The 113,374-nt window shown below is 39.1% G+C and overlaps 3 protein-coding genes across 3 annotated transcripts; 1 reads left to right on the top strand and 2 right to left on the bottom strand.

Annotated features, from left to right (window-relative positions):
- Positions 1-15,409: 15,409 nt before the first annotated feature.
- On the bottom strand, positions 15,410-84,054 carry LOC140237782 (SWI/SNF complex subunit SMARCC2-like). Its single transcript, XM_072317719.1, has 26 exons — positions 83,932-84,054; positions 81,817-81,936; positions 80,705-80,790; positions 79,924-80,098; positions 79,226-79,295; positions 78,369-78,517; positions 74,916-74,993; positions 74,302-74,382; positions 72,229-72,335; positions 71,638-71,762; positions 70,093-70,196; positions 69,361-69,500; positions 68,910-68,981; positions 67,667-67,780; positions 66,599-66,764; positions 65,514-65,648; positions 64,500-64,701; positions 63,369-63,491; positions 62,464-62,726; positions 45,813-46,224; positions 45,239-45,366; positions 34,236-34,370; positions 29,245-29,728; positions 26,777-26,950; positions 23,622-23,750; positions 15,410-17,945 (listed from the first exon to the last, which is right to left on the bottom strand). The coding sequence occupies exons 1-26, from the start codon at positions 84,040-84,042 to the stop codon at positions 17,851-17,853; spliced, it is 3,978 nt and encodes a 1,325-aa protein (XP_072173820.1). The 5' UTR covers positions 84,043-84,054; the 3' UTR covers positions 15,410-17,850.
- A 191-nt stretch (positions 84,055-84,245) lies between these two features.
- Positions 84,246-90,102, top strand: LOC140237503 (ER membrane protein complex subunit 6-like). The gene is made up of 6 exons (XM_072317436.1): positions 84,246-84,325; positions 85,400-85,457; positions 86,017-86,119; positions 86,894-86,986; positions 87,688-87,707; positions 88,439-90,102. Exons 1-6 carry the CDS (start codon positions 84,250-84,252, stop codon positions 88,467-88,469), a joined length of 381 nt encoding a protein of 126 aa, XP_072173537.1. The 5' UTR covers positions 84,246-84,249; the 3' UTR covers positions 88,470-90,102.
- A 5,405-nt stretch (positions 90,103-95,507) lies between these two features.
- LOC140238205 (uncharacterized) lies at positions 95,508-110,377 on the bottom strand. The gene is made up of 10 exons (XM_072318142.1): positions 110,063-110,377; positions 109,285-109,370; positions 108,421-108,531; positions 107,763-107,826; positions 107,079-107,170; positions 99,335-99,453; positions 98,748-98,840; positions 97,454-97,566; positions 96,647-96,724; positions 95,508-95,764 (listed from the first exon to the last, which is right to left on the bottom strand). The coding sequence occupies exons 1-10, from the start codon at positions 110,375-110,377 to the stop codon at positions 95,639-95,641; spliced, it is 1,197 nt and encodes a 398-aa protein (XP_072174243.1). The 3' UTR covers positions 95,508-95,638.
- Positions 110,378-113,374: the final 2,997 nt, after the last annotated feature.

Below are 113,374 nucleotides of genomic sequence, written 5' to 3' on the forward strand. Positions count from 1 at the left end.
GCCAAGTGTCTTGACGTTACGAAGAGGAGTCCAAACACATTCGTATTATTAACGTTACTGATTGCATCATTTCGATCTTAAAGTTAATGTCTGACGCAGTTTTATAGATAAAACCGAGGACAAAACCAAGTCTTGTCAGTTATTAGCCGTGATCATGCTGCGTTTCCTACTGTCCTTGATTTAATCTATTTTATTCTTTTCTTGCTTGTTTATGTTTATTTTGATCATTTATATTTTTCCATTCTATTCTAATGAGTATTGTATACCACCCAATTGATCCATCAATGATGATTCAATGCATGACGTCGCAGTGCAGTAGTGCTGCAAATATACTTCTATCTGGTTGATTTATATACTTGAGTTCAACACATTGAAATGGACACGGCTGTTTGGCTGGCTGCAGATGTAATTAGTTATTCACATAACAGGTAACGACGCAGATGTTGGAATTGTCACTTGTTATTACGTGTCGTCGTGTAAGGAGGAATTATTACGTGTCGTTGTGTAAGGATGAAAGTTACAAGACAAAGTCTACAAAAAGAATGTGGGGGTGCAGACATAGACATGTAGACAGACAGACCAAACGCAAATAGGCCTGCATACGTATTTTACACAGCTCGATCCTACAGGCATCAAAAACAAAATCAGCAAACAAAAAGATGAACCAAAATAGCGCTGTTTATCTTAAAATAAATTATGACTGTGGTCATGCTCGGGAACCACTTTCAAGAACCATTACAAGTAATAACATCAAAAACGACAAAATCGATGCTCAGTGATCTCGTGATGGACGAATGCATTTATTTATTTATTCATTCATTTTTTACTGATTGAAAGGAGGCACAAATCTCGTGAAAGCATTTTAGACCATTAAACTTATCAATCATGATTACACTGGATGCCGCCGAGTCAACATTTCACGGAATGCACAACCTCGCACCATCCCAAGAAACTAGCTGGGAAAATCAAACACTCGCTGTAAGCCCGCTGCTTTCACATTATAATCTCCGCAGCGTTCGCGGAAGGTTTTGTTTTCCCAGGGAGATGGTCCGCATCTACCTGGTTTTCCCGCTCACTAGGTTTGTTTTCCCGCTCTGAAACAGCTTCCAACTTGAGTTGTTCCGCGAGAAAAAGAAAACAAGAAGACGAGAAAGGGGGTTGGGGGTTGGGGAGCAAGAAGTCGTACCTATACAACTAACTTCCGTTGGTTTGGCTTTACTTTTCTAGACAAGATTGAGCGATCTTGCCAATCATAACAGATATTGCATTCGCGTCGGTAAAGAAAACACGTTCCCGTTGTGTGGTTGACAGCGACTTTTATTATTCGGCATAACCGATTTCGAAATCAGAATTTCCGGGGGTTCCCATTTACTGGTTGTATTTTGTGCATGTGTTGGCAAAGGACTCCCTCGTGTTTGTGGACACGGTGAAGGCCCAGGATTCAAGCTGATGAGAAGCGAGGGAAAGTTTTGTATGAAAATGTTGGTTCAGATATTCGTGTAATGAAAGCAAGTGTGGGAAAGTGTGCGAGAAGCGGAAAGGGTGAGGGTAGTGGTGGTGATGATGGGTAGGGGAGGTGAGGGGGAGTATATATAGTTGTGATCTAAATCTTTCATAATAGGTGGAGAGGGCCTGGGAGAAATCGATTTCAATTAAATTGTCAGTGAAGACGAGCCAGCAATGACAATGAAGGTCAACATTACCACACATGAAACGGAACAAATCATGGCATGTAATATTGCATTAGGAAAAAAAAAAATATAGACATGCAGATGAAACAGACCGGAGTACTTTTTTTTGGGGGGGGGGGAGGGGGTGGGGGAGGTTAGAGCTTACAATGAGGATGTGTAACAATGGAAGTTTAATGGACCTGCAAAATCTCTCATACTTTTGACATTCAGACGCACGCACTTCTTAATGCGCAATGATCAGTCAGTATTTACGGCTTCGCTGGCCTAAATCCTTTTCTAAATTCTGAGCCAAGTTGATTATTATCTACTTGATGGGAATTTTAATAATTCGAAGCATTTTCGTTGACTATTCTTATTAAATGTAGCAATACAGAAAAAAAATACACACACATTTTTTATTTCTTTTTTTACTTCATAGGGAACGAACAAGCACTATGTGCGTCAAACTCCATCGATTTGATGCATATTGTATCCATGAGTCAAAAGAATGGAATTATCGAACGAAGAAGGCATGGAATCTGCAATGGAATTGATTATCTCTTTAGATAATGATATGACACGGTTACGCTCTGAGCGCGGCTGCTTGCAATAAAAATTTTCTAACGTAAGGGAGGTTCTACCGTGTCTTGTGAGAACTGCGATAAGATATAGAATTGCCCTTGCCGACGCTGTATACAGCGGAACGTTCAAATCTATTTTGCGATCATATTTCGCGCGAACACTGATTTTAAAAATAGATTCAGGTACGGAGACTCACAGCAAAATATTAGCACCTCACATTCTTTCCTTCATTCTATACTTCTTTGTTAAAAATTTCTGCGGATAGACTGGAAATTGAGGAGTCACCGCTCAGAGAGGTAAACGACTAAGTCGAGCGTGGTATAGGAGTTTCCCGCGCTTTCACGCCCCGAGTGGTTCCTACGATACAGACTAATTCGAAACGCCTGTTGATTCATCTGACGATCGATTACCGTACGTAACTTGGGAATAGAGGCATCGCATTTTTCCCCCTGATTTTTCCCTTCTCTTCCCCAGTGTTAGTTATTACTTTATCTAGGTGTGGTCCCTCAAAATTTTCCTTTCTCTCTCTCTCTGTCTCTCCCCCTCTCTGTCTCTCCCCTTTTTAATCTGTCATTATCTTTGTGTCTCTGCTCTGTTTCCTTTTTGTCTATCTCCCTCTCTCAATTTTGCTCTCTCTCTCTCTCTCTCTCTCTCTCTCCCTACTTCTTTTTTTTTTCGCAGTATCGCAGTGTCATTCGCGCCTTTCCCCCACACATTTACACTCAGTGTGTTCCTTGTTAGGTTTGCCCATCGGCCTACAAAAGTGTTTCAAAGGAAGAGCGTGTAATATTGTACAAAATATCATTCACAACAGGTGCTTTTCATGAAATCAGTCTAAGCAGAAATAATGCTCGATATACATGTACATGCACCAAACACACTACTGATGGTTTCGATATTTACATGTCAGCGAAAATGGCGTACATGTGAAATTTTCGCTGAGTTTGTTCTGTGGCACAATCAAACATTAAAGAATGCTTTTCAGTCTTCACAAATACGATGCGCCTCCTTGTGCTGGAAAATAGAATTAAAGATAAAGAGGAGCCCATGGTTAATTTCATTTTTGCAGCAGCAATGAGCCATGTCTCGCATTTTAGCTCGTTTTACGATGATTTCTAGCTAGTGTAGGCTCCAACAGACTGCAAACAAACAAACAAACAAGTAAGTGGATGCTCCACGCTTCTTTCACTCCAGAAGGCCCGTACATTTTTCCCGTATGGGTGCGTTGGCAACGATAAATACTCATCACTCATGCATGCACACCGCGATAGTTCAGATTTCAGAGTACAACTACAGCGTATTCTATACAGGGGGGGGGGGGGGGGGACATAATGTCCACCCCTTCCGTAGATGGCGCTCTTCTCGCAATATTTCGTTCACCCAGATTTTTACACAATTCAGCAGATAGAGAACCACCGTGCCACAACTGAAGGGTTAGTTCAGGCATCACGTGTACAAAAAAAAAAACGTGATTGTGTTTATTTTCATGTTTGAAGATTAGGACGAAGTTTACTCCATTGCACAAATTCCAACTACGACAACAAAATTTAAATGGCGTTAGTACCGCGCTGTAAGAATTATGCATAGCAGGTTAACCACGACTTCTAAATCTCACAATTTTATTGTTGGTGCATTCCTAAGTTGGCGAATTGAATAATCTTGAATGATCGCGAGAGTATGACGGTCTGCCGAATGCACCAAGGGCGTAACTTCTCCAGTAACTGCCACCTGTTCTCGGCACGCGCCATGCTTCAAGACACATTACGATTAATACTTTACGAGCTCCATGCTTTTGTTTATATTCTTTTTTTCTTTACACTTATAACTGTTTTGCACTCAAAATCTTTGGACAGACCGTGCAATATAATAATGTTGTTCAACTTACAGATGCGGTGAAATATAACATGTTGAAATTCCCTCACAAGGAGCTCGAAACTACTCCTGAAACGTACATTTCAATATCTAAAAGTCCAGTTTGCATGCGTTATTTCTGGTCATGTGGTTGTCTTCATGCATGGTTTCTATAAGAGCAGCCGTAAAGTGTGCATGATCTGTAATCACTCGTTTGAAGACCCCCCCCCCCCCAAGTAAAAAAAAATAATATTTATAATATATATATATATATATATATATATATATATATATATACTCGGATAATCTTTATATATATATATATATATATATATATATATAAAGATTATCCGAGTATTTATGAATTACTCATCACTGATTTTTTCAGTTTTCATCTACAATTTGCACATAACTAACATGTCTGTTTAGATTCTGGTGCTTTCTTTTTGTTTTCGTTTTTTTTTTCAAATATTTCACTCTCACACGCACGCATATCAAAATTTGCATCAGTGACGTTGACGACTTCACTTACAAGTGCTTCATGACAGCACACTCTGCCGAGACGAAAGTTATAAGAAGAAACATCGGGATTTGGGGATTTTTTTTTAAAGACATCAACAGGTTATTATTAGTCGATGTCGATTTTGCTTTATTCTTTTTAAAGTATTATTCATTACCATTGTGTGTGTGTGTGTGTGTGTGTGTGTGTGTGTGTGTGTATGTGTGTGGCTGCTGAGTTATAGAAGACGTATATACATAATTATAATATATATATATATATATATATATATATATGACAATGTCTGTAATCCCTTATTTTTTAAGGAAGAACATATAATATTAATGCGATATCATTTTCGTTTCTATACCGATAGAAGTGCTTGACACATTCAACGAATGTATCATTTCACAAATTTGCATCGAGATGTCGTTGTGATCGCATTTAGCTGGCGGAAAACGGCTTCGTGTTTTCCTTCTTATACGACAGTCGTGGCACTTGGCAACTCCCATGGCAGTTCTGGCGTTTCAAAACAAGAACTATATGGGGAAGGACCGCGGGGAGAAAATAATTCTCCCGAGCTAGACCGGCCTATCTCTGCCTTCCTACGCAGACGATATTTTTCCTCCCGGCACATATATTTGTGACAGTTAGAAGACAAATGTAATCCACTTGTAAGAAATGGGGACGCAACAAAATGAATTTGTATCCGTGGCTGTCACAATTTGTGCAAGTGTACAATGTATTTCTCGAATGGACATCAGTCTATAAATTATAATACACGTTTGTAATTGTATTGTGACTGTATACAGCGTTAAATAATATGCAATGTATGTAGCCTATATTACGCTGTGCATTTAAGTGCACAGACGGATAATTATGCACATATACATGCATGTAAACATTATAATAGTGCATGTTTGTCAGCAAATAAAGGGGAGGTACATTCTTGACTACTATAATTCCTAGTTCTTTTTGGCCTCATCATGAGGCTAACACAAAAAGAACGACACAATCCATGTTGAGCTGCCGGGATCAAAATATCAATAGCTGACATTTTGAATGTGGCGTGTTTGCTCTCCAATATTTAATACATGGTGAATGACATGGTGGTCGTCTGTGCATGCTGTAAACAACTTCACTCGTTAGAATGCCTGTGGATAACTTTTTTTTTCCCTTAACTGTGATAAATCCTCAATATTATCACGTAGGAGGATTGAATTTTTCCATCCGCGATGATTTTAGTTTCTCATCCAGATTTAAGTGATACTACTCACAATCAGCGATGCAGAAGATGATAGGGAATTGCTTTGAGTTTAATTGTGATACATAATCATGAACCCCCCCCCCACCTTCTCAATTTTTTTTTTTTTTTTTTTTTTTTTTTTTTTTTTTTTTTTTTTTTTTTTAAAGAAGGAAAAATATGAGATTTCTGTCTGTTTGTCATGTCGCGCCATTCTTGCTGGAAATTATCACGAATCCTCAGGGCGGATGTAAAATTATTGTCCGGGGAGCGATGCGCTCTGTTTAACTTGTTTACAAAATCTCCCCGATGAAAACTGATTTCGTTGTTTTGCCAACTATTTCGCGATCAGGAGGATAAAATGAGGTTAACTCTCGGTGAAACGTGTTACGGAGACATTCATTACGTTATACTGGCGAAATTACATCCCATCAAATCAAATTTGATAAGTCATAATATGAAATTAAGAAAACATAATGATGAATTTTATGAACGTTCCAACACAATAACATCGCGTTATCCACAAAGTGACAAGTTAGTGATGTGTCTCATATAGACATATAGTTTTATTGTACAACGTTTCGTTTTATAATGTTTTCCCTAATTCTGATATAAGTCAGTATTCGTAACTTAAAGTGAACTCAAACTCTAAGATGCACCAAAATGAAAGTACGAAAATATGTCTAAAAGTTGAATGCACATTATTAACTTGTCAATTTGCGGATTACTTGATCAAAAGGGTGTAAAGTTCATCGTTATATCGGACAACGAAAGTCCGACCTGTACCAAGTGTGTACCTACGTCCTGTTCGAGGGTGATTTCAACGTTTTATCACTATTTCCTGAGTGATAACACTTTTCTCTTGACAGCTAATCATCTCCTTGATCTGCCACACAAACTATCTGATCCAACGAGCTCTCTGACCAATGGTCATCTGAAAGTGAAGACCGCATGTGTACTGACAGCGAAAATGCGATCAAACGATTTAGATAATCTCTGCATCGACTGGGCTGATGACAACTATCGGTCATTAATCGCAATTTATTATTTCTGGCAGTGATTTATGAGCAGAAAACGCTGCGAAAACTTTGATAATAATTATGACTTGTTAGACGGGGTGTGACTATTTCCGCGCCCCAACACCATACGAACAATTACGGGGGTGGTGCATTCGGCTGCGCGCTCATTATTCCCCCCTGCCGCGGCCTACAGAATGTCCCGCGTGACTGCGTATAGTGCAGACAGTAGCTTTTTGTGATCGGATCTCGGGAAAAAGATAAGAATGAATTAACAAACAAGGAAATCGTGTGATTTATCGGTTTTATCGCCAAAAATTCTTCGAGAAAATTATCAAGAGATCTGTCTACTAACTCCACAATGGCCGGATTTAGAAAAGTCTCGCTGAGATTTTTATCTCATTCAACACGAGAATTGGTGTAGAAATCGTGACCCACTTTTCAAAAAAGATATACTAATTATGTTTGAAGGCTCACCCCACCCCACTTTCGGCTTCCCGTGAAGTGGTCAAGGTCAATCATAATTAGGCGACTATCTGGGCAGGTATGCATGGCGTTTTCACACAGCGTAATGAAAAAATGTACAGTTCGTTTGCTCGTTCTACCGAGATAACGTGGAAGGTTGTAATTTTATGGCCGTGACGTTGTGACACATGAGTAAACGTACGACACGTTGTTTTGTTTGTGTTGTCCTTTCTTATTTGCTGCTTAGTGCGTGTTTATTAATACCGTGTAGTTTTACTCTGCAAAGTGTATTTCTCTTTTGATTTTGATTCACATCCTATATTCATTGGTAAGGGAATCGGCCTCGATAGGTCTTATGACATTTTTTTTTTCTGATTCTCTCACGTGTGTATGCATGTATATATATTTCAGTTTCAGTTCGTTTTGTTTCTCGACTTGTATGAAAGAAATCAGTATGAAAAAATAAAGCAAAATCACATGAATTTGGTTTTGGTTTGTTATAGCACCTCCCTGGTTGTAGATCCGAGTCCCACACTTATTAGGACCACTTTGTTTTACTGAAAATTTGGATATCTCAGTCGTTGATATATCAATTCGCTTGCATTGTGAAAATGATTATGTCAGAAAAGGATTACAGGTGCCACATTACACAGACGAAAGGGATATACAGCTTAAATATGAATCTGTGTTTCATGTGCTTGCAATCATGTAGGCAAAAGTGATTAAAAAATACTGTTCAAAGCCGTACGCAGAAAGTCGTTTGGGGTCGGGGTTGGGGGAAGGGGAAAGACTTTTATCATGTTATGTGCAATATTTTTTTTTTTTTTTTCAGGGGACACGCAGGCGAGGGGGAGCTTTCGATTTTTTTAGGACTGAAATTCAACGATCTGATGCACACATTATCAGAGGAATATTTTGAAAGATTTTCAATAAAGAGTAAGCCAAATGAATATTCAGGAACAATGTGAATGGCTAAATTGTGGTTATAATATAACGTCACCTCTCTTTTCGCATGTGCGTCTCTATACGGTGTGCTATACGTCTTAATGGAGGTGGATCGAACGGAAGAGGGTTTAGGATGGGGTAAGGCCTACCCCCCCCCCCCATGGCATGAGAGGAAACTAGCAATGATGATGACGACGAAAACGATGATGATATTGATGATGATAGTAGAAGTATTAGTAGTAGTGATAGAATAACAATAATGTTAATACTAATGATGATGATGATGAAGATGACGATGATAATAATAATGATAATAACAGTAATGACGATGATGATGATGATAGCAACCATATTTTAAATCCCGCAACTGATGAGATCACACCACATAGTGATAACACCTCTTACTTATAATTCACCAAAAATAATCACTTCTCCATATCAGTCTTTTTGGAACCATCGATTAGGACTCTTGTCATAACTAGCCAACTGTCGACAACTGTGTGCGGTATTTGATGTCGACGATATTTCGTTTCGAAGTCGTGGTTATGATGATGGTTAAGGTCAATGTCCGTCATCCGTTGCCCCTGTTACATGGATAACTGCATGCTACCCCTGCTTTCTTAGGCCCCCATCTAGGAAGGCGACCGTGACGACCATGGCGATCTGTGACGATTTAACAAATCGTGTCGCGATCGCCGTCCGTCTCCATTTTTGGCCTCCGAGGCGATTACACTACGGTTTCTCCACGCTCAACCTGCGCTGTAGGCGATAGCGCCACGATGATAATACGACTCTGCCACGTTGTTGCCGCATTTCCAGGCCGACGAGACGCGCTGCTTCTGTGATCGAACCGACTGCGTTGCGATATTCACACGCTTACCAAGACCTCGCTACAACAGTGATACGATCGGAGCGACAGTGATACGTTTACGCCGGGCTCATGCTACGATCTCAAGCGATCGGGGTATAAAATGGGTTTCGTGATTGAATTTCTTCAGGCAGATGTCAGTGTCAAACCAACATGGATATGCAGAATATAGTTTTACCCTCACATCTTAGCATTCTGGAACACACCAGTTATAACCTGATGTGAAATTGCACGATATCCATTCAATTAAAAGGGTAAAATGTGTATATAATATCAAACAACCGGCTTACAAGCAAACTACAAATCGTATCCTACAATGAGACAATTTTATGAAGATATATTTCATTGTATTTGAAAAGATTAAACTTAATTTACTTTCATTGATTTGCAATGGTATATGACAAACGAACAATTTAATAAACAGAGTTGATTCGTACTGAGTGTACATGGAAAAGGGAATTTCATACGCTTTTCTCCATGTCAATCTCCCTGGTCTGGTGTATCACTTTCTTTCGTTCATGGTTGGTTCCTGTTAGGTAATACTGTAAAAGTGGTAATTTTTCATGGGCGATGGGGGCCGCTTTCGATGCGCTTGAGTTACGCTTTACGCGTTGCTACCCCGTCAGAGCTACGAATGTGGCGCTTTTAATGCGCTCGCGGGGCGATTGTGATACGCTCTAAAACCACGGCGACCTCGCTACGGAAGTTTTGGACATGATCAAAACTTCCGTAGCGAGGTCGCCGACCATGGTGATGATGGCGACCCTCCGCGCTTCTGAACCGCTCAAGATACGATGGAGAAGATTTAAAGCGATCGAGCCACAATCCGCCGCGCTTTGTCGATTTTTGATGATCGTATAAGCGGAATCGCCGTCTGAGATGGGGGTATAACCGAAGAAAAAATTGCCGTGATTTCGTCGATGTTGCTTAATCAGCGCTTGTACTGTATTATGTCTGGTGTATCTTTCTGTTTGTCTTTCTGTCTTGTTAACTGTGCATGTGTGTGTGTGTGTGTATAGGTAGGCAGGCCTATACGCGTGTACATTGTCTGTCTATGTGTCACTCTGTCTCTTTGTTATGTCTACTGAATGTGGGTATAGTCGGCTAAATCTTGGGTGTATAAAGTCTAAGGGTGAGGGGAAGAAATAAAACTGCCCATGCAGCATATCACGTTTTTTGTTTTTTGTTTTTCGTTTCGTTTCGTTTTGTTTTGTTTTCAAGAGGTAGACTTTTGTGTATAGATGCTTACATTGGGTCTATTATTGGGTACGGAAAACTATTCATGATATTGTCACTGGTTGTCAAAAGTTTGAATGATACAGTAACGCTTGGAGCGGCAGAATTATTGAGACTGCTTTCAAGGGAGTCTCACCAAAATACAGTGGCCTCAAACCTAAGACTGCAATATATTTAGATACTTTTTGACGGGGTCTGGTTTACCTATACAACTGTAATACAAATCCGTTTGTCGCTGTCCTTTCTTTTCTTTTCTTTTGTTCATTCCTTTTCCCCCTTTACCTTTGAGACGTAGAGATGGCGACGATCATCAGCCAAAATGTAATCATGCTTATGAAAGAGGAGGAAAGATTAAAGAAAAGTGGAGCAGTTGTACCAAGAATGCACTATTAAACCGTTCTTTGAAGGACGCAAAATAAAAACTAACCAAAAGAAGTCCTACCACCCGTGTAGATGGGAAAGCGAATATAAACAGCGTAATTATTTGGCATGAAGACGATGTGCGTGTGTGTGTGGGGGGGGGGGGGTTCGTTACCAGACATTTTAGTGGCAATGAAATAACTACGCTATTAAATGGTATAAAATGTCTCACTTGTGACGGGTGCAAAATTGAACAGCAAGCGCGCTGGTTTCGCCCAGATAAACATCCTTTTCTTCGTGTGACAGGTTACGCTGCAAAGCGCAAGGCGAGGTTTTGTTGATGTGCTGGTATGCTTGCATACTAGTATATACTGGAGTACTTAGTACCTGCGATTATGTTAACATGTGTTAAAAAGGTGATCCCAGTGTAATCCTTAAATGACCATCCAGCACGCGCCTATTGACCAATAAGAAAGAGAGATCATTCCTCCTTCACGGGTAAAATGATGTAAATTGTGTTAAATAAGGGAATAATGAGCGTAACATCTCCTCCTCATCATCATTACTATTGTTCGTATATCGAAAGAGCTGCGATTTCTGCCACATTTCAGATGTTCTTGACGATAAACAGAACGGCGTGGCGTTTATACCTCTCAATGGTGGGTGATACAAAAGATACCCTTTTCCTCCTTTCTAGGCGATTTGTGTCATTAGGAGCTATTGGGCTTCCTTAAACCGATGTCTCTAACTACCGGGCAACTGAGTCGTGGAGCCAGAGACATTACGTCTTTAATGTAACAAGAGTCTGAAATGTTTCCCTCAATTTTGTTGAACTACTGCAGACACCTTTCCGGGGGTATCCAATCATAATAGAAGAATGTTTGTATCGACAGAAGTTAATGATTTTAATGATGATAGGCCTAATGATAATTATGATGATGATGATGATAATGACGACAATGATGATGAAGTTTAATTGCTTGTCTCTTTTTGTATCTTTAAGCGTTGCTTGTGTGTGTGTGTGTGTGTGTGTGTGTGTGTGTGTGTGTGTGAGAGTGTGTGTGTGTGTGTGTGTGTGTGTGTGTTGTGTGCGTGTTGGGGTGGGTTGTTGTTGTTGTTTTTTTCTTGAACCTCTTCCATTGGTTGTTCTTAATTTAAAGACAAGTGCTACCAGATCATCTGGTACAGAAGTAGGCGATAACTTGTCCTCGGTTGTCTTCTGTCATAGTCTTTAACTTAGAAACAAAACGTATATAATTATGATTAACTTTCTTTGGATGTATGCAAGCTGTACGAAAAAAAAAGGCAGGACAGTGTTTAATATCTCGACTGGATTTCACTTTAAGATGGAGTTATCAATAATAAGCATCTTTCGTTCGGGTTCCATCATACTTCACAGAAAGATTAAGAGATAAAGATAAAGTGGATATTAGACACATTGGAATTAGACGAATTGAATATCAAACGAACAGGTACTAGTAGTTAGACAATGAGGTACATTGTATATAGACCAAATGGCAATAGACCAAATGGATATTAGACGAAATGGTCATAGCCCATCTGGTTAAGTAGACGAAGTGGCAATGAGGCTATTAAGTGGCGATTTAACTAAAACGAACTGGTTGTAGACGAAACAAGATTAAACTGTGTGGGTTGAGACTATAAACGGGCATTAGACGAAGTGGGAATAGACAAAGTAATAGATCACCCTGCGATCTATTCATGCGAGTCTTGGCAAGTCAGACTACTATCAGGAGTCATGATCACCTCCCTGTTACATTTACTATAAAGGAGAGCCGTGTATCTAGTCAATTCTGTTCATAATGACACAATTAACTATCTCTAAGGGCAATTAAAATTGAAAATACGCATCGGACGAAATTTATAACCTAAATGCATTCTGAAACATATACTTTGAGCAAATTCAACCTTCACGGCTACTTTTGCCGACAAATCCGTACATGACTGAGATGAAAAGGAAGATTATCATTTCAGCAAAAAGACACACGCGATCGTCGGGGGGAGAGGGTGGTGTGGGGAGGTGACGTACAACAAAATGTTTGGAGTTTAGAGTTGCTGCACAATACCAAATCTCCCTGTTAAATTGCTTGACTTTTGAATAGTTATGTTTTAAATAGCCAAGTGCTTGCGCAATCGGGGCAGGAGAGAGAGAGAGAGGGGTGGGGGGTGGCGGGGGGGGGGGGGGGGGGGAGAAACACTTGTTTCTCTGTCACGGGGATCTTCACGGCTCGTCCTCGCAAACGTGAATAACAAACCTGAAATTATTTCCCTATTGTTCCGAGTATTTTCGTCCAGAATTGAAAAAATCGAGAATGTAAAGGGATCAACGACCAAGGTGACGATTTTACGAGGACAAAGTACTACGGTGTTAAAAAATTGTAGAAAACAAAATCAACTGTCTCGTCATGTTTTTTTCCACATTCGATCTCACCTTCACTAAATACGAGTAGTTGCGTTGGATTATCCTCCGAATGGCGCGCGACTTCTTGTAAATTGCCCAGAGCGGAGGGATCAAAGCACTATGACTACACATGATTTTCCAACCGTGAACATTATCAAAAGCCTAAGAATTTCACGCCATCAACCTGCTCTGGAACTTAATCTTTGGGAATGAAGAGGGTGTTTTTAGTTTTTTTTTATCAAAAAACAAAAAACAAAACAAAACAAAAAACACGCACACACGCACAACCATGACAATTCAAAACACCAAATTATTCCACACCAAATCTGGGACTAGTAGCACTACAGTCGACTGGTTTACCTTGATTGTTCTTTCTTTAAAGGGTGTGTACAGTTCTGGTTGAGGTGAGGATTTAGCTTCTAACGTTTTGCGAGATATTCAGAAATCACTCTGTGAGATGTCAAAGAGCATGCAATTCTAGGAGGTATCAAAAGTTTATTTGATGAAAAACAGTTTTGAAATGGCTGAGATATCCAAAAACAAGGTGAAACAAAGAGATCCTGATAAAAGACATGGCCTGTCGCCTTTAATTATTATCACTTTTTTTTTGGATATCTCAGCCATTTGAAACCAATTTTCATCAAATAAACGTTGAATCCTTCTTAAAATTACATGCTCTTTCATATTTCATAAGAGGATTCTCATTATCTCACTTAGGAATGTTATAAACCTGAATCCCCACCTCAACCAGTTCTGTACGGTCCCTTTAAAATGTCATGGAAACCTTCTGACAGCCATGTGTTTTATTATTATTATTATTATTTTTTAATGCTTTTGCTTAGAAGCTGAAAGCGTGGGTGACTTTGGGAACAATGTAGAATTCTTGACAGAAGTAAACACTTTCTGGTGACTCAAAGTGGACACATCTGGCATCCATCGTTGTACACTTCGCCACTTCGCCACCCCCCCCCTCAAAAAAAAATAAATAAAACAAGCAAACAAATAAGATGTTTCACTGCTATATTGTGATCAGTTGTATTGATTGAAGAAACAAGATTGTTGTCTTTGTTAAAAGTTCTGACATCATGCACGCATCTGGGGGATTTTTGTTGTAACCGATCATTAACTTCAGAATACTGGCTCTCCTAAATCAATAGACCACTTTACCACCAAACTACATTTGTACTTGAACTTTTGAATCTTATGTAGCATTTCTCATAAAAATAGACAGCTAGTTAACTTTCATACGGCTTAACAGTAAATTGACATACCAACACTTTAATTAGTGAAAATTGAATTCCAACAGAAACGTTGAAATCAGAAGCTGGTTTCTACGTCCTTTCAGAAGTAGGATATCCATGAACCATACGAAGTGGCCAGCAAGCCTGTTTCAGTTTGTGTGTTCTAAATCTTTCAATTTTCAGGACCATATGTGTATTGGTGAGCTTATTTGTGTCATCAGTTATCTTGAGATATTAATTTTGGAATGCAGAAATTGTCACTTGCATATCTTGGTTACTTCAGTACTCTTTGCAGGGGGCTGAGACCAAGACCAAGTAAGAGGGTGTCAGAGGACCTATCTTCCTGGCAGGATCCAGGGGCAATACTGTGTGTGCAAGGGTTTATGGAGTTTGTTTTCAATTGCTTTTATTTCTATATAATGAAATTTGATCGTCATGATTGTATATAGTGTGCGTGTGTCGTGGGGGGGGGGGGGGCATGTACACAACATGATGTATTATAAAATCACCTGTAATTTAGCCTCATCTATTCTGTCAAGTAATGGTCTTCACATAAACCATCAAACCAATACTGTGGCATGTTGGTCATGATTTTGCAGCTAATCATGAAAATATCTGATTAGAATTATTTTCACCTTTTTCTTCTACTCTTCCCCTCTTTTTCTTTCCTCTTCTCTTTCTCTTTACTTGTACATGTACCACAACTCTTACTACTCAAATCATACTGTCAATATACTAGAGTGGTTTCATATCTGCCCCATCTCATTATATGCTACACTGTATGTTCTATAAATCCATGCAAATGTGATACAGTGGATTCCCGTTATAACAAAGTCTTTGGACCGGCAATTTTCTTTTGTTATATTGAAATTTCATTATAACCGAACAAATCAACAATAAAAAACATAGAGCCGATAATGCTACAGCCTGAATGTTTATTTTGTTGTAACCGGAATTGTGTTATACCCGTGCTCGTTATAAAGGGAGTACACTGTATAAATCAATGTAAATGTGATAATGATATGTGTACAATCATCTAGTTTTTTGCACAATTCTTTCTAGACAAAGGCAAGAAAAAGACAAACATGCAGACAACTAAGACTATGAACACTGTTTTTTTCTTTTGTACAAAAAGATGCATTTATTTTCAAGATTTGGTTACTTTATTCTCTTTCAGACTAGTAATCAAAAGTGAGAATAACAGTCAACATTCTCCTGACCTCTTCTTGCATCTGGCTGCTGGGTACGGAATCAAGAATTTGATTCAGGCAATTCTGCATTTCAGGGATCAAAACAACCACAGTCCATTCTTCCGGATAACTTGAAACCCATCTTGTGGCTTATAAATACATGCACAAACAACATGGAAAGAGTAACTAAGCACAATGGCATACAATGACATTATCAAAATTTCAACCCCTTCCCCCTGCAACACTGTTCTTTTTTTTTTTTCTTTCATACATTTATGTGAGGGGCAAAAGTTTAAGCCAACCAGTAACAATGCCTGCTTTCTTGAAAAACCCTTTGGCCAATAGAAAGAAAGAAGAGTCACCCCCTACAGAACAGCCCACAAACAAACAAACAATGCAGAAAATCCTTCTATCACAGTTTCACAAGAGGCACATCACAGGCAACATTCTTCTCTGAGTACATGTGCACTCATGTTTACCTACCATTCTTTCATTCCGGTATGCTCGGTGAGTTTCAAACCTTACTGAAATAGACATAAGATGAGATCTACACCACGTCGACAAAACACAAATGCACTGGCCCTAATGAACATGCTGTCTGAACAGTGCAAACCGAGGTTTCTGTTCTCATTTCACGGGATTTCCCCTTTTTCTGCCAAGACCTCAAGTCCAACAGTTCTAACTCTTCTATGTAATGAACAGTATCTTTGATACTGTGCTATTTACTTCTGTCTCTGTCAGGTAAACTGTATGGAAACAACTGGAGATAAAAAAGATAAGAAAAAACAAAAACTTCTATTTTGTGCCCTGTGAAGCTTCTTGCACTGCATGAATCTGACTACTAATTTCAAAACTTATCAGTCAACGATACATAGTTTGGACTCAGTAGGACGTGCCCCTTTAACATTACTTTCTTATTTGTGAAGGGTACTGTAAAACCAGGAATGTTCGTGTGCATTTTAATTTCGTGAATTTCGCAAGAGCCAAGATTCGTGAAATTAAAATGCACATGAAAGTTCTCGTCTACACTACACGCATTGAATGTTAGAGGCAACGCGTGAAAATTCCATGCCACCAAAAAGGCCGTCGGCTCCAATTCGCGAAAATTTCATGCCCCAAAAATATTGTGTTTCACAGTATGTATCATCAAGAGCCAACGACAAATTCCTTCATCGAACAAAACATTACGAACAGTCAAAGGAAACGTGAGAGTTCACCTGTGGTTGAACTGAAAGCTTGACATGACTTTACACTTAACATACCTCATAATAAATAGAACATTGACATCAGTCCAAAACTTGCTTCAATTCAGGGGTACAGGCTCTATGAGATGTTTGTATTATTTCTTTCTTTACTATCATGGTACGTACGAACACATCTTCTTTCTTTTTTTTTAATGTCATTGTATCTGACTTGAGAAAGACAGAAAAAGGCAACACTACATGGAAACCCTTGGAATGCACCACTACCCACAGGCACAAAAATTCAGAGCTGTGATTATTTGTATGTTTCTTATATTTGTTATCATCAACAGTTTACCAAATTGAGTCATGGTCAGCGAATATCTTACAGATAGCGGCAATTCCCCCCTGTAACAACGGGGCCAAGGTAGCGTCGGCTACATGCCTGCCTCAATAAAAGCAGGAACGACAGACACTAGAATCAGACCAATTTTCACAAAGCCTTACTCTGCCTATACCTCTTCCAACCTTGTCTGTCTGCACAGGGTACAGAGCAAAACATACAAATAATAACAATTGGAAAAAAAATGTCTGATTAATGTCCCGTGCCTCTTGAAATGGAACAAGCAATCTATCATCAGGTTTAAATAAGTACCATTACACCGAATAATACTACAGAAAAATTATTTACAAGTAACATACAGAAAAAACAAACAAACAAGCAAACAAACATGGCTATGCTAGGCAGATAGTTACAAAAAGGCTGTACATTTCTGACACATTTCAATTTGAAATCTCCGGGTATTCCTGATTTTTGTAGCTCAGTGGTTAACTACGAGCACTACATAAGTGTGGAGTTGGAAAAAAAAAAACACCCAACAACAACGAAAAAAACCAGTGGTGCACTACTTTCCAAAGGTGAAGAATAGAAGAACAGAGTCTCCATGCATCACTGCAACTAGTCTGGTTCGCGAGAATAAATGCACCGAGCGGGGTTGCAACGTACGCAGGCATTGGGATTGTCGGAGTGTTACCACTTTTCGAGATGAAGTCACGTTGGGGGATGTCGGGGAATTTGGCGCTACGTCGAGGGCTCCTGCTCCGTGCTGTGTTCGGCTGGCTGCGGTTTCGACTCCTCCCCTTCCTCCCTGCTGGGCTCGCTGACTTCGGACTCAGCTGTGGGCGAAAATAAGAAGAAGACCACTTTCGATCAAGCAGAGAGTTGACCTCCATATTGCAGAGAAATGTTACGCAACAATCAAAGTACTACACACATGGGGAAGCATACACAATCTGTAAATATATGTAAACCACTAAGTGTGATACTATGACACAGGCTCATGCAGGATGCCAGGTATAAACTTTCAACACTTGTCATCAGTTTTATCAGTCTGTATAATCAGACAGAGTAATAAAGAAATATACATAAATGGATGCATATGGGATAGAAATATGGAACGTGAAATTAAATGATAAGTTATGGGATGTATAGAATGAACATAACTGAAATGGACATGATTTCAACATCACATTTTCAAAACATATTGACAATTACAAAGTACAAAAATGTATAAAAGAGTGGAGGGGTCAGTCAAGTAGATGTGTTTACAGTCTGCATACGAGTACTGCACACAACATGTAGTACGGTGAATAAAGTAATGACAATATTGAAAGAATCAATATACTGGTATTCAATTTTCAATATATTTCCCACAGTAGGTCATTTCTCTAACCTTGGTGTAATAAACATCTAATATGGGCAAGTGAACTTACTGCCCCTAGGAAATTTGTCTACACATGTCTACAGTAAAAAACAACCCTTTCCACCCCCACCAGCTAAAAAAAGAAAAAAGAAAAAAAGAGGGGGATCCCTAGAACACAAAGGAATAATCACAGGCATTTGGACATCAATTTGCCCGGACTGTTCATTGTGGTGCCGTCCTAATGGAGATGTGAACCAATGCGCACTCCGCTCATTAACTGCAAATTAATGCATATTGGCAACATATTAGCAGAGCATGGGTACGTCCTGTTTGACACGCCATTCTCAAAAAGGTCAATCAATTCTCTGGATTCTTCCTCGACTCCTGACATGGACGGACTCGCTGGTTTCCCCCCTCTACTCTGCCATTCGTCGTTCACCGGCTTGGAAGGTGAAATCAATCGTGAGAACACCCGGCACAAAAGAAGAGTCATTCAAAGTGCACAGTGCCAGGATGTTTGACGAAGCAAGAGCTCAACTCGCTATCGCAACGCATGAATGCACAAACAATCTCCCATCACAGGTGCAACATTGCAGGAAAGAATACGAGAATCCCAGGAAGTGGCCATCATGTCCATCTGTGACTGTGACCACTGTCAACATAAAATGAGCACACTGCTGATTACAGCCCCTGGAAGCCTAAATCCTCCCCCCCCCCCCCCCCACCCCATCCCTTGGCCCTAAAACTGATCTTGAATGTCAAAAACATGCACTGTGACATATAATTGTACACTGATGTCTTACCCTGAGTGTAGGTGTAATGAAGTCAGTTGCAATCATAAACTTTTAAAAACTTCAAATTGTGATGGATACGAGAAGCAAGGAGAGCACCAAGAGAGCTCAGAATAATACACACATACACAAACAGACATACGGACTTGTATACAACACACAATATTCAATAAAAGACACACGAACACATAAACACACACAATCCCATAAAAGACAAACACATACACACAATCCCATACAAGACACACAGACATACACACACACACACAACACCCAATACAAGACACACAGACACAAACACAAAACATGAACACACAGACTTACACACACAGCATCCAATAAAAGACACACAGACACAAACACACCCAACGTCCAATAAAATACACACAGATATATAAACACATAAAATCCAACAAAAGATACACGCAACATCCAACAGGAGACACATACATACACACACACACACACACACACACACACACAAATTGTACACATACAGACAAACAACAGAGAAACAAACGCAGACAAAAATCATGCATCACCAGATGGAGAGACCTCCCCATGACCAGATAGCCATCACAGAATGACAAGTTCAGAAAAGGTCAGGCACACTTCCTCAAACCTCAGTGCAGCTTGAAACCCAATGTACTGTAACAATCACCATGCTAATGTCCCTTCTTCCCATCTTCTGGATTCTGTGTTTTTTGCGACTCATTCTACTCTACCAAATGCATCCTGGGCAGTAGAGTCTATCACAAACAATCCTTCTCCTGACTGTATAACAGAACGCTTCACATCCCGTTTCCTTAAAGGGTGTGTACAGTTCTGGTTGAGGTGAAGATTTAGCTTTTAACATTTTGTGAGATATTCAGAAACCACTCTATGAGATGTCAAAGAGCATGCAGTTCTAAGGGGTATCAAAAGTTTTATTCGATGAAAATCGGTTTTTGAAATGGCTGAGATATCCAAAAACAAGGTGAAACAAAGAGATACTAATAAAATTGGGCATGTCGCCTTTTATTATTAGCACTTTTTTGGATATCTCAGCCATTTGAAAACCAATTTTCATCAAATAAACGTTGAATCCTTCTTAAAATTACATGCTCTTTCATATTTCATAAGAGGCTTTTCATTATCTCACTTAGAAATGTTCAAAACATGAATCCCTACCTCAACCAGTACTGTACTGTGCACTCTGAATATTCATCGTCATATCATGATACCATGCCTCACGGAAACAAGAAACATGTAGCAGCAAGAAGGAAACATCAGTTTGTAAAGGGAAGCAAAGGCGTTAAACACTGACTCATATAAAGGATATATCCCCCACCCTCCCCTCCCCCCCCCCAAAAAAAAAACCCCAACAACGTCAAAACAGCGACTGCATGAAAAGTATGATTTATACAGATATTCTTGGAAGACCAAAATCTTGCATCATTAAGTCTATCTTTATCTGGGGTGATCGAAATCTAGCCCATAATTCTTTGCTGCTACAACTGCACCCACTAGGGAGGGTCAATTAAAAAGCAATGCTAACACTGTAGACTTACTTCACATGAGAAACACTGATGTAACAAAATTTCAGTACAGACAAAATTATATCCCTGGCCTTGTGTCTTCAATTTTCATTCTATTTCACCTTTTTTTTTTTTTTTTTTTTTCAATCCTGGGATATGTCATAATATACACATACCGGGTAAACAATTTTGATAAATAAGAAATGCCATGATCCCAAGGATTTATGTCCCTAGAGCAGTCAACTGGATGGCGGATACTACCCTACATTGTGCCACATTAATGGCGGTTAAATGAAAATTAGAGACACTGTGGAAGTACTTTGGTACACAATTCATATAAATTCTTATTGAAAATTTGAGCAAATTCTGTAGCTCCCAAACAGGGAACGAATGTGCTCTGATGGCTTGCTTTTTTTGTTTTGGTTTCACTATCACAGCAACAACACCCCACACTATTTTATCATGGTTCGCACGTCCTCTGAGATGTTGGGATCGAGAATTCTCGTAGGTCCACTGGGCCGAATGATTTATAAGCTACATTTGACACAGGGAATCAATGAAGTACGAAGACATTTTGAGCGCCGCGAATTCAGATGGTGTGTACAAGAACACAAGAAAAGGTTCCCCAAATCCATCACAAATGCCACTGTCTCTCCCCATCCCCTGAAAAACAAACAAACAAACAAACAACCACAAAGAAATCCAATCTCCTGGAAAAAGGGGTGACATTTCAATCTATCTCAGAAATAGTGCTGGAAAGAACACAAAGTCGAGCGAGTCGACCTGCTCAAGAACTTGGTTCATCTGTAGTGTCAAACAGCTCTAGAGAGCGAGAGAAAAAGCCTGAATAAAATTCAAACGCTTCTGTAGAAATCGCTCTCAGATGAAAGGTTCAGTCCGATTTGGTCTAACAGTCTCACCCTACAGGCATGGACAATCCCCAGTGAGTCAGCACATAACTCATCCATTCATCCCGTCACTATGAATAAATTTCAAACATCACATCAGAGATGTGTGCATATATATTTGCATTTTACCCACTTCCCCCTTTTCCCCTCTCAGGCTGATGAGTACGGGCACATATGTCACGTCATAAAATAGCCACAATAATCACGCACTGTTACCCCATTACCCCATGTCATGTGTACAGATGTATACAAAACCATAAAAGACACATAATCAGTATTGATAGGAAACAAACAAACAAACAACCATCTAAAAGCCATTATCAATTTGGTGCTACAAGTAATGTAGGGCTGAAATTACTAGAGTAATAAACGCCTCAATCAATTTCTACCAGAGCAATCTTTAATACAAGAGACATGTGGGTCTAGCACTCACTTGAGTATTGCACTTGGCCTTCGTGGCAATCTACCTGAGGCATTCTATTTAAAAAATCTTGAGATTGGGGATTGCTGTAAGCCCTATGAGCAAGACTCTCCAAATTTTAACACCCACCCCCCCCCCTCGATGATTTTTGCCGAATTTGGTCAAATTCAGCCACCAGCTCTAAAGAAGACGACATTGTCGAAAATCATAAAATCTACAGGTAGCTAATTAGGGACATTTGGGCCTCATCATAGGGACTCCCTTGGGATACTAACTACAACCATTTGCACAATTTACGCTCCCGTCCCTTGATCGTTGATTCCTTCCAAGTTTGGTCACAACCTAGCCATTAGTTTTGAAGGAGACAAAAATAAGAAAAAGTTGACATATGATGCATGGTGGATGGTGAAAGATCACAACACCTCACTTGAGCCAGGTAACCAGGTAAACCAGGTAAACCACCTTGCAAAAGTAAAAAAAACAAAAAAAAAAACAAAAAAAAAAAAAAACCAACAACAACAAAAATAACAACAACAAACATATAGACATTGTATATAAGCATGAAGATATTAGGGCAATACAAAACGGTCCTATTGTCCCAAAAGCAAGAACCCAGCATGACCATGACAAAAAAGAAAAAGAAAAAGAAAACAGAAAAGAGAAAAAAAAAAAGAGAACAAGCATCTAAAAAGATTTGGGGGCGCTCTGTACTCAAATGTTGGGAGGGGAGCCTCACACCCCCTGGGTTGTCAAACTGGCTGCACTGCAATACACTCACTTAACCAACAAGAATTTACTCATTTTGTTCACGAGGGGAAATTTTCACTCTACCACTCCCACTTCTATTTCATTCTTCACTGGCTCCACTGGGTCGCCACCTATATAGATCACTGCACCATGTCTCTACCGCCCGCTTGAATGCATCAGGCAAAGAGTTTTTGCCCCTCTGCTGTGCTGCCAGTCACCCACTGGTGGTCCCAGAGCGGACGGGGAGCTGAATCCTGACTCGCACACTGCCGACATGAAGAGTGTGTCGAATGCGCATTCATGCATCATACATTCAACCTGGCTTCAAGATTGGTGCAATGGGGGGGGGGGGGGGGGGGGGGGAGAGCTACCACGACTTTGTCTTGTGGTTTTCCAACATCATGTGGGACACCTGCAACATCACTAATTAGATAAATTGGAATACCTAATGGTACTTGATTTTGCACAGTGGCAGTATGGCTAATTCCTATTTTCTGTGATACTCCAATCTCTTTCAATTTACACATCTTGACAATCAGGTGAGCATGCACAAAAGATGCCCTTCTCATCCAATCCACAAAAAAAAAAGAACCCAAAACAACAACAACAACAACAACAACAACAACAGATCATACACACTGCTCTGGTCATGGAGTTAAGAATGCTCTAAAAAGTCTGCACAAATTACCCCAAGTACAGTCACACCCACTCACAATCACTGTTGTTGTTGGTGTGCATTGTCATCATGTGGTTAAACTCACTCACCCTGGACCTCAGAACTGGGCGGAGCCTCTTTGCTCTCTGTCTCCATGGGCGCAGGCTCTGTGGCTGCTGGGGGGACTGGCTCTTTGCTGTCACCAGAGGGTGCACTCTCTTCTGTGCTGACAGGTGCTTCTGAGTGAGGAAAAGTGGCATTACAAGAATTTTGCCAGTTTGCCAATATTTCACTTTTTTTGTGCAATTTAGGAAAATGATACAAATAATATAAGTGGAATGGCTAAGTAAACTTTAGAAGTTGCATCTTCACAGGTCACTGGACTCTTCAGAATATTAATTTTTGCAATCTTTCCCTATACGGGCAGTCAAACGGCACAATGATAAGTGTAGTAGAAAGAACTTGCACGAAAATCCCATCTTAAAGGAGACCTCCGGATAATTTTCAGACTTTTACATTTGAACAACTATAAATTAGGTATACTGAGTACAGAGTTTCAGAATTTATAGTGACTGGGATGAGGAATAAGAATGTTTTCAAAATTCGTAACAAATTGCAGTGAACAAGGATGACGACATGGCAGCCTCATCATAAGAATGCATGAGTTGGGGCTGAAGGAAGCAGAACAAAAGAAGAAGGCATACATAGATTCTACGCAGGTGAACTTATTAAGCAAGCGGTATTGTAATGGAATTACACTGCTACATTTCTGAAATATGTGAGGCTCTTATGTCATCAACACTGTTCAGTGTAATTTGTGTAAGATTTTTCAAAGAATTGGTTTCTCTATTCCACGACCCAAATAAATCCCACAAATCTATACATGGAGCTGTTGATTTATATTACATGATGTGAAATTATGAAAAACGTCGAGAATGCTCCTTTAAGTGTAGGTTGCTGAAGAAGTTACTGTAATTAAAGGGAGCATCTGGAAAGCAGACTAGAGGGAGGAGAAAGGGAAGAAAAAGGAGAGAGAGAGAGAGAGAAAGGAAGAGAGAGAATAGATCCTGCAGCCACTGAAGGAAGTCTTGGCTAAATGTTTGTCAGTGTCCCTATCTGGAGCATGAAGTCACGCCTTGAAATGTCATTGGCATAGCCCACTATATCCAAACAGTGATTCATTTGTCCGAATGAATACTTTTTTTTTTCTTTCTAACACACAGATTACTATCTTTTTTCTGGGGCGGGCAACAAATGCCGGTCAATATCCCAGAGCATTTAATATTCCTTTTAAGAAAGCCATGGAGGAAAAAGGAGACCTAATGAAATAGTTCCTTCTGGTACATGACGATTCTCAAGTTTCCCTCAGAGGTCAGACTGTTTCACCGCAGGACATGGAAACGTGCCCGTGTCGCTCGCCGCTGCTCGACGATTGACACAAAATGGATCAAGAGTACTGATTGATGCCTATCCGGTACTAACTTTTTAAGTGGATTTCAAGTGGATCATATGCAACTTGGCGTGAAATACACTCTGTCATTTCGTCATGAGATCAAAATGATTTGGTGTCCATGACCAAATACATCTATGAATGACCATACACGTCATTCTCCGTATAGTTAGACAGTTATAGAATAACACTTTCAATCAAATACACATACAAATGAACATAATGAAAGAGGGCATCTATTTTCTTCTACCAACATTTAAGAGTCTTGTATCAAAAATCTAAACAGATCATACTCTTCTATATACCATTCTGCTAATTTTTCTTTCCTCTTTTCCTCAATTTTTGCCTCTTTTTCTACATTTTTTCTTTTCTTTCTACTTTTCTCATATCTCCATTGATTCTCAATCAGTCCAATTTCATGAACATGATAAATAGTATTACACAGTAATTCATGACACACTGTAGATTGGACAAATTCACATGAACTGATGCAGGGGCCATCTATGTCTTCACTATTAAGTTACAACACACATTTGTTTGACTCTTTCATTCCTGTTAGTATTATACAAAGGCAATGCGAAATCAGGTCTGGTGGTCATGTGGGCTTTAATGGATTAGACACACTCATATCATATATCTGAAAGGATTCAACTTCACATTTCTCACAGAAATTGCTTTACTTCAAGCGGAAGGATACCTGAATTAGCACAATACATGATTCTCAAAATGAAGTGGTGGTAATGGCAATGGTAATGGTAATGGTAATGGTAACGGTAACGGTAACGGTAACGGTAACGGTAACGGTAATGGTAATGGTAATGGTAATGGTAACGGTAACGGTACTGGCACTGGTAATGGTAATGGTAATGGTACTGGTACTGGTAATGGTGACAGTAATAGTAATGGTAATGGTAACGGTAATGGTGGTGGTAGCACCTGGTAGTGATAGTGGTAGTGGCAGTTGTGATAGTGGTGGTGGTGTGTGTGCATGTGTTGTGGGTGGGTGGGCTGTACAAGTGACTGATCAACTGAACCAGAATACTAGAAGGCAGCTGGCGCCATACATTATGCTATGACGCTGATGGCTCACTGATTGTAAATAAAGGGCAGTTGACATCAGTATTCATGGTAATGGGCAGTGAATTGAAATTTGACACATGGTTGGATAGATTTATCTGCAGCTGCAACTTTGAGCGATTTCCCTTCATTGGGCCAATACTCGGGCTCTTTAAACGTCACAACATTTTATACCTGCAAAGCCATATATGGGCTCGTATCATCCAGGCATCAAATAAGCACAACCTCCACATAAAGATTATCACAAAGCTCTATTCAGGGTGGTGTCACACACAGCTCACAAATTCAAGTTTGTCTTACAGCCAATTGCAAGGTGGCTCGGGCGTTCCACAGAAAGTGGGAGCCGAACTCAAGGATTGCTCTCATAAGTCAGTGCTAAACCCAGTGTGTAGCCTGTTAACTAAAATGTGTTAACATGTGTCTATGCTACTGAGAACACATGCATCATCTCATATGAATTTTTGGGAGAGAAGCAGATAGGTTTACAGAAGGTTATCATGAAAAATCTTGTGTGAATTGGTGCAAGTTGGCATTTGCGTGCGCTTGAACTGCAGCACTTTCAACCCAGAATTGTATAGCACTCACATTTTAAAGGGGATGAAAATTGCAACGCAGTCACACATGCGCTCCATGAAATTAGCAATGTACACTTTTGTAGAGTAAACATATGTATGCAGTTCCTGATGTCAAAAAATGTATTTTATAATCTTGGCGGCAATCGAAATGAGCTTTTCTCACCACTCGTATCCATGGACTCCTCAGCGTCCCTCTGCTCCTCCTGTGCACCTTCCGGTCCCTGGGGCGTGCCGCTGGACTCTGGGGGCGGGGCTTCCTGCATGGGAGGGGCACCGGGTGCCTGGGTCATCAGAGATGTGGCGGGCGGGGCTGATGCCACTGTTCCATCAGGGATCTCTGCATTATGGGCAAAGCAGATTGTGTATACATAGCAAAGACATGGGATAGAGGGAGCTCTTCCATTTTGGCTGTTGTTGTTCTTTTATTTTGTTTACAACGCAAGACAGAAAAAAAAGGCCAATCTTAACATTCAGACTTGACAGGGATTACTTATGGGAGACAATATCTAATAGAGACAAATATTTTGAATGGAAATAGTGAGACCAAAACACAACAACTCCAAACAACAAATAGTGAATGGGAAAGCCTTCTCTTTGACATGTCAATGGTGGCTTCATTTTTGGAGTAAGACAGTTAGGATTTGGCCAAGACATCACTTGACCCACTATTTGACCATTAAGCTAAAATTTTTTTTTTGACATTTTTGAGATAAGAGGTCTTGTCACCCCAGCGACAATATGCAATACACGCATTGGATGTTTTTCATATGTTTTTCACATCTCTACAAGGGCTACTTGAGAATTAAACCCTCTGAGATTCAACACAAAATCTATGAAAAATACATATCATGGGTCTCAAAGGTATTGGGACTCCTTCAGTGACTAGTCACATGTGGTTGATCCAACTTCCCTTTAAAACTATCATGCATGGAGTTGAAAACAAATGCTTGTTGGTTACTGGTCGATACAGTAAATCCTCAAATTTTCTCTCTCTCTACTGTGCACGAAGCACAGCGAATGAATGTGTAAAAACAAGACATGTTGCCACGGGTTACGCCGGGGTGTGCACCAAACAACACCATTTGAAACTTCCTCCCCGACACTTCCTCGCGCAAAGTTCACAGTGTCGTCGTCAGGAAGAGCCAAGAGGGCTGGAGGAAGCACGCTGGAAGGGATTAGCCAAGAAACCAATCCCACGCCGGGATGATCCCTAATCCCCTCCACCCCCATCCCCACCCCCACTGATCAGTCTAGTGTCGAAGTGAACACGGGGGGCGCTAGTCTACAAAATCTCCCACGATTCGGGAGGGAGGAGAGGAGGAAGGGATGCTTGTATTCCATGGACGCCTGCCTCGGAGCAGAGGTCACAACTAATGCACGAGGTCACGAGGAAAAGATGCACTGGATTGACAGCTGTTATCATATGGAGCCACATCTCCGTTCTATGAGAGGAAGGACAGATCGCTTGCCAGTTCAGGCTTACAGAAGATTTATCATAAACTTGAAAATTCAGAGATGTCCACTTAGACAAACACACACACATACATACAACGCACACATGTACACATACAATTTGTTGATATCACATAATGTAGATTTGTTTGCTGTGCAAAGATGGGCCAATTTTTACAATGGATCCTGAGACAAATCACTCTGGGTTGGGGTTAAACCAAATGAAATTACACCAAATTTCCCTCAGGCATGCCACAGACCATTTGTATCCCCCGCCTCAAAAATGCATTAATTTCACTATAATTACGACAAAAATATGCAGCCTGATGTATTTTTCATTACAGCTGAAGATGTTCATGTGTACTGTCTTGCTGATATTTCATTTTACATGGGCACAATGCACGCACACACAAACAAAATTCCAATCAAACAAATACCACATATGGCATACTTATGACAGTTATCATGGACTATACAGTCAAACAGGACATATCAGGCAAAAGAAACACACTGACAGACATCATGACACATCCCACCCCCCTCTCTCTCTCTTCATTCAGACAAAACACGTTGAGCATTACAGGAACTCTACCCTGCCTTTTCCTGCACGTGGCTGGCAATGTGTGTTCATGTTGTGAGAAAAAAAGAAATGTCACAGCCTGGAAGTTAGTGGGTTAAACTGCACATAGACTGCTGCATCCTCTTCAACTGCAACACAATGTAATCAGCGGATCAGCGTGTGAAGAAGAGTCGTCAGCGAACAACAATTCTATCTCTCTCATCAGCATGTTACCCAGAGCTCAGGGACTGGTGAAGAGTTCATTAATTGTGTTAATTCCTCGCAGTACTGAATGGCCTCATCTTCAATGTTGAAAATCTGAACCAACATTTCTTTTAAAAGCATTCCCAACAAAACAGACATTCAACAAGGTACGGGGACAAATATTTTTGCAATCAAACGCCAAATACATTTCGAAAAAAGGTCCAGCGCTTGCAGATGGACGAGACAAACAGTCAAACAACATTTACGGAAGATGCGTTCGAGGTCTGACACATCCACCTACGCTTTGGTTTTCATCCGCACCAATGGCTACCTCAAGCTCATTTGCATTGCTTCACATTGACATTGACGATGTCACGTACACTGCCATACACCACCACCACGTAGGCAATCTCTACCTTGTTCAGATGCCTGTTGAGCAGGGATCGACTTCTGTAGCTGACTGTCTGGTTCACCTTCTGCTTTGGCCGCACCATCTGCGGAGGCGTCGGTGGGCGTCGGCGTTTGGCCCATGTCGGAAGTCATCATGGGCTGCTGGGGGAGGGGCGGCTGCTGCGGGTCTGATTGTTGCTGCGGCGGCAGCAGTTGCTGTTGCTGTTGCGGCTGTGGCTGCTGCTGTTGCTGCTGCTGCGGAGGCGGTTGCTGCTGCTCTGGTTGTTGCGACGGTTGCTGTGGTAGAGGTTGTGCCCCGCCTGCCTGAGCGGACACGGGGGAGGAAGCGGCTGGGGTCTGGGTGCTGGGGGCCGGGCCGGCAGCGGAAGACTGGGCCTGCATGGCCGCCATGGCCTGGGCATGCTGGCGGGCCCGCATCTCCGCCACCCTTAACTGTTCCTGGTGAAACTGTTGCCTATCAGCAAGGAGTTGCTGCCTCTGGTACTCCAACTGTGAGACAAATACACACAGGTCAATAGGTCACTAGCACCATTCTTTATTCATGAAATTCAAAATATATTACCATTATGTAAAACTCTGACAGTCTAAACCAGGAATTGACATTAACCTCAACAGGTTAATCTCAATTCTTACCTGGGTTAAACTCAATGAGTCTTTCCTGGTAAATTGGAATACTAGCATAGCTAGTATAACAAGCTGAAACATGAGTATGAGTTACTTTACTGCTTTTCACGTAACCCCCTTCCTAAAGAAAATATATGCATAAAATTCTATTTCAATGCAGTCTTCAACTTCTAAAAAAAAGTGTTAATTTTTTTGTTTTCTTCATGGGAGTCAATCATCATTTTGCTGCATGAGTACAGTACATTAGGGTGAAAATTAAGTAATACAACTCTTTCACAGGACACTAAAAATGTATACAGCATTGTTTACTTTCCTTAGCAATGCACACAAACTTCTCTAAAGTTGTTTTTCTTAACAACTGACAAGATAAACAGCACACCCACAATTTCACTATTCACAAGCATGTCATTTACCCATTAGTATATTTGATGCTACAGCCACAACATAAACGTATCTCGTCTTTTCCATGCGAAATTGCGCAGTTACGGACAGAAAAATGGGGGAGAAAAAAATTAAATATCATTTCGTCCCGTCAAGGTGTTAACCAAGCGGGGCAATGCATTGTTTGCTATGCAAACACTCAGCATGGTGGATTGGCTTAATCTGCTCAAGCTATTCAAACCACAAGAGATAAGATCTTTTACAGTTATGAGACACAGACAAATACCGCATTAAAGGGAGTGAGTAGCTATCTTTCTCATCCAACGTGGGGTGAAGAGGTATAACTCAGAAATATGATTTTACTGATGCCACACACGTAAATACGCTGCAATAAAAGAAAAAAATGGCAAATAATGGTCACAATGTAATATCTCAACGAGGAATTTATCATCTTTACCTTGTTGAATATCATTTATCAATATTTGCACTCAAATATGAGGGGAAAATGGATGCATTTAAGAATTTGACTTCTCATTGCCACACCTGAAACAAAATTTTGCTTAACACTTTATACTACAAGATCAGCTAATGATAACTGCTGTCACCATAGCAACAGGAAATAAATTACATATTTGTATTCGATGACCATACTTGTTGCTATGATAGCTACATTTATAGTTACCAGGTATTATTGCACAACTCTTCAAAAAGAAGAAAGGGGGTGGGGGAAGGTTCAGAAGGCAGTTTCATCCAAAAAATTATAAAGTCCTACGCGAATTGAATTTCTTTGAATCTGGGAGCACTTGCCAGACAAGGCAATTAACCACAAACTGCCAGTGACAAATCATATGATTACAAAAGTATACTAGTATCACAATCAAAACAAACAAAAGTTATGTCGAAAGTCTGATTACACAAGAACCACATATTCTTGGTTTCAAAGACAACACACACACAAAATAAAACAAGGGTAATGATGACTTCCTGATGTTCACCATTCAAACTCAACACGGGAGATGGGTACGTATGGGACTTGAACCATTATGAACAATTATGATTTCTTCACACAGAATATTATTCACATTGTCCCTTCTTTTTTTCTTCTCCTTGATGCGATCTATTGATCTGGACTTTGACAAAAAAATACAGAAAATAGGAAATCTATTTTTTTCCAGGTCATTGGCCAAATCTTCAATCGTACATTCATAGAAAGACCAATTCCCTGTGAAGTGGAACTATCAAAAAAATCTCAGCAATGATTGCTAATTTGACTTCTATGTGGATACGCAAAGGTGGTGTTCCCATGTGACACTCTTTATCTGCCTATTTAATAGGTAAAGCTACCAAATGAGCAAATATAACCGGGGGGGGGGGGGGGGGGATTTTTTTTTCTCAAAAACTCACACCTTCCCAAGGTTTTCCCACCTCGATTCCTTGTTTCAATCTATTTGCTGTACTGAATTGAGCACACTGTCATTTGTGTCTCATCCCTGGTGTGAACCAAAAATTCAAAGAGGGACTTTTTTTCTTTTTTAGTTTTGTTTCATACAGAACAAGAGCATGCATCATGAATAGTGACTACATACTACACATATGACTTCAGGCAATGCACTGTATGAGCATATTACTTTTCAAAAGTTGCATTTCCTGGATGGACAAGCACATTTGTTTCAAAGTAGCAATAAGCTTGACTGTTTGCTATCACTCATCAGCGTGTAAAACCCACTTAAAAGGACAAGTCCACCCTCATATACATGTGGACTGAGTGAATGCAGCAATATTGGTAGAATGCATCAGTGAAAATTTGGTGAAAATTGGACGATCCTCTCTAAAGTTATGAATTTTTAAAGTATCTGAGCAGTCACTGCTGGATGAACAGACTACTACAGTGCATGATGTCATATGCGTAGAACAATATAACAAAAGTATAAAGAAAATTTCCCATTTTTTTTTCTTTTTTGAAAAAAGTGCACATTTCCTCAAATTCTCACTTACGAATGTTATGGGTGATATTATTTTCCCTGCCTTCTGAAAGAGTAAAGTCAAGTGTTCTTTTATTATGCAAGAAAAGTGAAAGTATATTGAATTTTCTTTATATTTTCTTTATGTCTTTCTACACATATGACACCAAAGCCTTTAAAGTCTTCTCATCAAGCAGTGACTGAGCAGAAACTGCCAAAATTCATTACTTTTGAACACACTGCCCAATTTTTCCTCAAACTCTCACTGATGTGTTCTACTAATATTGCTGCATTCACTCAATCCACATGTCTATGAAGTTGAATTTGTCCTTTAAATATATCCATCCCCTTCAATTATCCCCTCCACTCCCTCCTCTCTACTAGGAAGAAGAAAAAAAAAAAGAAAAAAAGGAGAAAATGTAACAAATAGGTGTAAGGGGGACACATAATCTCCACCATGATCAAATTGCAGGCACAAAACAGTGATTCTCCAGGCATGATAACTTTAAAAAAAAAAAAAAAAAAGACAAAGAAATGATAATATGAAAGAGGAACAATCTCATCACCACAACATCACGCAAGTGTAATCTAATGTCCCAACAATAGGGTTGCTTGAAAGAACTTCGGAATTGAGGCTTATCCGGGTGGAAAGCCCATGAAAGCAAAACAGCTGCAGATACAAAAATCCCAATAGTTAAAACTGACTGATGGAGTTTCATTGTTGTGCCCCTTCCTCATGCAGTAAGGTTTCCATTTGTGTGAGTTTGGGAATCTTTTTCATGTGTCTTGATATAACTCAATAATACCTGATGATGGGCAAACCCTGAGGAATACCAGCTATAAGATGTTGCCACCAAGAATTTTCTTTTCTTTTTAATCTTCTTCTTTGACAAAGAATACACCATTGCAGCTATTGTTATTCTTTAAAACTACTACACATAACAGGTATGTGAAAAAAAAAAGAGAAGATTTTTGAGCCTCACATCATGCCTCTCTGAGAGTGTCTGATAAGTGTAGGACTTTTACTCCCCTTACAAAAATCATATTCATCATCATCATCATCACATTTGCACACAATTCAAAACAAATCACAAAATCAGGATCCTCCAGCAACAGCCTGGGTGGCAGGCTAACTAGCATGAATAAAATCAAACATTATCTCCCAAAAGATCCTTGGCAGGAGTCTAACCAGATTTACCAAGATCAAAATTCTCCTTCAAGAGCCTGTGTGGTAGACTAAAGGGCTTTTTACACTTGTAAATTTTTGCTTAGTCCCGTACCAACGGTAGGATGAAATTCTCCTACAAGAGCCTTGGTAGTAGGCTAACTGGTGTGACTAACATCAAACTTCTCCTATAAGATCCTCGATGGGAGTCTAACCAGAGAGACCAAGATCTAAGGGTGCGTTTGAGAGCGCTCTCCTAAAGCGAACTGTACCGTACCTTACCTGCCCCAGAGGAGCGCTTGAACACTCCAAGAGTGTATCATACCGTACTGCACCGAGCCAAAAGTGGACCACTTGCCGATGTGCTCCAAAAGGGTACCAAAAATGTACCACAAGTTTGCATGTAAAGCATGCGCGTATCATGAACATGATGCAAAGACATCATTCTCTTTGTTTGGGACAGCTGTCAGTACAGGGATGATATTGAGGTTGTTTGAAGGAATCAGAAATCAGACTTTTCAGGTGATTTTAACACATGGAAATAGCAAACGTGTACACACTTTAGAAGAAAAATGAAATTGGAAATCAGATTTAAATCTACAGAATATCATGCCTGAAGTAGTTCAAGCATGCCAGGTGAATTATCCTTTTGCTACAAAATGCATGATCTCATCTAAAAATAACTCATGAGGTACGCTTTCTCAACAGAGTGCTCCAGCGCTCCAAATCTGGTAAGAGTTCAGTACGGTACGCTGAAGTTCAGTTCGCTTTGGTTCACTTTAGAGCTCTCGAACGCACCCTAACTCCTCCTACAAGAGCCTGGGTGGGCGGCAGGGGCAATAGAAATTAACTAGCATGAACTCACCGCCTCTCGCTCCCTGTCCATAATGGTTTCCAGCTCCTCAAAGTGGCGCAGCTTGATCTCCAACTTCTTCATCTGGGTCTCCACCAGCAGCGCCACCAGACTCTTGATCTTACGCTCCTCCATGGCCGCCAGGTGCTGATGAGATGAAGGGGGAAAAAATAGAGAAAAGGGAGGGGTTTTTTTGGTTATTGTTTCAAGAAGTATCCATATAATTTATTTTTATGTTGAGACAGTGAAGATTAGTCAACACTCATTCATAAGAATTGTGAGGGTACTGATTGATCTCTCCAGACCACACAATCAGATTGCTATCTATTAAAACAAAAATAAAGGAGATCTGGGGGGCATTTTAATGAAGCATTTTGTCAGATATTTTGTCTGACAAACTATTAAAAGCTACTGAAATCTGTGCATCTGATTGGCTGAAGGCAAATTTGTCTGACAAAGTTGTCGGTCGGACAAAATGCTTCATGAAATGCCCCCTAATCATTACAAAACTAGAAATGTCGCTGGTTATACCCCCGCCAAACAACATTTCATAAGCTTTGGTCAAAACAACATTTCATAAGCTTTGGTCAAAAAACTGAGGAAGTAGTTAAATCCGCAAGATCTTTCCTTGATCTTCTGCCATTAATATGCCATTACCATGGCAACATACTTTCGGGTACTGTCGAAAAATGCGTCTTGCACATCTACAACAAAAGGCACACATCTGTACCAAGTTTCATGGAAATTGGGCAAAAACTGAGGAAGTAGTTTGCAACACAAAATTTTCCATCATTTTGGCTCATAATATGTGAGCTGTTACCATGGCAACATACTTTTTGTCACTGTCAAGAAATGTGTCATGCTGACCTATATCCTAAGACAAACATTCAATATGAATTCCATGAGAATTGGAAGAACACTGATGAAGAAGTTTTGCCATGAAGCATTTTGCCCTATATTTTACCAATAACATGCCGTTACAATGGCAACGCACTTTTTGCCACTGCGGAAATATGTGTCTTGCACATTAACATATTCAGATGAACATCTGTACCTAATTTCATAAAAATTGATCGAAAACTGTGGGAGGAGTTCGCGACGCAAGATTTGTACCCATTTTTGCCCATAATATGCCGTTACCATGGCAACGTACTTTTGGGTACTGTCAAAAAATACGTCTTGCACATCTACAACCCAAGGCACACATCTGTGCCAAGTTTTATGGGAATCGGTTGAAAACTGAGGAAGTAGTTCGTGACGCAAGATTTGCAACGGACCGACCGCCCGACCGCCCGACCGTCCGCTGATTCCTATATACCCCCTTCAAACTTCGTTTGGCGGGGGTATAATGAAACACAAGATCGCAAAATCTTGATTCTAGTGGTAAGTGCTTCATGATCACATTCTATGTAGCCAGCATACAGCAATTACATGTACATCATGTATGCATGGGACTGGGTAGAATAGAATGTGTAAAAGAATAGTTTTTTTTTTTTTTTTTTTTTTTTTTATCTGTACAGAGAATAGATTTGATGTACAGTGCCAAAGTTTCAACTTACTGACAGGTTTCAAACCAAACACAAGGTGGACATTAATTTGAGGCGCTTGGACAAAGAGGAAACTGGGAACCATGTTCACTATTACACCTGCTGCAAACCCATGTGAAAATAAAATAAACTTGTTGTCATTGCTCAGGTTGCCATGCTGTCTAGCATTTGACACAGGTGAGTGAGTTTGCTTCTTGGCAAACATTATAATGACTCAAAATGCCCACATAATCTCCTTGACTTTGGACTTCCATGTGTGATCAATAGCATGTCAATATGATTATATTAGAAGTGAATAACACCTGTTGAAAACACTAGCTCTAAATGTGTGTGATCTTATGTTTGCTACCAGTTGAAAATATACAGTTTGTGCTCATACTATTTACAATGTACCAGTCATGAGAAGCATGATATGAAATTGAATTAATGTGAATTGACATATTTAGAGTAAAATCAGTATTACATTGTACACTCTGGTGAGAGAATATGTGTAGGAATCTACACTTTTGTACATCTGTATGAAATTAAATCACTTGCACCCAAAACATTTGCAAACCATCTGAACATGCTATGTTCAAGATTCTGTCATGCTGCACCACTGCCACCACACACATTGTTTTGTATGATATCGTAAAGAGACAAATAATGTAATTCATTCAGTTAAATACCTACTTGAATCATATATACAACACAAGTCAGGGATGCACACTAACCCATTTTTTCCACTGGTCCGACCTGTCTGTCAGACCAGTAGGTAGCCAGTTTTTTCCAAGTTTTACTGGTTCAATCCCAAAAACATTACTGGTGCGACAGTTATTTTTACTGGTCAGGGACCATCAGACCAGTGCCACTGTGCAGCACTACACAAGTTTAGTATAAAACAAAACAAAACAAAACAAAACAAAACTGAAAAGGTAGCAACAAATTGTATTGCCCAAGCATTCATGGAGTGTCTAACACCAGCTGACCAACCAGAGGTAAGAATCAACTATACAATGAGTTTGCTTTCAATTTCTTTTGAACAGTAGAGTCATCCAGATGAGGACATTAATGCAGGAAATTCAACGTTTAATATTGAGATGGTTGAAGAATGTAGTGAACATGAAGAGAAGAGATGAATTACAAAAATTCAGGGAGCACAGGGGAGGTGTGTTTTATTTTGCATTTCTTACACCAGTTATGTTTAAATGGTGATCCTTAACCTCGAGGATCTTTGAGGATAAGCTCTGGCCCCCTAACTACGACTAGTGTTTACACGACGAAGCTAACCCTGAGATTTCTTGCGGATAGCCATCTTCAAGTTAACTTCAAGTTAGTTATCAACGAGTGCAATTTAATGTTGGTAATATAGGGAGAATGAAGGTTAACAAGGAAATACATTGTAAAAATTGGAATTTCAAGTTACACAGGGTGTCTACGCTATAAAATAAATTGCAATCACCACAATTTAGGTACAACCCAGTGCGGTAAGATACTTCCGCATAGAGACCATGAACTTGCATTGACATCTGTTGTCACCTGCCCAAAAATGAATATTTGGTGATAAGATTCACGCGTAATCATGTGTAGCAATGGGTGATTTTCTGATAGGATTGATAATTCCTGGTTCCTAGCCAATGTCACCCACAGAAGTGCGAACAAACAAGCAAATGAAGGTCAATTTTGCAGCAACTATTTCTTTTATTGGTATTTACAAAAGATGAGCTCAAGCAACCAATTATCAAAAGCCATTACTAAAGGGGCACTCCTTGAAACAAATTATGTCGGTATGCATGACTCTGAATTTTGCCGCCGCCAGTTATCAGCATGATTTGTAACTCAGTCACTGTTAAATTGCCATCACAATTAGCTTTAAATGGCTCTTTAACCAGTCACGTGTGATGCTTGGTGCACCCCCTAATTGCATCATCAGGAGCATCCAGGTAGAACTGCATCTGTTTTGAGTGGCTTTCAGCTGTCTGTGACAGATACCATTATCGACTGTTCAAATCTTAACCCTTCCATCGTTGAGATGAGCTTAATATTGCATGCATAATCAATCCTTGGAATGAATTCTCATCCCCAACTGACCCCCAGGTTACGTGTGAACGTGCTCATGGGGGGAACACACAAAGGCACGATCAGCCATTGTGGAATCCACCAGCAGCACTGCCCAAATTCATGGCATCACTATCACGGATGTTCAAAAGTACAGCACTCTACGCTTTATAATTGCGTAATAAATGCTCTGCCAGACACTACCTGATTAAGCGGAGACTACTGTACTATGAATGGTCAATAACAATTCTAAACTCTTAGGCCCGAATTCATGAAGGTGGTACGATTGAAACCATGGTTTAAACTATGGACAAAGACCGTAGTTTTTTATGGGGCGCCAAATGTAGCATGGCCTATGTCGTTACGAAATCAGTCATTTAGTCGACGAAATGACCATTTCATTGATGTAATGTTAACATTTCATCGACGAAATCGATGAAATGACTGATTTCGTAATGAAATAGGCCATGCAAAACTTGGTGCCCCATAAAAAACTACGGTCTTTGTCCATGCTTTAAACCATGGTTTCAACTGTACCACCTCTGTGAATTCGGGCCAAAGAGTTTTACACCCTTTTGTTGAGACATGAAAAAATTATTCATTTTTCAGGAAGCCTCCTGAGGAGTCGGGGAGACTTGGCAAGTCTCCTATTAAGAGCTTTTGTGCAAAATAATTCAGCAGCATAATGTAGAACCCAAAATCATGTTATCTAAGAGGGTGGAAACATTACATAACTAGACTCAGGGTCTTTCTACATTGAATCTATGATACTCACTGTACATGAACTGCTTCAGTGGGAACATCACATCAGTGCAAAAAAAAAAAAAAAAAATCCTAACGTAACTACGTTTGCACATGTATTATTTTCATCACTTCAAGTGGGTTATTTTTTTGGTTGAAACACTTCCATTATCCCGTCATTAGGGTCCAAAAATCAAAACTAAATTCAGTGAAATGATTACAGAAATTTTAATATCTTGCCAAAAGTGTTTAATGTTAACCGAGTCATCTAAAAATCTGTTGTCGGGCAGGACATCGCTTGTGGGACTTCGAGATCATGTGGCATGGTGCTGACAGCCATATTGAGCACTGTCAACTTAAAGGGGCATTCCCGACGATTTTCATAATTTCACATCATGTAGTACATTGGTATAAATCTACAAGCTTAAGTATAGATTTGTGGAATTTATTGCGATCCTCGAACAAAGAAACCAATACTCTGAAAAAAATCTTAAACAGATTACACTGAACAGTGTTGATGACATAGGAGCCTCACATATTTCAGGAATGTAGCAGTGTAATTCCATTACAATACCGCTTGCTTAACAAGTTCACCTGTGTAGAATCTATGCATGCCTTCTTCTTTTGTTCTGCTTCCTTGAGCCCTAACTCATGCATTCTTATGGTGGGGCTGCCATGTCTTCATCCTTGTTCATTGCAATTTGTTATGAATTTTGAAAACATTCTTATTCCTCATCCCAATCACTATAAATTCTGAAACTCGGTAATCAGCATAAATAATTTATAGTTGTTCAAATGTGAAAGTCTGAAAAAATCATCCGGAGGTCTCCTTTAAAAAATTTTATGATGTGAGTATGGAGGGTAACCTTCTTCCTGTGAAGTGATTTGAAAACAGAAATATTGTAGACCCACAGCCAGGTGGACATGATCAAACTTAACATCCGTATATAAACGTATATACTGAATAGAGTTGATTAAAACATTACCCTTTCTTGAGCATTGAAAATAAGTATTTCTTCCTGTACAAAAGACTAGTGGGTGGGGGTAATGCACTGGAGACAGAGTTACAGGATAATTTACAAGATTCAACAAGTTTAAGTGTAATGTCATGTTTCATAAATGACTTGAAAATAGTTATGACTTCTCACACTTTGTCCTATTCTTGTCAAAAAAAAAAAGATTCCTTTAAATAGTTTTGTTGAATACATATATAGACATATTTTGAGGTATCTGTAGGTAAATTCTTGGTGCGTAGAGCTGGGTATGGGATGGGATGAAAATACAATGTTGCGGTTCTGTAGCCACTGAGGACAGACTATTGAAACTTTAAACCAATTAAATGTCATCCTTGAATAAACTTGACAAATATAACACGAAAGCCACCAAATCAGAGACGTCTTCTTGCGTAGGCGCAACACCTGTTCCGACAACTGGGTCGCGACAAAACTCAATATTTGTCCGTCCGCAAATATCCTTCCGTAAAACAAAGCGACACAAGGTGGGAGCGTACGTCTTGTTAGTTCAGCTCTCCTGGGAACAACGTTTGTCTTTCGCATCGGGGTGGGACATGGTGGGGAACAATGCCCGTGAGAAAAGTTGGGATGCAACATTTTGCCCCTGTGTTTGCCCATGTGGTCACGCCAGTCAACAGGGCATGGGCATGGCAGTGTTCACGGATGCGGACCACCTCCTCAGAATGGATAGAGCGGAGACGGAGTACTTGGAAAGGAATTAAAGTCTTCTCCCTTGCCAGTGACCCTCTAACTCCACTATTGCAGCAAATACAGAGATGCTGGTGTTATCAAGAGATAAAGGGTCATGCTCCCATAAGGAACAAATAGATACAAATTTATTCAAATTTGTGTAATAAAGTCCATGTATTTTGAGGTGTGTGTATGCATTATCCTTGAAAACACAGAATGAGCAATTGGTAAGACTGGGAAGAAATAGCAGAGAATTGTTGTCAACTGTGAAGTTCTCTTGGGAAGAAAAAAAAAAACTTTTGTGTTACGTGTCAAATCTAATAGAAAAAAAAAAAAATTAAAAGTAAAATGCACAGATGATGAACAGACAAAAATGGTACAAATTTGTAAATCATGCTCCAGTCAAACACAAAGTGTAATAAACTGCTTTTATATTCAAAACATGAAATGGAGGGATGAGAGACAGAGGGAGAGAGAGAGAGAGAGAGAGGAGAAAGATGGGGTCAAAAGCAGATAGAGCTGAATATCAATGACAGATTTCATAGCTGCACATGTTCATAATTCCTACGCCCACCTAAGGTGGAAGTCGATCCCCCTTCGGGATCCTGCACAACACGAGAGAGAGAGAGGAATGTGGTTTGAAACAACAGGTAGTCCATTTATACAGGTCTGTACGGGCATCTTCTCCGCAAAGAGTCAATAGCCCTTCTTATATGCTCTTGCTATTTCTCAGACTGACCACATGAGGATGAAAAGGAGGGCAGGGAGATGACTCGGTTCAAGGGCGGAGGAGATTAACTCCTGAACATATCGCTCACTGGAGGCTGCCTGTCCTGCGGTTGCCGTGACGACGGCCCCAATCGCACGCCTTGACTTCAGTGTCAGAGACACCAAACAAAAATACGAGGGAGCATTAACTCTTTAATTTCCCCAAACATTTTTCGTCGTCGGGGGTGTCCAGGGGTCTGCCGAGGAACAGATCTTCCCAAAACATTTCGCTAGAGAGGAAGCGGAGAGTGTGCTGATGGATAACATGGTAACGTATGAGTGACACGCAAAGAGCGAGAGCATTCCGACCCCGGCATCTTCAGCAAATATGAGGTACATTTTCTATCCCCCTCAAACAATCCCATTTCCCTCCCTCCCTTCCCGTGAAATTAAGAACAACAATAAAAAGCATGAACCAAAACAAAAACAGCACAAAAATGGGGTAATGCAATGCAGATGTGAGCTTGGGCAGGCTGTAGGTCATGACAGGACATACATGTACAACTAGAAGGAGAGTGGAATACAAAATATACATGTAGGGTATGCATAATAGGATGACTACAAGGATCTATAGCCCTGTAGTAACACTGGGGTTATCAGTGGCCCAGAATGTGACCTAAAGATGAAGAGTAACGACCAGGAACTGTACATGGAATTTCAGATGATACTATCGTTTCATTTCATCTCGTCACAATGATTGACACATGGCTCTCCATTTTGAGAACAATTCTTCTTAAGGAAATTCTCCATAAAAACAAAATGGGAGAAGTATTAGAAAATGAGGAAGTTATAAAAGTTTTAAGTTTCTAATGTTTTCACTGAGTAGTACATTGGTCACAACCTCCTATGCAAATTGCTGTAATGTCATCAATTGATTAACTCTCCCATTGGTTTGTATGCAAAAGTATGCTGAAAATCATGCCTTGTCGATAATCTGGCAGTTATGACCCTTTTCCACTAAAAGTCATCATTGTTTGGTTATTGCAACACATCAAGAATACAAACTCTTTTTTTTTCTGGTTTCAGTCCTAGACAGTGATGCCTGCATCACTACCAGCTTTACGTGTGCATACACAACTCGTTTCACTGTGACAAGCCTTCCAGTCGACAAAGACGTAGTGTTCACACCTGCCTATGCAGTCGTTCCACCATGCGTATCTCCTACAGTGTTTGGCAGTGAATCTTGAATAGCATTCACGAATGCTAGGCTTCAGAATTATGTTCCTATACTGTTTATATCCTGGTGCTCTTTTCACAAATTTCACGAGATGACTCACATGTGCCATATCAACAACAACAACTCAGAAACATTGTACTTATGTGGGAAAGCACTAACTTTTCCCCTGAAAAGAAATGATATCTATTTCTCATTTTATCACTGTAGTTCTCCATCACAAATCCAACCACATGCAACATTCGTCTTACAATTCCCAATGCACAAAATATTGCACTTGCAAATCGAATATACCGTATACATACACAACTGTACGTTCTCTCTTATATATCTTAACTTTCAAAATTTGGGTCGCGATCCTATCACAACCCGAAAAAAACATTATTCTGAGTGCAATGAGAATGACACTGCTGATACAGTACCAAACCACAGAAATATGGCCTCTCATACTTGATGGGTTAAATATTATTGCAAATATACTAGCTGTGACACTTGCCAAAGGAACGGATGATTCATTTGTGACTAAACCAGCCCACTCTATTTCAGACCATTGTAAATCACAGGAAATGCAGAATTTTACACACACTTTGTGCTACACTCCACAAACATCAATGTGAGTACATGGGACTGACAATCCTCGATCTTATCATTTTATAGATCATCTGTGGTAACCAATTTCAGAATTAAAATTTCTGCCCTACAGGTAACTTTGTTGTATTAACCTAATAGTTATCAGTTATTCATTTTCAATATGCCACGCTGCCATAACTCATAAGCATAATCATTATTTCTTTTCTTTTTTGTTGTTGTTGTGTGGGTGTTTGTGGCTCCCATCCCCCAACCCCCTCCCCATCTTCTAAGGTGGTTACCAAAGAACTTAATTCAGAGTACAAAATGGCTGTGACCTTAAACATGCTACATGCTGACTAACATTAGCTACAGCTGGGGCTGTTTCTGTTGACAGCTCTCGGCACCTGTTACCACACGCTGAAAACCCGAGCCCCCTTCTTGCTTTCAAAACGAGCTCAATTGATTACAGAAGGGCTTTAAGTCACTCAGTAAGACAGGGAGCAGGAGAAAGAGAGAGAGAAAAAGAATGGGCACCTTTCCAATAAAAAAACAAACAAACAAAGCGCACAATCCTGACAGCAATTTAAAACTACTCTCAAGGTGTCATGCGGTTTAATTCTTGGGTATCTTGTTTCCTATTATTTTTTTTGTTTGGGGAGGGGATTGATCATAGGAAGGAAATCATGTTGCGTGACATCGACGACTAAATGCATACACACGTTGTATGACATCATCAACTAAACCATCTCCTTCAAAACGGGGATTTCACGGTTCTCCTCTCTCTCGAGACTTGCACACAGCTTAACTTGATTATCTTAAATTTGACTGCGATGGCATCAAACGGCACAGACGACACGTTTCACTCAAATTACAACAGGTTTATGCACACAACATTAAGTGACAGCATCCACAACTGAATAATGCTTCATTATGAAAAGAAAGCTAACAAATTGATGAAAGCTGTGAGTAAAAGCATATCGACATCAACATCATTATCACCAGACACCTCTCAGTCAGTAATCTAACATCTACTTGGCAACATGGACACACACACAAACATCCACCTACCAACACACACACACACACACAAACACAGGAAAGCACACACAATGTTGGTTGCTTGATGGTCACATACAATTTATGTAAAACTCCTCAAGATGTTTTCCAAAAGCAATGCCACTTCTTTCAAAGTTTCTTAGAAAAAGAAAGTTCTCATGATTCAACGCAACAAGATACTGATCGACAGCAGCCATTCCGCTGTCTTTGCAAGTTACCATCAATGCCTTCAAACTGATCCATGGAAAACTCAATTTTTGGCCTTTTTTTCTTTTTGTAAACAGAACATACAAGGATGACTTCCCAAGAGACAGTCAGGTGACCAAGAACAGCATCATCATGCCGTCACGAGATTTCCTATGATGCTGTTTTGTGACACCAAAAGGCTCATTACTTAGTGTGTCAAAACAAACAAAATCTGTTATCAACTCTGCTCAAATCTGCACCACCGAGTTCCTAAAGATGTCCAAATTTAGAAGTGACCTCCATGATGACACAACAATATTAATGATCTTGGAAGAGGTTCATCTGATTGGTAATTCTCTAATTAAGGTGAAATTTCGTTTGTACACAACCAAAGAAAACTATTTAAGTTGCGTGAGCTTTCGCCTACTGTCTGCAGGCTTCATCAGACTGGTGTTTACTCGCCGTAGATGGGGTGTAGGCAGTCGGACTGGCGTTGACTCGCCGTAGATGGGGTGTAGGCAGTCGGACTGCGAAGACTGCCTACACCCCATCTATGGTGAGTCAACGCCAGTCTGATGAAGCCTACAGACAGTAGGCGAAAGCTCGCGCAACTTAAATAGTTTTCTTTGGTTGTGTACAAACGAAATTTCGCCTTAATTAATGTTAATGATCATGGCGGCGCAAATTCAATCATTACTACTGCTATTATTACTATTATTACTATCGCTATTACTCCTACTGTTACTACTATTACCACTACCACTACCACTACCACTACCACTACCACTAACACTAACACTAACACTAACACTAACACTAACACTACCACTACCACTACCACTACCACTACCACTACCACTACCACTACCACTACCACTACCACTACCACTACCACTACCGCTACCACCACCAATAGAACTACTTTTCCTTTTCCATTTTCTGTTTCATCTGCATACTCTTCTATTTCTCCCCCAACTTCACCTTCTGATTATGTTCAATAGTGAACCATGTGAAAATAGGACAGGAACAGAGATACTACTCACACACAGCATCATGAATGCATGACAATCAGTACACAATGTCCAATTGAGGTATTAAACAAATGAAAACGAAAAACTTGAGGAAAGGAAGGAGATTTTTAGTTCCGCACATCCAAGCGCACATCACACCTTGGTTTTATTTCTTCTTTGAATGTAGGCAAAGATCTCTGCTCAAAAATTTCAAGATGCTTACCTTTGCTTTGACAGCAGCGGCCGCCAGGGCGGCGGCGGCAGCAGTGGCGAGATTCCCCGAATCCACTTCCTCCTCAAATTTCTTCACTTTGTCCGGCTTCTCTTTCACCTCCTCTTTCACCTCCTCACCTATTGTGTTGTTGTTGTTTTCCAAAGATTTACAAAGGAAAATTCAAAAAGTTATGTTTCAGAAGTAGGCATGGCATCTCATGTAGTCGAGGTCAGGGGGACGATTTCTGTAAAATAATGTGGCTAATGACAAGCCATTTCTTTCTCCTGTCTCTTTGCATTAAATACTGCATTGCTTGTTGCTGGAATTTGTTCGACTTAAAATAGATCAGCAGTTATTGGTAGGTCAGGTATGCTCAAGGAAGATTTTCGAGACATCAACAAGCATGGCAAAAGTAAGCATAAATTTTCAATATATACAATGATCAGTGCATTTGTTATCCGTCATTTCTGCACTAAAATCCAAATTTTTGTTTACTTTAAACACAAGTATGTTCAACTGCACAACGTCACTGGTAATTCAGAAGTGTCATATTTTCTGTTCTTAATCTGAACGTAGCGCTCACCTTCTTTCTTTTCTCCAGCATCTCTGCCCGCATTCACCTTCTCTCCGCTCGTCTCCGCCCCTTCTCCTTCCTTCCTCTCGCCTTCCGTCGCCATGGGAACCCCTTCGGTCTCTCCTGTCTCCTTCTTGATCTCAGTGATCTGCGGCGGTTGGGGTTGGGGCTGTTGCTGCTGCTGCTGCTGCTGCTGTGGCTGGGACTGCTCGCTCGATTGCTGGGGTGGCAGCGGTGGCTGCTGTTGCTGCTGCTGCTGCTGTTGCTGTTGCTGGGCAGAGCTCTCGGAGGTGTCCATGGCTTCAGGTTGTCCATCACCTTCCTTGGGAGCAGAAGCAGAGGTGGCGCCCTCTGTTGGCTGTGCTGCATCTTGGGTTGCTGGCTTGGCTGGGGATCTGTTTTCTTCCTTGACAATGGGTACCTATATCAACAACAAGAACAAAATCCACAATGGTAACAGATTTTTATTTTGTTGTTGTCGTTGTTACAAGCAACTTCCCTTGAATTTTGTCAATAGTTACATTCAGACGGTGATCCTTAACCTCGAGGATAAAGCTCGTTAAGTATGGGGCGTCATGTGTCGCATGGTCTCTTTCATCACAAAATGACAATTCTGTGACAAAAATGTTTTTTTTTTTCATGGACATCAATTTTGTTGACAAAGTAACAATTTCGTTGATGAAATAACAATTTCATCACAAAATGACAATTTAGCAATCAAATTAACAATGTCGTTGACGAAATTGCATTTTGTTGCAAAATTGTCATTTAGTTGAAGAAATTGACATTGCCACTCACAGGAAAAACATTTTTGTCATGAAATTGTCATTTTGTGATGATAGAGACCATGCGAAACTTGGCACTCTATACTTTTCTACGAGCTTATCTTCAAAGTTAGCTCATCTACGAGGCTGAGGATCACTGTCTGAATGTAACTACTGAGTACTACAATAAAAAAATAAAAAAACATGTTATGATGACAAAGTATTATGTCTATATAACAAGTAATTTTCCTTGCATCTAGAAACTGGGTAATGACATTAAAGACTGGAACAAGACAAACAATCTGTTATAAGCAACTATCCTTCATTGCATACTCTATACACCATATACTTAGCGAGTCTAAATTTTTATGAATCAGGACTTCCCAACGATTTCGCGACTGGTTAAATTCACAATCGTGGAGTGCAGTACTAAATGGAGAAATGTATACGTGCACGTCACATTCATATTGGTATCAGAGTCAATATTTTCGCCATATCTTTAAGTTCACAAATAGCAACTGACTGAAATTTGTGAAAATAAATGCCTTGCAAAATATTTGGTGTATACAATACTTCTTACTCGTTCCCTTCTAGGGAGCAGTGTCCTTGTAATGTATGAGTGTAGTTCTCTGTTTGGTAAAATATCAAAATGAGTTATCTTCCTAGAAATTGACGCGAACAACTTCCTCCTTTCAGAAATGCAACCATTTGACACACAGACTGTCTGTTTTTGCATGGTTGTCAAAGACACAGTCTCTGCCCCTGTTTGTATGTGCTACATCCTTTACAGGAGCAACAGATTATGCATGCCCTCTTGATGTCACAACATGAAAATGTTCTCAATGTACGCAGGAAGTGTAGTTTATGTTGGCCTCTCATTGTGGCATCTAACAAAACAAAAAAGAAGAAATAATTAATATATGTCGCTGACATCAGAACAATGTCGGAAATAGCAACATCTACCTCATGAAAGAGGCCATCTTATCTCGAAGGCAATATTCTGGAAGATGCTGCAGGCTCGGCAAAGAGTAATGTACTGAGCTAGTATTTTCTATTTGCTATTCTGTGCCTAACTGCATTTGACGTAAATTTGTTAGGGTCTCTGCCCACAAGCCAATATCAGGGAATTTCGTACAGACATACACGAAAACCGCTGAGAAAATGGAGGAATCCTACAAAAATGCTGAGGTATATAACAAAAGAACCACATGTCTCAGTATGATTCAGGTCAAATCATACTGAACAAATTATGATTTCTGCTGCAAGCGTGGTATCAATCTAGATTTCTGGGTCACGTCCTAGGATGTGTATATTTCCAGCACATGTACCAAAACGACAGACCCCAAATGAAGAAGCCTGCGGCAAATCCACTGCTTCCACTGCAACCATGGCGGGTAACTATTTTGTTTTGCCTTGTTTCACTCTACAAGGGTCAGGTGAGATTGTTTCCTTACATGGGATTACTATTGAAGGTCACAGGCAGGCCATAGCCACAACCACAGGCACAGTTTTCTAAACAAGTTCTCTAAGGCTATGGAACTAATACCCTTTCAGACAAGGCAATTTAAACGGGTGCACATGTGTGTATCCTTTTTTTGTTGTCCGTGAAAGTTTCTCCAGTCAGAAAAGTCCAAGCTACATGTACTCCCCTAAAAGCACTGCTGAAAGGGTGATGAAAATTTGAACCATGGATGAATTTATCATCCTCATATATGTTTAACTCCCCATTGATGGATTGTGATGCCACTGGAGAATATGGTGCGATATGCTATACCGAATTTTGAATAACCATTTACTAGAGTGCCAATGTTCGCACATAAAAGAACCCTGAGATTCTAGAAAATTTTCAGGATGATACTTTTATGTCACATGCATCTCACCCCCCACCCCCTTCACATTGAACCCTGCGTCACCGGGACAGTCACCAGAGATCTTATCTTTTTGATGACTGACCGTCCACATTGCTGTCTCGACTATCCCCAAGCTGCGGAGGCAATGAGGGCTTGGGGCGAGCCCTGCCACATGAAACCACACATCACGCATGCGCTCACTTGACGCTATCGCGGCACAAGGTCACTCTCCCCTCCAAATTTTGTCCCCAGACCGACATGCTTCGCGGGGACAGGGGGGAGACAAGTCCCAGTGAGTGTTCAATGATGGCTTTGGAGGGGACAGTCTTCCAGCGTGGGACTTGGGACTTTCCCCACGACCCGGGGCTAATGTGAATGAGGGTTATGTAGGTAAACCTAATTCCCAGAAGGATGGAGGACTTGGCATTCCTTTGTCTGAATGTGAAGAGATATTTCTTTCATCAGAAAAACTCCTGCAGAACCAGGGAGATACAATGTACATATGTATGGCAGCTCTGCATTCTAAACATTGTGTGAACTTGTGCCTGGCTGCCCTGTCCAAGCAGTGCAGCACACACTCCTGTCACTACACAAGCTTTTGAGTGAATGCCTGTACACGGTCAGCTCACTATTTACACAGTTTGTGAGTGTAAAATTCACTGGACTTCATTTAGTCTGTAGAAAGGAAGAGGGGAAATGTCGTAAGTAATGAAATTCTCCCCATTGAACTGGAGTTCAATGGACAACCAGCGAACAAAGTTTAGTCTGAAAGGCGTACAAGATGAGGGGAAACTTTCCCTTCGCAATGCTACCATGGCCCTTCTGGTTTGGATTATGTGCTTTTGCTGTGAAACTAACTCAAACTGATGTTTGCCCAGATGTTCTCTGCATGGACAGAAACTCAAGAATTTGTGACATACTTTTTTTTTTCCCTCACATACGTGGCATGCTTGACAAAGTGCTCAGTATCTTTGAATCTCTTTTTTTTTCAGTTTCATCCTTCAACACATAATACTTGCATCATCCACTGCAACATAAACAAAACACAATAATGCAATTTGGAGATACACATAGCCAAGGTTGCAAAAAAGAAAAAACAAAACAAAACAAAAGAAGTGGCATATCACAAATAAAATATTTGAGAATTATTCGTAATCAAACATCCCAATATGTGGAGGGGTGAAGGGGGAAGAAAACGAGCATTGTTTAGCCATGAGAATGTGTAGGCATGACACCATGAGGTGACATTCAAGGTTCTAAGTGGTAAGATTTAGGAATTCACATCATAATCCCTTGGAAGAGGTTTCTGAACAATAGAAATTGGCAAGAAGGACAAATAAACAGACAAATCCATACCTGCCTTGACATTAGCAGTAGCACAATGCGTAATGCTACAAGCAAGTCACTAAAATGCAAATAAAGCCCTGATTTAAGTACAGTCACATTCAGAAGTAACAAGCAAATCTCAGTGCTGTTTTAGGGTGTCTTTAGTTCGACCTCCATATGCTTGTGGGTGTGCTTGTTAAAAGAAACAGAAATAAGAAGATGATGAACTTTAAATGATGGCCTTGTCTTTGTCAGAGATTATTGCACATAGGGGAAAGAGGGTAGAGCAATGTCAGCAATAATTTCCTTGGATATCACCACTTTAAAGTGAATCTCAGGAACACTCCTCAAGCAATACAGGCCACCTTTCATTGTACATTGAAGAGCCATTCTGTTTCTTTGCATCTGTTGACTGCATGACAATGAGAGTTAAAATTCTGCTTGACTCCCTCCAGCTCTACTAAATTTGCTGTGATAGTAAATTTCAATAAGAGAATTAGGTGTTCAATCAACTGGTATATGAGGCATATGATTGACTATATATGCTAAATTATTTAATAATTAACACATTAAATGCTTTCAACTTATTGAAGGTTAGGACAGTTGATCCACATTAGAATTAAACACAATACTTAACTAATGTAACTAAACCAATATTAAAACATACAGCCACATACTTACAACACAAGCCCATACAAACACACTAACCCCCTATTCAGATGCAAGCTAGTTTATACCAAAACTCGATAAAAAAAACGACGTATACTGAATCATCGTATAGCCGACAGACCGTTCAGACTAATTTCCACCATTCCGGAAAAATGTCGTATAGATGTGCAGTTTCTCACTGCGCATGTTGTTATGGTTATGAGTGACAGGTACAACTTGTACAAGGTCACCTTTCATGCTCGCTCTCATTAAGCCCCGTCCAGTTATACCGTTCTACGGTCGCCATATGTTCAGAAGCAAAATGGACACGATGGAATGCTGATTCGTTATTGAGTTCTAGTTCGAAACGATGCTCTGTCGTTTTGCTATACGTCGTTTCATTATACGTTGTTTTGTTAGTCAGCATTCAGACATATAAATTCATCACATAGCTATACCGTTTTGGTATAGCTATACCGTTCTCGTATAAATTTTTTCTGAATGCCCTGTAACACGCACTAGCTAGCCAAGATGGTACAACTATTGCATGACCACGGATACCCAATTTTCCAAAACATAAATGCAATCTGTCTGAACTTTAACCTTCCATCTTATCAATTTCTTACATTAAAATATTAATACACAGTACAGTGGACTCCTGTTATAATGAAGTCGTCGGGACCAGCATTTATCTTTTGTTATATTGAAATTTCGTTATAACCGAACAAATTAACAATAAAAATACATAGTGTGGATAACGTTGCAGCCTGAATTTTTACTTCGTTGTAACTGGAATTTCGTTATAACCGGGTTTGCTATAATAGGAGTGCACTGTAGTACAGAATATCACAAATTATGAGAGACATCAGGTGGTAGCAATGAGAATCGCAGCAATGAGAAAACAAAATTGAATAAATTGCAAAAAGTTTCATCAAACAAAAAAAGAAAAAAACAACTCTGAGATGGCTTTAGGAAGTCATCTGTTAATAATTCTTCACATCCCTCCCAACACCCCTCATGCCAACTGAGGACTTGTTACTTGTACATCAGCTGCAAAAGAACAAGATTAGCAAAGCATTTCTCATGAAGGCGATCTTATGCACTGTGCATACAGTACACATTCACTACATATTTGCAAACATGTTGCATTCTTATCGTCCAGTTACAAGTACATGCTAAATATTAAGCACATCTGAAGTTCCTAAGATATCGTTTTGCCATAGAGTTGTTGGCTGAGAAAGAGCAAAGGACTGGATGCTAAACAAGCACACACACACACACACACACACACACACACACACAAAAGAGCAAACATGAAGTTTTACATCCCCTGTGAGTCACACATGATACTTTCATATTTCAATCATTTTGAATTCAGATACTTTGATCTGCCCTCCAGGAGTAATCAACATGGTGACATTATTAGTAGGACAATCAAACCCTTATTGATTCCAGCAGGTAGTGTTCAATCAAATGCATTACATGCACAAATGTAAGAAATAAGAGCAACAGGTTATGCCCAATAGGCCACCCACTTAATTTCCGTTTCTCACACACCCCAACGACTATGTGGAGGACGGATAAATCCCCTGTCTGCTTGAATTCCCTTCCGAGTTTACATTTATAAATTGGTGGGGGGAGCGCCAATACATCACATCCATTAATCACTCCACAGTTGTTAGAAATGACTTTCATTCAGATTATTTCTAATCATCAAACCATAAGAGAGAAAATGAGAGTACGCATTCTGAGTATCCAGTACAACCTGGAAGTCATTATCAATCGCATCTTGAGTTACAGCACTCATCCACCAAACATACATTTATATACTATACACATTATGCCCTTTATATTTTTCCCCCAAGGCCCTTATATCATTCTCCAATGGTTTAAACCCAACAATGGCTTCACCGATGACATATTGAATAGAGGAACTGACCATTTATGTTGATCCAACTTGTTTATTACTCTTCATATATTCTTTTTGTTGTTGTTGTAGACTGACTGTAAGGTGGATGATGAAAACTTGCTTGAGACACTTACACGTTGTTGGTAAATAAGTAATAGATAAATTTTCCACATAGACAAACAGGTGGAGTTTTTTTTCCAAGTATACATTTCTTTCACATATATCATGAAAGAGCATGGGAATGTTACAGACTCTCTTTACAGTATTTTTCTGGTTGACATATTTCAAAACTACACTGTATATTACCAGCTTTGAATGCAGCAATGTGTGTAAACACACATGGTAACATTGTAAAAGTTGTTGAGACAGTGTCATGCCAGCAATATCTTTGTAATACTGTAAATTAGGAAATTTTGTGCAGTAAATGTTTGTTGGCTTGTTTGTTGATTTTTTCTTCTTTTTTTAAGAGTATGACGAATTTTATAAGTTTTTGATTGGCTGACTATTACAGGAGCAATTCCTGTGGGCAACATACCGGTAGAACAAAGAAATTAGAATGTGGCATTGTGCATGACTTTGTCTTTTGCATAGGTTTGCATTAAGCAAATGCCCTTAAATTTCCACAAGGCGAAATATTGTCCTTACATGTAGCATTCACAGTGATGATCGTTACACTGGCTTCCCTGTTCATGTTTCAAATTGATTTCACATTTAACATTGTGAGGTCTCTCAATGCACGCCAATTTAAGGAAAAAAGAAAAGAAAAAAAATGTCTAAAAACAAAATACAGTGATTTGAAAAGGCAACAGATAAGCAAAGAAAAAGAAATACATTGGAAGAATAATGAATGAAAACTAGCTTTGATACATGTTGAGCAAAATTTTGAGGGACCTTTAAAATTTGAAAGAAATTTCTCATTATACATACACAAAAATAAATGAGGAATCTCACCTACTGACCTTCATCACAGACTAAAATGACTCTCTGTTTTCCATACAAACTAAAATCAGAAGCTTTGCTTTACAATTTAAAGAAAACAACAATCATTTCTGGTCTCTACACGCAGAAGAAAATGAAAGACAAAGCGAAGCTTTCCGTAAAACTGTGTCAATAGTGTTGATATCAACACTGAGCACTGAAGAACAGAATTCTACACAGACACACTTGGAAGGAGCAAACTCGATTTCTCCCAAGTGTCCTCCAAGGGCTAAACCCCTCGAGTACATCTCTACGATCATCTCCTTGATGACACTGATACGTCTCTCTGATTATCTCCCTCCCCCCCCCCCCCCCCACCCCCCTTGCCCATCCTCAGGCAGTGAGCCAGCATTGCAGGCGAAGGCTGTTCTAATGCTTTAAGACTTTCCCTCCAGAAAATCACACACTTCCCTGCCAATCTCACTGGGTGCTACATAACTTTTTTTTTACACTTGCCCGGTTGGGCATCATACTGTAGCAGAACACTTGCCCGAACATGAATTTTACTTGCCCCCAAAAAGGAAGTCCAAAGATATGAGAAAATAAAATAAGAAAATCACTCGTAAGTCAAGAGCTCGATAAAACACAATCATTTTAATATACAGCACATGTTGGTTTGCATTGGAGTAGCAAACTTGGTTTGAATTTGAATCTAGTGTTGGTGTGCATTGGGACTTCTTTAAGTAACTGTTGGAAAGTTGTTGAAATGAAATTTAAGTGTGTTGCATCACTACAAAGTCATTATCTTTGGGCTTCTGTATGGTTGACTTCATGGGTTTGAAAAGGGGAAAAGTGAAAAAAAGGTGGCTTCAAAACTTTTTCGGAATTGTGCCAAAACACTAGCCCAACTTTGATTTTCACTTGCCCTGGGCAATCGGGTAAGTGCTTATATAATACCCTGAATCTCATGTGATGGCCTTTTTCTACTGCCTCTATCTCGCACGGCTCCTCGAGGGTGCTTGTGGTAAGAAAACTTTCTCGGTCACCAGGGGAATCCCCTGCCTTGACACACAGTGTTTAACCCTCATAGGGACACCAAATAAGAATGATACTGATGTTGCATACAAATGAATTGGCTTTGGTGATTGCAGGGTTAAGAGTGATCATCATGGGGAGGGGGAAACAAAGTGCAACTCTAATGAGCAACAAGGAAACAAACTCACACCATTTATCAAATTAAACACAGATACACTCTCCAATAATAAAATGTGAACAGCAAGAAACAACTATGACCAATAAAATGCCATGAGGAATCACTCGAAGTCTGCACTAATCATCAGGTACGCTATTCTTTGCTCCCCTTGGTTAACGTAGGAGTATTAACGAACTTGCAAATTTGACTCACATGCACACAAACATACCCTGCCCATTTTCTTTCTTTCCAGCCAAATATCGTCGGTTGAGAATGATAAGGGCGTTAAGTTGCCACAAAACCCATAGTGTTCAAGACCACTTAACGCCCTTCTCATTCTCAACAGACGATATAACCAAGATTACAGATTAAGAGCACACTTATCCTAACTGATAATTCACCAAATGAGGATTATTCTGTATTGAAGAAGTTGCTGTAAAAGAGGAAATTCTTGCGGTGTGGAAATTTTTCACGCATTTCGCGCACCCATAAGTTAGCGTGAAAATAAAAGCACGCAAATATTTTGACATGCCATATATGTTCCAGTAATTAATGACCCGATCCGGCAGAATCAAAAACATGCAAAATTCATCTTACCCAACCAAGTGCAAAAAATTACCCTGAAGTAATGTGCAAGCAAATGAAGACAATTGATCTAAAGAACAAGTGATTCATCCACTTAAAGAAAGAAAACAAATGATTTACAACAAAGTCCAGGTCACTTGATAACAATAATAATAAAAAAAAAATCCTTGTTCAATTCCATATATTCTTGAAGTTTGTGATTTACCAGGGTTAATACCCCAATTTACCAAGTCTGCATTCTACGTTCATTACTATGTCTGGTTCCCATGCCTAATGGTGATGCCATTTACTTCACCTGCCTCAAGCCTACTTACATAGTACAAAGCTGGGACAAATTTTCAAAGCTTATGGTTGTGCTTAATGGGTTGTGTAAGCCTTATGCAAACTCTATCAAAATGCAAGCTTTGTCACTGCCATAGATACTGTGACTTTATAATAAGGATGTTTAAAATGTGAATACAAAAACTAGCAAACAGCAATATTGAGTCACATCCCGTCACAATACAGACTGGCATTATGGCTTCAACCCTTAATGAAAATTGTAACCCCAACAAATGGCTTACAAAAATAACAGAAAAGAAGAAAGAAAAAAAAAGAAGATATTCTCTATGACCTTTTGTATTTTGTGTTGTTGGAAAGTTTATTTGTACTATTAATATTATTATTTTTTTTTTGTATTCTATTCTTGCTAGTATTGATCTTGAAACCTGTGCCAAATCCCAGGCACTTTTGTATTCAAGGAAAGCACAGAATGACAAGCCTGTGGGTAATAGATGTCATTAGCTGTGCCTCATTTAACAATGTACAAGACAGCTTTGACAGACTTCTTGATTTACAGAAACACACACACACACACACATACACTTAACAATAACTTACAGATGAATAAAAATCATGTGCTCTTCCATTTCGTCTCCGAGTGAAAAAGTTTTAATGATTTTTGTTATTTTCCCCCCCTCAAGTGTCTGTACAATCACACTTTTTTCACGTGGATTTGAAAACTTCACGCCACTCTTTGAGAGGTCATAGGTGAACAACTTACAATTTGTATGATTATTACCTGGGCCGTGTCACAGATAAGAATAACTACAATAATCATCCACAATGATAAGCCTACTACAATGACAACCGGGAGAAGTGTTGAACGTTATCAAAGGGCTGCTGCTTCAAATGGTCTTTGTTGTCAAACTAAGCTGTCATTATGGCAAGTCTTGAGATGAAACGGGACCTTAACTTTGACGAAGAAATTAATGAAATGAAAATAATATTCAGCAGCACAGAATATCTAACACAGCCATGAAAATAAAGAGTTGAATATTCTTAGTGCAAAAAGAATAAATAAATAAATAAACAGAGCAAACTGCCTCCCACTGTGCTAGAGGTTTGGAGAAACTGGGGCTCGGTCACATGCCCTTCCACTATGACTGTGCAAATTTGGGTTATAGTGGGCTGGTGCCAGCCCAATTTAGAAACATGCCATCTCTTTTGATGACATTCACTCCTGACTTCTTGAGGAACAATACAGCCACCTGTTTCAGCAGCAACAGGAGGCGTTTCCCCTTCTCATTTGGGGCGTAATCCCGCAAATTTCGACCCCTATCGGAGTCATCATCACCATCATCGCAAATCTGCATTAGTTACCCGATTGGCAGTTTATGATATTGGGCCTGTCCAGTCACTAAACACAGCGGCGGGGAAATGAGGGACGTAAAGTTTGGAATGAGTGGATGGATGCTCTGAGCAATATGTGCCAAAGTGGCATGGGGTTGGGGGGGGGGGGGTAGCGAGAAGGGTTACAAATTTGTACAGCGGAGTAATCCAATCAGGAAACTTCAAACAAAAGGGCCTTTGTTGATACAATGTCAAGGTGGTTGGATGTTCATTTCAATAGACAAGGCCTTCTCTCATTGCTTAAACAATGCCAACCTTAAGCGAGTTGGAGGTATTTTGGTCTTTAGTTGAATACCCCCCCCCCCCCACAGCAAAAAAGGACGAAAATTAAGGAAAAAGAAAATATCTGTAGCACCTAAAGAGCTCCAGTTTGTGCTTCAGCATTGGGTTACCATGAATCAAAGGGAAATTTGCAATAAATCAAAGGATCCATATCTGGAAACTGGAAGAACAAGTGTCTTTTGTTGTCGCTTGCTGAAGACCTTCAAACAAGCAGGTGGTTGTATCTATCCCTTGGCATTGATATGGTGCCGTGACATGAGTAAGCTGATAGTGCAGGAATGAGCGCATGAATTCTAGAGCACTATCTTTCTCCCATCGTAATGAATAGAGCATGATCCATCCATAGCCATTCTTGGAATAGAAAAAAAAAAAAAAAAAAAAAGAGAGCAATTATGACAAGATCGAGGGAACCATTCTATCCTGCTGTAATGGTTTTACATGACCATACAACTCTGTGAAGAAGCCTTGTTTTCTATGTCCCATTGTAGACTGCATTGTTCCATCATGAAATTTAGTATATGCCATCATTGTTTTTTTTTTTGTGTGTGCGTGTGTGTGTGTGTGGGCGTGTTTTTCCCCCTGTGATTTGAACAAGGATGCCACATATCTCCTTAAATACTGACAAGAATTTTACTATGTAGTAATCAAAATATCTCTATTCTTATGTGCTTTTGCTATCTCAACAGTAGACTAAATGTTAACTTGCAATGTTTCATCTCCTGTTTTGTATGATGAATGTTACTCTCAATCCAGTGTATTTCAAAACCTATCTAGGCTTTAAATCAATGGCAGAATATAGAAAATGTACATACAGTATTCGTTTATGGCATTCAATGGATACATGTTTTAGGCAAGAAGAAATATCTCCATCTACATACATACTTCCACCAGTAGAGGTTTCATCCTTTTGGGTAAAACAATTTAACCACTGCAGATACATTTGTGACACTGAGCTGCCTAGAAGTCCTAAAAGTCATAGAAGTGATAAAGGTAATGTTTTAAAGTTTTTTTCTCACTACATGCTGAGAATACTCTGTTTCACAAAGTAGCTTCCAGTGCTCTGGTGTCTTTAAAGAACTGCACATGAGGACTGTAGAGGGAGCTCTTTCACTAATCTGTGCATGAGCTGCAGCATTTTGGTTGTCCACAAGGAACTCAGTTGAACCTTGAAGATGAATCCTCACTTATACTATATAAAACACGCACAGTTAATTTGAATACTTTAGTGTATGAACAGTAGGTGCTCTCAAATCCACGGCAGCATTCTTTGTGTGTATACTTGGATAAAAAAAGTATCTAAGCTGCAGCCCCCTGTAATCTGATGCACTTGTCAAATGCACAAGGTGTCCATTTTCAGCCTCATAGCTGAAACAAACCCTTGATTCTCAAATCTGAGAATTGTTAAATACTACAACATAAAACTAGAAATGTCGCTATGGCAACTGGTATGCCTCTGCCATAATGCATGGTTCTCCTAATAGGTCTATAGTACAGTGTCTTGACAATGTGTGATGACAGTTTCACATAATTGGCAAATTATTAGAACGACAGATTTGTCACAAATGTGGTGAATGTTCACTTTCCTTGCACTACATATTGGAGGTTTAATTGGATGAATGGCTAAATTGTCTAAGAGTGCAGGTATTTAGCAATTTGAGGATTTTTACTTGACTTTTGACCCATTTGTAAGTTTATGCATTGAGTAATTCCCAAGCTATGGATAAAAAGTGTAATTTCAGTATTAAATGGTAAAATATTAGCATTTAAACCTGGCCTTTGACCCTTGACCTTTGACTTTATGACCCTAACGTTCCCAAGAAATCACTGTCGGGTAGAACATGCATAAATATATACTACGTTTCATGATGATACCTTGAGTCACTTTCGAGATACGGAGGAAGAAGTGAAATTTAGCACTTTCACATGGCCTTTGACTTCTTGACCTTTGACCTTTTGGCAAGAAACTTCCCAGAGAATCTCTATTAAGTAATACATGTATACATCAAGTTTCAAGAAAAAATCCTGCAGGCATTGCATAAATATGAGGGAAGAAGTGACATTTTGAGGAGTTGACCTTGACCTCTGACCCCTGACCTTTGACCCTCACCCCCAAATTCCCTAGATAATCACTGTCAGTCAGTACATGCACGTATACTAAGTTCCATTAAGATACCATGAACCTTTTGTGAGATATGGAGAAAAACATGAAATTTCAACATTTTGACTTGACCTTTGACCATTGATCTCATGACCCGAAACTCTCTCTGGAGAATCTTTATTTGGTAGTACATGTATACAATACGTTTAAAGAAAACACCTCCAGGCATTAGGTGGATATGGGGGAAATAGTGAAATTTTGAGCATTTGACCTTGACCTTTTGACCTTGAGCATGTGCGCCTAAGAGTTGATAGGCGCAACTTTGCATACTCATACATATACATGCCAAGTTTCATTCGGATACCTCAAACAATTTTTCAGTTACGCTGTCCATAAAATTGATTACGGACGAAAGGACAGAAGGACGGACGGACATCCCGAAAACATAATGCCTCCGGCACCACTTCGTGATGGAGGTATACAAATCAATAAAGCAGTTCACTGAAGAGATTAATCTTGAGAATGACAAAACAAATAAGGGAAAAACATAGCAGAACTCTTATAAATTTGAAGTTTTAAGACATGGAAAAAGATTTAACTGTGCAAAAGTTTACTGAACACATTTTGGACAAGAGTTCCATACAGAAAAGGGCACATCTGTAAAGTCTGTACTGGTGGGTAGGTTGCACCAAAGGTACTTGAACAGCACAGCAATGTAATTTACATTGTACACTGGAATAATAAATCATTCAATCATCACAACTTTTTAGAAACTGATTCTACTAATCGTATATCAGGGTAGCAGTAAGATCAACGCTGCTGAACTCCTATGGCTGGCGTAGGACACAGACAGACTTGCATACCACAATGGAATGTTGGCAGCACTGGTAGTGTTAAGAAAGCCTTTCTAATACAATCTTTCTGACTACAACCCAGTGCTTGAATTCCCCCTGATTTCATAAAAACTACTATTAGCTGTAAAAACAATATAGGACACCATGTCAAGTAAGCTCACAAACTGATGTGATTTAATAAATAGAAAATTTTGTCTTTACAAGACATTTGCTCTTAGAATTCACTACTCAAAATAAAAGGGGGGGGGGGGAGGGGAAGGAATATCTAACATTGCATTCTGTTGTTCAATATGTACAGGTCTATGAATTATGTCAATTGCACACTCACACACACATACACACAAAAGAACCATCAAACACAAACTTGCACATACACATATACACACTTGTCATGTTATGTAAAAATTAGGCAGGAAGGAATAATATTCTTCGGGAGTCAAATTACTAATCATATGCCATAACATGTTGCTCTTCACACATGATATGTCAACATCTTGTGCCAATTTGTTTCATTGTTTTTGTTTACCTTGGCACATGCGATACAGTTTTGTGCAACAAGAGGCAACTGTGCAGAAACAGCTTTGAAAACTTTCAAAGTCCAGATTTTGAATGTGGATTTGAATGTGGATTTATACCAGTTTCTCCCACCTGAGAAATATCTGATAGGTTGAACATGCATGGCACCTAGAAAGCAACAACTACAATAAAGCAGGGACAGAAAATTGTGATGGGCAACTACAAAGATCAGAATAAAAGAGGCTTTTCTTGTTGAGCGAGCTTACAGCTGTATCTGACAATCATCTCTACAAGAAGTATGGTCCAACTATTGGTTGTTAACATCGTATAATCAGAAGTTACACTGAACAATAAGATGAAAAATTAGCTCCACCACTGTTTACAATCATGTACACTGCAGGACTTGTCATACATCCATCCTACCTGACATGATATGAGCACGGTCTCAAAATACGACATGCAATCAAAATTTGTCACCACATCAACATGCATCACATACATCATATGTTTTATAGAACGGGCAGAGAGAATCCTGCAATCTCATTGGTCGAGAGCAATGTATCAATTTTTACTGGCAGCATGCTTGATCACTGGCAATAGACGCAGTAAACATGTTGTTGAGCATAACTTGTAATAATGAATTCGCGCATTTCATGTGTCAGAAGGAATTGTGTGCATGCAGTTACTATGTTATTTAGAATATAATTCCCTGCAGAACATTGCAAAAATGATCAAAATCAGATAAGAAATAAGGAAATTATGACATTACAAGATTTCAAACTTCTCACTTCTTCACTGGTCATTATGAATATTCAAATAAGCAAGTTGATGGTGTCATACTCTCACAATTTCTTATCATTTTATATACAGAAATAACAGAATGTCATATTTCTGCTGTATAAACATAAAACTTGCCTTAAAACCACCCAAAATAAAGGAACAAATCTTAACTTTGTATGGGAATATGCTTTTACCTGTATTCGCTCAAAATAACAATTTTCCTGAACTTAATATAATGTACATGAAAAATTGTGAGGACATGACATCATCAACTTGCTCAAAAATGTAAAATTTCAAAATGTCCTATCTCCCTTATTTGTTATATGATTTTTTTTTTCATTTTTGGGACGTTCTGTAGGGAATTTTTTTCCCTCTTTCTTTAAGAGCTTATTCATTTTTGGGGTGGATTTCCTCTTTAACCCTAAAAAGACTGGGCTATTCTGGTAGCTCGAAAGACTGGGTGGGGGCCTAAAGGGCCCCCCCTTAAGATCTCCGCCGTGGATCGCGCGATCGCCGCGGAAATTTGCACAATGGTAGTGTACGATGTAATCTACAAGATCTTATATTTAAATTTTCCAAAATAGCCTTCTTTTATTTTGATTAATTATGCTAATTCATGCGAGAAATCAGACTCTTTGATCTAAATCAGTAAATAAAGCTCCAAAAGTGCTCATTTTTGGTCTAATCATTCTTTGTGGCATTCTTAGCAAATGTACTTGAAAAAAAAATTCAGTATCAAAATTAAATTCTTATTTATTTTATTGTTTTATGAATTTCTTATGTATTTCTTTGTTTTTTTGACCTTTTGTTTTTGTTGTTTTTTTAACAAAATTTGTGGCAGACACTTTTTGAAGCATAATACTCCTAAAACAAATTAATTTTAGCCATTGAGAGTAAAAATAGGCATATTTATATGAACCATGTGAAAAAACTCAATTTGTATTGACTTTGTACACAAAATCACATTTTTGAGCCATTTTCGGCCTCACGCGCATGTACCAAAAGTTATGTAACTTCAGAACCGTACCATAAATTTGGTGTCAAAATGTGCAGGAAACTCGAAAGAAAAAAGTCATAGAGCATCGCGGCGAGAGCATTGCGTGTTGCAGAGTAATCGCGCGAAATGTCGAGGGGGGGCCTTTTAGGCCCCCCCCCCCCCCCAGTCTTTTTAGGGTTAAGCGTTCCATAGTTACCTTGCCTCTTCCTACTGACACACTCCAACCCGTGCATCATATGCATGCAAGCAGGTGAGGAAGTCTTTTCTTACCTTATCTTTGCTGAACTCCTTATCGGCTCCTTCCGCCGCCGAGGTGCCAGCTCCGTCTTTCGCCCCGTCCCCGGGCTGCTTAGGGCCCGGCAGCTCCGGTTCCTTTGCCTCGGCGTCCTGCTGCTCGTTGGTCCCCGCGATGCCGCTGACGCCCAGCAGGTACTTGTCGTCAAGGAGACCGTTCTTGGCTGCATCCTCCACCCGGCGGATGTGGACGTCCACCAGCGTGGTGGGCACCTCATCTTTCATCTTGGCAAACTCCTCTGCACAGGTTGGTTGGAAAAGAGGGAATGCAACCGAGATTTATCAATCAAGGAAAGGATATTAGGATGGGACTGTGTCTCGGGGACTGCCAATATATATGGCAGAGAATAACCTGTTGTGATACTATGACAATTTCTTCTCTGTGCCATGTCATAAAACTTTAGACATGTTTTGGGCAACACGGATTCATATAATTCATATATTACAGGATGGGGTTAATGGTAGTGATCTGCATACTACAGCACTTAATTCATACACATTCATTTCGTATTTCCACAGCTGAGGAAGCAGTAAGGAAGGGGAGATGGGAAGAAAGAGATAGGAGGAAGGGAAAAAGGGACGGCAGAGAGGTAAGGCAGGGAGAGGAAGACTGGTTAGGAAGGGGGAAGAGGCCAGGTGGGGAAGGGGAAAAGAAGGGAAGGGGGAGGGGCAGGGAAGGGAGATGGGGGATGGGGGATGGGGAAGGAAGATAGGAAGGGGCAGGGATAAGGTAAGGAAGCGAGACGGGAAATGAAGGGGAAGAGGAGGGAAGGGAAAGAGAAATGGGTGGGGGGAGGGGAGGAGAGATACAGAAGATGGAGGATCAGAAGTACAACAGCAAAAATACTACCAACAACAATAGAAAAGGAAGGCATCCTTACCAATGGCTGCCTTTGCTGCAGCACTAGCCACCCTGGGGTCGACAGCTGATGCCAGGAATGCCACTGTACTCATAAGGGGGTTCCCCGACTGGCTGAAGGGGATTGGTTGGTAGGCGAGTGGGCCTGTCAGAAAGGGGGCGCAGACAAGATGAAAAAGGATGGTTACGATTATTGATGAAAAGATAAGATTGTTCAGCTCTGTACATGATGGCATTATCATCAAAAGGTAAGATAAAACCATTCATCAGCAACTTAACTCTTAATGATACACCAATTTTAACAGATTTATATCATTAATTCTTATGCAATCTTCTCGTCTGCTAGGGTAGTGAAAAGTCAACTTAGTGACTGCGACCCACAGACCTCACCATGTGAGAGTATCAGTTGGTTTTTGTGTGATAATTTGGCTGATGCATTATCAGAGACAAACAAGTGATACCTTTGAACCTACAGAGATTAAAATATCACAATATAGAAACGAGATAATGTAATTATAAAGCAATTACGGATATCAGTGTATGAATAATTGCTAAGTGTGCAACACTTGCTAGCGCACCAGCTCTTGCTACAAGTGTGCCATAGAACTGCAACAGCACATTTACATTGGCTATTGTCAGTGATTATAATAATTATTAGATGTTACATGTGTGGCCAACAAAAATCAATGGGCAGCTCTGAACCAGTGAGATTACATTTTTTTTTTTTGACCCACTCTACAATCTGTCTTTGTTGATTCACAATCGTTGATCTTTAACAAGGCTGTTGAAACCTTGACTGAAAAAGGGCCAGCAAAATCCTGCAGTTCTTAGTACAGTCTGTAAAACCATGAACAACCAGCTCTCGTATGAATGCCAATCTTGTAAACAGCACTGCAGTATTCTGAGGGCCAAAAACCTCCCATATTTATGTGGAAAATAGTACTTTTACCAATCCTGCAATAGAAATGTGTTGTACTACAATTTTGGAAGTTAGTATTTCCATGACAACTGCAGTATTTTTGGTAATCCCACTACCCCCCCCCCCCAAAAAAAAGCAGCAGAAAATACTGAAAAAAAAAACAACAACAACAGTTGGCATCTCTGCTCCAGTATGCTCAATGTTGGGAAACATGACTTGTACGAGAATTCTCACCGAGGGCAGAGGGGCCGTCGTGGAGGTAGGGGTCCTCGATGGGCAGCCGCAGGAACTGCAGGATGCACTCATCCTGGGTCCGGCTACCGACATGCTCCGACACCTTGTTCCAGTCATCCTTGTACATCTCCAGGGCCTCCAGGAGGAGCAGAGTCTCCTGGTCCGTCCACTCCTTGATGTTGCTGGACGATGCCCCCTTGGCCTGATTGATGATGGGCAGCCCAGGATTAAGACAATAATGATATATATATATGTGTGTGTGTGTGTGAATTCTTGATGCTTCCTAACTGAAGCTTTGCTAAAGCTTTGCTGAATCATTTTACTACTCTTGAGTAAAGAGATGCAAGATACTTGAATATCATGGGTAACATCTCATGGTTTTCACACCAACACACTAATGAGGTGCTGATTAGGGTGGCATGAAAATGTTCTTTTAAACATAGCGTACAAAGCATTTCATTCAAATATGGCCTGGTTAACAAGCTCATGGTGTGGTCAAAACTGTTGCTATGTCAAATGATTTAGGAAAAAAAATTGTTAGACCCAAATCTTACAATATGAATATCAAGGTTAGTTTTCTTCTGTTTGCATTTACACGAGTATCAAAATACAATTTAAAGCACGAGTAAAATACTACAACTTTCTGTATGTGAAAGAGTACTGTATATGCCGTTATTTTTGCGTACAGATATTTTCGCGAATGACGAGGTCGTAGACATTTTCGCGAATCAACGCCGACCGTTACGTTAGTGCTCTATTAACAAAGCGCATGTAGACATTTTCGCGTGTTGTTAAATTCGCGATCCAACTGTGATTCGCGAAAGTCGCGAAAATTAAACCCTCGCGAAAATAACAGCTTATAGAGTAATCTATGAAATGATTACTACTAGGTGTTAATCTAGTTGTATTGGACAAGCCTGAACTGATATGTCTCTGTCTGAAAATGAGAAAGAAAACAAACAACAAAGTAAGAGACCAACAACAAAATATCTGATTCCTCCTCTCTGGTCTCACCTTGACATTCTGTGACTTCTTCTGGGCGTACATGTCTCCACGGAGACCAAAGTTTGTCAGATCCGTGCTCTTGGCATCCTTGGCCCCATCCTTCTCCGTCATGTTCATGATCTGCTGAGAGTTGGATTGCTGCTGCTGCAAGATGGAGGGAAAAAAGTTTTAAGAAGAGTGAGAAGTTTGGTTGAGTGAGGAGACATTGGTGTCTACATGCATGCACAAACACAGTACTGTAAAACGAGGAATGTTCGCATGCATTTCAATTTCTCATGCATTTAAGTTGGATTGCTGCCGCAAGACGGAGAAATAGAAGTTTGCCAAAAATAGAAAGTTGGTTGAGTGCATTTTAATTTCATAAAATTTGCAAGAGCCAAGATTCACGAAATTAAGATATGTGCGGAAGTTCTTGTCTACACTATATGCACTGAATGCAAGTGGCAATTCGCGAAAACTTAATGCATTGAAAAAGGCTGTCGGCGCCGATTCGCGAAAATTTCAAGTTGCGAATGTATCGTGCTTCACAGGGTACAACAAATTTGGCCGATGAAATCGTCACAAGGCACTCACAAATGCACTTCAATGAGTTAGGTGTATACTCTCCTCTCCCAAGCTCAAGGCCCTTGAGGTTAAATTTTGACAAGTTGACAGCCAAATTAGTTTTGATATTTACATTTGATTTGAAATTTTACTATTTGTGCCATAGAGCACTGTGGTAATCGTACATCTCAATATGCTACATTACTTGTTGACGCATCTGTTCACCATCACACAAAGGACAAATCATAACAATGTGATTTTTCAGAAGGTGACAGCATAATATTTTTTTGTTTTTGTTTTTTTAGTCTCTTGTAATGGTGAAAGGTACGCAGACCACAGAATTTAGCATGCAAACACAACTATTTACCGAATAAGCAAAAATAAAATAGAGGGTCACAACTACAATTACGACGTCGAAAGGCACAACAATGCAACAATTAAAACCAATATCCCATACAAACTACTGATAAGTCCCTTGGCCACCTTTTCTTACTGATGAAATCAGAAAATCACTCGGAGGAAAATTAGAGCTCTGTGAACACGCCACTCACCTTATTCTGACTGCCGGACTTTCCAGACTGGACCGGCTGCAGGCCCGATGGAGTGTCGGCCAGGACGTGGAAGTGCGAGGTGGGCGGCGGCCCCATGGGAGTGGCCTTGTTGTCAGCATCCACCTGGTAGTTGATCAACCCCCACTGCTCCAGGAAAGCATGTACTCTACAAAGCAAAAATCATTTAAGCAGGACATTATTGCCTCACTGTCTTAAAAGGCATTGCACTAAAGTTTGCCCTCTATCTCCTTGTGTCTTTGTATTTTCTGCCACTGTTAATATCACATGCTGTTATACGGTAACATGTCCTGTCCCAAATTTGTTTTTTTCAGTTGTGGGCTATATCTGTATCTATATGTTACTTTATTCCTCATCCACTTACTTAAATTTTTCATTGAGGGGACCTGCACATTACAAGCACTGCTTAATAGTGGGTCCCTCCACGTTTCACTGAGCATGTCTTCAACTTACAATGTGCCTTTCATTCTTATGGTAAGCACATTTGTCTTACAAATATTTGCCACTTGATTTCATTGCATTGTTATCCTATTTGTATACCTTGTTTGTTTGTGTTCTGTTGAAAAATGACACAAATTATGAGCTGAACTGAATTGCATTGATATAATCAACACTGCACCAAAGAAAATTTGTGGATCGGAACAAAACACGGAAAAATAGATCCACTACTTGGGCATCCATAGTGCTGGATCCTTTTCACTGGACTTTGTACAAAGACTACTCCACTGGCATGAGTTAGAGCTTCACTTACATAAAACACAAAAATCAAATGAGCTTCAGTCTGGACAAAGTTCATTGCTGTTTATAAAGTCTTTTTTTGCTGCATTCGAAGATTTATCTCATATATGCAAGTCTCTATTCCCATCCTACATCTAATGTTGCTATGACAGCATAGTCATAGAAAAAAAAAAAGAGAGAGAAGAAAACAAGTTCGAATACGCCTTAAACATCACTTAAAATACGTTAGCATATTGGCATATTATTTAATTGTAGGTTTGCTGCACTTGCACCTCACTGCTTCAGCTGAAAACAGCACAAGACTCAACTCACCTCATGATGGCACACACGTCTCCAGCAAGGTTCCTCCTGCATGCTGTGAAGGTCAAGTACTCTGTCGGGTTAAGGCGATATGTGTCGATCATGAAGTTGCGGTAGGCCATGAATCTGTGGTGGCAGGGGAAAGAATGAGATACACCATAATGTGAGGAGTCATGTGGGAGAAATAAAATTAGGACATTAAAATACATCAGCCCATCCGTGAATGTGGACTACCTAACTGGTAACAAAGATGAAATGTTGACAACGTCATACACAAAAACAGAGTGCAGGTTTAAAATCTCTGCTCAGTACCACACATACAGTAACAACTCTGATTTATTATGCTTACACCTATAACTTCACCTAGTGAAACAGATGGCAAAATGTGAATGTAAACATGGTGTAATACAATGTACTAACACAAGCAGAACATACGTGTATATCGTCGCTGGGGTGACAAGACCTTGTATCTCAAATTTTGGTGAAAATGACTTTTTTGCATTAGTGGTCAAATAATCGGTTAAGTGATGTCCTGTCCAAATCCCAGCTGTCTTACCCCAAAAATGAAGCTACCACGGCATATCAAAGGAACGGCTATCCCATTCAGTATAGTGCTTTGGCCGCTATGTTTTTTGGCTCTCCTGAACATTTGACATTTTTGAGATACGAGGTCTTGTCGCCCCAGCGACGATATGGCGATTCTAGATTAAGTCCAATGTCAGAGCAGTGATGGAAATTCTACAAGCTGCTGGGCATTATATCTAGCTCTGGTACATCCAAAATGTTTGGAGCCTAGATGCATTCACAACAATGCAATTTAATTCCAAGAACAGAACAGACTTATGTCAGATGTGAATAACCATTTGTAGTTAAGAACACACTCTGACTGTCATAATTTTATTTTGGTTATCACAGATCCTGTACAAGATTGTCATGGGATTTTATATATAAATGTTATAAATCATCAACACCTGTTTTCACAAATGCATACATTCAAACCATTGTAATCTCTTTATTTTGTATTCTACTGAAGACTGAACACAGAATTGAATAGAACTGTTGGCATCATGTTAACAAGAATATTGTCACAGACTCCATATAGGTCATTTGTAATGACATCCTACATATAAAAACAAACAAAACAAAGCGCCAGATGGATCTTGGGTCTAATACCGGACACATTTTGTATTGATACGTTGCACTTTTAAGTACGCTTTAAAATAAGTTTAAAATAACAAAGGAAAAGAGAACTTACACTTCTGGTGTCTTTGACTTGTTCTTGCAGTTGAAGAACTCTGGCAAGGCTCGCCTCTCAATCGCATGGATACTACAAATCACAAGCAAAAAATCACAATGATGAGAAGTGCTCACCGTATGACTCGGAATATATGGCAATGTCGGGGAGCATATCATCAACTCTTATCTCTTGCTACCAAATAAATAAAATCAAGGTTTCCAGTCATTTACATAACGAGTCTATCATTCAACAGGACCAAAGGCATTAGCCTGCAGATAAATTGAACCAAACAATCAGTTGCCAAATCTTTAATGAATTGCTCCAAAATGTAGGAAGTATTTTTTTTTTTCTTAAAGTAATGGTCATGAACGTTATGGACAACTGCTTATCACACGAAGGCGGAATCACAATACCCAGTACTTGTAATGTCTCGCACAGGATGATGGCAAAGAGAGTTGACTGACTTTACCTGTTGTAATCAAACCAAGCAGAGTAGCTGGGTACGATGATATGATGGGTCTGCTCGGTGACGTTGTCCTCGTGGATGTCCGGCGCCCCGTTGCGATCCTTCTCCTCGGCACCAGTGGTGGCGCTGTGGGCGTCGTCTCCCTGCTGAGAGGGAGAGAGGAAGATTTCTCTTATAAAGCAACGATACCCTCACACGATGAAGGATACTTTGTAGCAGACTTATTGCGAGCTCAATCTTCACCCTTTTTGTACCAATGAGTCAAATGTGTACAAATTTTGGACAAAAACCTTTCAACAGGTAATTAATGTGGCACGCAGATGATTAATACTAAGAGCTTGAGGTGAGGGCTACCCTGGACTGTGAGGGGTTCACTTGTAGCCCTTTCACACTTTTATTTTGCTCCACTCCAATCCAGTTGATTCTTAGTGAACAAGCATTTATGATTAAAATGCTAAATTTTAGCATGTCTTTGTCATGATTTTTGTGTCATTGAAGGCTTAATTTCCAAACATAACCTTAACCTTCTCAACAACTAAAGCTTTCTTTGAACTGCAGAAAATTGACAAGATAATGGGCGACAGTAAGCGACAGATGTCTCTAACAAACATATACAAACTAAGAAAATGAATCACTGCTAGCTTCTATTGAAAAAAAAAAAAATTCAAGTTTGAAGAACCAATGACATTATTTCTGTACCCTAGACTCCAGCATTTTGCAGCCTCTCTGACTCACCTTTGCCATCTCCATCGGCTCTTCTTTGCCCTCGTCCAGGTCCATCACCGTCCCGCTCTTGACTGGCTGCATCTCGTTGTCCTTACCGCTCCGGGAGCCTGGAACTGCAAGACATCAGACAGTGGAAATGAATAAAGAAAAGGGACAACAAAATCCTTCTTTGTTAGTGGCAAGCCAATTCAGAAAATTACTGACGCAGGAGGATGCTACATGGCTTCCCTTTGTTGCCATGGCAACTGTGGGCTGGAGGACATGTGTGGTGAAACCTTGATTACATCACAAACATCATGATGCGATTGCATAGGAGCGCTTGAGGGGTGTTGCAAAACACACTGTGCTCTGATATTGTAAGTAGCAGAGGATGCAATCTGTTACTGTATTTTTGCATTCGTGCAGAGGGAGAGAAAAAGTACTGCCACAACTTCCAAGTATTGTGTACAGTCCTTTGGTCCTAACCCTTCAAATCACATCATTTGGAAGTAATTGCATCTTTGGCAAATTTTTTTTTTTATCAGTTTACAAAATTTCATTGGCAGACAGCTAGTACATTCTTTGTTATTTTTAACAAATTTAGTAGATAAATAACATGCGTCAAAAGGTAGGACCAACTTTGCTTGGCAATGATGGATGATAAGCATGCCAGAAAAAATTCCTTTCTAACAATTGTATTTCTCTGAAACCACATGACATCTTCCAGGAACTGTAGGGTAACCTGAAAAATCTATCCAATTTAAAACAAAAGTCTGAATATTGTATACACGATATATTTCAAAGGGTTTTCATTTTCACAAATTTTGCAAATTCAACGATACACAAAAAAGGTATTAACTCTGATCCCGACATATATGTGACGTACCACACATAGATTTCTCTGTCTACTACTGTAAATCATCAGGAAGTCCCATTCGTGAAAAATTAAACACTGATGAACAATTTAAGATCCCTGATAAGGCCTGAGCTTGCTTTGCTTTCCATCTTCAACAAATAAAAGTCTGTCACAGGTAGGCACTAAAACAGCAATAAAGTAGTAGGCTTATTGTGCAATTTGACATGAAGTTTAGGTTAGCTTTTAATGCATACAGCAGAATCAGATTAACAGGCTGGTAGAAAAAAAAAAAATCTCCTCAATGATTATACCCAAAATCAGTAACTGCATTGGTGTCACCAGTATTGTTCATTTAGCCTATATGTTATGAGAAATGTGCTGACATCCTATATTCTGTCTGTTTGTCATTGTGTCTTTGCCTTTGTCATGTCCTGTTCTGCCTTTTTTTTTTTTTTTTAGGGGTGCTCAAAATCTTGAAATATTGAATGAACATTGTATAGGTCAACCATAAATAAGGGTCATCTACTTTCTGGCTGCTGCCTATCACAGCTTACAACTGTACCTGTACACCTTCGTACATATTTGTCATTCTATTTAAGGTTTTTTTGTTGTTGTTGTTTACCTGATACGCGTGTGTATGTGTTTTATTATGCTTCAGGCTTTGGTGAAATAAAGAAAATAAAAATGAAACTGAAACTCGCATACTAGATTCCACTTACTGGTCTTTGGGAGCTCCACCTCTTGGACCGACGGCACGGAAGGCGGATTCTCCATCTCTTTGGTCAGGTCTTCCTCCTCATCCTTGGCCCCGCGCTTCTTCACCCCGAGAGCCGGGCTCCTGCCCCTGCAAAGAGAAAAGCAGCCGGTCGGCAGAGCCAAGCACGTAAAATGGATGAATAAGGTACCCTCGTCATCACGCGGGCACAACTACGTCAAGAAATCTTGCATGGTCTCAACCATGCAGTCTTCCTAAAATGCGTCAGTTTCCCGACAACTTGTTGGAATATATCAAGGGCTGACAGATGTTTGTTATGTGATCATGGATTGCATCTCAGATCAAGTAACCAATCACACTCTTTCTTACGTTTACAAGTTTTAGCTGGGGGGGGGGGGGGGAGGGATGCTTCTTAAATGCACAAACATTGATTTTTAATTATGCAGTTTTATATAAGTTTTTAGTTGACAATTGAAGCCCCATACTAATAATGGAAACCCCATCTCTTCAGGGAAAAGACTGGTGTTTCTGGCACAACTTACAATCAACATCACAAGTGATTCGTCATCTGACGACAAATTTAGCACAAACTTACGGCTTTTTCCTCCTCTTGTCTGGCTGCGGGGATGGCGAACGCTTCCTCTTCTTGCCGGGACCGCCGCGCTTGTTCATCCCTCTCTCATGGTCACCATCGGCGGAGCTCTGATATGGACGATCGAAAACAAGATGCCGTGCATACATCATCAGACCTTGTGTACATGACTGTCAAACAACAGCTTCTACTACACACAGAAAAGCAGAGATCGGGACTACTCCTGTTTCATAAATACAGCCAAAAGAGTAAAGACACAAACCACCTGAAGCCATACATCAGCAATTACTCACTAAATCCTCCTGGTTGGATCTGTAATTAACTGAGAATCCTCAATCGGTTAATAATCTCTAGTAAGTTGGGTGCAGTTTGATTGGCAAAATCTTTGTGAGAAGATGGTGGGTTTTACTAAAAATATCAGTGGCATATTTTGTGGTATTATTCCATTTGTCATGTCTGCCCTTTCTAGAAAAATAGTACATTTTTCAAAACTAATTATGAGAGATTAATTTATGTATGAGTGTATGTATGTATTTATTTATGTATGTTTATGTATGTATGTACGCAGTGACTTCACAATAGATGGTGTGCCACTGCCCAAAATCAACGCAATAAGAATTTCTGCATTAGATTTTGTCGCAATATTTTGCATCGAAGCAACAAACAAACAAAATAGTGATCCAAATCCTAGTCTGAGCAGGATTTTGTTATCATTATTATTTTCTTTTTATTCTATTGAAAGGCAATATCTTACTCGATTTTTGGTAGTCAAACACTGCGCATTGAAATAACAATAATTCCTTGACTGGGGCACGCTCTTCAAATGTGCAGCACACATAGAGCCGCTCTGCATGTTTTTAAAATTACTTTCACAAAATTGACAGCATTACTATTAATTTTTCAACAGCTATAGTGGGAAGTTGTAGTACACCGTAGTTTTAGAAAATTTTAAGGGGATGGCTAGTAACTGATCAGTGGGAATCATTGGGAATGCTGGGGGATAATTGTTCCAATCCTTGTGGGATTCATGTAAGAGTACATTATATATCTATTGTTGTGTGAAAATTATTTGCTTCAGAATGGTGTTATATTCAAGTAATGTGCAGTTCAATGTTTCCAGGTTAGCATGCCTGTACAGTATCAGGGCGATGGTTAACGATCACCTCGACATTTCCTTGACAGTTCATTGACCCCGCCTATGACCCTTGTGGTGACCTTCAACTCCCCAAGGGACATTTACCAGTCAGGTTTGGTCACAAACGGACAAATGGATCAAAAGTTATGAGCCATAATTGAAACGCGCCATAAAAACTTAACACTGAGCCCTAAAAGTTCGTTGACCCATATGTCTGTGACCTTCAACTCCCCATTGTCATTAACATTGGGCTCAAAAGTTTGTTGACCCCTGTCTGTGACCTTTGAACTTCTGATGACCTTCAACTCCCCAAGGGACATCTACCATCCAAGTTTGGTCACAAACGGACATTGGGATCAAAAGTTACGAGCCATAATCGAAACAAGCCGTAAAAACTTAACACTGAGCCCTAAAAGTTCGTTGACCCATATGTCTGTGACCTTCAACTCCCCAAGGGACATCTACCATCCAAGTTTGGTAACAAACGGACATATACATCAAAAGTTATGAGCTATAATCATAACGCGCGGTAAGAACATAACATTGGGCTCTAAAGTTCATTGACCCCTGCCTGTGACCTTTTACTTTGAGGTGACCTTCATGTTTGATAAAATGTGTAACTTTGTATAACCACTCTTCCCTCCAAGTTTGATTGAAATTAAAGTCCTCAGTAGAGAGTTATTCAAGTTTTTGTAGCGTTATGGACGGACGGACAGGCGATGGACGGACAGATGCCCCAAGCGATCCCTTACTCTCCCCGCACTTCCGGTGGGCTCGACAAAAAATGAGTGCTTTTACTGTGCTGTGTGAAATATTGGCTAATGTGACACCAGGGTGGTTTGGAACGTCTTTGTGTATCAGGTAAACACAGAGAGGGCAAAATGAGGATCAACATTGCGCATATAATTTCCTCCTGCTAGGTCTAACGAGCATTCACTCACCTCTTCCATGTTGGCCTTGGCTGGGTACGCCCGTCTCCTTGTGCGTCCGTTGGCTGGAGTGATGGGAATCCTTGTCTCTCCCTATTGTGGTGAGGAACGAATGCTTATTGCAATCAATTCACGCACCGCTAAGGCTTCAAACTTTGATGGAACTCTAGGCCACACTCAAAAAATTTGCTCATATAGAAGGATCAGCTAGGAACTTCCCTATTCTACTTGGTGTTCATGCAGCATGGGTTGTTTCTTCTTCTTTTTGTTTTTGTTTTGCTTTGTTTCTTTGATTTTTTCAGGAGGGGGGTGGCTGACCCCACATTCATCCCTCTTCCTTTACGGGCTTAGTGGAATGTACAGACCAGATGGATTACAAATGTCCATAAGGTGGTCAACATTAGAACAACAAGGCTGTTATATCATTTTGAAACATGAATATTTCAGCATCTGCAAGACCATAATGTGCATTACTTTTACTTTCTATTACCACACTCTACTGAGAGTATAGCCTCTGTCTGAAATAGCCTTTGTATGAGCAGGTTATTCAACAATCGACTCTTGGTAACAATTACTGTGTGCAACAAATAACTCTATCGTTTCTTTCTACACACTCAGATACTTACATCCATCTGAACTTCATAGTCCTCTTCATTCATCCACTCATTGAATTCATCCAAGTCTAGAATCCACTTGGCGTTCACCTGTAACACGTGTCAGAGATTGAGAGGAAATATCTGCATAAATCCACTACTTCCTGGAGAATGACTGCATCTCAAGTGATATTTGACATCATACCCTAATGCAAGCTGATTTGCAAAAGCTTCATAGCATCTGTATACATATTGCATATTGCATAGTGTATCATATCATATCACATCAAATCATGCCAGTAGTTGGGGCACTGTGGTATAGTGGATAAGACTTTTGACTTTTAGATGTAGGTCCAAAGTTTGAATCTCATTAAGTGTTTATGTTCTAGAATGGGATGCTCTTAACCATGATGTCTCTCTTGACCAAGGTGTATAGATAGGTGCACGGCAATGTGAGGATAACAACTACAACAGAGTCCACTGGTAGAGCAGTGGCAAAATTGAAGAGGATACCTTGGATAGAAAAGACCACATAACTATCACTATCACTTCATTACTCTCTTGAGCTCGCTGAAGTTGTTAAATGGACAATGTTCAAATAAACTGTGCGTGCACAACAAAAAAACATGGCAGAGGCAGTGAAATAATGTGACCAACAGCTATCTCAAACTAGAAATGTCGCTTTGGCGACTGGTATGCCTCCGCCATAATGCATGATCATTTCCCAATAGGTCTAGATAGTACATGTGGACACTGTGTGATTACATTTTCACAAAATTGGTAAAATATTGGAATGACAAGTTTGTCACAAATGTGTTGAATGTTCACCTTCCTTGACGTAGGTTTAATTGGATGAATAGGAGAGCATGTATCTAGGGATTTAAGGACTTTAACTTGACTTTGACCCATTCATACATTTAGGCATTGAGTAATTTTCAAGGTACAGGTGTGGAGAAAAAGTGCAATTTCTGAATTGAATAGTAAATTGTTACCATTTTCATCTGGCCCTTGACCCTAAAATTCATAAGATAATTACTTTCAGGTAGAACATGCATAATATGTACTAAGTTTCAAGGTAACTTGAGCCACTTCCGAGATATGGAGGACAAAGTTAGTTCAGCACTTTCACTTGATCTTTGACCTTTTGACCTTTGAGGCAAAAAGAGAGAAAAAAAAAAACTTTCCAGAGAATTTCTATTAGGTTACACACGCATACACCAAGTGTAAAAAAATAACCCTGCTGGCATTGCATAAATATGAGGGTAATAGTAAAATTTTGAAGTCTTGCACTTGACCTTTGACCCCTGACCTTTGACCCCATGAACCCTACATTCTCTAGATAATCACTTCCAGTCAGTACATGTATATACTATGTTCCATGAAGATACCTTGAACAATTTTCCAAGGTACGGAGAAAAAAAAGAAGTTTTAATATTTTTACTTTACCTTTTGACCTTTGACCTTTGACCTCATGACTCAAACTTTCACCAGAGAATCTTAATTGGGTAATACATGTATACACTAAGTTTCAAGAAAATCTCTTCAGGCATTCAATAGATATGGTGGAAACAGTGAAATTTTATGTATTTGACCCTGACCTTTTGACCTTTGACCTTTGACCTCATGACCCAAACTTTCACCAGAGAATCTTAATTGGGTAATACATGTACACACTAAGTTTCAAGAAAATCTCTTCAGGCATTCAATAGATATGGTGGAAATAGTGAAATTTTATGTATTTGACCCTGACCTTTTGACCTTTGACCTTTGACCTCATGACCCAAACTTTCACCAGAGAATCTTAATTGGGTAATACATGTATACACTAAGTTTCAAGAAAATATCTTCAGGCATTCACTAGATATGGTGGAAATAGTGAAATTTTATATATTTGACCTTGACCTTTGACCTTGAGCATGTGCACCCAAAAGTTGATAGGCACAACTTCACCCCCTAATACACATACATGCCAAGTTTCATTAGGATACCTCAACAGGTTTCGATAGTTACCTTGTCCACAAAATTCATTACGGACGGACGGAAGGACGGACGGACGGACGGACGGACGGACGGACGGACGGAAGGACGGAAGGACGGACAACCCGAAAACATAATGCCTCCGGCACCACTTCGTGGCGGAGGCATAAAAAGGCAAGCTGTGAGGTGATATAACACCACAAAACAAAAATAACTTTTGCATATGAAACCCTGTTTCCTTTTCCCAACTCTAATCAGAGCTATTTACTCACATATTGAAATATTTATATAATATTGACTGGCCTCGAGGGAGATACCAGAAAATATTGCCCAAACTGAAAGAATATTTATCTGGTATCTCCCTCAAGGCCAGTCAATATCATAATTATTACCTATCCCCTAGGTAAATTAAGAAAATATGTGAATACAGCTATACACTATGATATAGATCAAGCCACATTTGACTACCTGTAGATCATCACCAACATGTCGAATAATTGAAAAATTGTTCATCAATGTATATCATTCAACTCCAACTTCAAAGATGCATATGTAGTTGTAACAGGCGAACTTCAAACATCTGAACGCTTTTACACTTTATTTTTGCTTCTGTTTCAATTTGGAGAGTTGTAATAACTGATGGTCACTGTGCAGTTAGTTTGACGCGTCGTGCTGCTGGAACTAGTGGAAGTGGTCGACCTTGTATGAGTTGATTTATCGGCGTTCTTTTGCGGTGCGTGTAATCGACACGCAGCAACGTCCTTGAATGTTTTCTCTTCGTGGTCGATCGGAATGTTTACACATGGAGCTGTTTTGGTAGCTCCATGGTTTACATGAGGTGGGAAGAGAAGGAGTGGAATCTCTCTTCCCACCTCCCTGTTTTACAGTGCACTCCCGTTATAACGAACATGCGGTTATAACAAAATTCTGGTTATAATGAAGTAAAAATTTGGGCTGCAATGTCATCCACTCTATGTATTTCTATCGTTTATTTGTTCGGTTATAACAAAATTCCGATATGACGAAAGGATAACTGCCGGTCCCGAGGATTTCGTTATAATGAGAGCCCACTGTATATGTAAAACCCCGGATGCTCGTAATATGCTCTAATATCGCCCGCTGAACTCCCGACCCTGCAAAATAACAACTGTAATTGCCTCGCAAAACTACCTCGTATAGGTAATAATAGAAAATATTGTCTTCAGGAGGAGGTATAACTCTGAAGGAGCTGTCAATATCATAACATCAGACAAGGCAATATGTTATACTATATGGTCTACACAAATACACATCATTTTATTCTAGCCCTGTCAGCAGCCAGAGAAATTCTTTCATAATAATACCTGGTAGTAACTGGCACGACATCACAGCACGAGAAATCACATTTTGATCCTCGCTTCATTAGTCATGTGATTGTATTATGACCAATGACAGACCAGTATCTATGTAGACCACTTCATATAAACACATGACTGTAATCCAGAAGAGAAATACATTGTGACTACTCACTTCCCAGGCACCATCCATGGTGGCGAGGTGCTCCGCGTCGCCGTGCACCTCGGATGACGCCACCCAGGTGTCGTAGCTGTCTGGAAAGTACCACCAGTGGACGAGAGTCGATCGCTCCTTGCGCGCAATGGGTCTCAGGTACTCCTCACCTAAATATGGGAGTTGGAGCAGAGAAGGGGATGACAACTTAAATCACAAGCAAATAGTTCTACTTGTACTTTGAACTGGTGTAAGAATGAATGAATTTTGTTGTTAGGCATCGAAGCATGCCGACATATAGAATTTGAAAAAAAAAAAAAGTGGTTCAATTTGCCTGAGAGAGTAATTCAGCAGATCTGCATGTAACAAAGAATAACAAGTTTTGTGTTGTATCTAAAGTTTATGCACACTTCCAAAGGAAAAGTTATCCAGGCAATGTTTCTCAGCGTTACGTAATCAAGAAATATATCATACAGGTAAAATATATTTCAACTAGAGAAACAACATGTAAAAAGGCCTTCCATGAATAAAAGCTCATTGCATACTACTGGGGCCACAAAGACAGCCATAAACTTGAATACACTATACCCCTTTTTATTCAGTCAATTGCAATGATATAGCACTGGCGTGGGAACAGGAAATATTTTTTTTTTCTATTTTAGATTTGATAAACCAACTGGAGTTAACTAAGTTTACTGGATCATAAGATAAGACTTGGTTACACCATATAATTTCTCAAAGAAAACAGTCTAGGCAGTTGATTTCATTCCTATATTTGTACTTTTTACACAATTGTTTTTTTCTTTCTCAGAAATTAAAGTATGGACAGTTCTCGCTCAGCAAGTGGGGAGGGGAATATGCTTTGTTCACCAGCTTACCTTCTGCAAGAGGCTCCGGTGGAGAAAACACCACATGAGTTGCAACATCTGGGTCATCCACAACTGTACCCTGGGATGGAGAAAAGAACATCACAAACAACGTAAAAATTGTCTCTATAGCATTATTATAGAGGTAACCAAACCAATCCATCAGTTACACGATTATGGAATTGACATTGAAATTTCCCTACACATGCAGTGGGAGACGACGAGAGATTAAACATTGTTGTGGCCATTTTATATGCAAACATGTGTGTTATGGTATACAAATTTTAGCACAGAAGGCAAGTCATAAAATCTTAATTTTGATTTTAATCTTTGCATACCATGTATCCCAGCCACACTGGACACACATTATGACGAGACATAAAAAAATTATACCATTTTGTTGTTGTTGTTGTTGTTGTTTCATTCTAGGCCCTAGAATATGTCACAGACACACTAATGAACACAATTTTGCTGAAAGGCTGCTGCAGGACATTTAAACCGAGGTTTATCTCCATATCTAGATTCATATCTTCAAATATGCCTCTTGAAGACATGTATGACAAATACGGCAATGATGCACGACACTTTAAACCCAGATTAAGCAATACGGTAACATGGAGGGCCTGTAGGAGAAGAGGGTGTTTTCATCAACAGATTGATATTGTGATATCGACAAGGCCACGCCTTTGCTACTTTGCCCTCCAACTTACCTGGTGTCTCTTGATGATGTCTGTCAGCTTGGAGGCGAGCTTTGGCTCCACACTTTCGTGAATACAGACCTGCGGCAAGACCATGCACCGGTTCTGGACCAGAGTGCGGGAGATCTGCATGAACATCTCCACGTTTCGGTCCATGCGGCTGGGTGAGTGGAAGTCGAACCTTCGCCTTGGACAGGGGATGAAAACCACAAAGGAAGATAGATGGCATTGCCCATATCATGCTACAGAGCTTTAAAAAAATAATAATCTCTGTTAGACAAACTAATTACCTTAAACATGGATGGAATAAAAGTAATTCAAGCTGAAACAAAACGCAAGCTCAAAAAAAAAAAAAAATGGTATCTCTTTTATTTTTCAGTCAGCTATTGAAAATACACTCAGTATGTAACATTCATATAACACATATAAATCACCAATACAAGCTGATGTAGGTTTTTAAACTGTGATTTAACAGTATTGTTACCCCTGCAAAGGATCAAATCTATTTTACAGAAGGCACTCTTTTAATTAACCTTTATCCAACCCTCCCCAATTTTGTTGGATTTTCTTCTTACAGATGATTTGTTTGCCCTGCTATAGGGAACCTTTCCAGCCAAGTTTGAAGGAAAGTCTGAATGTTACAATATGAGTTATTATGCAAGGACAATAAAAACATATGACGGACAGTGTGAAAAAACAAAGCCTATGACAACCCAAGTTCAGAAGAATGACAACAACAGTATGACTTAAATAACTATGTAGCTGGCAAGTATACACACAAGAGGATTCTTACCATCCCTGTTCACTCTTGAACTTGTACACAGCCATCAGGATGTTGCACAGGCCACCTCCAGACTTGAAGTCTAGGAAATATTTTTGCTGGAAAGGGTTTGAATTGACACATGAGCAAAACATCATGTATTGGTCACATTATGACAACAAAAACTGACAGAAAAGGAAGGATGCTACATAATTGAAAGGTAGAAGGAAAAACTGTCAAGAGGTCAGGACTATTCACCAATGGTCATGCTGATTTCTATGGCTGAATGTTGAAATTCACAAGAAATGACAAAACTAAAACAAACTCACAGCTATTTGGTAATATCATATCCAGCATGATGTTGAACAAGTTTTGTATCTTCTCAAAAAAAAATTGTTTTATTCTTAATTTCGTACTAATGATTTCCACATGAGGTAAACACATGAAAATCTCCATCACTGAACACCCGTAAAAGTCTGCAGCCCCTGGTTCCCTTAAAAAAAAAAAAAAAAAGGATTGTAACTTTGAAGAGCAAAATGGGAACACTAATCATCTCACATCAACAAAGTCTGTCACGGAGGAGATTGCTCTCTTCCTTCAATGTTCTTACACTTTTCACCTCATTCAAATTGTTGTCATAAAGTACTCTCTTCCGTAAAGGTGCATGGTCCCGGTGTTTTAGTCAAATGCGTACGCGGGCGCACGGTGCAAGTTTCCTATAGAGACCTACGCTATCGACTCCTCTATAGCGCTTACGCTTTGGCCCACTTCCCCGAGTCCGAAGAAGTCTGATTCACTGTAGTCAGTGGTCGGATCACAGTTCGGCTCATGATTCGGCTGAGGGGGATGACGGCTTTAGCAAACTTCTTTTGTGATGTCATAATAACAAGCACATATGCACGCACCCGGCATTACTACAGACTGCGCGATGCGCAGAGAAGACAACGTAGGCAATGTTACTTAGCAACAGCTACGCACTTTACTCTTGATGACAGCTCAACTTCGGTAATCTTCATATGAATGCTAATGGTGATCGGCAGTATCATCAAAAGCGCCCTCTACACTACCGGGACTATGCCCCTTTAATTATCTTTTTCTTTGTTAATGGGGGCTGGAAACATGATATAACATATGAAGATGCTCACAGGAACTCTCGTCAGGGGTGGGTTGCTGACATGACGACCGAAGGCATCCTCCTGGAACTGGATCAGCTGTGCCAGCATGCTGGCGATGCTCTTGTTTGTCGGTGGTTCCGTCTGGATCCACTGTTCATGGAAGACCACATGAAAGACAAACAAACATGAGTGAACAATATTTCACGATCAAATGTGACCGTGCACCTCAAAACGAACATAAAGTCGCACACACTGATTTTGCGTGAGGACTGAAAATAAGTGAAATGGGTCAACCTAGCTGAACTTGAATTTTTCATATTTTCTGAAAGAGCGGGTCTTCTTTTACATTATGCTAGAATTTGGTACCATAAAACGGGCAGGAAAGTGTGTTTTTTTAGCAGTTTATCTCGAACATTTTTGGTAGAATAGTGTGATTAGGTGTGTCTTTAGAATCCCTTTTTCATTTCTGAAAAACCTTGTCCACGCTCTTCACTTTCAACTCTAATAACCTTGAGAGGATAGTGCTACTGCTTTGAAAGTTGGCATTAATTATAGACCGAATGTGTTAATGAGGCATGCTTAATTTCAGTTTAATCTGATAACCCCTTCATTGTTGTTACTCTGGTGGTTTACTTCCTATTTTTAGTCCCATTCATCGCACAGCCAGCACGGTTTGGTAAAGATTAAGCGCTTGAATAGACACTGTACTTTAGAGCCTCTTTTCTCAGTTCACACTTTTCCTGAGTTTGTGCTGTCTTTCCACTATTTAGATAGGTTAGGAGAGTCCATTTAATTTGAGTTATACATCATTTTTAAGCTTAAGGTCTGCTCTTTCAGAATATGGTCTTAACTAAAAATTCATGTCTGGCGACTTTTTGTTCGTTTAAAGGTGCAGGGTCACAAATGTTCTTTGTTTACTAGAGAATACTTCAATACATATACATTATAAAACGTGCAATGCAAGTTATCAAAATTGTGAACTTTATTACAAAATGTTCCATAATTTATGGCCATGTAAAATAAGAAACGAGTTCCTCGTTTGGATTTTTCGAGTGAGGTGATAAGGGAGGTCCTTAGTATTTGACATCTTACTATTTTTCTGATCTCAAGCAGCCACATACATGGGCAATTGCAAGCTAGCGGCAAGGCCCTCGTGTAGTTTAGTACCACCTCGTAGGAGGGAATTGGAGTCCCAACTTTGTTTCACTGCCGGGTGAAGGATGATATGATTGAGGCATTCAAGCTCTTTCACAATTATGATCAGAGAAGTAGTGCCCGACTTAGGTCTGATAAAAGAATGCACAAGAGAGGACATGGTAAAAAATGTAGATTTTTCTAGATCACATACCACTACAAGCAAGAATTTGCTTTATATGCATATTACGAAGGCAGTGTATGTACAGCCATGCATGTGTAATTGTTGCCATGGCCTAGGTTGCTGGATACAGCCACACGTGAGTGACTACTGAGTACTGTGGCCGGCTGCATACAGTTTGCCCCACACATCCAACATGCAATGCGATGTGAATTCACTACAAGTACAATGAAAATAACCTTTTTTCTCTTACAAACCAGCATTTCAAATTCAAGCGATCAAGATTTTTCAACAGTAAATTACAACAGCAACACTAGTAAAAGTGTTAAAACTTAACTTCTATTGAACTCTCTGGTGGCATCTCAGATGCAACTATTTTACAGAATAACGAGGATCTAACTTGTTAGTACACTGGTTAGGCCCCGTTTTTAGATTTAGGTTAGGGCGAGTTTGTCAATTTGTTGTGGCATAAGAATGTGCATGTTTTTATAAATTCTAGAATCTAACTGCATTCAGAATCAAGTCTTTGATTTACTGGACGTCATCATAGGTAATTCAGGTAATCCATAGGTATTCAGAGGTATAGCCTAGACTCAATAAGTCATAGGTATGATAAAGTTCTCCCGCTGACGCTGGGCCCATTGAAGCCCGGGCTAGTCCCGGCGGCCCAACCAGGCAGGGCCAGGCTCTTTTTACCCACAAACACAACCACCACACACCCGCACCGGTGAACACCACACACTACACAGTTCGCACACTATAATTTAGTCGTCTGCAGACACCCATCTCACATAAATTTTTGAGGCTACTGATACCAAGAAAATTTTTACCTTCTTGCAGTTCCTCTGCAACCATGATTTGACATTATCGAGTTGGGAAACGGTGTCTGTTGACTCAAAAAACTTGAAATCAGCACCTCCGTCTTTCTTTCTGATCGCCATCTTTGTCTCTTTTCGGAGTTTCGTACTGAAAATGGCGTGTTGACAATTTAACAAATGTGAGCATTTATAATGATCACTCCATTATTTTTCTCAAATAAAAACAATATCATGTCAATTTCATAAATGAAATTAAAGTTTAAAAACAGTTTATATGAAATTGTATGATGAATTTATAGAACCTCCAAATGAAAACAAATATACATTATCATGCAACACTCTTTTTATGAATTACTGAAAATGGCGGCTTCCCATGGGTTACACGCTCGTACGGCAGTGAAAAGGGGTAATAATTCATCTGTTTTTCATTTATGTATGTAGAGATTTAATTTAAATTAGCTTCCAATTGAGAAAATTAATATTATGAACGGTTTTTTGCCCATCATGGTAATTTATGATAATGTATTGTTCTAATAAAATGCATTTTTACTCAACAAACTTCCTGTAGTCCCACTAATTGCTTGTCGTGTGCTGTACATCAAGCGCTCCGCCGCTTTCTCAATTCTCTGGAACCGTTAGTTATATAGCCCGACCAGACGCTGTTACTACGCTGTGCGAAAACTACCTATCTACGTACAGCGACTGGGCTGTGTATAGTTATGGAACCATGAACTATACACAACACAGCTCACAGCCCAGTCTCTGTAAAAACGTGACATGCGCATGATGCGTGCTCTGCACGGCGTCTGGTCGGGTTATGGAAATCCTACCTTGTAAGTTGTAGGCTAACCGTTACATAAACCATGATAAGCAGTGCAACATAGATTCTAGAAAGAAAACACCAAAAGGACGAAGTATGTACATAGTTTGGTATAAACAATATCAATCAGACTCATATGATATGACACTGTCCTAGCCCGGCCCGACCAGATCATGCAGATGCTCGACGCTTTTTACAGCGACTCTCAATTGGGCTGTGTATTAAACTAGTTAGACACTGTCCATATGTCCAAGTGCCCTTTACGAGAAAATGACTGCTCCATAACTTGTCAATAATTTACTACCAAGTAGGTTCTGGGGTAACCCCGGCGCGGGGCACTGTACATGGTACGTATTGGGGTCGCTGCTGCGGTTAGTTCTGGGAATAATACTAAATCGTATAGGATTAGGAAGACTGAGTATGTACGGTAGAACCCAGTCTAGTGTACTACGAGTGAACAAAGCAGACACTCCTTATGTTACCAGGCCATGCTTGCCCTATTAAATTCCTTTATTGACAGTCATTGTCATTGACATTGCATTGTCAACATGGTCCTATGGAGGGTTTCTGACATGATGCATTTTGTTACTGTATGTGTGAGTTCCCTTTATTTATTTGCAGTTTGTTTGTTTTTTTCTCTCTCATTTTCTTTCCATCCAGAACCTATGATATACAATGAGCTGGCTATTAGAGGGAACATGTCCATTTTGGACTATTGGTGAGTGCTACGCAGCCAAGGGATCTCAACTGGAAATTCTTATCAAAAAGAGATTTGGCATATCACATAATGCAGAAGTGAAGTGTTTGTGCATTTTGTGTGACCTTAAACTAGTGTAACAACAAAAGCACACATTTTTTTTTTTTTTTTGTTGCTTATAACAGTCTATTATATGAAGTATGTTGTTCTTTGATTCTGTAGAATTAAAAACACACAAAATTCATCTTACCCAGCCAAGCACAGTACTGGTGCAAAAATACCACTTTTACAGTACATGTACATGTATGATGCTCTTTGTTTGACTGTTTTTCTCCTTCCCTTATTTGTGCACGTTTGTATCTGTTATCAGTAGTACCTGGTATTTAATTACAGTTATATGCATTCAACATGTATGTTGTGTGGTTTAATCCCAACTCTTGTTTTGTTTTGAATCTGCCTTTAATGAAGCTACGTGAAAGTGCGTGAAATAAAGCCATTTATTGTATCATTATGAATGTGGTCAAGTATTATTGATGTGTTATGCGAGCTAATCTGTTTGTTTGCATCTTTTATTCGTCAGCCGGACATTCATGTCTGCAATATCTGGCTCAGCAGCTGGCATTCTTGGTCTGACTGGACTTTATGGATTCATCTTCTACTTCATCACAGCCCTAGCACTTTCTGTGAGGCATATTCTCAGCTTTCTATTGTTTGAAATGAAAAATGAGTCAAATCAGATCTTTTAAACTATACATATAGTAACTTAATGATTACCATAATCATGCAAAGCATGGAGATCCTCATGAAGTGCACTACGTTTGACCAGGAAAAGTTGAGATATATATGCAATTGAATTCTTTGTACAATTTACAAAAACTTGTTTTACTGAAAGTATGTTCCACATAATCCTCAAACTCCCATTTGTAGAAGTACATGGAATACCCAAATTATAGCTTTATAAAGATTACCCTGGCAAAGAAGACTCATGTACACATTGTAAATATCAGGGTCTTAGTTTCAAATTCTTTGAGTGCAATGAATGAATTACAAGGTATCACAATATTGCTGTGATACTAAAGTGTAAACATGCTCATAAATTTAAAAGATGAGGAATAAGTACATTGGAGGACATCAAGTACATTTATTTGATATATCTTATTAATGTTCTTGTATATATCAGTTGTATGTGTTTGTATGTAAAAGTGGTCCAGTGCCTTTGTACTGGTAATTATTACAACTGTATCTGAGCTTGTCAAATGTTGCTACTGGGTCAGTGTATGTGCAACACATTGTCTATCTGTGTATATGTTTATATGTGCTTTTATATTAAAGCAAACATAGGTATTTGTGATTGTATGTAACTTATGTGTGTTATTTACGTGCAATTCTTGTAATATCCAAGAAGTCATTATGCATGTGCCTTCGATTTGATGTCATTTTCTTCTCTGAATTCCTAGTTCATGCTGTTTCTGAAGACAGGCGTTCAGTGGAAGAAATACTTCAGGATGAGGCGGCCACTCCTTACCAATGGTTTATTTGGTGGACTTTTTGTATCCTTTCACAAAATGAAAGTTAATACGTTCTACAAACTAGACATGAAAATATGTCTGGTAGTCTTCATATCATATCTGAGAAAGTGGAGCATTGCCTTTGATCATCAATGTGTATGCATTTCTTTGTCAAATTAAGGATAGTTTTATGTTATTCTGGTACCATGTTGGAATGAAGTACAAGTCAGCTTTATGCGAGTCAAAGCTATTGGGACTGGAGAATGACCTTTGACTTGAGCAATGCATAGCTTACTTGATATAATCAATGCTAGATTTATCATTGATCAGGAGAAAGTAATCTGCAAAGCAAGTAAATTGGCAGCAGAAGTGTTAATGTATAAAAAAAGAAGATAATTCACTCATGCTGCGCCTTGAGTATCTTGTACAAACAAGGTACTATTGTATCTTTTACATTGTACTAGGAGTAGGTGCTAAAATTCGAATTGAACTACTGCATTGCAGGAAAGCTTAAAAAAAAAAAAAAAAAAAAAAATATTATATTGTCTTGCAAACAACCTATCTCCACGTTCCCTGGTAATAACACAAAGGCATTTTGCAACTGAAAATCTGTAGAACATGTACATTAAGTTTGTATTCAACCTAAGAATTAATGCATGATGTTTGTTAATTGTTGCTAGTGTGGTTGTTTTTGTTGCATTTTAAATGTAAACCAAATTTCCTTGACCAAATGAAATCACCAGACATACATCTTGTTTTGGACGTATCCTTTTTCATCACCGGAGAAATCATCTTGTTTTGATTTATATTTGGATTTATATTTTCACCTTCTCTATTTCTCTTTGTTTTTTTTTTTCTATTCTCATTCTTAGTTTTCTGGTCATGTTGGTCTAGTTTTTATTGTCCGTTAGGAAGCTAAATTCTATCACTTGGCAGATTGCATCTCTTTGCTGAGCAAGGTACAATGTATTTCTGCCAGAAATATACATTTAATGAAATACAGTGTACAAGAATTGATGAATAAGCATGTACTGATGATTGAACATTACCACATACAATGTATATGCATTTGTTGCATTTAAAATTTGTGAGCAATAAAAATGTACACAGGTCCTTGATGTCAAGCACAGTTGATAGTTGTTGCTGTCAAGGGGACTAGGGCAATTACCCCCTGGGCAATTACCCCAGACCCTTCCCCTGGCCCTAATCCTAATCCTGAACCTAATCCTAACCCTAACCCAAACTCCTAACCCTAAACCTAACTGTACCCCTAATCTTTACTCTAACCTTACTGCTAACCAGTATCTAGCCGGGGGTTAATTGCCCTGATACGCTGTCAAGTTATGCCAGATGTTTGTCTCTTTCAGTGATAAATAATTTGAACACAAAATGAACAGGACAGATATCACACACACAATGAAAAATATTTGCTCTATAAGTTATTTTCTTTCCCAGTTTCATTTCCCTAACGATGATCGCCTTCCACGCATACAGGTTTCTGTACGGAATGGTGCATGTTTACTGATGGAAATACAGGACCATCAGCCATACAGGGAGGCAGATCTCTGCAGATATCCAGTCATCGACACAGTCACTTCTGAATCTTCAGCAACACCGAAGAGGCCACTGGAATATTGCTCTGTCCATTACCGGACTCGGTCACTCGCCAGGGTAGTTTGGGTAAAGAAGAGCCTCAATACAGTAGGTGACAAGAGCATTGCAGACCTTTCTTAGTGCACAGGTGAAAAATTACCCGTCAATCACCGACGTACAGCACGTGTGTCGACATTTTGTGTCTGTTAGTGACAGAATTTTGTAGCAGGCATTCGTTGTTTGACTCAAAGTTTGTACGAATGATGTATTACCATTTTCTATCTGTATCAACTCTTGTGTTTGAATGCATCTAGTAAATTCTAAGGGAATCACATGGAAACTGGGATGAAAGTTACTTCAGAGATTAGTGACTCAGTGTCAGCCTGAAGTATCTGGACATTGTGTATTTATGTTTCTTGATTTTATAACTAGATGTACCTTTTGTGTCTATTGTCTGAAGAATATTTTGATAGCAGTCATAGACATGTGATATTGCAAGTCTTATAACAAGTAAAGTTTTAAAATACAGCCAGAGAAGTTATGAAAATTCCTTATTTCTATCATACCGCTTTTTTTTTTCTTAAGGGGAACACAAATAAATGTAGACATACAACCTGAGCCTGGGTAATGATATCTACATGTATTTCAAATGTATTGTGTATTTTTCTTTCTTGATAATGATAGAATGATAATGATAATGCAGAATGATACTTTATTTGGTATCGGCTTTACTCTTGTCAGTTATAATTAAAATCTATTTATCAACCAGTATTGTTTGCTTAAGATGAAAAATAATGTTGGCTGTCTCTGATTCTTTAACAGTTAATTTTCATCTCTCAAAATGTGGTACAATGTTATGCATCAACAGCTGCTATTGGTAGACTTCTAAATGAGCAAATATTTTGATAGGGTGTGTTTGGTTTCTACGTTCATATGAAAGGCATGATATTTAAAAAACAAAGCTCGTCTGCTGTAACATGTCTGTTGGGAGAAGTTTTAGAAAGCATGACCCTGCAACTTTTTTTCCCTTTCGTATGGGAGGGGGACGAGATGAGATAGAAATACTACCATATATTTCTATGTTTTATCTGTGACCTTCTAAAAGTGGATATTCATTCTCCATAGATTTAATGCCCTAGGACAACAACTTCCCATCAGCAATGGGTAAAAGTTGTAAAATGAACTACACATGAGGCAAAAGATCCAAAACTTTTTGCCCTTGAAAATTTTACTCTCCCTATCATTTTTCCACTGGAGCATTATGCAAGACTGAGTGGTTGAATTTAGTTTCCCGGTGATTATATGTACATTGTCTCTTTGTACCACAGAGCAAGCTACAGAGAGAGTTTGTTTTGATATAACACAGTTTCATTTGTAGTGGTGCCTTTGGATTAGCTCCTGGTGATTGTGTAGCATTTTTTTTTTTAGTCATTACGTGGAGGTGGTATTTTGTCGGATATACAGTAATTTGAAATGTAAAATATTTGGGGTGCCAGTTAGGCCTGTTGTGAAAGATACATGTATATGCCAAGAAGAGTCAGGGAAATAGCATAGTGTTTCATAGTACATACTCAAAAAAAGGATACTTGGAGATGTAGCAGAGACTGGTTAAAATCTCTTGTTTTGAAAGTTTTTGAGAGACACCTGCACCAGGATATTGCACTGTGTCTTTCTTTGTGGGTCTCGAGTCCATCTAAGATCTCAAATCTGAACCATACTATAATTTCTAAAACAATCAAATCCTTTTATAGGGACTGTGTTGTTAGAATGCTGTCTTTTTTTTTTTCTTGAGTTTCAAGATGATGTCTTCATATGAAAATGAAAGAGGGAAATTTCGAGTAATGTGCCAGTATGGTATACTCGCAGTAAAAACATACATTATAATGTATCACACGACGATATATAGTGTCATGAAAATGAATGTTACAATTTTTGAAGAGAAAAAAAAAAACAACAACAACAAACCCAGAACAAAGGTATTGCCCATATTGTAGGGGACACTCTTGTGTTTTTATTAAGTAGGATTTAAATGTTTGTAAAATTAGTTCTGAAATTGAAAGTGAGTATCCTTTGTGAACAAGGCATAGTGTATCTACATTTGTGTGTACAGCTACTCAAGTACATGTATATAATATGTACAAAGATCACTATTGTCCCGTTGCTATGACTGTATGCATTTATCATATTGTGCAATCATTAAACACGCACCATCCATTGTAAATCCTTCGTGGTTGTGATTCCTGATCCTTGAATATCTCTAAAGCCCAATGCCCACTGTGCGACCCGAGCCTGCGAGCTCTATGGGACGCCAAGTGGCACATGGCCTATTTCGTTACGAAATCGGTCATTTTGTTACAAAAAGTATGTCGTCATTTTGTTACAAAATGACTGATTTCATAGCGAAATAGGCCATGCGACACTTGCCGCCCCATACAGCTCGGACCAGCTCGCAGGCTCACGTCGCACAGTGGGCATTGGGCTTCACTCCAAAGAGTTTGGTGTGGCGCATGGCGAGATTACAGAATGCACATTATTACAGTAGTTATGACGTGTGAATGTTTGAGCAGTTTGTTCATTCAGGAATAGGCCGTATAGTTTTGAGCATAGATTTGTACCAGTGATGTCACAGTGAAACAACCACAGAACCTACACATGGTATTTATGCCTGCTCAATGATTGACGGATCAAAAAAAGATTGTTTTATGTGCATGTTGTGTGCAATAAATGTCTGTGACTGCCTCATTTGCAAAAATGTCTGTGCGTGAAAATACTGTAACAGCTTGGACAGTAAGTGTGTGTGTGTGTGGGGTGCAGTTTTCACTACGTTTGTTTGGTTACATTGTCTCATTATTCATTGAATGTGAAAGTAACGGATAATTCCCTTATGCCAGTGTAGACATTATCATCCAAAATACACACACACACACACATACACATGCATGCATGCACAGTCTCACACACACAGCTATTGCAAATTGCCTAACTTGCATTGTAACTTGTATATAATAATGAAACGGTGAAATTTTCGCGGTACATTAATTTTCACGTACATGTATTTCACTTTACTTAAGGCTGGGGCCAATTCTAAAACCCTTGAAAATATCTTCACAATTTTCTCTGCACATTTTGAATGGGTTGACAATATTGCACAGTGCGAATTCAAAAACCCGCATACATGCATATGTTTTTTGAGCCGCTGAGTGTGAAAAATTAATCGCATGAAAATATTGACGTTTACAGTACACTGTACATATAACTGCAATCCGAAGTTGAGGGCAAACAGTACAAACAAGCACAAACTGCTAGGAAGAATTTTGGAAAAGTCATACTTTATAGAGCAATGTGTTATTTTATCTATATCATAATTTCTTTACACTTAATAATGATAATAACACACATCAGTAACAAGTTGAAAAGAATACAGTTTAAAAAGGTATAGGCATATACCCACAGGTGCTAAATTGCAGATGTCAAATTTCATGCATTACTACATAAAATCAGCACAGTGTTTATTTTATAACTTCAATCAACATTTTGGTCGCAGTACAGTTGTACCCGCAATTACACATATACATTCTGATTACACGGCACATTCTGAGTGGACAATAAGAGTTCCCGGTACTTTCACAAGATTATATGATATAATATGCAACACACTTTCACATGACATGCTACAAACACATGAAATTACTCAATTTAGCCAATTGTTAACAATTCTTGATAAATGTTGACAATGCATTGTATTCTAATGATATATTATTCGCACACACAAAAAATGGCATTTCCCTAATCTCTTAAAGGTATTAGCCCACATTTGTAAACCTGCAGCAATTGGTCTCATAGTTAGCATGGAGTTTGGGTATGATTGCAGTAACACCTGTGCAAAATTTCGTTCCAATTAGTCCATTACTTTCATAAAAATAAATGAAAATGCACCGTAATCCGTATGCATGCGTATAACGCTCGCTAGCTCCGGTCCACGTACGTGTTACATGTACAATGTACGTAGCTATAGCCCGTGCTCGTAATTCGATTTTGGGTCGGGTTGACCCGGTTTGAAAATTGATTTTAAAACTATGATTTTCTCTCTTTTATCGAATGGTATAGACAAAGAGCGACAGGTGAGGTATGTTACTGTTATAACTTGCACTTGAAGTCATATTGGACCTGTTTTATGCAGTTTTGATTTTCGTGGGTTTGCAAATGTGGGCTAGTACCTTTAAAGCAACTTGCAAGTCAATGCACATTTCAACAATCTGTACAAGGTAAAAGTTCCGTGTCTAAAGCTACAATAGAACTGATGAGTTGTCCATCCAAGACTCCACAAATGGGCAAGGCTGTATAATGCTTTAGCTTTGTTGATGTTACAATCAGTACGTCTTATATGTCTGTATATTCCATTGAGCAAAATACATACATATCTGGCTTTCCCACTATTCACTCTACAAGTACCTTATGTCACAATTTACTTCTACCATTGATACCAGCTCAACATCAACTAAGGTTTAACCACACACTCTTCAGTACTATATTATGTACACATAGATTATATTTGCTCTTCTCTGATCACAGATTGGACAAAATTTCCTCTTCAAGAGGAGCCATTGTGGCAATATCCAAAGATGCCAATTCATCCCTGTTTTTAAATGTTTAATATGATTACAATGATAATGATAACTTTTTTTTTTTCTAAATAGTTTCTTTTCAAAAATTGTATCACTTTGGACAGTACTGTATAGTGGATATTTTCGTGCGACTAATTTTTTTGTGCTTAGCTGGTTAAGAAGAGGTTCGCATGTTTTTAATTCCGCCGAACGAAGACATCAACTACTGGACCATATGGCAGGTAAAAATATTTGCGTGATTTTATTTTCGCGCTAGTTTCTGGTTGCGCGAAATGCACGAAAATTTCAACACTGCAAAAAAATTCCACTTTTACAGTACACAAACTCTGCCAAATGATTACTTATTTTCGTATGTGGACTGATAATGCACAGCACAATGGTACTGGTACCAGACAGGCAGCTACTGCTGGGTGGTGCAATCACTGCCTACTGTATACCACTACTATGGTACAGTGGCAGGGCATTTGTGCTAAACTGTTCTGCACCATAATCAGAGAGAAAAAAATAAACATTTTTAAATCGCAGGATTCATTGATGAATTAGCATTAATTGTCATGTTCAGATCAGTAATACAACAAAATCTTGCATAAATCACTTAAGATTACATTTACCCATTTTGGGGTGACCCAGGTTAGAGCACTCACCACCCCCCCCCCCCAAAAAAAAAACAAAAAAACAAAACAAAACAAAACAAAACAAAACGATCAACCTGTTGAAGGTGCACCAGGGTAGCAAAAAAAACATTTAGCTTATCCATGACATAATTTGTGGAAGTCGGTGTATTACAACAACATCTACTGATACTTTATAGCATCTTTTCAAGGTGAACAATTCACATCTACAGTATTTCAGTTGTAGATGCATTCAAATAGATAACACCACAAAATACACTAAAGGATTTAACATCGACATTAGCCATGCACATGTAACACACCAGCAGGAAATTAGTGACATAAATATGCAATTCCTGGAGATATGATCATTTGCTTGCCTGGCTTGCAAAAAAAAAAAAAAAAAAAAAATATATTGATTGTAAATCCTCCATCTAAATATATCTGATAAGGTACATTTCTGATGGTATCTGACATTTAACTTTATTTCTTTCATGAGCCAGAATGACAGTTTTAATACTTCAATATTTCATCTTGTTTTGAGACAAGAGTTCTCTACAAAAGAAAAATTCAGACTTAAATCTAAATATTTCTTTTCCAACACTTGCAGCATTCATAAGTCACCATAGAATGAACCACTGGAAAGAAAGAAAGAAAAAAAAAAAGCTTTTATAGGCCAAAATAATTCTTCAGGTAGTATTTATCAAGAGATGTGTTTGATTTTTTATTACAATCAACACTGCGGTCATCAGATTTCGTTTAATAGTACTATTGACTTACATATATTGCACACCATCCTGTCTTTGTTGTGGGGGGGAAGTTAATGTCAACTTTTATGATGAATATTGGTAGCACTTCATATGAATAATCCTTGCCGTATAAGAACTGGTTGGAAAGCTTGGCCAGTGTGTCCATTTTGAGTGAAGTGTCTGAAAAACACTTTAAACTCTGGTATTTTCAAGACACATTCCTAAATTGAAGACAACTGGTGTGTATACATAGTCGGCACAGAAGATTGGATTACATGTTAGAAGACTGTTTAGATCCACTACTGTGCTTACGATAGACTTTTAAACTGTTATTATTGAGTTTTATTTTTAAAGCAAGTGCCTCATTCTCATTTCATTGGTTTCTCAAAGATTCATGAGCAGATGAGATAGCCAAGATGTACAAAATAAGATGAAATGATTTCAAAACATTCTCAGGATTTGACCATGACAATAAAAATTTAACATGGTGATATTCTTCCTCAATTTATCTTTGACTAATTTGGTCATTGGTTTTGTAGTACTCAAGACTACTCTTTTCAGGCCACAAAGTGTACATTACATGAGTTTGAGTGGTATGAAATGTAGCACAGCTCTTCTTACATTACCACAATAAATACCATAATAACATATGTTACAGAAAAATGTGTTTACTCGAAGTCTTCATCTTCCACTAACTACGGCCTGTATTCACCTCACAGATTCCAAACGTTGTGCAATGTATTACTTATTTTGTTTGGAGTTTTGAAGAAAAAAAGAACCAAATCCTCCATATATTTTGGGAAAAAAAGGAATAAGAAATGCACTATGAGTGTCGGAAGATGTCAAGTCACAGTGCACTCTTTGTTCAACATAGACCTCAAATTGAGTCTCACTTTTGAATGAAATGGTAGGAACTGCTTTCATCTTTAATGGAGGTATTGTCTACCGCCTTGGTCCTAATTGAATGGGAATCATCTCCTTTGAAGTTGCTCAGCTGAACTCCCATCTAAATCCAAGCACGTCCAGTCTAGATGGGTTGGGGGGTCATCAGGGATTTAGCACTGCTCATCAGCTAACTCTGACCTGTCCATCTCCTAGACCCCGGTCTGGTCTTGTTTACTGACCCGGTCCGAATGGGTTGGCGTCATCTGGTTTGATGCTGCTCAGTGTGTGATTCACGTCACGATGATGGGCCTCGTCGGCCCGGATTGCGCGGAACAGATCAACGAAATTAGCGTTGGGCTGAAAAAGAGAAACAGACAGATTAATTTCAAATCAGTTTCATAGGATTTCCATTTCGTTTATTTGTATCATTATTTTACTTTAAAAATATTTATTTATGTAATGATGATAAATCAGAGAGAATGTGAAAAAAAAAAAATCAGAATAATTCGAGATGGCATGAAAAATAAAGTCATATTTCTATGCAAAATGGCATAAATGACCAGTACCAGTATCTGTAATACAATCTGGTCATGTCCTTCTTTATTTTTGTCTGATTTTGCTCAATTCTGATTTTGCTCAAATTTGTATCATTATTTTACTTTAAAAATACGTTTTATGTAATGATGATATTTTAAAACAAAATCAAAAATCAGAGAATGTGAAGAAAAAAAATCAGAATAATTTGAGATGGCATGAAAAATAAAGTCATATTTCTAGCAAAATGGCATAAATGACCAGTACCAGTAACTGTAATACAAACTGGTCATGTCCTTCTTTATATTTGTCTGATTTTGCTCAATTCTGTATTTTTTTTCCTCTCTCTAGATATTCCAAACAACTACTAGAGAAAAAAGAGCAGGCTACCTGAAATCTAAGGCACAGCTTTCCTTCATGCAGTGGCATTAAGAAATTCCACTTCCACTCTCAGGTAAAATGTTTCAAGGGTAGTTTTTTCCTTCTCCCCCCCCCCCCCCCCCCCCCCTCCCCTCCCATTTGGGGGGATGGATGAAAGACCCACGACTGAGTTGAATTCACTTGTCACTAAAGCAAATGATATGCCCAGTTATGCACTATGACAATTTTGACATACAGGAAGATCATATTTGCGTTTAAAAAAAAAGAAAAGAAATATAAAGACAGGAGTGAAACTGATGACATCCAAGTAGAAACCCAACTCACAGAAAGCTTCCAGTAATTGATGGCAATCTCTGGCGCTGCCCTGTCCTGCCACGCAGGCAAGGCTCCTGTGTCTAAATCCTGATAAAAAAAAAAAAAAAAAACAGAAAAAAAGAAGGTAAGCCAAACAGAAGGAGAGTAAGCACAGTAAAGTACGAAGCAAAACATATGCATTATTCAAATCTATAATATGTATTTGCACACACAGATACAGACATACAGACATTGGTGTACAAATGCTGGAACATCATTTCATAACAGCTATAAACTAATAAACATAGCCTGTTTTTCCCCCAATTTCAACACTGTCTGACTGTCTGCATTCAATTTATACAGATCATCAAGAAACTTCTTGAGCCCATCTTGGAAAGCCCCAAAATACGTTAAGAAATTAAGTGCATTTTCATAACAACAAAACACTGGCAAAAATTCTGTGAATTGGAGAGTACTTGTCTACCGTGTCAAAAGGCACTCCCGGTAATTAAAATAAAGTATGGCATGCGCCCTTCAAATTTCTCGGGAATCACTTTCACCGACTTTAATAATATACTTCTGTAAGTCACTGTTTTACCGACACGAGGACATGAACTGACCATGACTTCTGTCCAGTACTATCAAATTATTAAACAGGCCATGGTCATGTGTGATATTACAGATGACCAAACATTTTTTACTGCATGATGCACATTCCTGCGTGTGGTAATGCATTCACTTGACCGTGATTGAAGTGGGGAATAGATGGAAGGCAGTGACCTCACATGCTTAAAATGTACAATGTGAGCTTCCAAAAAAAATAGTTCCTGCACTGACCTTGAGAAGCTTTGTGTAGGTGATGACCGCCTCCTCTTCAAGGTAGCCGACAAAGCGATGGCAAAACTTGGGGCTGACCAGGTACGACAGGAAAAATATGTTCACGAAGATGCCTGTAGTCATTTACAAAATAAGTATACAATGATTAAAAACCTGTTGGAAGGTATAATGCAATATGCAAATAGGTCAGGACTACACTAAGACCCGAATTCATGAAGGTGGTACAATTGAAACCATGGTTTAAACCACGGACAATTTGTATGGAGTATCAAGGGCCGCATGGCCTATTTCGTTACGAAATCAGTCATTTCGTTACAAAATAGGCGCTCCATACAAATTGTCCATGGTTTAAACCATGATTTCAATTGTACCACCTTCGTGACTTCGGGCCTATGAGTTGTACCCTCATGGTGGAAAGATAGGTTAAGGTATTCAGATTCTAGCTGAATCAATCAAATCCCCCCAACATGAGCTGTAAAAAAACACAAAACTAAAACTAGAAGCACTTGGAGCATGTAAATTTCTGCCAAGGCCATAGGGTAAAACTACACAAGCATCTAAAAAAAAAAAGACTGGATTGGGATCATGAGCTGGATCACCATCCAAAACTTAAAACCTATTTCTTTTACCATAACACACCCACTCGGAAAATTTCATCAAAGTCCATTCATAATTTTAAAGTAATATTGATATTAAAGGGTGTGTACAGTTCTGGTCGAGGTGAGGATTTAGCTTTTAACGTTTTGAGAGATATTCAGAAACCACTCTATGAGATGTCAAAGAGCATGCAGTTCTAAGGGGTATCAAAAGTTTATTCGATGAAAATCGGTTTTGAAGTGGCTGAGATATCCAAAAACAAGGTGAAACAAAGAGATCCTAATAAAGTTGTGGCATGTCGCCTTTTATTATTATCACTTTTTTGGATATCTCAGCCATTTGAAAACCAATTTTCATCAAATAAACATTGAATCCTTCTTAAAATCACATGCTCTTTCATATTTCATAAGAGGCTTTTCATTATCTCACTTAGGAATGTTCAAAACATGAATCCCCACCTCAACCAGTACTGTACAGTAAAAAGGGGGGAAGCCATAAGCAAACTACTCATTGTACTCTCCACAAAAGCTGGGAGTCAAAGACTTACGTTAATGATGGACCACAAATGGATTTCAGTTCAGACTAACAGACGACTGACAGACAACTTGGAAAAACGTCATGACACTGAAATGTTTGTATTAAGAATGACAGGAACACAAACGAAATACTAGATGAATGATACGTTCTTTAGACATACCCTGAGCACCAAGCACCATCAGCCTGAAGAACAGAGATGGCTTCTTGATTTCCAGAGCTGTCATCAGATGCATTCTCTCATTCTCTGCCTCCTCTGTCACACAAGAAAAAAGATAGATGAGAGATTATTTGATTCTGTTTATTAGACTACTCCACAATGTCATGAGATCATGTGATAAAACCAGCATACTACTGATCTGAAATACTAATTAATTTTTTTTTTTTATATAAGAGTTGGTTGCTGACACACCAGATCATTAATCACAGAGACAGGAAGAGAGAGAGAGAGAGAGAGAGAGAGAGAGAGAGAGAGAGAGAGTGAGAGAGAAGAATATGAGAGTCATCTAGAACCTCCTAGTCCTGCATTACATGATCCCCATAAAACAATCTGAAACCAACTTGTGGAGCGTGAAAGAGTCAACTTTGAATGGATTACCGGTACATTTTGATGATGCGGGGGAAATATAGCAAAAGCAACAGACGTCTGATGAATCACATTTCTCTATCATTCATTTATCTTTTTTTTTCTTCTTCTTCTATTTTTTTTTTCTTTTGAAGGAGGGGTTTTTTTATGGGCATCCATCTCACCTAGGAGGGTGTGGATCCAGCCATGGTCCCTCTGCATCCTTCTCAGAGATCTCAAGTGCCTGCTCATCGCGGCAACCATGCCCGGTACCCCGGCAACCGTCTCCAGGAAGATGATGCGGCTGCAAATTTTAAGGTTGTGGGGAAGATTTCGAGATGAGAGGACACCAAGATATCACCGTGACATGGTTACATACAGAGTAATTGTACTAAAACATATTCTTTCTCACAATGAAGACAATATCATTTTGAACTTTGTCCACATTGCATTCATGGTTGATGTCAAAACGCTCAAATTGCACAATAACATAGACCACTGGGATGATGAATCAGGTATTACCTATCTACAAATTCATCACTTTGTACACTCAATCAGTTTTCAAATATACCTTATCAGCAGCAATTCAGTATTGACCCAAAACATGCAATTGTTAACAACTTGGTACTTGTAAGCAGACAAGGCAGAACTCTAAAAGAAATCTTTATGTCCCCACCATAATCTTATTTTTGCACTAGCTAACTGAGGCTAGATTAAATAAATACAAACACAAAACCATGCTGTCTACACAAATCCGATCACACTCTTGTACCCCCTTTAATTTTGTCATATAATCTTCAAGGAGGCCATATATTACATCAACAGGATAAGCAAATGGCTTCGCCTGGCTTGTGTGCTTGAATGTAAGCTCATAAATCTCCTGTACGTGACACTGAACCTCTGGCATCAATTCTCACATACACCTTGACAAACTGTCTCAACACTCACCCTGATAACATACACCGAGTCCTACCCAAAATGGGTGCACAGGCTATAATACAGGAAAGAAAAATCTTCTATCCGCTTATTTGCAAAGTTTCCAATTCGCATCACATGTTCAGTACATTACTTTTCTCATGCCTTCAGTTTGAATAGTCAATTGCCTGTGAATCTGACAATGACTGAGGGAAGTGTAAGTTGCCCATGCTAGTTGACACACATGCAGAATAATTATGTATATAGACTTTCTAAGTTACTAGCTCATCATACCACAAAAATAACAATTTTACTTTCACTGAGCGTTAATATTGGTATGATGCATGTCACCTGTGTGACTTTGAAGACTATTCCATGATTACAGCCTAGCAGAGAAACACAAAGACAGAAATGCAGAAATATAACTTAATGTATATCAGTAAACACGTAGAGGGTAATTCTCATTAAATTGTGATAAAGAAATCCCAAACACACACATACCAAATGTACATGAATAAACACAAACTGCTAGTCATTACTATTGAGATAGTTATATGTCAATTCAAGAAGTATTCATTTCATATCTCAAGATCTCATGTCAAGGATAGCAAATCTTAATATCCTATTTCATATCATTATCAGAAGAAAACAAAAAGCAAAAACAAAAACAAAACCAAAGCAAAATATATACATCATACATGCCATATGTATTTCTAGTGAAATTCACTGTGGTCTGTGAAGTTTCAAGGGAATTGATGTGGGAGGTGGAGCTGTTAACATGAAGAACATCCCGTTCTACAAGGGATGACTTTCAAGTATTCCCCCCAAACCCCAGACAGTACATCTCAGATTGCCTACCTTACCATCAATCATGTCAAATAAACACAGCTATAGAGAGCTCTCCACGAGCTCTGGAGACTGTCATAAAAAGAAAATAAGGTGGGGAGAGAAGGGCAAGGGGAGAAGGCTGAAGCAAGGACCTCATGTTTTTATAGTAGCGGTGATGAGACGCCTGTCCTTTTAGATGATACGAAGTTGTATAAATGTGCGGCTCATTAATGTATCACAGGAATCGGATGTACAGTTGCACAGGGGGATCAGTGATGCAAGACATGAGGGATGTGCTATCTGTAGAATTTCTGGCGACTGGAAACGGCAAAGAGTGAAACACAGCAATTCTCTGTTTTTGTTTTTGTTTTTGTTTTTGTTTTTTGTTTTTTGTTTTTTTCCCCAAACCCCTGAAACCCTCCCCCTATGGTTTATATGGACCTGTTGTAATATATAATTTTTTCTATCAATGCAGTCTTTACAGAAAGGCAGGGGGGGCTGTTTCCTAAGCAATAACACTTGCCAGACTGTCCAGATTGACCACAGAACATCAAAGTTATAAGTATGAAAATGGATTATTTGTCAAATGATCAGATAAGGAAATTATTACCAGTATTACAAGATTAGGAAAGAACGGTGCCTAGGCTACAGTCTGAAATGATTTCCCTGGGGACATTTTTAGGGCCTGTATCATACGTAGGCCGACGTTACCAAATCAAGCAAACAAACTAAAAATATGAATGATGGAATTGATATTCCAATTACGGTATACCAAAGGAGGAAGGTAAGAGAAAGAGAGAGGGATGGAAAGACGGAGAGAAAGAAAAATGGGCGCTTTATGAGCACTTGTTAAAGGACAAGTTCACCTTCATAAACATAAGGATTGAGAGAATGCAGTAATACTAGTAGAAAACATCAGTGAGAGTTTAAGGAAAATTGGACAATCCGTTCAATAGTTATGAATTGTTCAAATTTTTGTGTTGGAACCGCTGGATAGGGAGACTACTAAGGCTCGTGATGTCATATGAGTACAACAGTATAAAGAAAATGTAAAGAAAATTCAACATATTTTCATTTTTTCCGCATAATATAAGAGCACTTGACTTGCCTCTTTCTAAAGGCAATGGGAATAATATTACCCATAACATATGTCAGTAACGAGTCAAGGGAATGTGTACTTTTTTCAAAAGATGAAATTTTGTGAAATTCTCTTAAATATTTTCCTTATTATTGTTGTACGCAAGTGACATCATACACTGCAGTAGTCTTCTCATCCAGCGGTGACTGCACAAACACTTCAAAAATTCATAACTTTTGAAAGGATTGTCTGTTTTTCCTCAAACTTTCAATGATGTGTTCTACAAATTGCTACATTCTCTCAATCCTTATGTTAATGAAGGTGAACTTGTCCTTTAAAATACAAATGTAGATATAGGCTTGCATCATAATTTCATTAGCTCAAACTTTGAAGGACTCCAGTTTGGAAAATAAAGGGCATTCATTCAATTTCACTTCAGGCTTAGGCAGAAATGATGCTTCCAAAGTATATGATACGATGAGGTCCTGAATATAAGATCTGAAACTCTGTATGTCACCGTGCCCCCCCTTAAGAAAAGGAGAGCAAGTATGAAAGGAGGCAGAATTCACTGCTGTATACGGTCATGTGATATACGCTCGAGACAATCCAGCGGTTTGCTTCCTACAATGGCAGGGACCCATTACATATTATATACCTCATATATAGAATCCTCTCATCTGATTGGTTAAAAGCGGAGTCATGAAAATAGCTGTGCCCCATTTTTGATCTACTGTGCCCGGCACTGGGCACAGTAAATCAACTGTGCCCTGTACGCTGGTTTGGAAACAGTCGCAACCCCGTACACTGTATATACCTATGTACACATTCATGTACGCACCAATGATACGACCGCCGCGCTGTCGATCAGCATTGATTATGAGTGCTGTAAAAGAGACTAGAATCTATATTTTCGGTATCTATATTTTGGAATCTATATTTTCGGTATATAAAACAAATAATGATTGCTTGATATTCGGGACACAGTTAAAATTATGTAGGCCCTCGGTGATGTGAAAACCATAACCATGCCCTCAGCTTCGCTTCGGGCATAGTTACGATTTTCACATCACCTTGGGCCCATAATTTTAACTGTGCCCCTCATAGCAGTCATTATTTGTATACTAGCTATGCCCCGAGTATAAAATCAAGAGAGCATGCTCCCTCTAATAGCATACTGTGTGCACTCCTATTCTCTTTGGTGGTGGGGTCCATCTTGAATTCCCTGGCTGCTGCCAAAAAACACTACAATCTGTACAGTTTAGTGTTTCCACAAGCCTCTGAATGAAATATATCCCTGGTATTCATATACTGTATACACCATATATTCAGCGAGTCTAAATTTTTGCAAATCGGAACTTCCCGACGATTTCGCGAGTGGTTACATTCGCGATAGTGGAGTCCTGTACCAAGTGGAGAAATGTGTGTACGTCACATTCACAGCATGATCAGTCAATATTTTCGAGTGTTTTTAATTTCGTGAATAGCACCTGACTTGCGAAATTCGCGAAAATAAAAACCTCGCGAAATATTTGGCATACACAGTACTTGGCAGACTATTAATTTCAAAAGAATAAAAGATGCATTTTTTTTTCCTGGTAAAGCATGCAGTCTAGACTGTGTGAAAGAGCACAGTACTGTCCTTTGTGCAGAAGGCTTCTGCTGCAGTGTATGATTACTCATTGAAGGTACATAAAACTACAGTGGAAAACATGTGTTTGAAGATCTCTTCCCATCTAAATACAAAGTCACAAATTAAGCTTGCTGTATAGTTCTCTGGTTTTCTTGATCCTATGACCAAAAAAATGACTGTCTACACACATTTAAAAAAAAAAAAAAAAATATTACGGATGTCTTTGTTGTAACCTACACGACTACCCATATGCCACACCTGATACACGACAAGTACTTCCTGAGAAAGTGGAAAACATGACACACTTTTTCCCTTTTTATTTATTTCCTCTTCAAAGCTCATTTACCACTTTCGCAACAAAAGGGCTGGTACCGTACGTGCAGTCTCAGGATACCGAGCACCTTGAATATCTGAGCTTTAGAATTCTTGCATTTTTTTATAAGAGAATAAATGAGAGTTTGCTCTAATCACTGAGATACTGCAAGTAATTAAAGAAGCAAGACCACAAAAGCATATCACTGTAAACTTTGAGCAAAATCAGACAAATCAAGAAAAGTAATCACAAAGCATGACATCCCTTTTATTACTTTATTATTAGTAAATCAGTACACCAACATACTGGCAAGTGCTAGTAACACTCTTATTTGCAAGACTATAATACCTCCAGTGCAGTACTTGTACTCACCATGATTTGCAACATAAACACAGACTATGACACGTATTGAGTTTCTTTAAGAAGTATGAAGGAATTGCCTCTCCTTGTAACAGTAAATGTGCAAGAATCACTGTGAACATAGCATGGAGAACACAATATTTTTCTAGAAAATGTGAAATTAGGTGGGCATCAAGACCAGCACAGGTATAGACATATTGCATACATGATTTGATCATTATTTGATGCAGATATGTTTGTCATCCTGTATTGAAAGATGGCATGTTAATATTCAGATTTTTTAATTTCCCATTTTCATTTCCTTGTTAATCACGCTCCACAGTCATCTACAATCAAATCTGCATGACCTGTTGACTCTGTTTCCATGCTTTCATTCAAAGCATCATTGTCTCTAATTCACTTAATCTTTGTATTACCACTATTCTCACAACAGATCAAAAGATAATTCTCACTTGACAGAAAATGCCATGGAGATTCAAATATCAAATCAGTACAGAAAAGTCATGACAATTACACAAAATGTTGCGAGGCTTTTATACCAGGCTTCAAAGTAAAGCCTACACTGTGTACACTCCATGTACAAGACCCATGATAATCTTATGGGCTCCCATACATACAGTCCTTTCTCAAGTTTTGCCTCTAATTACTGTGACTCTAGACACTTTTTTCATGCATACTGGAACAGTAATGCCACATGACTCAAGAAATTGATACGCTTTTACCAGCATATTGTACAGCAAGCAATAAAATGATCCTTGTTTTTTCAATCTTCATTTCCCCCTCCTAACAAGCTAACAACAGAATACAGGTATGACACCACATTTAACACCATGCTATGGACTGATTGCATTTATATGATACGCCTCTTGATTTACCAAGATTTTTTCTTTTACCCTAGTACCATCAATCCTTTCTTGCTGACCACCTGTTCAGAGCAGCAATCCTTCTATAACCTTCCTAGAACAAATTCCCCAAAGAAAAATTGTGTTACAGCCTGAGGAACCATTGACCTTTGACCCCACCCCTCCTCTCCCGTCCCACACACACATTAAAAATGGTTCCACATCCCTTGTACATGTACCACACTCAGCATAAGTTTTTTAAAGACCTTCAGAACTACATGTATGGTACACCTTTTTTCAGCAACATCATAAAAGTTGGAGGCAGTGCCACAAAAATGTTAAACATTTAGTGTTTGACACCTCCCTGTTGGATATCTCTTGACAAAGGTCATAGCTGGTTAGATCCTGCTATCTGATGCCTGACAAGTAGGATGTGGTATTTCTGATTACATATTTTTGCTGTAAACAAAGCAGAAATCCCATATATCATGGTCTCCATTGTTTCAATATGTAAATATCAAAGTAGGCAGCATGGATGAGATATGACATTCCAAGAATTATGCTACGCTGACTTTGCAGAAATCAACAATTTTATATGCAAAAGTCATTGCAACAGAAAAGTCCTGAATTTTTCCTTTATCTTCTCTAGTTTTTTGATTAACTTCCATGTAAGTCAAGATATGTGTAAGTCAACAGATTTTTATAAGTTTCAAGCATGTTGACTTGTGTGAGGTTTACTGAATTTTGGTAGAGAGGTGCTGGTCCTGAAATTCACTATTGAATTGATACCAACAAGACCTTCTAGCTAGATTGATATTGCACTGTAACATCTCATAAAGTTTTAGGTAAATGACACAAGTTCAAACAACATTGGATATCACACTTAATGATGTCATGGTATTTACCAGATGATAAGAGATCATGTACAGAGGGAACCATCAAACCCAACCCCATTTCACTGCATTCCAAAGTGTGCACAGAAGTATTGACATATCCTGCAATATTCTTAGAAGATTAGGATACACTATACACCATGACATGCCTAATACAAGATTTTTCCATCATGAATCACAAAAATATCTCAGAAAATAAAAACTAAATGAAAATGTATTCAGTAAAGAGAGCTCTGTTCATAGTCTTGTGGCAGCTTGGAATATATCAGGGGGGGGGGGAACCATTGATATTTCCTCAGAAAGTAAATGGCAACAAAGTATGTTCCATGTTCTCTACAAACAGAGAGCATAAGGTAGGCAGAGATATATTTCAAATGAGCTTTGAAATGCTTGTTAAAACAGGTGACAATTTCATTCTTAAATCTTCACGCTGACAAATTTCTTGCCTTTGCATGAACTTTATACCCCACTATATTCCTGAAGTAGAGCATTTAATTAAAATCTGATGCATGTACAATCCACACTGTGTGAGAAGCAGGAAGCAACAATTTGCGATCAATTCATCACATAGACTGCAGTCCCACTGGCAAAAGATTGTGAAGTTTAAGAATGCAATCTTTTAGATCTCCAAGTTTTGCCAGTGTGACCACAAACTTCCTGTGAAACTTTTCACTCAAACTAGGGATATTTGAGCGCTGGCAACTGAAACTTCGCAAAATCTGTCATGTGACCAGTCCACCATCTTTTTGAGGCATTGATCAATGATTCTCGGACAGTGCCTCAGTGGAATGAACTGTGTGCATTGTTACATCACAGTCATTAGCTGTCAGACAGCTTACTCTTATTTCTTTCTTGTGCATGTGCACTAAACCCAAACATTGAGAAGTTTGGCTGCCAATGTGGACGGACAACCAAAGATCATGAAGACTTCGCGATCTAAAACTTGGCAATCTTTTGTCAGTGTGACTGGGCTTTTGTGAACCTACAGAGAGATACTTTACAGTGATGATAATAGAATGATGACTGTGATGATAATGATAAAGATGATAATGATGATGACAATGACTTACTAGATCCATTTCCTTTCAGTCCTCTTCCCCCACGTAAAACCAGAAAAGAAGTCAAATCCTCCCCTCATTGTCTTCACAGCAAGATATGCCATCTGTTGGAAGAAAGCACAATCGGGTTTGAATGCGACACGATTACAAACATAGTCAATCATCTGTGAATAATCGATTACAGTGAATGAGACATGATTACAAAGTCAGTCATCTTAGAATCATCGGTTACAGTGACACCACACAGGCCTTTACTGTATTAGGTGAATTTTAATTGGCAAACTAACCAGCAATGTCAAGACTACAAATATGAAGATGTGAAAAGAAGTTATTTCTTCATTTACAACTTTCCTATCTACTCATCAATGGAGGCATTGATCTGTTTTTATTAACAATGACGGTAAGCACATGGGATTAGCATCAGAGTATCATCTTTGCACTGAATTGATTTCACGATGGTGCAGCGAGGCAACACAATGTACTCCTACATAGAACACAAGTAAGTTTCAGAACTATCACTTTCGGAATGACGAATTTCAAAGCGATGCATCATGCAATATATAATTAGTGGCACCTCCACTGAACCATAAAACAGAAAACTGAAGCATGTTTCGTTTTTGCTTTTTTTGTTTTGTTTTGCTGATTGAGCAATGGAATCCGGTACCTTATTTTGGTATTTGGGTTGATTATATTTACCCTGTCAACTCTTTCTGCAGGAGGTTTGTGCGTGATTTCTACCTTGTCCATTTCATCTTCAGACCTGTAAGAGTCCAAGAGGAAAAGTAATGCTGCAAAATAAAACAAGTTGTCTGGAGCTCTGTGATGCTTATACACAACAGTACAGTCTCCTTTCCTAGGGCCTGACAAGGGCTACTGTTCATAATATGTTCAGACAAAAATTTACTTGTACAGAGACCACTGAATATGGTTTATGAGCAACATAAATATCTAGTAAATTTTTAAGAAATGTGAAAGAGCTTCACCTAACTAATTTATTTTGCTGTAGACTTTGAGTTCACTTGTACAGCAACACCTTGTATTCACCACTCTTGTTTGTTGGTTGATCTGTTTCTTCATCTAATATTAACCATATTGTGATGATCTGCCAGATCTATACACAAGTTCACGGCTGTAAAATGTTAGATGTCTGTCAATTAATAACTTTTAGTCAATTGGTACTTAAATTCTAGCTTCCATTTTGTAATTAGCCCTTTTCCTTAGACTAACAAATGCCTACTAAATATTCACAGTGAGAACATGAACATGCAGGCAATGTTTAGACAATGGGTCATCAAATGCCTGATCTCAAACATACATTTTGTACTCCAAACACGTGACAAGTAGCTCCACCTACCAGATGGGATGGGGAAGTAGATAGTTGGGATCCGTGTTGTCCACTGCTGCCTGGACGTTGTCAGCCATCTTGGCCTTCTCATGACTATGTTTGGCCAGGTTCTTGCGAGTCCTGAAGAGAGAACAATTCAGAGATAAATGTTAACCAGCATGGATAAGAAACAGCTACTGGTAGAATGACAAAATGACAAATAATCATATTTGGTATAAAGTAGGCCTACATATCTCATTATGATGATAACAGGGAAAGATCAGGGTTGACAAAAGCAAGTTTTGTATAGGCAAACTTGTGGTGGGGTCATGAGATGCATCCCAACTGTACTTATTGGGACATTTAATAGCATGTGTACACACAGCAACTTTGATAAAAGTTTCTTTGTTTTAATGTTCCAGAAAAATTGTGCTTGTTACACCAAATCTTTGCTATTTTCTTGACCTGTCATATGTGCATGTTATTGCATGAACTCTATAATTTTGAAAGTGATCATCAGTTTAATACGTTCAGCTATTTCTTTCTTTGGAAAATAAATGGATCTGAATTGTATTCGAGACCTAGATTTATTCAAAGAAAAATAACTTGTGTTTTTGATTGTATCATTTAATATTGATGAGGCAATCAAACTTGCAAATTACAAAACATGATCAATTAAAACAAGACTCATTTCATTACTAAAACTAAAACTACTACCAATAAAATGTTAGATGTCAGTCATTTGAAAAGAATGTATTACAGTATTTTATGTTTGACCAAAAATGTAGGACGTGTCATCCAAATGAGACTCAAGCATATACGAACAGGAAATTGATAAAATTGCAAAAGTAGAAAGTCAAACACTTGATTTGGAAGCTCTAAATGTTCACATACTTGAAGTGAGGCGATGGGAGAGCCTTGAGGGGCTCTTCGGATGCACTGCCTGACGTCTGAGAAGTTTTGCTCTGCCATCGGACTGCCTGCATGGAAATTTCAATTTTATAGTGAGAGCTCACTCTTTACATCAGTGTGATTGCACAATTCATCATCGGAATTTGAATAGCAAAGCTTTTGGAACTGATTGTCATTTGTACATGGTTAGGCCTCAGTAATCCATTTCCACAGCCGAGATGCTGAGTAGGCCTACATATCACTTGCTATATTAACTGTACTTTTGAGCTGTAGCAGCATATTACAAAATTTGAAACAGCATATTACAAAAGCAAGTGCAGAAAATTTGATAAATTTTCTTGTTTTTCCACGACAAAATCTCATTACATCAAGGGCACAAGGCCCAAGGCCATATAAAACATGATCACCATGATCACTAAATCAGCGAGTGTCACTTTGATTGCAGATGTCCATTCACACTGACACTGTCACTGATCCAAGACTGCAGGAGTATCCATCGATCTCTTTTAATGTCCCCCTCTCTTTAAAAAAAAAAATAACTATGACATTCTCTTTTCAAACGCTATAGGCCTCTATGGGCAAACTTTTAAAACTAAAAGTGTCACGCACACATTACACCATGCACTTAAAATACTTTTAATATATGTAAATTCACAATTAGAGGTCTAGACTTTATGTTTAATATGTATAAAAAAATAATAAACATTAAAATTAGAATCTATCCATAATTTGAATTGAAGCAAGTGTCTTTAATCCTGACCTGCGTCTGAATGAGCGGTTTGGTAGGATCGGAGAAAGCCAGAAGCGAGTGATTCGTCAAATGTCGGATGTTTTCCTGAGTTGTCAGTAGACCCATGCCCATCCCACTTCGTTTGGAGTCACTGCTGCTGCCGCATTGGAGTAGCACACTATTGATGTTGTGCGTGCTGCCAGCGGGGTGGTTGACTCCGAAGCAGCCCGAAGCTCCGGGAGACCAAACGGACAGCGGAGCCGCAGCGGCATACATTCCGCTGATTACCGAGGCCGGTACAGTCTGGGTATTGAGCAGGCATTTCATCGTCAGCGTTCGCAACATTGCGATTTTCTTGAAAGTGAGATCACGGCCGAGATCACTGGGTGAATATCAAAATTTTATTTCATAAAACTCTACTGAAGATGCAGAATTCGTGTCAAATAGACGGTAAATAGACGCCGCTAGACATCACTATCAGCAAGTCACAGCCGTAGTCCTAGGTTTAGTTTTAATAGCGCGAGTTTGGTTTCACAACAACAGCAGATCACGTACGCTAGATACATTCCTGAATAAAGTTATGCGACGTCCGATCGACCCGTACCGTGGCCCGGATCTCGCATAACGGGTTCGTGATTGGTGCGTTTGCGTACGCTCGGGTTCCATCAATCGCCAGAAACCTACACGCTCCCCGAATACACACGATCGATCTGCCGTCAGTGAATGACTGGCTTGCATCACTTTACTACCACGAAAACAATGATTGATGTAAGAAATCCCTCTTTTATGATATTAAAACTGATGACTCATCTCGTGTGGAAAGTTTCTGTAAATTCCATATCTCGAATCAACAATGCTCTGTTTCTGATAAGTGATTTGAGAACCACAAAAAACACTCAACATTTTGCACTGCACATTCAGCGGCAAAAATGCATGTGAGACCCCGAGTAAAAAACCTTCAAGACTTTTATAGAACTCCCCTGCCGCAGCTGCCTTTGACATGTTTGTGTCGCAGACACTTCTGCTTGCAAATGTTCTTTTCATGAATGCATGACTTGCAATTAATTGTCCAGTTGTGATTTGTGGATTGAGCAAGCACTCATTATGATGGCTAAACAAAGACACAGTTCTCACCACTTTCTAGTGATTTATTACCCCTTTACAGTTGCTTTCAATTACCAATATTCGCATGGGTCAAAAGTGACATTTGAAAATGCATGCTAATCTTCAAAATTGAGCATTGGACCACCAACACAGTAAAAGAATATATCATTTACTCCGATTACACACTTTTTGTATAACTCAATTTCTGACTTTGCCTTTGTGTATTTTGTTTTAATAAAAATGGATCAATGTCACATTTTATTGAAGTCACAAGGTAGGAATATTATTGCACAACAGTAGAATATGATAGACTATGTGTGCTTATTCATTACTACACTCAACACCACACATTCACATTGTAGGTACCTTCATATCCACTCACATATCCACTTGCATCTTACACACAATAACACTTACATCTATGAGCTTGAATTGAAATATATGTTCAATAAAACAAAATGGAAGACAGTTCTTTTTTTGTATATATAAATACATCTATATTCAATGTACACCAAATAGTCCCTCGCTCAATTTCATAGATTGTTTTTTCTTTACAATGCATTCTATCAACACTGCATACAATGAATACAACAGAACTTTCAATCAAGGTGAATTGTTGATTAAAAACAGACTAGAGTACACACACACTTCTTACAGTGTAAGAATAATGTTACAAGCTAATTTCATCAAAATACTAGTATATCATACTCCACTTACACACATTTCTTTTTCTTTTTTTAAAGACAAAAAACTGACATCAATAATATGAATGAGTTTTTACTTTGAATTTTCTTTGAAAATCCTAAATCTTTAATTAGTTCTTGACATGGTTCATTTAGACATGCCGGTCATATGCGTGTCGACCAATGGGTTGAAATCTACATCTAAAAACAGCCTTGACTGAAGGCCTGATAGCTTAGTGCAGATATTGTCTCTGGCCTTATCTCACCCAAGTCTACTCCCATCACTTACACCTACAGAAACACAATTTTATTCACCTGTTTTTCATACAGGGGACAGCCAGAATATGACATTAGTGTAATACAGGCGACTCCCGTTATAACGAAGTCCTTGGGAATGGCAGTTTTCTTTTGTTATATCGAAATTTTGTTATAACTGAACAAACAAACAACGCGGCCTGAATTTTTACTTTGTTATAACCGGAATTTCGTTGTAACAGGAGTGCACTGTACAATTGACGAAATATTCGGTTCAATGATGGATGATTTGACACACTAACAACACCTATTTTCGTTAAAAAAGCGATGCATGAAAATTTAAACGCACACCGATGGGCCTGTATGAAATTTGAAGCAAGTGAATACCTCCATAAATGCATCCGAGACTTTGCCAACAGCAGGTAAAGGGGAAGTATACAGAATTTTAGAAGAGAAGAAAAAAGTAGAATGCACAACACTCTTAATTTGAAAGAAACCTGTAATTAATGATAGTATGTAAGTTCTGTTGGACACTTGAGCTAGATTTTAAGAGAAAGACTGCCTCCAAATACTCTCTGTCACAATTCTGTATGAGTGAAAAAAAAAGCATATTGGTATACAAATATACAATGCATTTCCAAATATTGGCTTGTGTGAAACCATACTTCCTCCATGACTATCTTTTACATTCATATTTTTGTTTGTTAAGCATTTGCTTCTTTTTTTTTCTTCTTCTTTTTTTTTTTTTTTTACTGTAATCTGGTTTAGTAATATTAAGTTGGCTCCGAAAATCAGTGAGTAAAATCACAAGGAAAACAAACACCTTTCAGATTTTTAAAGTATGACTGCACAGAGTTCATCAGAGTAAAACTGTACAATTTTCATAGTCATAGGCTACTTTTTTTCCCCAAAGATAAAATTTTACCCACTGAAACTCAAGTTGTCATTTACTCTGCCCATAATTTACCCTGCCCATAGAGGGAATTGGAAATCAGCATACAATCTTAGTCTTAGATATTCAAATGCATGGATTTTTGAGCTGGACAGGCAATTTTTCAATGTCCGTGAAAAGAGAAACACTTGCCACTTCTCATCACTCCACAAAAACTTCTACATACCTCATCATTTGAACCAGAATTCACCTCTTTTTCACGCCAGACTCCAAAGAATTGTATTGGAACTTGACAAAGAATAAGTCCAGTCTTCAAAGAGATGGTACAGTATTGGTGGAGATGAGAATTGGGCTTTTAACTTTTTGCAAGATACCAAGAAAACACTTATGATACAGTACAGAGCATAC

Source organism: Diadema setosum, chromosome 14 (genome assembly GCF_964275005.1).
Source record: "Diadema setosum chromosome 14, eeDiaSeto1, whole genome shotgun sequence".
Lineage (NCBI taxonomy): Eukaryota > Metazoa > Echinodermata > Echinoidea > Diadematoida > Diadematidae > Diadema > Diadema setosum.

Coding starts and splice junctions, on each gene's coding strand:
- LOC140237503 (XM_072317436.1), top strand. CDS start 84,250: ATGCAACACTCTTTTTATGAATTACTGAAAATGGCGGCTTCCCATGGG. Junction 86,120..86,893: donor TCACAGCCCTAGCACTTTCT/GTGAGGCATATT, acceptor CTGAATTCCTAG/TTCATGCTGTTTCTGAAGAC. Junction 87,708..88,438: donor ACATACATCTTGTTTTGGAC/GTATCCTTTTTC, acceptor CCACGCATACAG/GTTTCTGTACGGAATGGTGC.
- LOC140238205 (XM_072318142.1), bottom strand. CDS start 110,377: ATGTTGCGAACGCTGACGATGAAATGCCTGCTCAATACCCAGACTGTA. Junction 96,725..97,453: donor CCTACACAAAGCTTCTCAAG/GTCAGTGCAGGA, acceptor TTTTTTTATCAG/GATTTAGACACAGGAGCCTT. Junction 95,765..96,646: donor TCAATTACTGGAAGCTTTCT/GTGAGTTGGGTT, acceptor TCTCTTTTTCAG/CCCAACGCTAATTTCGTTGA.
- LOC140237782 (XM_072317719.1), bottom strand. CDS start 84,042: ATGGCGATCAGAAAGAAAGACGGAGGTGCTGATTTCAAGTTTTTTGAG. Junction 80,099..80,704: donor TTCAAGAGTGAACAGGGATG/GTAAGAATCCTC, acceptor CCCCTGTCCAAG/GCGAAGGTTCGACTTCCACT. Junction 64,702..65,513: donor AGAAGTCACAGAATGTCAAG/GTGAGACCAGAG, acceptor ATCATCAATCAG/GCCAAGGGGGCATCGTCCAG.